The 121,896-nt window shown below is 36.4% G+C and overlaps 1 protein-coding gene across 4 annotated transcripts; it reads left to right on the forward strand.

The window, feature by feature from the left end:
• Nucleotides 1-36,511: 36,511 nt before the first annotated feature.
• Nucleotides 36,512-116,766, forward strand: GLS (glutaminase). Of its 4 annotated transcripts, XM_072612693.1 has the most exons (18): nt 36,512-37,269; nt 53,196-53,292; nt 53,628-53,749; nt 55,862-55,991; nt 58,641-58,720; nt 62,479-62,642; nt 67,579-67,637; nt 75,126-75,158; nt 75,262-75,320; nt 79,951-80,017; nt 80,511-80,561; nt 85,261-85,437; nt 86,361-86,492; nt 88,428-88,520; nt 109,590-109,651; nt 110,885-110,961; nt 111,051-111,114; nt 113,782-116,766. In XM_072612693.1, the coding sequence occupies exons 1-18, from the start codon at nt 36,899-36,901 to the stop codon at nt 113,936-113,938; spliced, it is 1,995 nt and encodes a 664-aa protein (XP_072468794.1). In that variant the 5' UTR covers nt 36,512-36,898; the 3' UTR covers nt 113,939-116,766. The 4 variants fall into 4 exon arrangements, with proteins under 4 accessions (XP_072468794.1, XP_072468795.1, XP_072468796.1 ...); XM_072612694.1 differs by lacking the exon at nt 111,051-111,114 and having other exon boundaries at nt 113,782-114,228; XM_072612695.1 differs by lacking the exons at nt 109,590-109,651; nt 110,885-110,961; nt 111,051-111,114; nt 113,782-116,766 and adding an exon at nt 89,661-90,084.
• Nucleotides 116,767-121,896: the final 5,130 nt, after the last annotated feature.

Here is a 121,896-nt window from a genome sequence, read left to right on the forward strand (position 1 = left end):
GGCTGGAAAAATAAATGCTTGACAATTGAAAAAATTAAATTAAAAAAAGATTTATGCTTATATGAGCATATGTCTCTCTGCTTTACAACTCACTTGGTGTCAATGTTAGTAGTTCATTGATCAAAGTGACGTGGGCAGTTGCAACTGCCAGAGTCTTAACCAATTTTTACTTTTATTAGGGGAAAAAGGGACCCTTTACTTAGGGAAAAGCCATCAAGACTGCATTTTATTATGAGTCACAAGCTTTTTTCAAAAATAAAAAATCAATCAACCCTGTTCAGTCTTACTCCTCTTATTAATCTAAATGTTGTGATTGTAAATATTTGCAAAAAAAAATTGTCTGCCAAATCCTTTCCATCCCCTTTTCATGGTTTCATCAGTGAGAACCTCAATGTATGCAGAGGCTTATAACAGATTAGTCACATAATAACTAAGGCCCCATCAAGCACTCACCACTCTACTCTCCATCATCATATTCATTCTTTTATTTAAGTGTATGTGTCAATTATTATGTGGCACTAATGACTCTGCCCCCGTTTACCAGAACCTCTCATTCATTCTAGATTCATACTCTAGCTGTCTTAATGGCCTTGTTTAAGCAAATATTTTAATTAAGTTAGATAAAGTCACAGCACAATTCAGAAATAATAAACATGTATTATTCAAGGAGTTAGTCTAATCACTTTCCAGTTTCAATTCCTTAAAGCAGAAAAAAATACATGTTATGTTGGAATCTAGTGTTCTACCCCCTCAGCCTTTCAAATTTCAAGTGGGTGAAATCAGGAATTCCATTTGTTGATATTTGCTCCAATTTGTTGATTCCTGCCATGGCTGGCACAATGTGACAATAGACAATACCTACTAAGGAAGTTGGTCATGATAGAGCAATCAGGACCCTGAAATTAGAGTCAGGAAATCCCAACTCCGATACTTACTAAGTTTTGCTCCCTGGGCAAGTCACTTAATCTCTCTCTCTGCCTCCATTTCCTCATCTTAATAAATAAACAAATAGATAGATAGATAGATAGATAGATAGATAGATAGATAGATAGATAGATAGATAGATGATAGATAGATAGATGATAGATAGATAGATAGTTAAATGAATGAATGAATAAATAAATAAGTAAATGAATGAGTGAGTGAAAGTATGAATAGACAGACAGACAGACAGACAGATAGATATAGAGGCATTGGACTTAATGGTCTCTGTTCTAGCTGTAAATCTATGATCCTTTGATATTATGATTTCATTGTACCATGATCCTTTGCTCTTGCTAGAATCAACAAATTTAGTCATTGCTCATGATTCTAGACCAGAATTAGTCTTTTGCCATTTCTGGAAATGACCATCTGTATTCCTCAGTGAAACAGAGAGCAGCCCAGCAGCCAGCCTGCCCTTATAAATGAGATAAAATAAAAACCACCTTGACTTGCGGACTACGAAGAGTTCCCCAAAGTGGTCCTTGAACAATTTGCAGCAGGCTAGGAATCCTTGGGGTTTGTTCCATTGGATCCTGAAGTCCTTTCTCATTCTAAATCTATTGTTCTTTCTACTGTGACTGCACACCTGCCAGGGATCCGTCTCTTCAACAATAGGTTAGTGCCAGGCTGTGTGTTGGCTTTCTCTGGCAGAGTCACTGTTTTTCCCATAGATGCTGGAAGGTCAGGTTCAGAATGTTGAAGGCCACCCTCCCCCTGCATCCACCAGTCTCTGTGGGGCACACCCTTGCTCAGGAGGATTGAAGCAATGCAGCCAGAGCATAGGCTAGAGAAAAGGAGGCCCCTCTAGATCCTATGCCTGTGAAGACAAAAGGACACAGTGGAGATGGTTTTGACTTCTGCAACAGTGGCAGTTACTACTCCCCACCCCCTTCCAGCCCCCTTCTAACTCTGGGTGACATTGCTGTGTCTGATGTCACAGTCACAATTCAACCAAACTGGGCTCTAGTGTCCACGAGCCACACAGAAATTGGTCTGGTACTGGAGTTCCTGTGGAAACACCATCTCCAGTGGGTACATTCCTTTATAAACCATTCTCAAAACATTATTTACAGATGACAAAGCAGGTATAGAGGGGCAGGAGTTGCTAACATTCTCTCAGTCACCCTTCCCCCAAGTACCCACTAAAATCTTTAATATTTTGGACTTTTTTTTTGGAGATAACTTAAAAATCAATCGTTGAAAGCCTTTACGACTTTATTATCCATAAACAAGCAACATAGTACAGTGGATTTATAGTCAATCAGAGGACTAGGGTTTGAATTCTGACTCAGTCACCAAATACCTGTGTGACCTTGAGTGATTCACTTCAACTCTGTGGGCCTCTGTTTTTTCACCTGTAAAATGGAAGAATTGAACTAGATGACCTCTAAGATCCCTTCTAGGCCCCAATTAATAATCCAATGATCTTCTGTGTATGTTTGATCTAGTCAAGCTGTTTCTCTTGACTTCATCTTCTTAAATGCAACTGCCACCTACCTACCTGGTACATTAGGTACCAAAGTGGTAGAGCAGAGGTGTCAAACATGTGGCCCACATGACTCTTAAATGCAGTCTGAACCAAATTAAAGTACAGTTCCTAACTGATTTTAATGTGCTGATGTATTAATAATAATAAAAAAGAAATGCATAAACATTTGTGGTTTTCTAAGTCAATACGTAGCCCACAGGGATCCTTATGTACAATTTAGTGCCCCCATTTCTCTTTGTGGTACAGTACAAATATGAAGGCTCCACTGTTTTCACCAATGAAAATAAGAGTATCAGCAGGTCTAACATTTTGAGACTGTGGTTCTTCTTCCAGTTTTATCTACAAATGTTCTCCAGATAATCTGACCAATTACCTTATTCTTGTTAGAGGCATCGCCCTTGAACATGATGTCTGTCTCCTAAAAAGACTAAGCATTTGCTGGCTGAGATTTTTTTATCTTGTGGTGTTCACTGTTGTACATTGGCTAAAATTCTCTGAGAAATGAGGATAAGTAGAAATAATGTCTTTACTTTTGCCCAATCCCCTCTCCCGATTTTGTAGTTAACTGCTTGTTTGAAACTGCTTGTTTGAAATTGCTTGTTTGTGTGGCTGTATCTTTTATAATTAAACATAATAATTTCTTTTTTGGACTCCAGTAAAGAGAGTGACAGATCTAGAGTCAGGAAGACCTGAGTTCAAATCTGGCCTCAGAACCTGGGCAAGTCACTTACTTCTCCCTGTTTGCCGCAGTTTCTTCATCCGTAAAATGATCTGGAGAAGGAAATGCCAAACCATTCCAGAATCTCTGCCACGTAAATTCCAAATGAGGTCTTGAAGAATTGGATACAACTAAAATGATTGAAGAACAATAATCTTCTTTTTAAAGTACTCTTATAGTTTAGTATTTCTTGTGACCTTTACCCTTGCCAGTCAATGTTTAGATTACATTCAAACAGTTGGTTCTGAAACAACTGATAAGAATCTATCTTGGCACAATGAAAAAAGCAGAGTCCCTGAAGTCAAATTCCACCGTTAGCATTTATTACATGCGTGACTTTGGGCAAGTCAATTAACCTCCTTGGGTTTAATTTGTCTCAGGCCCTTAGCAACTCAAAGTTATGATCCTATGACCTGTTATGTATTGTTCATTTCCTATCAGTTCAGATAGAGTCAAATGAAATTTTTGGATGTTTGGTGCCCATCATATTTAGTGTTTTGACTTTCATTTTAGTGAAAGTATTCATGCTATGTGATTATGGGACTTCTGAGTAACCCACTATAAGCCTCTAGACTCTCTTATCTCATGATCTTGAGCCACATTTTTCAAGTTTTCATAATCTTCCCCTGTGCCAATTTTTGTGTTGAAGTTGCCAGATGTCAAAGTATGTATTGACTTAGTTTGGCAGATTTTGTCAAGCTGTTTTTTGAATTTCACTATTTCTTCATCCCTTGCAATTGTCTTTATAGTGGTCTTTTTGATGACTATGAAATGACCAAACGTTGTTTCTTATTGCCTTAGTTATTACTCTTTTACTACTTCTGGTTTCCCTTGTGAGGGGAAGTAAATTTTGAAATGGTTTTGTTTTACCAGTATCACCTTAATGATAGTTATATGACCATCTTCCAGGTGAAGGATTAGCCTATTAAGAAGGACTCCAGCAAGAATGTTGCCCGCAATGACTAAGAGAGAGACCCCCTCCTGTGGCTGTCGCAGGGCAATCTATTCCCTTTACCCTTATAGAGATGGACAATGGAGGCATGCTTGAACTCCTGGGGGATAACCTCCTCCTCAGGTCATATACCTGAGAGCCAGTGTGTCTTCAGAAAGAACCAAGGAACACTCGATATGGTGTTTGCTGCCCGACAACTTCAGGAGAAATGCCAGAGCAGAACAGAGTTTTATACACAACGTTTTTAGATCTGACCAAGGCCTTTGACACTGTTGGTGATGAAGGTTTATGGAAAATTATGTCAAACTTTGGTTGCCTGGAGAAGTTCATCAATATTGTATATCAACTTCATGATGGCATGTTTGCCCAGGTTCTGGATAGTGGATAATGCTCTCATGCCTTCCCAGTCACCAGTGGAGTGAAACAGGGCTGTGTGCTTGCTCCCATGCTTTTTAGCATCATATTTTCAGCCATGTTGACAAATGCTTTCAATGAGGATGAACATGACATCAAGGTCAACTACCGTACTGATGGCAAGTTCTTCAATTTGAAAAGGCTACAAGCCAAGACCAAAGTGGAGCAGTGCTGGTGCATAATTTTCTGTTTGCAGATGATTGTGCACTCAATGCAGCCTCTGAAGCTGAGATGCAACAAAGTATGGATCAATTGTCTGCTGCCTGTGCTAATTTTGGCCTAATAATTAACACCAAGAAAACACAGCTGCTCCATCAGCCACCACCACACCATCCATACATGGAACCATCAATTATAACAAATGGAGAAGTTTTGAAATGCTATAGATAAGTTCACTTGCCTTGGTAGTGTACTTTCCAGGGATGTACACATTGTCAATGAGGTTGGTGCATGCATTGCCAGAGCTAGCTCAGCGTTTGGGAAGCTCCGAAGAAAAGTTTGGGAGAGAAGAGGTATTAGATTGACTATCAAACTGAAGGTCTACAGAGCCATTGTGCTGATCTCATTGTTGTATGCCTGTGAAACATGGACAGTCTACCAACACCATGCCAGGAAACTGAATCATTTCCATTTGAACTGTCTTAGGAAGATTCTGAGGATCACCTGGCAGGATAAGGTACCAGACACTGAGGTTCTTGCTTGAGCTGAACTGCCAAGCATTCAAACTGCTTCATGAGACTCGAGTAAACACCATAGTAATAAGGGTTTTGAAAATGAAACCAAACCTGAATTTTTTTTTCTTGACCTGGTTAGTGCTGACTGTTCTTTATAGATGAGGAAACTAAAACTTAACATGGGACTTGTTGGAAGCAACTTAGGTATAGGACAACGTACCTGGGATATTTGGAATCCAGGGGAAAAAATCCAGCTAAGACTGATAGCTTCTATTCAGATACATTTTATTTTTTTGTACAACTCTAGTGCCCAAGATTTGATTCTTCTTCATAAGACAAAAAGAATTACATAGTCAAACTTGCCCATTCTTTTTAAAAAGTAGTTTTTTAAATTTATGAACCAGGCAGCAACACAAGGACCTAAAAAATTCCCAATGGACTCGAGGGAAAATGCCATCCACATCCAGAAAAAGAACTATGGAATTGGATCACAGAATAAAACAGACTGTTTTCTCTTGTGTTTTATTTTGTTTTTTTCTCATGGTTTCTCCCATTCATTTTAATTCTTCCATACAACATGACTAAGGTGAAAATGTATTTAGTAACAATGTATGTGTAGAAGAACCTACATAAGATTGCATGCCGTCTTGAGGAGGGAGAGGGAGAAAATCTAAGATTTATGGAAGTGATTGTAGAAAACTAAAAACAAATAAATTAATTTTTTAAAAAAATCTTATAAACATGGTAGCCATTAACCAAAACAAATTGTAAGAAGGGCTGAACTACTTCCCAGTACACATATGCTGGTCCCATCAAAATTCTACTCCCCAGAAAACTGCGAATCTAGATCCAGGGGCTATTTCATGTATTTGAGTGGTAGTGGTGGTGACAGCAGTCTCTGGTCTAGAAGCGGAATAAACTGAAATAATGCTTTACAGGAAGTTAAATGCTCTTATATTCCTGAGACCACAGAAAGCAAGAAAGGGGAACATAGACTAGGCTACTTCTAATGTCCCTCAAGTCCTAAATCTATTATAATAGGTTCAGAAGGTGTGGCAAGACTGGGGACTCCTGAACAAGAGCTCTATAGGTGATTATAATAACCTTCAAGCTCAAGAGTACCTTCAATGACCCACTTAATTTCTAGGGAGAGACACATTGAGATTGTGACCTTTCTCCATCTGAGAGTCATAAGTCTTGGAGACACTTTTCCCAGATTACTCTGGTGGCTATTGGGAATGTCTGAGTTCACATGGGAATTGCTGTCAAGATATATTGTCTTATTCCTTTTCCTAATCCCTTTAGTATAATTTAAGGTTTGTTTTTTTTTAAAGTACATTTCTTTATTTTTAGTATTCCAGAAAGGTGCAAATTAAGTTTCTGTGACTTTAAAAATTCCCAGGTGAGTTGGAATGGAGGACTCAAGCCAATTGAAGTATTCTTGTTCATGATTATTTTACACTGAGCTCAGTGGTTCCTATGAATCAAGAGCTGTGTGAAAAGAGACAACAACCTATACAAACAAACGCTAAAAAATGAAAACATAAAACCACAATTTCTAAAACATGATTAGTTTAAAAAAGGAATATGCAAATAAAAAAGGTTCTATTTGCTTCTTCTTCATTCTAATTTCTTTTTTCTTCTGTGTAGTTTATTGAATTGTATTATTTATATGTGCATGAAGTATATCTATATTAATTCATCTTTCTACTTTGAGATATTGACATCTATCTACTTAGACTTCAGTTCAACTATCACCTCAGATGCTTACTATCTAGCTATACAGAGATCAACATGTATAGATCTATAGAGGTAGACATATGCTTGTAATATATGTATGTATGAGCATAGCCAATTGTATATTGTTATTCTGGTTCTGCTTTTATCTCTCCATATCACTTTAATATTTTTTTTCCATCTTCTATTATTTCTTTAAAATTGGTTCTTTTGGTAAGACATTCATATACCATCATTTGTTTTTCAGTTTCTCAGTCCCTGGACATAGAGGTTGTTTCTAGTTTTTCATGATTATATGTAAAACCTTTATGAATATTTGTGTACAGACAGGTTTTTTCCCTGCTTCTAATAATATGCCTAGTGTATACTTCTAGTAGTAGGATCACTGAGTCATAGTATATGATCAGATGTAACTTTTATTGCCTTTTGTCAGATTACTTTCCAGAAGATTGCACAAATTTATAGCTCCACTAAACATATATTAGCATGGCTTTTCCTCTATAGCCCTACTAATATTAAATTTTATTGCCTTTAGTTCTTTGCTATTTTGATAGGTATGAGGTCATGCTTTAGAGTTGTTTTAATCTGCATTCTTATTATTAGGGAGTTTAAACAAATTTTCATATATCTAGTTAAATTTTTATGGTTTTTTTTTTTTAGAACTACCTATTTATATTTTCCCATCATTTATCTATTGGGGAATAGATACTATGTTTCAGATTTGTGTCAATTTCTCATCAGTATAGATATCAGCTTCTGATACTATATACAACAACAAAATTTTCTTGATAACTTTTTGTTAAAAACTCCTTTATTTTTGTGACAATCTGTACATTTTATCACTTTTAATTCGCTTTCATTTGTTAACTAGACAAGAATTTCCCTTCCCTCCACAGTCATAAATGTCTATGTATGTATGTGTGTGCTGGATATGTGCATTCACGCACATATACAAATAAAATAGATATTACAGTTTCCTCCAGTTTATTTCTGGAGTATTCTAAAGCTTTTATATCATTAATTCACTTTGAATTTATTGTAGGATATAAATTTAATATCCTCTTTATCATATTGCTTTTCAATTTTCCCAGAAGTCTTGATTGAACGATCTTATTTTGTAATGTGGGGTTTATCAGACATGAATAGCCTTAGATCTAATTCTTGATTGTCTATTATGTTCTAATAATTTACCTGTTACTTTTTAAAAATTTAGTACCAGGCAGTTTTGTAATTATCTTTTAAAATATAATTTAAGACCTAGTTGGGTAAGTCCCCTTTCCTCAGTTTATTATCCTCCCCCATATTGCTCTTCTTGATATTCTTGTCCTTTTGTTTTATATAAAATTTTGTTATCAATTTATCTAATTCTATGAAGTATCCTTTGGCATTTTTGTTGGTATTATATTAAATCTTCAAATTAATTTAGATTTTAATTAATTAAATTAAAATGTATTAAATCAAATTATAAGATACAAATATATGATATAGTAAATAAATAAAATATAAAAATAAAATTAATTAAATTAAAATTTAATTTTAATTCATTCAAATTAATTTTTACTATGTTGGCTCTACCTAACAAAGCACATTCAATAGATTTCTAATTACACCATCTATCTTTTATTTTTGTTAAAATTGTTCTTATAGTTGTTATATAGGTCTTGGAATTGTCTTGGTAGGTTATGGCCCAAGTATTCTATATAGTTTTTCATTATTGTAAATGATATTTCTAATTAGTTTATCCTGGTTGTTTCTGAGTGACATAAAACCACTGTTCTTTTCTTTAGGCAATGTGGTAGAGCAAAGAGCGCTCTTAACTTGAAGTTAGAAGAGACCCAGGTATGAATCTTGCTTCCAGCACTTAATGGCTGTGTAACTAGAGGCAGCTCATTTGACCTCTCTGAAACTCATTTTCCTCATCTATAAAATGGAGATGGCAATAATAATTATAGTATCCACCTCTCAAGTTTGTGTGGATCAAATGAGATAATACATGTAAAGCTCTTTGTAAACTTCAGAGTGCTATCTAAATTTGTCAGCATGATTATGATTCGGTACATGTAGCCTTACAAGCAGAGTGATCTAGTAGAGAGATGACCTCAGAGTCAGGAGGACCTACGTCACATACTATGTGGCCCTTGTTGCACTTCTCCAGGGTCTGCTTAGCAGCAACAAGGTCACTCAGTGGATAGAGTGTTAGGCCTGGAGTCAGGAAGACCTGAATTCAAATATCTCTTCAGATGATTACTAGCTGTGTGACCCTGGGAAAGTAGCTTAGTCTCTGTCTCCTCAACTATGAAATGGGGACAATTATACCACCTATCTCTCAGAATTATTGTAAAGTACATAGCACAGTGCCTAAAACATAGTAGGTGCTTAATAAATACTTGTTTCCCTGAATCTGCCTGCTCATCATTTCTTATGGAACAATAGTATTCCATTACATTCATATACCACAGCTTGTTCAGTGATTCCCCAATTGATGGGCATCCCCTCAATTTCCAAATTCTTTGCCACCACAAAAAGCTGCTATAAATATTTTTGTATATGTGGGTCCTTTTCCCATTTTTATGACCTCTTTGGGATACAGACCTTCCAGTGGTATTGCTGATCAAAGGGTATGCATAGTTTTATAGCCCTTTATGCATACTTCCAAATTGCTCTTCAGAATAGTTGGATCTATTCACAACTCCACCAGCAATGCATTAGTGTTCCAATTTTTCCATAGATTTCAGAAAAACTTGGAAAGACTTACATGAACTGATGGTGAGTGAAGTGAGAAGAACCAAGAGAACATTTTACACAGTAATGCCAACATTGTTCAATGACCAACTTCAGTAGACTTAGCTTTTCTCAGGAATTCAATGATTTAAGACAAACTCAAAAAGACTTATGATGGAAAATGCTATCCACATTCAGAAAAAGAACTATGGAGTCTAAATGCAGATTGAAGCATACTATTTTCTTTTTTCTGTTTTTCCTTTCTCACAGTTTTCCCCTTTAGTTTTGATTCTTCTTTCACAACATGACTAATATAGAAATATAGTTAATATGATTATACATGTACAACCTATATCAGATTGCTTGCTGTCTTGGGGAAGGGGAAGGAGAAAGAGGGAGGGAGAAAAAATTTGGAACTCAAAATCTTATGAAAATGAATGTTGAAAACTATCTTTACATGTATTGGAAAAAAATACTATTAAGTGGAGAAAAAATAAAAAAATTAATAAATACTTATTTCCTTTCTTCCTGATATCATTACATAGGCCTGTGTATTTGGGTATTGCCATCCTGAAGAAACTAAGGGAAATCTTGCTAACTCCAGATAAAACAACAAAAGACTTATCCTACCTGATTGTGCCATTTTTGATAATCCATTAACTGTTAATCTGTTACCTTTCTCTGAATATTCTGGAGGAGTTTGCCACACCTCAGTGATTTACCTTTAAATGTATCCATTAATTTCATGAATAATTATGATTCACTATAGATTCACTAATCTCCCACACTCTCCTGCTCTGTTTTCTCTGTACCGCACACCTCTCACCATTTCCTCCTTATTAAAAATTTTGATTTGTTCTATTTAGTGAGAGATTCTTGCTGTCCAGACAAAACTCAGTTAGCAGTGGATCTTTCCCATGTGAACACCTGCGGCCTATAACAGAGGAAGGGTAGTTATTTCTTCAATCCTGGACAAATCAATGAGCCTCTGAGTGCCCTTGGCAACTATCTAAGATAATAAATTGAAGAATAATCACCAATCTGCTTTGGTAAAGGAAATTTCCTCACCAAGATTTCCCTTCACTAATGAAATCACAGATCTGAATCAAAATCATCATCACCACCATCATCATCCTTGCTAGCTGTAATGCTAATTAGAGAGTTAAAGATCTTCCCCACCCATAAATGGGCTTGCCCATTAAAGAAAGACTGATTAGGGAAGGTCCACACCTTTTGCTAATTTCTAATGCACTGATTCTCAAGACTTGTGATGCCCTCTGGCTCTGGAAAATGTATAAATCCTCTGAGGTGAGGTTTTACTTTGGGACTTACTCATTGGAAGTGTTCATTTGGCCAGATAAGACTCTGAGAAGCTGCCAAGGAGGCCTTGGACTTTGAAAACCCAGATGTTGGTGCTTCTCTCTCTGGTAACTATGTATGTATGGTCAGACAGTTATCTGTCTGTTGATCTGTGACGTATGTATTGCTTATGGTCCGTCAGACAGTTGGGAGCCCTATCTGTTGGTTGATCTTTATTTCTCTGTATTTTCTCAGAAGTTCAAGGTGCTGACTTTTTCCCCTGAACTACATGAATGATACATGTGCTTGATTAAAGCGATTGTTGATCCCTCAAAAGTTGTTCTCCTTTTAGAAAAGCAGAACAAAGAACCTATGATAGCAGGCCATCCTGGATGTGTCAGGGTGCTTGCTTTTACACTAGCTCAACACTAGGATTATCCATCTTTTATCCATCACTTTCAATATATAGTTGGCCCACATCTTTTCTGGTCATACATATCCTTGATCAAGTCTTTTATGTCACTTCTCATGTATAAATTATGGTTGGTAAAATGCTTCAACTTACTTGCAACCATTATATGGGTTTCCATTACCATCACCAACAGTTTGGATTCAATTTGTATCATAGCATTCCATGCTAATATATATAATGGTGATCATTTAGAACTGACCCCTGATTCATAGTCATATAGTATTACCTGAGAACTGTGAGTTTTGGCAAAATAGAACAGTTTACGATTTTCATTTCTGTTCAACAAGCACTTATTAAGACCTTACTAGGCATCAATGTATCAAAATGGAAGATAACATGTCATATACACAGAACTGGAGCTCAGAGTGCACAAGGGGGAGTTATGTGAAATCAACAAGTATTTATTAGTATCCACCATGAGTCCAACACTATACTAGACATTGTGGATATAAATACAAAAAATGAAAAAATTCTTTACCTCAAGAAGCTTATACTTTATTTGGAGAGATAGCATGTATGTATGTACATTTATTTAGAATAAATACAAGGAAGTTAGGGATGGAGGTACTAGCAGTTGGGGAAAATCAGAAAAGTCTTCATGCATAGCAGGTGCATAAGGTGAGTTGGGAAGAAAGGGATTCTATGAAGTGTAAGAGAGGAAGGAATAAATTCCTAGAAATAAAGAGACAGAGAGAAGGCCAGTTGGTATGAACCATACAGTTCATAAAGGGAAATAATGTATAATGAGGCTTTAAGATAGGTTGCAGCCAGGTTTTAAAAACCAAACATAGGGGTCTCTACTTTATCTTAGAAGCAACAGGGAACCATCTGTATTTATTGAACAAATGTCTGATTTGCCCTTTGTCAATCAGTGAGCATTTGGTAAGCACTTACCATATGCTAGGCATTGGTCTAAGTACTGCGGATTTGAAGACAGGCAAAAATATATCCCTGCTCTCAAAGAACTCACATTCTAATGAAATGTCCTTAAGGAAAATCACTTTGGCAGACACATGGAAGAGAGATTGGAGTGGGACATACTTGAGGCAGGGAAACCAATTATGAGGTTATTGTGTTAGTCTAGGAGAGAGGTAATAGGGGTCTTAACTAAGCTGGCTGCTGTGTGTGAGAGAGAAGGGGTCAGCTGTGAGATATGTGGAGGCAGAAGTGGCAAAATCTGGGGGAAGGAGCACTAACAGCCAAGATAATTAGTCAATAAGCACTATGCCAAGAGCTGGAGACACAAAGAAAGGCAAAAACAGTCCCTCCCCCAGGGATCTCATATTCTAATGGAGGAGACATGAATAAGGAGGTACATATAGGATTTAGACAGAGTAGATGAAGGTAATTTGAAAGGGGAAGACTAGCATCTGAAGGGGCCAGAAAACACACCCTATAGCCAAAGGCTAAATATGAACTAAGGCTTGAAGAGATTGAGTCCAAGGAGAAAAGCAGTATCCCAAAATGAAGAAGACCCTTGGTTCTTGGTGGTGTTACAGATCACTGTGGGGATGCTTTTCTTCTGTAAATTTCACAACACAGAAAACCAGGAAAAGGCAGGACTTTGAAGAAAACTTGGGATTCTAAGGGGCAGAGGGGAAGGGTGGGAAGCACATTCTGGTTAGTCATGTAAAGCTGCCTGCACAAAGATGCAGGACCAAAGATGACATGTCAGGCTGTGGGACCATCCAGCAGGCTAGTGTGACCAGAACACAGAGCACTTAAGATCATAGATCGAGATTGGTCTACAGTAATTTCTATTAGTCCTTGGAATGTATTAAAGGATTATTGTGCAGCAGGTTTGCCTCAGTAATTTTTTTTTTTTTTTGGTTTGACTAATATTATACTGAGCTGGCATTACCTGCAAACAGCAGCTGTTAGTGGAGGAGGCTGAGGATAAGGAAAGAGGGAAGAGAAGGCACTCATGGAAGGGAGGAGTTAGTTCATAGATAGCTAACCTTGAATTTAAAATTTGCCTCAGAAATCTGGATGTGGATAATTTAGAATTGACTATTTTGGAGAGGTAGTGGGTTATACTTAAAAGAAACCTGGACTGAATTAGGAAAACTAGTTAGGTTCTAGTCCTAGCTATGAGCTTCAGCAACTTAACAGCTCTAAATTATGGATTCTTCATCTACAAAATGACAGGGCATCCACAGAAAACCTGTAAGGTCCCCTATGGCTCTAAAATCTATGAAACTAAAGAAGTGCCTTTCCTTTAGATAGCAGAAGAAGAAAGGGGAAGGGGAAATAAAGACAAACGGGCAATTTTAAAGTCTATAAAAATAAGGGTTGAGAGAACACATGATAGGAATATACCTCTTGACAAGTAACTTCATTGCTTCAGGCAATTCTCTGATACCATGACTTAGAGATAAGTTGCTGGTCTGTTTGAGGGAACAGGAGCCAACTACATTGGTAGTTTCCTATGTAGATGAAACTACACGTCTGCACCCATATGTACGTAGATACATACCACATACACATATGTATAATATAAATTTAAGAACCTGTGTTTTAATGATCTCTGTAATTCACTGTAGCATTTTCAGAAATATTTTTCTTTTTATACTAACTATTTAAGAAACACAGAGTTCTAGCAAAATTCAAGGTTATAATTTGAACAAGATTATCTTCATGCCTATTGTCTCAGAACTTAACATTTATGGGTCTAAATTAAACGGGAGAAGGAAGGCTAACTTTTTTCCAGTACAGAATGTGCTGGCGTGGAGTTTAAAGTTCACGTCGTGATCTAGTTTCAATTTTCTCTGAAACACTTGGGAAGTATTTATCACACTAAAAACCTCTCAGGTGCTCTGGTTCATAAAACAATTCTTTGTGCTCCTAAAGGAAAGCTACCCTTTAAGAATTTTATTGTACTCAGTGTGTAGCAAGTTGATCTATTGTTTAGTGAGACAGTCAGAAAGTCGATATAAACTTGAGCCCCCACTTGGTACGAAGCACAGTACTAAAAATTATAGGATGAAGTAAGTGATATGGTCTATCCTTTAAGTGTATAAGAGCTAAGGCTCTTCTAGGCTTTGGAATATTTGGAATATTTCCCTTGGGAAAGTTTATACCCGTGAAGATAAAAGATTAGAGGGACAAATAACCTGTATCTCAACAAAAAGTTTGGGAGGTTCCCTCTCCCAGACAAAGGGGCCCTCATGCTGCTTCCTGGCAACCCAGACTCCTTCATTCTGATCTGGGCCTACTTTCTCCAGATCATACTCCTATTTCAGTATTTTCCCCACTTTTCACCCTTCTTCCCTCACTAAAATGTACTTGTTATGTGTCTGTATCATTTTCTCAGGCTTGCTTTCAAAATTACAGCTCCTTTCCCTCTGAGAAACTAATTCACACTAATGTGTTGGTATAACAGGCATGGCATAGATGATGATCCATCAAAAACGAGAGATGTAGGAGGAGAAACAAGAGAGAGCAGTGTCACAAAAACCTAGTTAGAAGAGAGAAATCAACAGCGCTGAAGACTGCAGAGGGGTCAAGAAGGATGAAGACTGAGAAAAGACCACTCATTATGGCAATTAGGAGATCATTAATAACTTTGAAGTGAACCATTTGGGTCGAATAAACAAGTTGACAGCCAGACAACAAAAAGTTGAGAAGAGAGTGAGAGGAAAGGAAGTTTAGGCTCCTCTTGGCTTTATCAAGGAGTTTAACCACAAAAGGAAGGAGAGATATAGAATAGGAAGATAACTAGTGTGGATGGACTGATCAAATGAGTGGTGTTGGTTTATTTTTAAGATGAGGGAGAGATGAGTATGTTCGCAGGCAATATTGGAGCAGCTGGGTGATAGAGAAAAATTGGAGATAAGTGACAAAGTAGGGATGATAGAAGAACCAATTTGCTGGAGAAGATGGGATGGAATGGGATCACTTGTGCATGTGTGTGTAGATATATATGTATATGTCTACACACATATATATATACATACATCAATATGTCTATAATTGTACATATGCTATAAATTTATTTCTAATGATTTTCTTTAAATATTGTTTAAGCAAAAAGGCATAATCACTTTTCATTGAATCAAGTTAGAGCTCTGTCTTATCTAAAGGAAAACAAAAAAAACTTCACTCCTCTAAATGAAATTGTTTATGGCACCTGAAGCTTTGATCTTCCCATTATTAACTGGAAATTACTTTGGTTGAACTTAGATTACAAGTAGTTCTCACTCACATCTTAAAAACTATAATACTATAAGATAATAGAATAATGGGAATTATACATATTTAATATAAATAAGCATATATTAATATGTACAAATATACACACATATGTATTTACATAGCAGCCTCTGGGCCATCCATTCTTTATCCGCAAGGTTTTCCTAGGAAGATATGCTAAACTTTTTTAAGTGATTAAGGTTATTATTTGGGAGTCTCTGCAATGTTCTGGGACTTACCTTCAATCAGCACAATATCATCCATAAACAGGAGGATCTGGAGGACCCGATCATCAAAATCCCTGAACTTTTTCTCCAAGAGAAGGGGAAACACTTTCAGTTAGAACGTTTCTCTGTTTTATGCTTTGCTTTATATATAATCAGAGGGTCACTGAACACAGTTTCATCTTTCAAGGTACTGTGCATGATTTGGACACATAGATGGGAGAAAATTTTCTGGAGAGCATTTAGGGTTTCATCCTGCTCAACTAAAATGCCTTTTTAATAGTCAACAATCACTAAGCACAGCAGAATCTTGTAGTCTTTTCACATTTCAGTCATTTGTATGATTATAAAAGTATAATCTGCTACTGGTTCCTTCCTTTTACCCTCATCAAGAATTCCTTTAACCCATGTACAAATCATTCATTCAGAGAGTTTACAGAGATGGGAAAGTAATCAAAGGAATTGGTAATTACTGGTATTTTCTCAAATCCTTTTTTTTAGTACCAATGTCATCTGTGTTTACTTGTTTGTTTTCTGAGCACTTGGTATCATCCCCTCTTTCAAGTATCTAGAAATTTCATCCTTCAGTGCTCTCAGAATTGTATCACTTCCTGCAATTATCTTCAGGGTACTCTTTTTACAAATAAATGGCCATGATGAGTACCACAAGACAAAATGACCAAGCATCCTGGAAAATGATGTTTCTTGTAGCTTAGAGCTGCACCATCCCTTTGGAGAATTCAAAAAGCCTGGGTGTTAATATATATATATATATTTCCATGATGCAGACTGAAAAATTTTAGTCCAGTTTCAGCACATCTTTTATTTTCTTGGAGCTTCACAAGGACAGTTCATCATCATCATCATCATCATCATTATCAATCACTCATATTTGTAGAATTCTTTAAGGCTTATGAAACCCTTTACAAACATTATTTTATTTTATTCTCACAAAAGCTCTGTGAGGGAGGTGCTATTATTATAAAAAATTGAGAAAGATTTTAAGTGACTTGCCCAGTATCACACAGGTAGTAAAGGTCATTTTAAGATAAACTTTCATAAATGAATAGCAAAAAATAGTTAATATTTATAAATAAAAATATTTACATAGCAATAAAAATATTTATATAATTTTTTGTAAAGCATTTCACGCATTATCTCATTTAAGCCTCAGAATAACCCTGTGAGGTAGATACCACAGGATCATGTGATCATGAATTTAGAGGGACCTTAGAAGTAATATTCCCATTTTAGAGATGAGGAGGCAGAATTTGAATCTTATCCTTCCTGACACCAGTCCCATCAAGCACTCTGTCCAATAATACTCTGCAGAAATGCAGGAAAAGACTCTGCAAATCCCCACAACACATTAAATCTAAGAGGTATATATTTTTTTCCTTTTTGGTCTTAAATAGATTTTATAATGAGCCAGTCTCTATGTAACAGAGATTTCTATTATCCTGGTATCAATTATTTTAAAGATTTAAGTGAGAGGAAGAACTATTTAATTGAGATTTAACAAAAATAACTTGCAGTAATTTGCAAATCAAAGCTTTAGGTGTCATGGTTTCATTTGGATGAGTAAAACCTTTTTGTTTCTCTTTAAATAAAACCGATCTCTAGACTTGGGTTAGGGAATAAGTGATTATGCCTTTTTGACTAAAGAATATCTAAATAAAATTATCAAAAAGGAAACTACACAGGAAACAGATGATTTTTAGTACAATCATCTTAAAGTAAAATAGACACCTTCATGTTTTTCCCTATCACATAATTATAACATCATAAGTATTTGAGAAGGAAGCTAGAAGAATACATTCTAGATGTTTTACAAAATGTCCGATACCTCCTTGAGGAAATGCAAGTTCAGGTTCTGAGATTATGAATATTGGTCAGTAATGTGTCGTTCAGAGACCTCCAACTCAAATAAAAATCAGAGACTTCTCAAGGTGGAAGCAAAGCAGCAAGATTTTATTATGATCTTGCGAGAAAGGGCATCTCCTCTCTGATAAGCAATCAGGAGAGTGAGGCCATTACAGAAGGCAAAAATAGAGATTATAAAGCCCTAATGCAGATCCCACCCCACCCCACCTTCACCTCCCGCTGGCCTTTTACTCCCATTGGCTGGGAGGCAGGCTCACAACCTAAACTCGACAGTCTACCCTGTGAATAGGGAACAAGGTAGCAGTGGAATAACCAATAGGCATTATGTTGATGTGGCACCCCAAGAAAGGGTTGTGTTATGCTAATATGGAAACCCATGGTGGGTTTTTGTGGCAACCCAAGGTGGGGTTTAAGTTTCATAGTCCCCATCTGGAAAACCAAAACTTAGGCCTAATCATCTACTAAAAGCCTTTTGTTAAGCACTGAGAAGTCTTCACTAACTTCATTCCATTCAGTAATACAAATGCTACTATTTCAAGGTGAGAGGTAAGATTTTTTAAATTTATATTGTCAATTGACTGATGTTGGTTGGTTGTAACTTGTGGTTAGATGTGGTGCAATAGATACAGCACTGGGTCTAGAGTCAGGAAGATCTGAATTAAAATTTGACCTGGGACATGTGGAAACTGAGCCCAGAGAGGGAAAGGAATTTGTCCCAAGTGACATAGCCAATTAGTGATAGAACTAGGATTAAAATCTAGGTCTCCTGATTCCAGGTATAATACTTTTTCATATGTGTAAAGATAAAAGGACCAGAGGGTGTAGATGGAATCTTCTACTATCCCGCTGCACATTGGGAAGAGGCAGAATGCGTACTGAGTCCAGAGGTTTTATCTCATGGTTCTTCTAGACATATATCCTTAAGCTTCCTAGCTATACGTCTTGTTGTAAGAGTACATTGTGCAGTCGCACACACGAAAGAAATAAGGATTTTCCAAAAGACCCACAGGTGTCCCTCATTTGAAGGGAGAACTATACTGGCTGCCCACACTTATAAATAATGTTTCCTTTGCACAGTTAATAGGGAGCAAATGTTATGAACTTTTTCTTTAAAGAATAAAATTGTTATTTAGGTCTTCAGACCCCAAAGTAAATTGCTCTTTAGGCAATTCCACTTAGCTAGAATTTGGGAAGGGAGTTCTTTCTCATTCAGTTCTTTCCATTTCTTCTTAATCGATTCTTCTTTCATATGTATATCTAAAACAAATATCTTTATCTTATAAACATATAAGATATAACAAATATATTTATATTCAAGATAAATTTAGTTTCCATACACTCCAAGTCTTGACTAAAAATATTTCCCCCAATTAATCAATTTGTTGAGAGGCATTGTGGACAAAGAGGCAGCTTCAGAGTCAGTAAGATCTAGTTTCAAGCCCTCCCTCTGACACGCTGGCCAGGTGACCCTAGACAAGTTATTTATCATCTCATTTGCCTCAGTTCTAAGATTCTAAGTTGCAAAGAAAGTACTGATCTGCACAAAAGGACATGTGAAAACTGAATGAACTCCCAGTGAACTCCTTACACCAATGAAGTCATGTATGTAATTTTTTCAAAAATCAATACCTCCAAATCCTTAGATTCACTCGTTTCCTCTTCTTTATTGTATGTTTAGGCCACAAACCTGTTGTGAGTTAGTGGGATGTATACCCCAAACATTTGAAGACTTATCCTGGTAGAATGGGTGGATGAGAACAATTTGTTACAACAGCCAGGTAGCACCTGAAGCAGGTGCGGTGGAGCACTTGGAGTTTGGTCAGACATAGAAGACACCAAGGTCGTGTACTGCATCCTGCTACATCACTAGTTATCCTGATTTTTATCCTGCCACTGGAGTTTGATGACTCTGGAAGAGAGAGTAAGGTTGATGACTTTAAGCAAAATTGCCTCACTTAAATCCAATTCATCCACAAGCCAAGACATTATCCTTCATGTCACTGGTCCTCTATAAAAAAACAAAAGATGAACAAGAATACATTTATGTATAACTGCATGGATATTCTACCAGAGTGCCTAAAATAGAAGCCAATTTCACTAGTGCCATAAACTGTTTGAATGTTACACCTAACCCTCTTTTTTGCACTAGGCTATACATTCTTCCTCTGTTCCTTTTTCTAATTCTCTTTTAGACCTGGATAAATCTACAAAAGTGCCAGTTCTTGCCTATGCTATGAAGTTCTTAGAATGGTGTAGAAAAGTGTGGGGTTTGGGAGAGGAGGCAGTAAACAGATGGCAAATGTTTTATCACATTTACAGTAAAATAACTGAGAACATATACTGATCCTTGGCAGGAAGGGGCAAACATTGCCCCTTCTCACATTCTGCCTGGTACACTTGACTCCAGTTTGATCTTGAATGAGAAAAATCAGATGTTTGCTTTGGAATACTGCATATCTGCATACAAGACTAACCTCAATATAAGGAGCTGGCTTGGACTTCTTCTCCCCCTCAAATTTGCCAATTGAAGAGGTTAACTAAAAAAGTGAGCAGAATATATATAGAAGTTTCTGATAACTTTCTGCAGCTTTCTTAGAATGAATTAGCAAAGACATTACCCTAATCTGCTCCAGTGATTTCCTCACTAGTGTCTTTAAAACTCCAAATTTTGTAACATTTCGTTGTAAATTTTGAGAAGTGTGAGTCATGTGTAAACAGGAATAAAGAACAAATGTACTTTATGAAGCTTTAGGGGTTTGCCTCAGAACCTGAAGGAAGGACTTTGGGCATATAGGGACAGAACTGATCATATTCATATGGTCAGTAGGCTGAATCTATGTAATATGAGCATATTTCAGGGATTCCAGGAAGGGTAATGATGCTCCAAATTTTTTCAACACGGACAATGAACTTCATGCCACAGTTAGAGATATTACTAAAATGCCAATGCCAATTGGAAAAGTAATGTAATTAGTTCACACTAAAGTGTAAATGACAGATACAAAAGTTTCTGTGAGAGCAGTTTTCCAGGTACTGGAAATCAAAGAGAAGAGAAAGAAGTTGTACTCAGAGGAAAAATCAAGGAGGCTGGAGGATCCAAAAACAATTACTTACTTCAAAAAAATACTTACTTTACAATTTTGCCTACAGTGGCACTGCTTGAGATTTCACAAGTGAACCTTCCAAGAAAAAGAGTAGGAATTCATAGTAACTGCTAAATAATTGTCCCATTGATTCAAGTAACTCACGAATAATTTCAAATTATTATCAGCCTTATTTCACTTAAATTCAACAATCAATCAGTATTTATAAGCTCCTACTATGCGCCATGCCCTATGGGAGACATTGGGAATACAATCAAGAATGGAACATTTAATATCAAGTTGAGGCAGCTAGGTGGTGAAGTAGATAGGGTGTCAGGCCTGGAGTCAGAAAGACACATCTTCATGAATTCAAATCCAGCCTCAGTTACTAGCTGTGTGATCCTGGGTAAGTCACTTAACCCTATTTGCCTCAGTTTCCTCATCTATAAAATGAACTGGAGAAGGAATGGCAAACCACTTTAGTATCTTTGCCAAGAAAGCCCCAAATGGGGTCATGAAGACTTGGACACGACTGAAAACTGGACAGCAATAACCATCAATGAGCTTACATTCTCATAAGTATTTGTTACAGTACTTTGGAAATGAACAGATGGTTAAGAAGATGGTGTCTGAAAATGGGATTCAGATTTCCATAATGACTTAAAATGTAGCATTGACAAATTCCTAGTCAGGGATGGAGTGCGCCTGGTAAGAATGTACTTGTCTGGAGTCTGGCAAACCTAATCAATATAACTTTAAATGGAGAAAGGAACATTCAGGGGGAAAAGTTAATTACAACATACCTACCAAGTTAGATATCACAGAGAATAGTTAAAATGGAGATTCTCTCTCCAAAAGCATGTAAGAACATCTATAAATTCAGAGGACACAATATCCAAGAAAGGAGCTAGTATTAAAACCCACAACTTCAGAAATCTATATGAAATACACAAAGCAAGGCTAAGAAACAAAATAAACTAGAGATCCTAATGCAGGAAGGACAGTTTGACTATGTAACTATTCCTGAGATCTATGCCTAGAGGTTGACTTTGGAAAATTATACTTTGTTCTAAAAAAACAAGAGAAGTCATAGTGGAATCAAAGTGGGATTTTATTTTATGATTGATATACTCATGTGAGGAATTTAATAATGATAATTATAGCATTCATATAGTGCTTTAATGTTTTCTTTGCTAGTATTGTCTCATGTTATTTTCATAACAACCTTGTGAAGAAAGTTCTATTGTTATTCCCATTTTAGAGATGAGGAAACTGAGGCAGAGGCTAAGTGACTTGCCTCACTAGGCTCAAATAGAACTTGGGTCTTTCTGACCAAGTCCATTGCTCTAGCCACTGTACCATTTGGAGAAGAGAACTCTGGCAAAGATCAGATAGATGAAAATAAATGGAGGCAGAAACAGAACTAATACTGTAGAGACCCTTTTAACTGAAAGAGCAAATGCATACAAATTTTGAGAAATGGATCATAAGCCTGGCATGGTGGCATAATATAGTAGTAGTGGGGAAATCCAATTATTTGTAGGTCTGGTAAGTTGTCTCTCACTATCAAAAGCAGAGTGTCTAAGACTTTATTGACTTGCTCTGATAAATAATTTCATTCTTGGAAAGATGAAGGAACCAAGGAGGGAATATTCTATTCTGGGTCTGGTGCTCACCATTAACAAAGAACTGGTCCCTGGGATAAAAATAAAGGAAAACTTGTGGGGAAATGACCATTCCATTTAGGAATTTATGATAGAGGAAAGGAAATCCTGGAACAGTATTACACCAACCTCAGTTTTGGGGAGAGCAATTTCAAAAGGTTGTAGAAAGGATAGGTAGGATCCCATGGGCTAAAATTCTATAGGGGAAGTGAGTCCAAAAAAGATAAGAAACCCTTATGAATGAAATTCTCAAGAATTGTCAACAAAGAGAAGCAGTCTGATAGAAAGTAAAAGGGGAAGTTATCTAAAGGAACCAATGTAGATCTACAAAAAATTCACCAACCAACTTAGATTTTTAAAAAAGACATAAATAGAATATGAAAGTAAGGGCAGGTAACAATGAAAACAAAAATATCACAGAGTTCTGTGAGAAGACAGTAGTGTGGCAATTCAGAATGAGCTGAAGCTAGGAAGAAAAGTAAAGGACAAGAGGGATAGTGTTGAGGTGGAGAGCAGAAGTGGGCAGTGGGTAGAAGAAATTAACAAATCAGAGAAAAGATAAAGCCATTGCTCAGCTTGGATGGAATAATCATAACTGATTATGGGAAGAAGACAAAACCACTTGACTCTGACTAACCCTCTGTTTTCTCCGTCAAGGACAATGATTGGAGATTGAGAAGGTTAGAACAAAAACGGCTAATGGAGAAGTGTCTCCAATATGAGATTAAATAAGAGAACACTTAGCTGCCCCTTTTTCTTGAAACTGAAAAGAGTTGACATGTATGATTGCTGAGCCATTATTAGGATCTAGGAAAGATTCAGGAGAACAAGAGAGTTTCTGTAGGATCAGAAAAGTAAAAATTGTCCCAATTTTCAAAAAAGGAAGAGAATGAATTGTGTAAAATTTACAACAATGACCTTGATTTTGATTCTTGGAAAAATCCTAGAGTGTGTTTTTAAAGAGATAGCAAACATCTAGGAAATATATTAGTGATTATAAAGAGTCAATATGGCTTCCTCAAAAACAGGGCTTGCCAAAATAATCTTATTTCCTGTTTCTTTTTTCTTTGACAAGATTATCAGACTGGTAGGTGAGGGAAATGCTGTAGAATTATTTTGGTTAGACTCCTACAAGTCGTTTGAAAAAGTCTTTCTTATTCTGATAGAAAAGATGTAATGATTTATACTCGATGATCATACAATTAGGTAGATTCCAAACTGATAAAATTTGCCTTTCTTAAAGAGTTAGGAATTAGTTGTTGTTTGATGTTAATATGGAAGATGGTTTCCAGTAGAGTGACCCAGGGATCTGTGTTTGGCCCTGTGCTATTACATTTATCAAACTTGCAGATGCCAGAGAGAGGAGGGATAGCTAATGCACTCAGGGTCAATCTGGAGTCAGAAATTCTTGACAGACTAAAAACACTAGGCCAAATCTAGTAAAATGAAAATTAACAGGAATAATTATAAGGTCTTACATTTGTGTTTTGCTAGGACAAGGTGGGAAAAGTGTCACTAGATCGCATTTCATCCAAAAAGGATCTCAGGATTTTGGGGGCTTGTAAGCTAAATATGTCAATCATCCAAAAAAGCAAGCTGAGGGTACATTAAGAGAGGCAAAGTATCTAAGGATAAAGAAAGAATAATTCTAGATTACTCTGCCCAGGTAACATTGTATCTGCAGTATTGTATTCAGTTTTGAGCATCCCATTTTTGTGAGGATGTATGTTTGTCCTTCATTGCTGAAGAAGACTACTCCATCAGAGAAAGGATGACATGACTTGTACTTGACTTTGTTTTGAGTGAGGGAAGGCTGTGCAGGTCACCAGCTCACTTCTCCAGAGCCATCTGAATTCAGTGACCAGATATTCACTAGGATGACTGGAGATGACCCAGGATGAGGCATTTGGGGTTAAGTGACTTACCCAAACTCACACAGCTAGTGAGTGTCAAGTGTCTGAGGTGAGATTTGAACTCAGGTCCTCCTGACTCCTGCACTGGTGCTCTATCCACTGTACCATCTAGCTGCCCCTTTAGTAAAGATATTGATAAGTTGGAGAACATCCAGGATAATCAGGGTGGCAAAGGACCCCAAATTCATGATATATTAGGATTGATTGAAGAAATTAGAAGTGTTTAGTCCAAAGAAGAAATGAAACCTAGGAGAAATATGGTAGTTGTTTTCAAGTATTTGTAGAACTCTCATCTGGAAAAGGAAGTAGATTTGTTCTGTTTGGCGCAATGTGGCATAATTTGAAACAATGACTGTAAATTTCAAAGAAGCAGATTTAGGCTTGATATAAGGGAAAACTTGCTTAAAAATTAGAGATATTTAAAAATGGAATGGTTTGTCTCAAGAGGGAGTGGGTTCCCCTTTATCTAAGGTCTTTCAGACAAAGGCTGGGTAATTGCTTGCTGGGAATGTTATAGAGGAGACTCTTGAACAGTTGCAAGTTGTTTAGATGGCCTCAGAGGTCTCTTCCAACACTAAGATTCTGAACTCTATGTTGACTGTAATCAGAGAAGGTTTTAGAGATCAAAAGGAAGACCAAGGTAGGAGCTCAATTCTTTGGAAATAGGAGCAGTCAAACCAAAACAAGGCAAAGCCTCATGGAGGGAATTAAAGAGAAATGACAACAAAGACTACCTGATTGGGTGCTTTAAATCTGAGAGTTTATGGATAGTTCATAGGATCATTGATTTAGAGCTGGAAGCTATAGATCTCTGATATATTTCAGTTTTATAGTGTGTGTTACTTAAATTGCCTCTCATAATCAAATTGTGTACTAGACTTTGTTATGTTAGAATCATCATCTGTGAATGATGAACTACAGTGGATAATTTGGGGAAAAGGAATAGTGATAGAGAAAAATAAATAGTGGGGAAAGCCTAGTACCCAGAAATATATGACCCTTGGGTCACTGATTTTGATCTTCCCCTTTTCTACCCTTGGGTATTGGCATAAGTTATTCACTTATGTCTGACTCCTCACGATCCCATAGACCTTACTGTCCATGGGGTTTTCTTAGCAAAGGCACTGGAGTAATCTGCTGCCATTTCCTTCTCCAGTGGATTAAGGTAGACAGAAGTTAAGTGATTTGCCCAAGGTCACATGGGTAATGAAGTTGGATTTGAACTCAAGTCTTCCTGATTCTGAAACCAGCATTCTATCCCCTGAGCTATCTAACTGACTCACTGGCAGAAAAGGGAACCTGAAAGGGGTCCACCATACCACATTTTGTCACAGGGATCTAGCTTTTTTCTACATAAGGAATAGACATGCAAGGTGTTTTCTTGAGCATTATATCTTGATTCCTTCATGTACATTCATTGCAAGCACTTATTGTATCATTACATTGTAGTTAGGAAACCCTATGTAAGAGGGGGTTTCTTGGATTTTGACTTCAGTTTGGATGGAGATTATGCTTTGTGGACAGTGTTGGTAGTAGATTGGTTAAACAGAGTCAAAGTACCATGCGGGACTGGGAAGGATTTGGAGGATAATGCCTTCTCATGCTCCAGCCAGCTCTCAACGTGGCGGCTCATCATCACTGTGTTCTCTTGAAGCCACTCCTATCATTGCTGCAAGTACGAGGGACTTAACTCTGGTCAAGAAGCAAACTACAGTGAGATTGTCAGGTATAGTTATTTGACGTGAGAAGATTTTGATTAAAGATAAATGGAGGATGGACATTTTGCCTCCTGAAAAGAAGAAACTATTCAACTAAAAAAATAATTCTGCCCAGCCTTCACTATCCTGCTATTAACTTGTGGTTATCCAGTTTGAAGTGACTGTTTCTAATGGCTCTCAAGTGACTGGGGTGGGCTTGCTCCAAAATACAGTCCTCAGCCATGGTATGTCTCCAACAATGAGTGAAGTGTTAACTATTGCTGCCCTACAGAGAGCCAGCAGTCGTTTCTGATGACGGTGCACACGTGCATACACTGTGTCTATGTAATGACCACTACCCCAGTGGCATGTGTCCAGCCTGTTGCATAGTGCATGAGCTACCTTTGGTTTTTATCTATCTCTGTATTCTGATAATGTCTACCACTGGAAAAAACTCAGACAGTGGGAGGAGATCACAGCCCTATCAGTTGGGATATTGAGACACCAGTCCATGCACCAGTGACAAGTTTCCACCAGGTAGCCTACTCACTCTAAGTCTGAAGCCTTTGATGGTGCTAAGTCCCTAGGCTATGGTTCTTTTAACACTTCCGGCTGGCAGTCCAATATCATAAACCAAAAGGAACTGTATTTTTTATTGCTGTTGCAAAACTGCCAAGTGATTATTTATAACTTTGGTCCAGTCTGCACAGTTTTTTTTTTTAATTTTGTTTGGTATTTATAGCATGTCACCAGCTATTTGAGGTATTTCATATGGGGAGGGGGTGGGAGAGGGCTATGAGGCTTAATCAGTGAAGGTCTGGGAAAGATGTCATAATCTCTCAGATAATAGGTACAATTTGGTGCAAACTGCCCATATAATCAAGGAATGTTCTACTGGAAAGGATGATAGAAATCATTTACTATAATCCAAGTTTTGTATACAGATAGGAAACTGAGGTCCAGAAACAATGAGTAATTTGCTAGTTAGTGGCAGGTCACCTGATTCCTAACCCAGAATTCTGTCTATAAATCACATATATTAGTTAATTTTTAAAAACCAATAATGAAATTGGTTAGTCTTCAAAGGAATGTTCCTTGGCCTACTTTCCACATTACTGAGACAGAGATTATTCTTTGGAAAAAAATGTAAAGAAGGGGAAGTTTATCCCTGCTCCCCTCCCTTCCAGAATGTTTAATATTACCCCTCATCATTTCATGGGCCCTATTTGAGCCTTTTCTCTAAGGATAGCAGTTCATGGGCTGGACTTTGCCAGACCTTATCCCCCTACCCCCAATACAATTTACCTGTGTTCCATTTCTTAGAGTTATGCTCTCTAAAGCCAATGCTAATCTAGCATAGCATAACAGAGTATTACGATTAGAAAGGACCATATGAATCATCTAGTTCAAGCTCCCATACCCTGTAGGGAATTCCTTCTACAACACACTTGACAAGCTATCCTCTGACCTTGTCTGGGGGCGCTCTCTGTAGGGGTGAACTTTACTTATCAAGACAACTGATTCCATTGCTTGTTTATTAGGTACTTTTCACAGCATATGTCAGCCAAAATTTTGTGAAGGATGTCTTTTACGTCCTCATCTAAGTCACTGAGAAAAATGTTATGCAGTACAAGAAGGAAGAACCCTTATGGCATATCCTAGAAATTTCCTTATAGGCTTACTTACCTCTGGTCCACAAGAAAATCATGATAGAGACTTTGTCAAATGACTTCCTGGAATCTAGACATGCTGTCTACAGCAATTTCCTGATTTATCAGTATAACAAACCTATCCAAAAAAGTATGAATTTGACATCACAAGCCTATGTTGCTATACAACGATCCTGCTTCTTTTGAAAAATCCCCCAATTACATGTAAAAACAATTTTTAACATTTCTTTAAAAAGTTTTAAGTTCCGAATTTTATCCCTCCCTCTTTCCTGAGGTGATAAGTAATCAGATATAGGTTCATGTATAATATTTCCATATTAGTCATTTTGGAAGAAAATTAAACAAAACAAAAGAAAGTGAAAAATAGTATGCTTAGGTCTTGATTCAGATGCCATCCCTATTTCTCTTTCTAAAAGCTCACAAACTATCCATTTAGGAACCTGTTCGGGAATTTTAATTGGGAACTACATCAGTTAGCAAAGCAGAGCAAATATTCATAACAATAGCTGGTATTTATACAGCATTGTAAGGTTGACAAAGCACTTTCTATACAGTATCTTCATAGATTCTCATAACCCCATAAGGTATACAAGAAGAAGTAATCTCTGTGAAACAGCTGAAGAAATTGAGATTGACAGGAGTCAAATAACTCGCTATGACCACTCAGGGAGTAAATGTCAATAGTAGAATTCCAATCCCCATCCCTCCTGGCTGTAAATACAAGCTTTCCACTATAAATCTGCCTCCCTCTCCAGTGGATTATGGTTATGCAGATGTCATGGCAGTAGGGAATGATCTGGATCGAGAAGTTCATGTTACAACATCAGGAAAGGTATATCTCTAATTTCTTTAATCTTTCCCTTTTTTCTGCCCCCTTTCCCCCTGGGACAGATATGAGAAATCACAAAAGACTGACTGGCAGTAAGGTAGCAGGGCCTGAAAACTTCAAGCTCACCTGTTTGCAGTTTCCAAAATTCACCCCTTTTTCCCCTTTTTGAAGTCAAGACTTCTGCCTAGCTTCACGATTCCTAACCTCCCACTTTCCCCAGTTCCTCAGTGTCATTGATTTCCTCTCTAAGTTCTTTCAGTACTATAGGATGTAATTTATCTGGGCCTGGATATTTGAACTTATCTCACATACCTAGGTACTCTCTTACTATCTTCTCACCTATCTTTGGCTTCATTTCTTTTTAACCACATTGGTTCTGCCCTTTTCAAGTGAAGAGCCTTTTGTGCCCATGCCAGTCTTTTGTATACCTCTTTGGTTATGTGTCCCTCTTACAGTTATTTGAATAGGTCCTTTAAGCTCGTAGAAGAGCTTTCTGTGTAGTCACATACATAGGTCTCTTTTTGTGATTCCCTTTACTTTGTCAACTGGGTTAATGCACTATTATATTATCAACATTTCTTTTTGAAGAGACTCTCATCTCTCTTGAGCCTTTTATTCCATTAGAGCATGAGGTCATGGTATCACATGTATTTCTTTGAACATTACACAAGTTGCTTTCCTAAATGACGGTTACTTTCTCCTAGGGTTTTTATCATTTCTACTCTGCCACTTCCTCTGGCCAGAAACAGGCTCAGATGAAAAAAAATGATGGTATAAAAATGGAATGGAATATGATAAGATGTGATGACATGGATGGTTTCAGAGACACTTGGGAAGACTTTTGTGAACTGATGCAGGGTGGGATGTAGGAGGACAATGTATATAATAGCAACAACATTATAAAGAAAAACAACTTTGAAAGACTTAAGAATTCTGATCGGTGTAATTACCAACCTCAATTCCAGAGGACCAATGTTGATCCTATCCACCATCTGACAGATTGGTTATGTAAACTGTAGAATGAGTCATAGATTTTTGGACAATGTAAGACTTTATTTTGCTTAATTATGCATATTTATTATAATTTTTTTTCATTTGAAAGGTTGAAAGCGATAATAGGAGTAGAGTTGTAAAAAAAAAGAAAAAAGAGTGAAGTGCTATAATGCACAGAAGGGAACAAAAGGGAGATCAAAGGGAATCACTAACACGTAAGATAGCTTTGAAAGTGTTGGGTTTATTACATACTTAAAAATGAAAGGATGCACATGATATTCACAATTTCAAGTACAATTCCTCTTTTCTGTTCTACCGTGTATATGGATGTGCTCCGTTTAGTTAGTGTTTTAAGTTCTGAGGGAAAAAAACTTAAAGAGAAGAAAAAAAGAAAAGGGCACAGGGTCAGTTAGTGAACTTTTATTAAGTGCTTATGTTATTCTTTCCCCGAAGGAATTCAAGTTATAATGAGGGAGACATGTAAATAAATAAGCATACAAAATATATATTCCAAGTAGATGGAAGGTCATATCAGAAGAAGGCACTGGGGGTAAAAAGGAGGGACTGGGAAAGGTCTCCTACAGAAGATGGGATATGAACTGACTTTTGAAGGAAGCAAAGTAAACTAAGAGGAAATAATAGAGAGTGTTCCAAATGGGACGTGGAGGATAGCCAGCCTGAAGGCTGCTTATCAGCTTCAGTGTCCATAGAAACCTAGAGAGGAAAGGTTATCAAGAAGAAAAGAGTGATTAACGGTCTCAAAGAGCAGAGAGGTCAAGGATGAAGACTGAGAAAAGGTCATTGGATTTGACCATTAAAAGGCCACTGGAGAGAGGTTTCAGTGGAATGATAATGATAGAAAATTGTAGAGAATTAAGAGGTGAATGGGAGGAGAGGAAGGGTAGCATCTGTTGGATGGAGGTGAGCTTCTCAAAGGATTTAGCCAGAAAAGGAAGGATTTGAGAAGATAGCTTGGGGGGGGGAGGGAACGCTTAGAGATGGAATGTTGTATATTAGGAATAGATAGTATGCATGGAGGGAAGTAAAGAGGAAGAAGACTGGAAAGGCAGGAAGAGGTCAGATTGTGAAGATCTTTAAATGCCAAACATATCTTTAAGTTCCAAATATCTGATCCTGAAGGACAGGGAGACCATGGAGATTTTGCTTATTTCTCCCTTTCCTCCACTTCCCCACAACTGCTTAGTGACCTCCCTCCCAAATTATCTTGTATTCTTGACAGATACTTGCCAATTGAGTGATTCCTCTGCCTTCTGTGATGAAACTACTAAAAAGGCAAGACAAAAATGTTTTAGATATGCTTTTAACAGAATGATATTTCTAGCTGATATCCAGGTAGCTGAAGTTCCCTGTCACTACTGTTACTTACCTCTGTTTCAATTTAGCAATCTTCAACAGGAAAGCATCATTCATATCCTCTTTCTCTGTCAAACTAAGTCAAGAAGCATTTATTCAGTATCTGCTGTGTGCCAGGGACTGTGCTAAGTGCTAAGGATACAAAGAAGGCAAAAACAGGCTTCAAGAAACAGTCCTCAAGAAACTTACAGTTCAAGGAGGGAGTTGCAAACAATTATATACAAACAAGATATAGACAGGATAAATTGGAGATAATTTCAGATGAGATAATCTCAGGAAAAACTTCTTATAGAAGGTGGGATTTTAGCTAGGACATGAAAGAAATCAGGAAGGCAAGGCAGAGGTAAAGAGGGAGGGAATTCCAGGACAGTCAGTGAAAATGCAAAGACTCAGAAACTTTCAGGAGGTTGATGTCACTATAGGGTACAATGGAGGGAAGCCAGATAAAATAATATCACAGAGTAGAAAGGGGTTAGGTTTGAAGAGCTTTAAATACCAAACAGAGGTTTTCATATTTGATCCTGGAGGTAACAGGTGGTTATTGAGATAGTATGGAAAAAAGGGAAAGGGAATGGAGGACAGAAAACAATGCGTAAATGATAAGAGACACACAGTTCAGAATCGCTGGGATGCAGTTGTTGCTAATCTAAATCCAGGTAGGTTATCAACCTGCCTCAACAAGAGTTCTCTCAAGTTCTTAAGCCAGATAACCAGTGAGGGGAACTGATAGAAGAACATATTTGTCCTTCCCTTGCAGGAGATCTGGCAAGGTCAGGAGATGGAAAGAGGAAGCTCTATGGAATGTGGGATCTCAGTCCCTTTCAGGCAGATGAGGAGATGGGAAACAATGGTGTCTGGTGTCAGGGCATTAGGTAGAGATGGAAGAGGAGTAGGAGAAAGTATACCCATTGGGGAGCAAGGCAACCAATATAGAGTTGTCAGAGTCTGGGAGGCTTGTCTGGTCAGGAATTCTCTTGAATATTTTCACTAAGGGATAATTTCTGTTTTTCCACTCACAGAGGCAAATTAGCAACTTATTAATTGGTAATTTATAGGCTTAGCAAATAGCCTTCTGGTTGGCTTCTGTCTTAAATCTCTCCCTGCTCTGATCCATCAATCCACTCACAGCCAAAATGACTTTCCTAAAATGCAGGTCTGAGCATGTTATGCCTTGCCCCCCCCATTCAAAAAACCCCAGTGTCTCCCTATTTTCTCCGGGATCAGATAAGAAATTCTGTTTGATATTTGAAGATCTTCAAAACCTGACTTCTACTTTTCCAGTCTTTTTTTTTTTTTTTACACATTTTCCCCTAGCATATAGTCTAGAATCTAGCAATACTGGCCTTACTTTCACTTTACCTCTTGTCTCATGCCTGGAATTTTCTCTCAACTGACCTCTGCCTCTGACTTCATTCAAAACAGCTCAAATCACACCTTCTGCCAGAGGTGTTTCCTGATTGCCCAGTTGCCGGTCTTCCTGTCTGAGATGACTTTCCATCCATTTTGTGTTTATCTTTTACTTACCTAGTTATTTAAATGTCTTCCCCACTAGAACGTGTGCTTCTTAAAGGCAGGGACCATTATTATTTTTTGCCTTTCTTTGTGTCTCCCGCATTTACCACAGTCCTGGCACATAAGCCCTTAACGATTGTTTACTGATTATCTTACAGTGCAGTTGATGTTTTGTACCCAACTGTAGAGCCCAAATAACTCACTATTACAGAACAGATTGTATCCTACAAAGTACTTTTCTCATAGGATCCCTATGAAATATAAGTAGTGCAAATGTTATTTAACAGATGAGGAAACTGAAGTTCACAAAGGCTGATAGCAGAATAGATTTAGATCTGGAAGGCACCTTTTAGACTAATTATTCCCATACCTTCATTTGATAGATAAAGAAACAGACCTAGAGGGTTGTGACTTATCTAAGATCACACAGTAGTAAGTGATAGACTACTTATAACCCTGGTCCTCTTACTCCAAATGTACCCCCATTTCCAATGCAACATGAAGTTCAGTCATCTGCTGATGATCACTCAGTATTGTTCAAGTAACTGATTTGCTCACCTTCAACTATAAAGAGATGGTCAAAAATTTAGTGGGATGAGCCAACAGTTCAGCTATTTAGACAGAAGACAGAAATAGTGTACTTGCAATCATTGATGCTTATATGCAATAAATTGGTGCTGTTATGACCAGAAATGATAGCTTATTGTGAATCTGATGCATGCATATATCATATATGAATGTGTATATGTGTGTATTTATATTTGAGAACTACGGTGGATCTGTGATCTCATTAATGTGTGTTCTCTCTAACAATGCAGATCATATTTAATCCATGCCTGCCCATCCTGTGTGACTCTTGTCCAAGTCCTTCCATAAGTTTTCCACCATTCTTGCTCTTTCTTGAGAGGACATCAATGGAGCACACAGGCTTTCTGTCAGTTGTTCTTCCTTCTTGTCAGGTGGCCAGCTTGTTATTTTGATCATGTGTTTCTTTGATGACATCTTTTATACTGCAATGTGTGTGTATGTATTTACACTAATTTTACCTACATTTGTCTAGAAGTTCTTCCCCTTTTTTTCCTTGCCAATTGTTTGCGTATAGCTAGTAATCTGGGCACTGAACTCAGATTTGTTTCATTTAATTGTCTTCATAGCATCTTGAAATCCTGAATTGTATTTTGATCTGCTTTCTAAATTATGTTTAGTTATTTTAAGGGAAAAATTAGATGTGTTTTTAAAAGAGATGCTTTCATGATCTGATGAACAGTTTTAAACCATCTTTAACTTGTGTTTTCAAAAGTAGAAATGGAAGTTGATCATGTTACTTAGTAAAATTTACATAGGGGGATTAGGCTTCAGAATAGGCATTACTTCCTTTTATATTAGTCTATATGTATTGTGTACGTATATATGTGTGTGTGTGTGTGTGTGTTCTAATTGTGGTACTGGAAAAGGTTTTTGAGAGTCCTTTGCACAACAAGATTGAGAGTCAATATTTAAAGAAATTAACTGTGACTATTCATTGGAAGGAAAATACTGAAGTTTAAATACTTTGGCCACATAATGAGAAGATGGGACTCACTGAAAAAGACTGAAAGTAAAAGTAAAAGGGGATGAAGTGGATAGATGGTGTCATGGAACAACGTACATGAGCTTGGACAGACTTCAGGAGATAGTGGAAGATAGGAAGGCTTGTCATACTATGGTCCATGGGGACACAGAGTCAAACACTATTGAATGACTGAACAGCTGAACAATATGTATTGTAGGGGAAAGTGTCTCAGGACTTTACCCAGAGAAAGCAGGAAACTAACAACAAAAACAGGACCAGCATATATAGACTGCCTAAGAATTATTACAAAAACTACACATGTAATTTTAAACTACAGTTCTTTTAAACTACTGTCCAAAGGAAACGTGATTTTCTGTGTTTTAAATTTTCTACAAAATTATAAACTAATGGTGTTTTTTGTGAAGAATTTTGTTATTCAGCTACATACTGCAGAAAAGCATTAAGATCCTCAAAAATTTATCTCAGATCCTCAATTGCCTTCGAGATTATGACAACTCAGAAACTTTTCTTATTTATAAACCAACTGATCAATATTTATTAAGTACCCTATGTGCCAAGCACTGTGCTAAAGGCTGGAGATAAAAGGAGGCAAAAAGTCTCTGCAGTCAAGGAGTTTACAGTCTAAGTGAGGAGAGAAACCACATGCAAACAAATGCATATAAAGCAAGCTATATACAGAATAAACACATCATTAAGAAAATAGTTTGACCTCTGGGACCCTCCAGCTCCCCCCCAGGGGTCTCATCGGAAACTCCCCCCCTCCCTTGGAGGAATCCAGGTCATTCTCCCAGTCAAGAGGTCAAGTGACCTGCTCAAGGTTAACAGCCAGTATGAACAGTAAAGAAAAAAATTTCAATTGTATCAAGAGGCTTCTTCTTCTTTTTTTTTAAAGATTAATGTGTTTTTCGGCTCTTAGTCTTCTTAAAGTTCAGTAAGCTGAACTTTAAACATGACTGCCATGTGAAAAGTGTGCTAGCCAGGATAAAAAGTTTAGAAAAGATGAAGTTCTTGCAGAGCTTACAGATAACCAGCATACACAATAATATGAGATAAATGCCTAGGCAAATTCACTGTACTAGGGGGAGGGTTGTTATGGGAAGGGAAGCTCCTGGGTGGGATTCCCAGAGGAGGTGGCTTTTAAATGGAGCTCTCCATTCCTGGATAAGAATTCAGGAGCTGGGGGGCGGGTGATGGAATGGGGGATGGGAAGGGTTTTCAAGCATACCTAAATGAGCAAATACCTAAGGACTGTCCTATAGGCTGATGAACCAGTATAGTTAGGGGGGAAAATGTGCACAGGAAGGTTCTGGCATTCCAAAGGTCGCACAACTCTTAAGTGCAACCAGGTTTTTTTTTACTATTAACTTAATGAAATACGTCAGGATTCTTTAAATGGCTAAACCTGCTGAGCTACTTCACCTCACCATTCATGTTTCACAAATATAACTTCTGAATATTTTGTGCACGCATCAAGTTTAAATATATTTTAGGGGTACACATACAAACACTGTCATTGGGAAGCATCACAAAAAAGGGATCCTGGCGCGCAGCCAAGAGCTTAAATCAAATGGAATGTCTAGGATCCAGAATTCCCCAGAGATTTAAAGCTAAGAATGGAGAGAGAGGGATATGGCTTCGTCTTAAGTTGAAATGGTTATTGGGAGGCTTGGGCATTTTCTCTTTAAACAATAAAGCAGATGACCTAAAACTGAAAGCATACAAAAATTACTTAAGTTTTATTTTCAAGCTAATGAGTAACTGGACTAAGCTGAACGGCTGCCATGAAAAAGTCTTACTTTCTGAAGCCTATGTGCAGATCTCAATAATAATTCCTAAAGAGGAAGAGACATTTGTTCTTTTTTCCCTCCCTTTTCTCTTCTCCTTTGTGGTTTAAGTCGCATAGCTGAAAGGATTTTATTCACTTTTTCCAAAACACTTCATATCTGGGTGGATGCCAAACATGGAAAGTTTCAGGGGAAAGAACTGAGAAACGTGCCATGGGGGAAAGGTGTGGCGGTGCTCCTAACGGGACTGCCCCGGCCGTCCGAGCGCCCGTCCTCCGTGCGCGGCCACCTCGGGCGCCCCGCAGCAGGCCACAGCGCGTCCCGAACTCCACCCCCTGCGTGCCCAAAACTCAGGGCCCATCACCTTCCCCCGTGGCAGGCCCCGAAGTCAGGAGCCTTCCCGCCGCCCACGCCGCTTTTCCTGGTTCAGGCCGCCATTTGCAAGAATGCTTGGGTCCCCCAGTTACCGAGACTAGGGGGACCGACGCACCTCTAGAAGCCGAAAGGCACGCAAGAAGGGTCAGAAGCCCAGGACCAGACCCTCCCCCCTCTCACTACGTCAGTTTCATTCCTCATCCCCCTCCCCACCTGCCCCCCTCGAACACCCGGCGTCGAGAGACATTTGACTGCTTCATCCGCCAATCAGAAGAGAAGTTAATCCTGTGAGCCAATAAGAATTGGCATGGAGGGCGGGTCGTCTACGGCTTCCCGCCTCTGGGTGGGCAGAGCGGAATGTCTCCGGCCCTCCCCTCCGCTGAGGGCCTCAGTGCTGAGCCCTCGGCGGCAGGAGAAGCAGCGGCAGTAGAAGCAGCAGAAGCGGCAGTACTGACGCCGACAGCCGTCACCTGGGCTAGAATCCCGGCCACGCCGCCTCCTTCCTCCCGTTCTCCACCCTAGCTCCGGAGCCCATTACTTCGTTACTCCCGCGCCCCGAGACCCTTCCTGAGGAACCGCTGAGCCGGCGCATCCTTCCTTCCCTAGTCGGCGCCGAGAGACGCCCCGGGTGGGGGTGGATAGTGCGGGGGTGAGCGAAGCTTAGCGGCCGGCATGATGCGGCTCCGAGGCTCCGCGATGCTGCGGGAGCTGCTGCTGCTGCATCCGCCCGCCGCCGGGGCGGCTCTGAGACGGGGACAGCCCCTCACCACCTTGTGTCGGCGCCCCCGAGCCGGCGGCCGGGCCGCCGCCACGTCCCGAGAGCTGTTCCCCTGGCGGGGTGGGGGCGCCCGCCGACCCGCGGCACCCCTGGCCCGGGAGCTGTCGAGCTCCCACTCGGAAATCCTGCAGGAGCTGGGCAAGGGGAGCGGCCAGCCCCAGGCTTCGCAGCCGCAGCAGCCTTTGTCGAACCCCCCTAAGGACGGCCCCGGCGAGGCCAACGCCTATGGCAACAGCGAGGGGAAGGAGCTGGCCGGGGGAGAAAAGTGAGTCGCTTCCTCTAGCCCGCGGAGGAGGAGGCTGCCTCTCCCTCCTCCAGGACTTGGGCTGGGGAGTGGCCGTGGCCGGGATGGAGATCCAGGCTTCGAGAGGGGGAGGGAGGGAGGCGGGGGGGGGGGGGGGGGTGAGGATGCCGGCTCCTCTGGCTGAGCTCGGCGTTAAGTGCGCCATGTGATTAGGCCCCGGCCCCGCCCGCAGGTCCGCCGCCTCGAAGCCGCGTGCAGTCTCTTTCCTCGCTACGCACGGGATGCTCGCGGCCCCCGCTCCGGCCTGGCTCCCCGGGGGCCGATGGAGGAGAGACTGGAGTTGGCCGCCGGGGCCGCGTGCCGAGCACGGGCCTGCCCGCTCCCCGCCCCCCATCCTGGAGCGTCCTGCTCCCCGACGCCTGTGTGGGGATGAAGGCCACGTGAACTTCCTCCTGTGTGGGGGAGGCGGGGACGAGTGATGGTCGGGCTTCGCGGCCAGCGGTCCCGGGCACGCCCTCCTGACCTCTTGGTTCCTTCTCCCTCTCCTTTTTCTCTCCCTCCTCTTCCCCCTCCTCCTCTCCCCCTCTCCCCCCTCCTCCTCTCCCCCTCTCCCCTTCTCCCCTTTCGTCTGTCTGCGCCTCCCCCCTTCTCTTTCTCCTTCTGTCTTTCCCTCCCTTGAACCTCGCCACCACATACCCTTGGCAACCTTAGGTTTCGGAGGGAATGGTGGTATTTCTGAGAGAGCGCCTTCGCTTGGGTGCAGAACCGCTAGGGAAGCAGATTATGAGGAAAAGAGGCTCCTGTGGGCCTGAGGAGGGCCTGCGGCCTTCCTGCCCCTCACAGCAGCCTCGGCCTTTAACCTGTGCTGACAGTCTCTTAGAAACAGCCGAGAGAGGTGACCTGGAATATTAAAGAAGAAACTTGAATCGTGATAACTGCTAAGGAACATCCCGCACTGCTCAGCAGAGCCGACAGGGGCGCCTGAAAGGGAAACTCGATCAGGAGAGGATGCCCCCAGCGCGGGCAGCCTGGGGCCGGCCCCGAGCAGTGCCCCTAGGAGAGCCGGGAGAGCCGGGCTGGAGCGTGCGATCATAGCCAAGGTTTTAGTTGAAGGACTCAGTCTAGTCGCTGCTTATTAAATACGTGAAACCTGACAAGCCTTGTAAACTCTAGACGGACAGAACGCAGGATGAATCCTGAGCTGCTCTAACGCATGAGACGTTCTCCTTTGTACCCGTGTCTGCCTTTGACTGGGTACGAATCTGTGCTCGGCCCTTTTTGGCTCTTCTCTACAGAGCAGTAGGACGGGAAGCTTGGCTTTGACAGCAGTAGCCTGTTGGCCCCTCTGCTAGCTCATGCAATCTCCCCAAAGGTCCCTTAACTTGTGCACGTCTTCTCACCCTCCTGTAATGGTTTTCTCAGAATTGAAAATAGTACAGCTTTTTTTTAAAAGCTGTACAATTCTGTACTCTTTTTTTTTGGCCAATCTCAGAGCGTGTGTGTGCCTGCGGATAAAACCAAGTTTTATTGTAATAGCATGTTTACTTCCTAGAATTGAGCTCTGCTGTTTTTTTATTTTAGGCAGTAGGCTTCTTCTTGAAGCAGCAGGTCCAGTACTACACTGACTCAAAGTATTTACATTTTTCCCTGTGAATGTCATGATCTCCATGTGAAAGACATCAAGATGAAAGCTAGGCTAGGGAACTTCTGTCTTTTTTATGAATTCAGTCTAGCCAATGAGACAATGACCAGCTGAAAACTAGTTGCAGAAATGCAACAGCATTTAATTGTTTGACACTAGTGTCCAAAAAAAGCCACAAGATGGGGATGTTAATACACAGACTTTAATGCAGCCTCTCTGTTTTGTCACTTTTTCCCTTTTTTCTTTAAACTATATATGTCAATACATCGTACACACCCCCCATCTCTCTCTCTATTCTATACGTATATATTTATTTATTTAATAGCATCTAAGTCATTATCAATCTAACGGGTAAGTCAGTTAAATTTTATGATTCTGTCCCCCAAATCTTTTTTACTGGGTGATTCTTTGTGGATAATATCTTTTCTTTCCTCTGATCTGCTTCCCCCCCCCCCCTTCCACCTGCCCCTCTCCACCTTGACTTCCGTTGGAGAGGAAAAAGCTTTCCTTACCTTGCATAGGAATGATCCATGATGGAGTATTTTGACTTGAATTTGTGAAATATGGTTAGAAATTTAGTATTTTCTGTTCCAAATACATTCAATCTGTGTTAATCTTTTTTTACCAGAAAGATTGAAAAAACATTTTACTCTTACAGTTTTTGGTGGAAAAGTACATTTATAAAATAGAATGCCCTCCATTGTTAAATAACCATCCTCTATTGATAATGGGTCAATAAGAATAGTTACCTTTAGTTCTGTAGATCGAGTATAATTTGAAAAATAGCATAACTAAAGCCAAGAGTTCAAGATCAGATATACACAATATAAATGGAAATAAAAAGAAGAATTTCATAATTGCTTCAAAATAAGTTGTTCTAGAATTACTGTTTTGCTGAATAGCTTCCTAAAGCTCTACTGTTGTAGCATCTATGAGGAAAAGAAGCCAGAATGTAGTAATTAGTTAGAAGTAAATATAGAGAATAGAGAGCCAAACTTGAGTATATTTGAGTAAAAAGGACAGATTATTTTCTTCCTAGTCCTTGATAGTTCCAGAGAAGGTAGAATTAATACCTTATTAGTACAGAATAAACTTGAAAAATCAAAGTCTTAGGGCCTATTAGCATTCTTGCCATTTTACAGAATTGACCTTTTTCTTAAAAAAAGTGGATCCATCTTCTCTTTAATTTCTACATTACCCAGAAGCTTCCCTGTGCCTGGAATTCTTAATAAAAACTCCAAATATATCTGTGGCTGTTTTTGAATGCAATGTTTGTTTGTTTTTCACTGACAGCACCATTATTCTCAATTTAAGTACCAGACATTTCCTTTTAAACTCTGGTACCTTGAATAACTTAAAGATGGATTTGGCCTCCCAGGTCAAGAAACGAGGGAACAGGAGCATAGAAAGGGAGAATTCATAAACTCATAGGATTTTAGAGCTGGAAGAGAACCTCAGAGATAAATGCTTTTATAGATAAGAAACTGAGATCCTTGAGAAAGTGACTTATCTGAGGTCACCAGGTAGACTTAAGGAGCAGAGCTGGGGTTGGGACTCAGACCATTTACCTTTTGTTCCAGTACTGCTTCATGTGAGGACCAAAAAAACTGTCTGGTTCCTGATAGTTGCTTTGTACCTTTGTCACCTCAGCTCACCTAGGGCAGACAGACACTTGTGTTTTCTGCATTTATTTCTATCTATGCCTAGCAAAGTACTTGTTTCACACTAAGTGCTTAAATTTCCAATAAATGCTCTGCTAATATATTATGAGTTCTCTTTAGATTTTTTTTTTGTTAACAATTATTTACATTTGCAAATATCTAAGTTGAAGGTATTACAGGTTGGTGTTGTGAAAAGACTGATTCATTGGCAAGGGATCTGACCTCAAATCCTGGCTCTGCTACTTTGTCCTTGTTTGGCCTTGGGCAGGTGACTTTGCTGGGCCTCGGTTTCTTCTGTAATGTTAGAGGAGTGGACTAAATGATTTTAAGATCCCTTCATGTTCCAACTTTAAGAGCCTTTGAATTATTGCAGTATGTCATAAGTAGGGCTGACTTTGAAAATGAGTCCCTCACTATTCAACTGGGTTTTTTTGCAGTGCAAAAAAAACTATGCATCATATGTTTAGATTGCATGGTGCACTCAGGAATTGGATGGTTTAAGCTGGATCAATCCTCCTTTTGCACTGACTACCAGTTTTGATTCAGAGATCATATCAAAGTGGTAACCATTATGTGTGTAAAACAAAGATTTAATATTTATTTACTTTGAAGATGACCTCTTTGCTGAAACTTTACCTCTGGGGTAAAGAACCTTTGCAGAAAGAATTCCATATTTATAATTCCCAATTCCCTGAGTTGCCCCTGCCCTTAAAAGTTGTATCTTTAAAAGTTTACTCAGTTGGTTAGAGCATCATGATGCTAGCAAGATCCAGGGTGTCAAGTTTAGTCCTCAAGAATTTTGTTAGCTTCACACAGAAAGTTTGCATCATCGCAGACTGCCTGCCACATGTGCTAGATAGCTATCTTACAAATGTGTGCCATTGGTGTCAGAGGAACCAATGGGAAAGTGTGGATGCTTGAGACTTGAATTCATCACCGCAAAAAAAAGCATAACTAATAATGCAAAGAACAGTATTTCTTAAAAACCGCAATCAGCGGTCTGGTTCACATCATATGCTGTGGCTAACAGCATACATTATAAGCTATCAGTTTTACTCTATTTTCATTAAATTCCTTTTTACTTGTTCTGTAGCAGTTTTTTGAAGGGGGCTATAATCTTGCATAAAAATAAAATTGAGGATTTAGTTTAGTGGTTTCATAGGTGTGGGCCACCTACGCAAACTGTATGACTGTTGATGGCCTTTGAGATTTGTTGTGGCCAAAAAGTTCATCCCTCCAAATAAGACTGAGCCTCCCTGAATTTAACAAGTCAGTCCTTGTACAATAAGTAGGGATGTGTAGCCAGTCATAGGCCATTGCTTGGAGTCCTTCCAGCTTGAGGGGAAAGACCTGCCAGGGAACTTGGAGTCATCTTAGGAGTCAACATTAGTATCTAATTTTATTACTAGTCTAGAATATATATATACAAAATGGGGAAAACTAATGATTTTCACATCAATTTTGCCAAATTCTATTTCAGTTTTTTTTCTTGGAGTATATGAATATAATTGGTATCACTATTATTTCAAAACCAACTTAGTCTTAACCTAAAATTATTTACTTGATAGCAGCATGCAGTTGAATTAAGAGAAGATTGATTTGATTCTAGCCATATCCAAAAAAGTTTTGGAATAGTACTTAGTACTACTGTGTTGTGGTGGTATTTTGCTGGTGATGTGGAAATGAGCTACTACATCACTGGGTACTAGTGGTACTGTAGGCTGTCAGCTTACTCTGTGGGTTTTCTATAATTATTTAATTTGAAACCCTTTCTGGTTTCATCCCTTGAATTTGTTCAAACTTCAAAAAAAAGGAAGTGTTTAGGATTGGTCTTTTAAGGTCCTAAAAGCTGTGTTTATTAAATCCTAAATCTTTGTCTTGGAATTGTGGGTGTAAATGTTATTTTTGGCAGCCTCTATCTGTACGTTCAAGTCTTGGTGAAGGGTGGCAAAGACCTTTTTTAGATTTCGACTTTTTCCTGTGGATCACCATAGAAAAGTGGCCATCTTAGATTTACACGTCATAAAAGTTGACGTAAGAATATTATTTAGTGGCCTATAAAAATGGCTGTTCTAGAAGTTGTTTAACTTCATAAAGCATATATATATATATATATATATATATATGGATGGTATTATATTCTTCAAATATTCCAGGCAGAGATGTTTTTAGGTAGCTTAAGTTTGTGGATTTTGTAATTCTAAGAAATTAAGAAGTTGAGTTGGGGGAAATAACATAAAATCTTGAGATACTGGGAATTATATTGCAAATTGAAATTAACGTTTCTAAGTGTTAACTATCTTCTTTCCATCTTATTACAAACCAGTAAACATTAAATTACGTTCATGGTAATGAGATAGAGTTGGTAAGTGCAGATAATTTAATATTTTTACGCTGAGGTATGTGGTTTTTGAATCCTTCAATAGTGACCCTTTAATTTTGGTGGCTAAGCTTATTTTTTATATTTCTAAATGTTTGATGTAGCCTAACTCAGGTTTCAAGATAACTTGAAAATTTTAATGTTTTATATTTTTCTCTTCTGATAAATGAGAATACAATTGCTGTATTTGATAACATTATTTAAGTGACTTACTTTCTAAGAATGTTTCTGAAAGAAGGTTCTTCACCTATTTATAGGCAGAACTGCCTACCTCAAAACTAGCTAACTCTGGAAAGGCTTATAAAATAGAATTTTTGTGTATTATTTATTATATAGTTTACTTGCTTAAAAAGAGAAAGGCTACTTTTATGCCATGGAAATAAGCATGAATTTGCTCACTACTTTAGTGAAATTTACTCTAAATACCTGTTTCTTTTCTTTTGTTTTGAGCTTGTTTGGAGGAGATTTAATTGAAGATTTTTTACAAGGAGATTGCCTACTTGGAATGAAGGAAATCATAGAAACAAAGTGAATTCCTGTAGTTAATATTTTTTAATGGTTCAGTAGCATTAAATTTTTATAGGGTCGTATAATTGCCTATGGTTTCTGGATTATTCTAATTCAACTTCTGACTGATTTGCTGATAAATACATAAGACACAGTAGATGTAACTGATAACACTAAACAATTTAAATAGTATTGCCAAGACAAAAGACTAATTATTGGTAAGTCTTCAGGTGAGAGTCCAACAGTTTAATACAGGGTGATTGAGCTTTTGGAAAAATTTTGTCATAGGATTTAGTGCTGTTTGTTGTTTAAATTAATTGTGCATGACCAAAAACAGCATTTAGGTAATTTTATGAACCTGTAAAAATTTAAAGCATAAATTTTAAGGCAGTTGCCATCCTTTGACTAATCTATAAAGGGACTATTCAGTAGAAATTGTTTGGTGAGTAATGTTCTTTATCATTTGCTGATGTATAAAGAAAGAGTTATTTAAAAATGAAAACATCTGTTTTTAAACCAATTGATAATATGTGCTAAGCTAAAATTATAGTTTTCAGGGTTAGATATGTTTGTAGTCTGCTTACTTGTAGCATAGACATAAAATAGATTCTCTAAATGATCAGCATGAAAAGCTACCAGCCGAATTCATTAGAAGTAATTAAATCTGAGGGAAGTTAGCTTTCTTATTATTTACCAAAAGTACTAAATTATGGATTGAACCAATAATTTCCATGATATGATTGAGATATGAGTAATATGTACAATATGAATTCAATATGAATAAATTTTGCTGGTAGCTGAAATTTAACTCATTTAGGTATCAAAACTTTTAACAATAATTTTTCATGTAAATGACTTTAAAATGTACTAAACATCTTGCTGTTTTAAATGTAACATAGCAAATATATTTAACCTTTTGTTGGTGATTCAGGGAGACTTATTATTATGAAGATGAATGATTTATTACAGGGATTTGGAGTCAGGTGTCCTGGATTAAATTCCAGCTCTGCTACTTAGTACCTGTATGACCTTGACCATGTCACTTAACCTGTCTGGAACTTTCTGTTTTCTCATCTGCAAAATGACATGCTTGCACTAGAGCACCTTAATCTTTTTAGTATTGTAATAACAGCAGCATATATTTATACGGTGCTTTAAGGTTTGCAGAGTGCTCTACAAACATCCCATTTTGTTTTTATGGCAACCTTGCCATGGAAGTAGGTGCTATTATTATCCTCATTTTACAGATGAGGAAACTGAAGCCAACAAGTTAAATGATAAGTTCTGGGTCACACGGCTAGTAAATGTCCAAGGAGGGATTTGAACTCTGTTCTTCCTGACTCCAGGTCCAGTGCTCTATACACTAGGTCACCTAACTGTCATATGAGCATTTTTGGCATTCTAAAGCCTATTCACTATTGACTGCTTTTCAAAAATATATATTTAAAAGTATTGTCATGGGGAAACTGAGGCAGGATGGTGGGTTGATTGAGCTTGGGAATTCTAAGTTAAAGTAGGACTAAATCCTTTGAGGTGTCTGTACAAATATGTCTGAGCACCAGTATTGTGCATCCCTGGGAATGGAGGGTCACCAGGCTGCCTAAGGAGGGACAGACTGCCCAGGTCAGAAACACAGCACATCAGAAATGCTGATCAGTAGTAGTGGCCATCCCATAAGTGATGCGACATTTCCAGACAAGGTGAGGTAAGGAGACCAAGTCTCAGAAACAATTTTAAAAAACTCAGCTGATTACAAACTCAGTAGTTGTGCCCATAAAGGAGTCCTTTTGATGATGGGCCATCACTGGGTTGGTCCTCAGAAGCTAGGCATCCAGATAAAGTCGTCTTTTGCCAAGGCTCGTAATTAAAACTTTTCTAGCTTACTATAAGTCCTGATAGAGTAGGCACTTTGCTGTTATATAGATTTCAAAAAATCCAGTCATTCTCATGCAAAGATGAAACATTAGAATAGGACTTAAGTGGAAGAGTTAAAATATAAAATTTTTGGAGTTAGGAAGATACCTTACAGATAAACTAATCTAACTCCTAATTTTATACATGAAGGAAACTGCCAATAGCCTGGTGCCATTTAATACTTAATCTGTTTCTTTCATGTTCTTGCTAATATAATTGAATTAAAATTATATGGAATTTTATTTTTGATTGCAGTCTTTTGTTAATGGAAAATTTTTTTAAATGATTAATTTGAAAACTTTCTTAAAATTTTGTTTTCAAGTAGATGTTCTTAAAATGAGAATAGATATCTATGGCATTTTATCTGTGTGTGTGTGTGTGTGTGTGTGTGTATTGTAATAGAAAAATGCATTCTAAATTGTCTAGATGAGGCTAAGATTCAAATATTATCAGCAAATAGATAGATTATGTCTACATTATTATTGTTTCAGTTCCAATTTTATCACATTTATTTAACTGAAGACTTGCTAGGGAGTCTTAGATCAAAAGATTTTTTTTTTAATGACCATTAACAAGAAGTTACATAAATATAGGACATGAGGACATAAGCAAGATTTATTACTGTGTTAGACTCAATAGATTTATTTTGTTTTAGCTTCTCACATGTGGACAATAGATCATCAGATTGAAAGCAGAAGTGTAAACATAATATTTTAAAATTTTAGAGTTGGTATCTATTGGCTATGAGGCATATCGTATGCATGCACTAATAAGTAGTGAAAAAAGAACAAAAATAGTTAACTTATAAAAGATTATGACATTTATTATCAATTTGTAGAATCCCAGAATTGGGGAAAAAAGACCATAGAGGCTATCCAATCTCTGTACCTAAACAGGAATCCTATAAAATACCTACCTGCAGAGTTTCGAGGATCAAATGAGATAATAATTGTGAAGTACTTAGCATAATGCCATTAATGTTAGCAATGATTAGTAGTAGTAGTAGGTCTCCCTGCCGTAAATCTTTCCCTGCTATCCTCCATTCAGCTATCAAAGGGATCTTCCTAAAGTTACAATACAGGCCTGTGCCTATTCCTATTCAGTCAACTCCAGTGGCTACCTGTTATGATCAGATATAAAATCTTCAAACCCTTCATAGCCTGCCTTTTTCCTTACTTTGCAGCCTTCTTATACCTCAGTCAATTCTACATACTTTACAACTCATTGATACTCTTTGCTGTTCCTTGAAAAAGACACTCCATCTCCTGACAACTTGTATTTTCCACTGACTGTCCCCCATGCCTAGAATTTTCTTCCTCACCTTTTTTACCTTCTGGCTTCCTTTAAGTCTTAGCTGTGAAATTCCATCTTCTGACAGAACTCTTTCCAAGTGTTCTTTAATGCTCAGACACTGATCAATAACTAGTTAGAATCAACAAAGGCAATAGGTTTTATGGATAGAGCCTGCTCCTTAGGGAATAGAAACTCTCCAGTAGAGTGGTTTGTCCCAAATTAGAGACAGTTTGTTAATACTGTATTTAAATTTGGAAAATCCAACTCCAGTTAACCCCTGGTGCCAAAGCCTAATGAAAACCTTTTTCCTTGCTGCCTGGACTGGCGGGATATGAAGTTCTGGATCCAGAGGGATTGTTTCTGTAAATTTGTTGATTGTTAGAAGAGATAGAGGCTCTTAAGTTCATCTTACAGATGAGATAAACTAGAATAGTTTCAGGGGGAGAGGGAGGCATCTTTGCAGTGGGTGGGCTTGAAAAAGCAGGCCACAGAACAGAGCAACTAAGGGGTTAGATCTGCCTCTCTCCCTTTGTCTCAGGAAAAGGATAACAGGGAGGATTCTCCTAGAATATATTGTGGTCATTCTTTATGGGAAAGTCCAGTTTTTCAGACTAGACAGTTCCATTTAGAAATAAAGAGCACTACTGTGGGAGTTGAAAGACTTGGGTTCTAGTCCTGCTAACTACCATCTTAACTGTGTGACTATGGACAAGTCACTTCTTCATCTCTTTCCACCTCATTTTGCTTGTTTGGCCAATGAAGGGAATTGATTATGCTTTATCTCTAAGGCCTTTGTACGTGTATAAGACTGAGTTTAAGTAGGGATGCCATATAGGCACATGACTAATGCAGTAAAATTCATAATAAAGGGTTATGTGTCATTTTTCAATATCACAAGCTGTTATTAAAGGTTTTATACTTAAGGAATATTTTATTAGTTCACTTATTGGACAGAGCTAACATCTGATATTCTTCATTTGTTGTGGGACTGTGTCGCAAGTGTTGGAAGTCTTCATCTAAAGATCGTGCTGCTCTAAATAAACCACATTTGTCTCTCATCGTGAGATATGGTGGTACATATGTGAATGAATAAATGGAGAAAAAAGCAACTGTTAGGCACTTAAAAGGGACTAGGCATTTGGCTAAGCCTTAGGGGTAGAGAGATAAAAAGCCAAACAGTCCCAGCTTTCAATGAGTTTAAATTTTAATTAGGGAATAGTGGCCAGGGAAGGTTGTTTTAGACTAGGCAGTTACTGGGATTGTGAGTAACTTAGGGCAGTTGTGACTGATGCTTCTCTTTTGTTGTATTAATTTGATTGCTGCTGTTAGAGTAAGAGATGGAAGGGTTGAGGATTGGGAACTGGGGGAAAAGGGAGGGATGTGTAAGTGGGGAAACATGTGTAGCAACATGACTGAAAAGATGATCATAGTGCATTGTGGTGGGTCTGGAGAGCCTAATTAAAGGGAAATTTGGTTTGTTGAATAGCTCGTTTATAGAATATGCATGTAACTGCAACTGTTCCCCCTCTTTCCTGTCATGTAACCTCCTTGAGGTCAGGGATTGTTTTCAATTTTGTCTTTATATTCCCAATGCCTCGTTACATACTGGATACTTAATAGTTGTTGCTGTTGTCTATGCATAATATTAATTCAACAAATATTGTAATATCTTTTATGTTCTCTTTACTAATTCTTTATCCCACTCCTTTAGAGTGGTTGTCTTAATCTTTAGCTTCTTTCCTAAGGTTTTCTTTGGTACCCTTTCCTCCCATCCTCTCAAAGAATTGAGAATCTTGCCAAATACGTTTTACTAAGAAAATTGAGACCAGTCATTGAGTGCTCCATCTTCATTTTCTAACCCATCTTTGAATCAGGTATACCAGAACCTTTTTTGTCTTTTTTCTGTACTCTCTCACTTAGTGACCTCATCACCTCCCATAGATTTAACCATCCTCTCTATGTAGTTGATTCCTAGATTTGTAAGTTTAATCTCATTTCTAGTCTCACATCACCAATTGCCTATTGGACTTTCAAACTAGTTATCATGTGGCTATCTCAAACTTAACACATTCAAAACAGAACTCATTAGCTTTTCCCCAAAACCTACCCCTCTTCTGAATGTTTCTGTTTCTGTCAAGGACATTTCTAGCCTCTCATCCAGGTTCACAGCCTTAGTGTCAGTCATCCTTCATCCTTACTCTCACCCCTAATATCTAGCCAGATCCAATGCTTTCTTCATTCACAACCTTTCGCACATATATGTCCTCTTCTATACATTTATTATAATACCAATTTATTATAATACCAATCTAGTTCAAACCCTGGACTATTTCAGCCTCCTAATTGCTCTTCCTGCCTCAAATTTCTGTCTAATCTGCCCTCTTCAGAATCAACAGTGATTTTCCTAAAGCTCAGATCTGACCATGTCAGTCTCTCCTCCCTCTCTGTCCAGCTCAATAAACTCTAGCAGGTTCCCTATTACCTACAATATCTAATTTAAACTATTGTATTTAGTATTTAAAGCTTTTCATAACCTGGCCCATCCTACCTTTCCAGCTTCGTTACACAATATTCCCTTCCACATACCCTACAGTCCAGCCAAATTGGCCTTTGCTGTTTCTCACATATGATGCTGCATTGCCTGTCTCTGTGTGCAGGTTGTTTCTTATGCCCAGAATTCATTCCTTCTTCAGTTCCATTTCTTGGAATCCCTGGTTTTGTTAATGAGGCAGCTCAAGCACTACCTTCCACAGGAGGCCTTGGAGGTTTTTCCTGATTCTGCTCCTGATTAGTGCCATTCCTATTAACCCCCCATCCCTACTCCTTCAGGGTTCCTTATGTGGGTTCCTCTGTTTTGTATTTACCCGTTTTTGTTCATGCTCTTTCCCCCTTTAGAATAGAAGCCCTTAAAGAGCAAGTATATTTCATTTGGCACATTGTTATAAATGTAAGTTGATTGACCATGTTAAAGATTAAAGTATAGTATGGGCCAAGCTCTATACAAATGTATATTGTAATTGAAGAATGATGATGGTTTTTGAATTGATGTGACCAAAATATTTTTTATTTTGTGGCCAACCCTCTGGTGATGAGGCTCTCCTCACTTAGTTAAGCTAGCCCTCTGCTCCGTTGCCAGACTCACACTCTAGTTGGACCTTCCAGAACATGTTGTTTTCCATTGTTCCATAGGCCTCATGATCCCAGAGTCACCTCTTTACTATATTGATATAGGATTATAAAATGTGGCCAGTAATATTGAGGATGAAGGATGATAAAAAATTGTCCATTCTATAGCTTATTTTCACCAGCCAAGCTTCTTGTGCCGGGCCTTTCCACATTTAATTAGGCAACTCCCTGGCTAAAAAGATACATAGCTTCTGACTTGGCCTCTTTTCCAACTTATTCCAACTTGGGAGACTGCCGTGAGGTTTCTCTCCAACAGAATATAAATGCCTTATATTCAGTTATTGTTATATTATTCTAAGGTCTTTTTTCCTTTGTGTTGCTAGTGCTTGGCACATGTTAATTGTTTAATTGCTCATTGAATGAATGATGAAATATTCCATCATGGAGGAACAAGTTGAGACATTAGCTCAAATCTGAAGGTTAGTTTGGATTTGATTAGGCAGAGTTTAATGACATTGGTCATAGGATCATTGACAGAGAGCCTTTTAAGTGTTACTGTGAATGTGATCCTGTATCCCCACCTCTTTACCATTCTGCCATTCAAGTACTTTAGGTAGGTAACAGGATCTCATTGGCTGTGGCTGCTAAAAACTCAATAGGAAGTGTCACCAACCAAATCGGTTGCAGTTTAGTAGGAACGAATTTTTTCAACTATAAAGCTGCAATTCATATAAACATGTATATGTGTCTGTCACTTATCTTGTTAGTGCAGTGTTTTTTAGGTAGCTATAAAATAAGAAAAAAATTTTCTCTGTCCTTAACAAAACAGAATTAAAATATGAATTAAATAAGTGTGTATTTTTTGCTAACTATAGCAATTGAACCTTTATTATTTTTTGCTATGTGGCATAAGCTAAAGAATCACATGAAAAAGTTTGCATATTTTATGGTATTTGCTTTGCTTTTAGGCAAAGTGAACACCTTTCCCTAGCATGATAAATAACGCAGAAGGCTTATTCTGCAAGTTTTTTTCAAGTGACAAACTCCATCGAAGGGTAATTCATTTGACAAAATCATTTTCTGTAAATAATCTGAATGTTACTATCTATTTGCTTTGACAGATGGTGCATTTTTTTTTCTTCACATGTTAGGGCATTAGAATTATTCAGCTTAATTTAATGTTATCAGATGTGAATAAAGTGTGGGAAATTTTTCTTTTCCTTTGCTGTTAAAGGGAATAACTAGCTATAAATGTGCTTGAAGACGTATCCAAAATACAAATTTTCTTTTAAAGGTTGTCAGGAGTGGAAGAATTCACACTAATTAGGAAGAAATACAACATCTAGTGTATTTTAGTATTAACTATTTCATCTCAAAGCATACAAACTTTTAAAACAGTTCATCTGAAGTTCATATATTTGCAAACTTTTCTGAAAGACCAAATTTATTACTAATTTAAAGAGCAAATGTGCAAACTGAAAGCTAGGTTGCAGGGGAAAGCATATTACATGTGGCACTTATTAAAATGAGGAGTCATTGCATAACTTTTCCATAATTCAGGAAATGTTTAGACATCTAGAAATGGTCTTTTCAGACAGTCTAACAGTACTATTAGCATAGACTTTGCTTCGTGGCAGTTTCTACAGAAGGACTGTGTACTATAATTTTCCTCTGATAGTTGCCAGCATACCTGTGAGTCTTCCAGGATTTTGTTAATTCAGTTATGGAAAATAACAGTCTTTTTTTGTTGTTGGGGGTAATAGGGACACGAATTATTTTTGGTGAAAGTTTGGTATTTGTTAATTGGTATAATAAAGAATCTAGATATAACAAAAATGTTGGAATATGTAGATAAATTTAAATTTCAGTGAACTTACATAGTCTTTTCATTTTGTAAATAAAAATTGGTAGAGCAGGATGCAGACTCTGTATCTGTTGATATTTTCATACCAAGAGGTGATAACCAGTGCTTTGGGAGAGCCATATTTTATACTGTCTGTTGTTTCTAGTACTCTGTAGTGATCATTACTGTTGAGAATGAAAACCTGAAGATTCAGTATGTTCTAAGGAAGAGTGCTTACTTTTAGAGGATTTTTAGCAATAATTGGAAAGATTTATTTACTGGCTGAAACTGTTTGACCATGGTATCTGATTCCCTCAACATTCTAACTAATTGAGATTAAAGTGAATTTTTTTTTTTGTTATAATCACATTTATCTTTATGACTCTTGGAGTTTAATCTGTGTACTTAGATACTTGGATCTATGGTCTTACTCACGGTCAAGTCTCTTAACTTTTCCTTTCTTGTTTTCTTCTTATCTGATAAACGGAGAACGTGGGTTAGCTGTCATACTACATACAGTGCCCCTTCCAGCTCACCCTATAATCCTAAAGTAAAAGCATTTTCACTGAATATCCTTTATGTGTATAATGTTCTCCTTCCTCAAAACTGTGTCTTGATTTCCCTGGTTTCCTTCAAGTCCCAGTAAATCCCATCTTCTATGGGAAGCCTTTCTTGATCCCTCTTTATTTTCAGCACCTTACTCCTGTTAGATTAATTCCAATTTATCCTGTATATAGCTTGCGTGTACGTAGTTATTTGCTTTTTGTTTCTCCCAGTAGATTGTGAGATCCTCTGTAACAGGGACTTTGTATCCCCAGTGCTTAGCACAGTGCTTAAGAAATATTGACGACTGACTGACTGTTCCCATTGATAGAAACAAGGATGTTCTGAAGAGAGTGGTGAGGTTGGGCAGGAATGGGAGGGGGAGGGGAGAAAGATAAGTTCTGTTTCGGACATGTTGAGTTTGAGATGTCTTTGGAATATCCATTTTGAAATGTGCTGTAGATAGTTGATGATCAGACAAAGCTTTTCTTTTCCTACTCAATTTTAGGCCCAGCTCTATGTTCAAATCAATTAGCATTTCCCACTTTACCAAAACCTTCCAAAATGTTAGCATTATAGATAAAATAACATTTTATTTGTTATCTCTAGAAATGCCTACTTGTATGTTGTGCTTACTTATAACTGAATATTTGCTTGAGAGGTTTACAGATGATGTTCAGTGCTATTTTGTGGTTTAGTTTTCATCTGGGGCAGATAGTTGAGTTAAAATAGAGTAAAAATACAAACTTAAAAATTAACTTCACATTGCACATTAATTGAACATCGTATGTAGGATATAGTTTGTTTTTAGTGGGGTTTTTTTCTGTTTTTTTTTTTAATTACTGATTGGATTTTTGGTTATTATTCTTCATGAATATATCCATGATGAGTAGCTGATAGACAAGTTGGTTCATAGTCATTTGTATGAACATGACCAAATTGTAGTTTTTGGCATTTTAAATAAGGTATATCTGGCAAACTGTTTGCACAAATATTAATTCTTAACCTCTCCCCTTCTCCCCCACTTTTTTTTTCCAGCAAAATCAAACAGGGTCTTCTGCCTAGCTTGGAGGATTTGCTGTTTTATACAATTGCAGAAGGGCAAGAAAAAATACCAGTTCATAAATTCATTACTGTAAGTTGTCAACCTCCCCCCCCAATCTTGTATATTTCATTGGTAGTCCTTGGTCATGTAACTGTAACGTTTTAATGGCCATCTACATGTGGATTTCGACAGTTTCTTATTAGATTTTTGTTTTCATGATTTTTTAAAAAATCTTTTTCGAATAACCGATAAAGCAAAAATCAAACCATGAAAAACAATACAGAAATTTGATAAAGGACATTAACACTTTGTTTTTAAAATAATAAAAGGTATTTTTGTACATTGAGATAAAAATATGTAGTAAGAATGAATATGCAAATTATGTAGGATATATATTTACAGATTCTTTTTTTTTTTTTTAATAGGCACTGAAATCTACAGGATTGCGAACTTCTGATCCTAGGTTGAAAGAGTGTATGGATATGTTGAGATTAACTCTTCAGACAACATCAGATGGTGTCATGCTAGATAAAGATCTTTTTAAAAAGTAAAAATTCGGTCAAAATTTTAATGGGCAGTTTTTTGTACTACACATAATTATATAAAATTGTTTTTTTAATTGCATTTTTTTTGAAGATTGATGCGTTTGGGTAACTAAAAAAGTAGATATGAAATCTCATTTAAAGAAATAGCAAATGACAAAAACACAAAAAAATTGCAGTTACAGTACTTGGAAATTAAATTGATTTAGACCGTATAATAGCATTATTCACCCTGTCCGCTTGTACCCAGATCTGTTTATCTGTATCATATCTTTTTATCCTTATAATCTTGCCTCATAGTAATAGCCAGATTTCAGGAAAGACTCGTTTTTATGTATATTTGTTGTACTTACTCCTGATTATCTGAGCATCTGAAGTTAGTTATGTTGTAATGGAAATGCTATTTTCATTTATTTTTTAAAAATTATGTACTTTAAATCTTATTAGTTTATATGAATGCTTAATTTGTAATAATATATCTCTTTGCATTTTAGTTATTCCCAATTTTAACTTCCACTAGCATGTTTTTAGTTCAGCTTTATTGTGAAATTACTTACTGGATGATATATTCTCTGAAAAGCACAGTGTTATACAGAAAGTAGGAAGGGTTTAATAGCAATCTGACATCTCTTGAGAGCTACTCAAAAGTATCTGTGAATGATTATAAACTGCAGTCCCTGAAAGTCTATCAGGATCTTGGGAAAGCCTAAGGAATCTACTCTTTACCTGTTTTTTACAGAATCATTGGTCATCTTTGGTTTTTTTATTGAAGCTTATGTCTTCAGGTGAATTGTTCTGGTAACTGCATAGGATAATCTTAAGCCATTTAGGCAGGGACTGTTTTTTGCCTCTTTTTGTTTCTCCAGTGCTTAGTTTCTGGCCCTTAGTAGGTGCTTAATAAATATTCATTGTTGAATAACTGATTTGTGAATCACTACGCTGAGCTAAAATCCCATAGAGTTTGCTAGGAATGATACACTTGCAGTGGTCATAGAGTCTATAGAGATTTCTCTATTTTGTTAATGTTATTTGGAAAACAGTATTTCTTGTCCCATATGTGGGAACTGACTCTAAAGGATAGTCTGTGAAATCTGTTCTTGAGAGTGGTTCTTGGAATTTTGAGGCCCTAGAACTGCTTTGTGCAGATTGTTGACTTAGGCAGTATTTCTTTTTCTTAGTATAACTGAGTCCCAGAAATGTGCTTTATGTATGTGTAACGCTTTTTTTGATATGTTGTGGCTTCTGAAGATGTAATTCTGAGTAATGTAATATGGCTTTGCAACATGTATTTTTCAGAGTGCTCTTGTGTAGAGGTAGGGAAGGGCCATTTTTTCCTATTTTAAGGATAAGAAAACTGCCTAGAGTCACATCTAGCTGGAAAGCTGGAAATTGCAGCTATATCCTGACTGTTAGCTTAGTGTTGTACTTAACCCCCCACCCTGAGTTAAGTTATGTATCACTTTTGTGCTGTGTACTATTTTCAGTTTTAACTTTATATCCACAAAGAGGAAAGGTGAGAAAATGAGCAGGGGATCATGCATTAACCTGACCTATTTATATAAATTTTCCAAAAGGTCATGTGAATAACCTTTAGTTTTAAATATGCTAATTAGAAGTTGTACTTCCTATTCCATTATACATCTGAGCTGTACCTTGTTTTTTAAATCTTCGCTAAAGTTTTCTACAAAGCGCAATTAAAAACCTTTAAGTTTTTAATCTTCCCTGTTATAACTTTGTCTTTTCTTGTTTAGAAATTGAGGCTTTTCTGAAATGTCAATGATTTTTAAAATAATAAAGTATAAGGTCCACCTTTTCAGAATCATCTTGCTAAACATAAACTGACCCTAGATCTGAAAGTGTAAAATGTTTTACCCCCAAACAAGCCACACAGTTTAAAAGCTATGCTAATATTCTGAATGCTTTGTTTTAAACAGTGTTGCCTTTTTTGTCTTAATGTTTAACTCTCAATCTTTAGTAGAACTTTATTTAAATTGTGTTTTTTCATGTCAGTATGTGAAATGACAATGTACATGAAAGAATATGTATTAAAGTACTGTATTTTTATTAATACTTTAGTAGAAGCATAGCATTACTATTTTTTTCCTCCTGTTCCACAGATGTGTTCAAAGCAACATTGTGCTGCTTACACAGGCTTTTAGGAGAAAGTTTGTCATTCCAGACTTTATGTCATTTACCTCACACATTGATGAATTGTATGAAAGTGCTAAAAAACAATCTGGAGGAAAGGTAAGTTTTTATGTGATTTAACTAAATGCCACTAATAAAAATCCAAACTGAACTGCGGATAAAATACAGGAAAAATTATTCAGTTTTATGATTTGTTATAAAGCCAAAAAGTTAGAAGACGATTGTACTTGATGTTTATTATGTTATAATAACTTTAAAAACATTCAGATTGAAGCCTGACTCTGAGGCCAACTGTATCACATTACCTTACACTTTCAGCTTTTCCAAATGACTCCCAAATGATTAGGACAATGGCATTTTTTAAACTTTGATATTTCAAATTATTTTATCTTTGGAAATTTCTAAAAAATAATAATAGATTTTTGGACTGTACATATTTTGAGCAAATGAAGGAATTTTTAAAAATATTGAGTTAAAATTTATAATTGCTAAAAGAAACTCCATCAGGTAATACAGGGCAACACATTGAGAGGTTGAATTAGTCCAAAATTCATCAGAGGTAGGACTTGAACCTAGGTCTTTCTGATTCTAGGACTCACTCTATTCACTGTGTTTATGCTGCCTTTAAATTGATTGTTATATTAAATTTCTCATATTAATGATAGCTCTGAAATATAACACTTGATTTTATGGTGCTTATAAAGTAATGCAATAATTTCTTATTGCAATCAATCCTGTTGAGAAATCTAGGTTTGTTTTAGTTGTAGGTTATGACCAAGTGATAACTTTAGAACATGCTCTTACGTAATACAGACACCATTTGTCAACTGTCAAACCCCTGAAGGAACCTGTGTACCTATTTTCATTTATTCTTTCTACTGTCTTTCTTCTTATTTGTATTCCCTGCACTTTAGCACAGTAGTAGGCATATAGTAAGTGCTTAATAAATGTGTATTATGTAGTATGATATATCATTCTTTCCCTTGATGTGGAGAACAAGCCTTTGTTTATTATAAGCTTGGTGAGATTTGAAAGAATGGACATGAGGGAATACTGAGGATGAAGAGATTTAGAGCTCAAGTTTGAGAGTTATTCTTTTATTTTTACTTTTTGATTGTTTCAATGAGTAAAAACGTTTTTCTTTCACTCCCACCTCCCAGTTGAGAAGGAAAGAAACAAACCCCATGTTACAAACATTTATAGTCAAGCAAAACATCCCTGCGTTGGTCATGCCAAAAGAAAAGTTTCCTTCTGCAGTCTGAGTCTTTGATATTTTATCAGGAGGATGGATAAAAGATTTCATGATGTATCTCTGAATCATGGCTGGTCATTCTGATGAGAGCTTGCTAAGTCTTTCAGAGCTGATTGTCTTTTTATTGTTGTCATATATAAATGGTTTTCCTGGTTCTGTTCACTTCACTCTATATTAGTTCATATAAGTCTCTTCTCAAGTTTCTTTGAAAACCCCTCCTTTCATAATTTCTTATGGCATAGTAAATAATTCTTGTGTGGAATTTCATCACATTTATATGTCATAACTTGTTCAGCCATTTCTCAATTTATGGGCACTCGCTTAGTTTCTAATTTTTTTTGCCACTATAAAAAGAAGAGTTTGCCTTTTTTTCTTAGAACTAATCATTTCTCTCTTATTTCCCCTTCTTCAGTCTCCACTTTCCCTTCTCTATTTCTGTTGAGTGAAATGTGTTTCTGAATGTGTGTGTTTGTGTATGTGCCTTTCTCAACCCCTTTCTCCTTTTTTTAATATAGATTTCTACTTGCATAACCTAATTATATGAGGAAAATTTACTTAGCCTTCCTTTCCCTCCAGCATATTCCTCTTTCTCTGTCTGTATTCTTTTAGAATCATTAAGACATAATAAAACTACTCCCAGGCCTTCTATCTAATTAAGACTCCCTCTCTGACCCCTAATAATGATAGTTTTCAGAAGGGACACATAGACACATAGTAAGATGATCTTACTATATTAGAATAGACACAGTTGATCCTTTTTTAGTCCTTTTTATCAGTACTTTTTGTGTTTGTGGTGACTCCTATTTGCACTTCAGAATTTCTATGCAGCTTTGGTCTTCTGATCAGGAATTCTTGGAAACCTTCTTTTTCATTGAAGGTCCATTTTCACTCTCTCCCCACCCCTCCACCTTTCCCACTCCCCACCTTGTAGCATCCAGTTTGGATCTATGCCTAGGAACTGGGTAGTGAATGACAGAGCAGTCACTTGGCACCTGTTCCTGCATTCTACCCATGTTTAGACCCCTCTCTGCTCCATATGAGATCTCTTCTTGCACTGTCTCTCCCTGTGCTGGAATGTTCTATGGAGTGGACTCCTGGCCCTGTGTTTCCAGACCTCTCTGTCTTCTTATATTGATCTGGGTTGGGAAAATGACTTACTGGATTTACCCCCCTTGGATTTCCCAGTCAGGATTCAGTTTGGTATTTTTTCTAGCTCTTTGTGGAGTTGGAGGGGGAAAGGACCATAAAGGGATGGAGTTCACTCCACTTCCTGCTACACTTCCATCTTGGCTCCACCTTAGAGAGAGGTGTTTTTAAAATGCCACAGATACTTCACAAAATGAGATAGACGTCTGTTACAGTATACAGCATGGGAGAGAGAGTGTCTCTATTAAAAGGTTCATTGTTGCAGGGGTGCATATTAGTTGTCTGCATTGTAATTTTACATTCCAGGGTCTTAACTAAACTTCTCATTCCTTGCCTATGTATTGGTTTAGGTTGCTGATTATATTCCTCAACTGGCTAAGTTCAGTCCAGATTTGTGGGGAGTGTCAGTGTGTACAGTGGATGGACAGAGGTGAGTTTATTCTTAAATAATTTCTTTGTAAATATCTAAAATGTTTTGAATATTTTGAAAGTTTATAGTTTGTTACAATATTTGTTATTTGGATGGTAAAATGATGGCTTCAGAAAAATCGTACGTCAGTGTAGGTTTTGATAAGGGATACCTTAGAAATATGTTGATGTTTAACTACAAAAAGGAAAGTCCTGTCTGATTGAATTTCCCAAAAGTGTGGTCACCAGTGTATGTGTGTATTTTTTGGACATTGTAAAAATAAAATCTTTAATTCTGATAATTTTGTTACAAGTGGCTTTTCCTTCTGACTCAGAAGCAAAAAGTAGCCCTATTTCTTTATTAAATATTTGCATAGATAAAGCTTGGTGCTAGCTATATGTTTTAATTTGTTCTTAGAAAGTAAATCTTATATGTTTGAACAAATGTGTGCATATGCACTCTGATCATTCTAATTTTGTGTTTGTATTTGTGGAATAAAGCCAATGTTTTATGTATTCATTACTTTATATGTGTTAAAAATTGTTCCTTGATGTTGGAAATGTTTAGATTTTCTCTGAAAGCTTCTTAAAAAATTAATTACGTAGGTTATTAAATCCAGAGGTATTCTTTATCAGTGCTGTTGAGAAAACATCAATGTAATCTCAGTGCTATATAGTTCACTTTTAATAAGTCTTCAAAACTAAATTTTCTGTGACTTAATGGCATGGACATGATATGTAGATAAAAAAACTTTTAAACATTAGAATAGTGAACTAAGTTTCTGCTCTATGAAAAGTAAAATCTTTTGAATATCTCAAGTTTCTTTAGGAAAAAACTTAATCTGAAACAAATATACCTTATGTTGGCTTGTATATAGCATTAAAAAATACGCATCTTGGAACATCCACCCACTCATACATATATATGTAAAACATGTAACATCTATACATTTAAAATGTGTTGCTTGGACTTTGTTGAGGGTGTCTGATAGAAGTTGAGGAATCCATATTCATATTATGAATCATAATATTGGGGAAACTAATGCATTCATTGGGTATATGTGATGAAAGCTTTATTCACTACCAGCCAAACTGAGGATTACATTTTGGGGAAACTTCCTTTGGGAATTAAGGGAATTAAAATCAAGTTCTCAGTATCTGGAGGTTCTTTGTATTCAACTTCAGTGTGAACCTAAGAAAATAGCATTTAAAAAAAAAATATAACACCATTGCTTTTATGAAAAAAGTACCATTTTTCTAATAGTTCATTCATTGACTAGCAGTCATTTTTGGTCTCCTCGTCTTTAGTCTTCTTGGATGTTGAACTTAACAGTATTATGTATCTGAATGAGCTTTAGTGAATCAGAGAACACACACCGGGAATTGTTTTCTGCGTTGATTTTGTTATTTCAGTAGTTTATAACTGAATGTGTCAGTATAATGTACTACTTACAAATCAGTTTCTCTTATTAAACAATGACCTGGTTTTTTTTTTTTTCGTTTTATGTGAAGGGTTATTTTTTTATGATGTAGAACATAGAGGACTTTTTAAAAGTTTAGAACTGGATCTTATAAAATATATAGTGTTTAAAAGCTCACACAGCTAATCTTGGGTAATTATCACCCTTGGTGACTCTTCTTTAGGGACACTTCCAGGAAATCCTCAACCATGCTTCACTTAACCTTCTCTCTTGTGGCTTCCTGAACTCATTGCTGAAGTGCTCACATGCGTTCCTCTCCTCCCTCAAACACCTGCCCTCTTATTTCTAGAACCATGAGCCTTATATTGTATCAACTCTACCACTGTTCCTGAATGGAGTATGTCAGTCTACTCTCTCTCTCGTAGGACCTAACTCTCCATCCCCATAACTTAACAGATCAGGCCTTCCCTGGACACCACTACCTATTGTGTGTTTGTGTTATTTCTTTCCTTAGAAAGTAAGCTCCTTGAGGGTAAGAACTGCCTTGCGCTTTTACATTTGTATCCCTGGTGCTTGTACTTAGCGATTTTTTTATTCATTATACTGTATGTATATGTTCACTAATAGAAGGCAAACTTCTTGAGGGTCAGGACTGTTTCATTTTTGTCTGCATCACCAGTATCTGACATGGGACCTGTCATAAATGCTCAATAAATACTTGTTGATTGAGATACAAGCAAGAAGCTTCTGAGTAGGTTGCAAGCCTGTGGTCTCCTTCATTTTTCAGTCAGGAGTCCTATTTAGAACTTTTTTATCATCCTCTCCTGTGCCCACCTTCATATTGAAAGTCTCTTATGATGCCTTTAGACTTGGTTTGGATAATCTTGTTAAGTACTTTCTAGGACCTCTTTAACTTCATACCCTCCAACAGAAGTTCGCACAGAATTCACAGTTATCTATGTGTAAATATCTCATGGAATGATGGTTTTTTTGTTGGCTTTAGGCACAGAATGAAACCCACTCTGCCTTTATATCTGTCCTCCGAGGGCATTGTTGGTGGAGATGTGAATTGGAATAGTCATTTTTGGAATGCAATTTTAAATCGATGTAAATTAAGCAGCTAAAATGTCCAGACCCTTTGGTCCTGAGATTCTCCTGTTAAGTATATACTGCAAGGAGGTCATTGATAAAAGATTCACTATATATACCAAAATATTTATAGCAGGACTTTTTGTGGTAGCAAAGTACTGGAAAGTAAGTATATATCCATCAGTTATAGAATGGCTAAACAAATTGTGCTACATTAATGTAATATTACTGTGCTTTAAGAAATAGCAGATATGATAAATACAAATTGTATTTAGCAGTGAAGCAATGAATTGTTGAAAAGTGAAGTAAACAGAGTCAAGAAAACAATAAACGTACCAACAACAATAATATAAAATATAAAAACAAGCCACCACAAAATAATTGAAAATGAATATTGCAAAACTGAAAAGAATAAACTTGGCCTCAGAGAATAGATATGAGAAGATACTTCTCTCCCTCTCCACCCCACCCCACCTTTGCAGAGGTGGTATATTTATGCATGTGGAGCATTGCTTATCTCATCAGGTTTTTTGAGATAGTTATCGTTTTCCTGTTTTTTCCCTTTTCCTAAAAATTGTGGAATGGTTTTCAGGGAAGTGAATAGGGAAAAAGATACGTGAGGAAATTTAGAGTGTATAAAAACAAAATATACTATGCAAATACCTGTTCTTTTTATTTCAAACTTTCATATACCTCCTAGTTAACACAGAATAAATTCTACTCCTACTGTTTTCCATGCAAAATGCATGAAGGTATGTATAGCCAGTAGTATAGTCACCTCTTATATCCCTTACTGCAAACTCTAAAGTCATCTGATACTGTTTCCTGTCACTCAGTTGGAAAAGAAATAGATTTGAATAGAGTTGGAAGTTGTAGGTAAGGAAATGTGTTGCTCTTAAGAAAGACTTCTAAGAGCTCTATAGTTGTTGAGCATTTGTTTAGTCATTACCTCTTTAGTGACTTCCTCTTCCTCTTCACCAGGGTAGTTAAGTATTTTTTATAAAAAGAAGTGTTCCCAAAGACTCTTGCTCTATTAAATATGATCCAGTTGTGAATCATGCTTCCCTTTCTTGAGTAAATAAAATTTTGCCCATTTGTATTGCTTCTGAAAATGAACTTGTTTCTTACAGTTATTCCTTAAGATTCATAATTGCTATAAAGGGAAAGCGTGGTCTTTTAAATTGGGATTAATACATAAAGACATAACAATTTTGCTATTGCATCTTTTATTGGTTTCTATTAATTACTTTTTAAATCTGCTTTTAAAAAGGCATTCTATTGGAGATACCAAAGTCCCTTTTTGTCTTCAGTCCTGTGTAAAGCCCTTGAAATATGCCATTGCTGTAAATGACCTTGGAACAGAATATGTGCATCGATATGTTGGAAAAGAGCCAAGTGGATTAAGATTCAACAAACTCTTCCTGAATGAAGATGGTAAGAATCAGATAACAAAAGATGAGAAATTTCATTTTTCTGCATAATTGCAAGTAGTCATTACCTCCCTTTTTAAGGAAGAATTAAAATCTGTTGCACCATAAAGACCTTTGAAATAATGGGTTGAAACATTGACTCTTTAAAATGTTACTGGTTTTCCTTATATGGAGTTTGTAAACCACAAAAACCTCCAGTTCTTGTTCAGATGATATGCTGTCCAAACACACCTTCCCCAGTTTATACTTGTTTATATACTTAAAATATCAAACTTCCCATGTGCAGACTGGGAGAGGATACTATATATACCAATTCATCTGGGAAGGTCTGTTTTTCTTTTATTGGACAACTGTAAATTGACTCAATCAGTAGTGTATTATGGCAATCAAGAAAGTTATTACAATCCTAGATTGCATTAGGAAACATGAAGTATTCAGGCTAGATGAATAATTGTTCTCACTGTGTTTTGCTCTGTCAGATTTTGTGCATTTTTGTGTTTAGTTCTGGATGCCAGAATGTAGGAATAACATTGATAAACTGAGGAATGTTTAGTGGAGGGCAACAAGGATGTCAAAAAGGTCTTGATCATGCTGTGGAGGATTTGTTGAAAGAAATAAGATTCTTGATAGCCTGGAGAACAAGTTCAGTGTGAAAAATAATAACTTTTTTGAGTATTTATTTGAAGGGCTGTTACATGAAAAAGGAAATAGTCTTATTTCTACTTGGTTTTACAAGTCATAGCTAAGAGAAATGAGCAGAAATGGCCAAAGTGATAAATTTAGACTTTATAGGAAAACCTTTGTAACAGTTAGAACTATCACAAAATGTCTAGAGAACTTCAAATAAATTAACCTAGATGACTTTGTTTAGAGGGTGCCAATTAGATGTCTCCTGACGTTTCTTCTAGTTCTGAAATTTTGAGAATTTATACCCAGTGTGTATCTGTTAAGAGTACTTAAAAATGGCTAATTTCTTTTCTAAATTGAAACAAAACCAGCCCAGTTATTAGTGAACACAATATTTGGGGGGGGTATGGATAAAAATTAATATGTTCATATTTATTTTTAAAATACTACCATGAATTTTTGTCTTCCATAGCATTTAATGTTTGTAAATTTTTAATGCATCTACTTCACAGAAATTAGCTTACTTTGCCGACTTTCAAAAGAAAAGGTTAAGAGAGTTGGATTTCTATAATAATGTATTGGATGTGGAAGACCCCTAAAGGATAAAGATTGCTTACTGGCTTTCCGTTTTGTAGAGTCTTTTATAGTTGTAATTCTGGCTGAGATGAGTTTGAGATAATAATCGTTTATTACCTAGGGTGACTTGAATTTCATGTAGAAATTATATTTATATTAATGGAATTGTATGAAACACTTTGGAGATGAAAATTATTTCTCTACATTGTTAGAGTAGAATGATTTTCACTGCGTAGGACAGCTGGTGTTACAGTGACTATTGATGGTTTTATCTGAGTTTGAATCCTCTACTCTTATGACTGGCATACCAGCTAACATCTCTGTCTGTTTTCTTACTTGTAAAATGAGGGTTATAAAAGATGTTTTTAAAATGCTTTGCAAACCTTAAACCTGAAAGCACTTATAGATGCAATAAACGGGTTCATATTATATATCACCATGGTGCTCGGGGAATATACTGTCTTTTGTTACTGAATTATATAATTATTTTCAGTGCCTTTCACTCAGTTGGAACTTGAATTTTTTTCTGTAATGCTGTTCAGTATTTGAATAGAAATACTTGAAGGTCATCTCATCCTTAAGATGAGGAATTAGGGTAGTAATTATTGTAGTTGATATTGATATAGTGCATTGCAAACAGCTTTATGAACCTTATTTTATTTCATCAATCCTAACAATCCCATGATGAAAGTATCACAGCTTTTTATACTTATTTTATAGATGAAGCCTTAATGTGGAATATATGGTTTACTCGGGGATTGGAGCTAATAAATCTCATAGATAAGATTTGAACCTAGATTTCTCCTGACTCAATATAGAGAGGAGGTGGGAGAGGAATGTAATCATTAATGTATATTAATGTAATCTTTAGAACTAAGAGGTGAATCCATTATTGAGAGATATTGGTTCAATAGAAAACATGCTGAATTTGGACTCAGAGCTTGGGTTTGAGTTTTGACTCAGTGTGACTTTGCATAAGTCACTTAAACTCTCCCAGCCTCAGAAGAGGTCGGACTAGCTGACCCTCAGATTCTTTAACTTTAAAATGGGGATAATTAAACGCCGATTTCCCAGAATTGTTGTGAGGATCAAATGAGATAATATCTCCAAAGCACTCAGAAACGGTACCTGGCTTAATAAATGCTTGTTTTCCTTACCCCTTTTACCTTCCCTCCCCTTTAAGTGGTCCATTCCAACTCTAAATCTATGTTTCTTTGAATAATGTTAACCTCATGGGAGGTGTGTGATTTTAGAAATTAGATTTTCGTCAGGTAAAATTATTTCATATTTTTTTCACTATCATCCCTACCTATAAAAAGAACTTTTTGCTAATCACAATTATGGTAATAGCTTGGAAAAATTCTTGGTCAGTAGTGATATACTAGAACTAACTGTTAAATAAGCCCAAATATATTCAATAATAGAAATTTATTCCACAATTTTAATGATGATTTCCTTTGTGTACCTTGATTTACCCATCTGCACTGTTTTAGTACTGAGATTGTAAGGGTAGTTTTAGCACTGGAATTCTGAGGTAGTAAATAGCTCAAGGGTTCTTGAAGATTATCTGAGGTGAAGTCTAGCGCCACCCCCTTGTGTCCATATGATTGTACAGTTTTCTGTGTATACCCAGAAGTTGGTGTAAAATTGTAATAATTGCAATATTTTGCATAAGTATTGGGAAGGAGAGAAGGGAGAATTTTAGTGACTTGCTCTCAGTCACAGCTGCATTTATGTGCCAGAAGCAGGATCTAGAGCCAAGGCTTCCTGACTTGAAAACCAGCCTTTCTACATTTATATGCTGATGCTATGTACGATAGCACAAGTAAGTGACCTCTTTCATTAAGAGCTAATACCAATGGAAAACCTACTTTGTTTTCTTAACATTGTACAAGGAATGATGGGATTTCCTTGGGAAGCAAAAAACCAGTTTTATTAATGAGTTCACAGACTAGCCAACACGTTGTACTGGCATATATGTGTCTGGCCTTGTGTTTTTGGCCATTAATGCAGGTTGGCAACTCACCTCTAATTTTTTATTGTAAAGAGTTGTCTGGCCCTTGATGCCTGGTAGATAGCCTCCTGAAATGTCAGTCTAGATAGCTTTTGCCTGGTTTGTTGTTGACCAGCTGCACAGTATTTCCCCCAAAAATGGGATTAGGACACGAAGCACATAAGTGTGAGTGGGGAAAAATTGAGATTTGAGACTCACTTGGGAGCCAAGGGTGTTCCCACTTGTTACTTTGTTTTTACTATAGTAAACTATCTGTGGAGGAGTTGAAATTTCAACCTCTTTTTCCAGAATGTCCTTATTTTGGGAACACTGTTCATTTGGATATCAATTTATTGAAATAATGTTCTAATTTATAGGAAAAAAAAGAAAAAAAATCACCTGGGTTGACAAGTGACTTGCCCCATGGTTGCAGTCACACAGTTGGTATGTGTTGAGAGAGGACTTGAACCTCATTCTTCCTGACCCCAAAGCTAGTCTTTTATCCACTGTCAAGCCAGTTCATTGTAAGGGGAGTTTTATTTCTGGGTCTCACATGCCAGCTTGGGTCTTTGCAGGCTCTTTCTATTTGTGTCTCAAGCAATTGGTAAATTGATATTACAGTGTAATTTGGAAGGGTTGAGCTGTATTGTGGTAATACTACATAGAGTACTGATGTTGGAATCAGAAGATTTTGGTTTGAGTACCACTTCCAAGACTTAGAAAAACTGTGTGACACCCCAGATAAGTCTGGTAAGCTCTTTGAGCTTCAGGTTCCTTATCTATAAAATGGAGATCATGATACTCATGCTTCTTCAGCATGACTGTTAACAAAGTACTTTGTAGACTTTAAAGTGCAATATAAACGTGACTTACTTTTCAAAGGAAGGGAGTGGGTAACAGTGACAAATGAGGACTAACAGAGTTTGAGGAAAATACTCATTGGCTGTCTTTTCATGAACAAGTATTTCAAGGAACTAATATTGAATGGGAAGCCATCCTGGTTTGTCCCTGAGGAATCTGAGCAGTGTAGGTTTTGCCTGAATTTAGACCAAACCTGACTGAAGGAAAAGGTTTGAGTGCTTCATAGTGCTTCATGTGCTTGTTATCTCTCTCAAACCTTGTATTTTTACAGGTTGAGGGAAGTGAAGTTCATAGAGGTAAAACTGTCTTGAAAGTAAGTAGTAAATGGCAGAGCTGAGATTTCAAACCATATCCTCTCACTCCATATCCATATTTGTATGATACTGTGTTTGCATTTTCCTGTTAATATTTTCCTTCCTGTGATTAGTATTTTCAAATTTGGTCTCAATACACTTACTAGCTGTGCGACCCTGAGCAAGTCACTTAGTGAGCTGGAGAAGGAAATAGCAAACCATTCCAGTATATTTGCCAAGAAACCCCAAATGACGTCATGAAGAGTCAGACCGGACTGACCAACAGCAACATGAAATATCAGTGTGAGGTAGTAGAAAGAGCACTAGGACTAAGTTTCTAATGTATAAAATGCAGATTTCCTCCAAGAAATTTGTCTCTTAGTTTAAAACTTAAGGTAATTAACTGAGAAAGGCTCAAAAATCTTATATTAAAAGAATTTCTGAAGTATCAATTTGATTTATTTAGATCTCTGTGTACATTCAAAGAGCACCAAAACATACTGTTCTGGGAAGTTTATGCATATATGTATTAAAGATTTGTCCTTGTAGTATTAGTCATTGTAGATAATACTGTTTTTATAATTCCACAGATAGACCTCATAATCCTATGGTGAATGCTGGAGCAATTGTTGTAACTTCATTAATAAAGGTAAAATGTTGAAATTTCTTTTTCCTTGTATTTTTTGCTCTCATTATTTTCAGTGATTGTAGCTTATTAAAAAGAATCCTGAGTTGCTTTCCATAGCTGTGAAATCAAGTAATCTGTAATTCTTACTTAACATTTAAAAAGTAAGTATTTAAGAGTGTTAGAGTTTTTTATTTAAATATAAATAAAACACAAGTATCCATAGGAAAAATTCTTAAAGGAACCTTCTATAAAGCGTTAGTTTCTTATTGGTTTCTTCAGAATATAATAGTAAAGGATACAGGTTGAAATATTTTTTCCCATTATTTTGACATGTACTTTCTCTTCCATTTGGATTTTAAGTAGAAGGAATATTTCGTTACTGTGATGTTTTCTCATTGGTTTATATGTGACAAATAGCCTCTCCTTCCCATTAATGCCAAAGTGCATCTATTTAGTAGGATTTTCAATCTTCACAATCATGTAAGCAGAAATTATAATTGCGTTTGAATGTATTGCATTTGTTTCAATTTTGCATAGCGAGTGCATATTCTAATTATGAACATATTATTTAAGTTTTAAAAATTAATTTTTTTGATGTTCTGTTTTGAAGTTCTATAAGTATTTGTAAGCCACATCATTATTTTGGTAAAAATTATTTAAAATTAATTTTCATTTATCATTGTGTTATAAGTTGTTTGAATTTCCATTTGTACCAAGCTACTGTCATTTAACTTTGGGACTTTCTGGTCATCATATCTGTTTGTATATTTGAAGTTAGAAATAAGTCATACCACATGACTCATGTTAGGTGAATTGCCATGAATGGGGTATAGAATCATCTAATTTTGTTTACATGAGAAAATGTTTTAGCATGAGTTATGCCCTTTGCTACAACTTATTAAAAGCCAATTTAGTCATTTTTAGATTAGCCACTAGAATTATGCCCAGCTCTTCCATTTTTAATTGTCTGTGCTAAGGAAGGAAAAGAACCCTTGTAAGAGATTTACTTTGTGAATATTATTCTTAGTTATCATATTAAAAAAAGACATTGTGCATGTGACTACTCACAACTGTTCTATGCTATTTTGTGTGACATAAAAATCACCTACTTCATAATGAAGTAAGAGTCTTTAATATTTTAAACACCCTATCAGAAATGAGGTTTGATTAAAAATTGTACTAATGTTCTCTTAAATTGAGAACTGTTAACCCAAGTTAGAAGTGAAAAAATATCATGCTAGATGATACCTTTAGTGCTTGATGACAGAACCATTAGAGACACTAACATCGTAATCTAGGGTAGAGTTTATGCAAGTGGTTGTTAAAATACTTTAATTGATAAATTGATGAAATTGATAAATTTACTTTTATTTAGTGGTTTTTGGGTTTTCTTTTACTGCTTCAAAGTCTTGCATGTAGAAATTGTATGTTTGGTTATCATATTACACTATCACATCATTACTTTTTTTAGTGACACTGAACTATGTCCAGAATCGATCAGACTATTTATAATATGAATACTTAAAACATAAAGTAGAAATAATTGTATAGTTTAAAGTCTTGCAATATGAAAAAAGCCTTAATTCTATAAAGAAATTAGCTTAGCCATTTTTAGTAGATGATGCACTTAAAAATACGGATTTGGACTATGACTTTCTGTTCAAGGCAACTTCTATTATTTTTTTACTTAGAACTATATTTTAGCTGAATAGTTAACTTGGAGGCTTACTTTAGAGAAAAATCTTTAACCTTAAAATAACTTTTTATTGTTAAAATTGTTATCTAAGAATTCAGTGATATTTTCATGGTGCCTGTTTGGTGAAGAATTCAGAGCTTTTTGCAGAAAATCTTAGTATGTTATACCTGTGGGATGACCTGTTATAATTTTAGACTGATATTTTCAAGTTGAAGTCATAAAACTGGAAAAACTTTTGAAGTTCTCTAAGGTCTTTTTTGATATTAAAATCCTATGGTTTTAGTTGGAATCTCAATTTATGAGAAAATCAGTGCCATTCAAATTTAAGTGCATTTAATTAGGGTTCTAGTTTCTTAGGGGGACAAATCTGAGATGACTGAGACTGGGCCTCCTACATCTACATTTCGCTACATGAATAATTACGTTTCCTTTTTTGAAGATGAACGACTTTGACTTAGCTACCTTAATTATTTTCTATGAATTTGGGAGATGCTTTCCTAGAAGAATTTAATTTTTAAAATCATAAATAGTCAAAGGGCACCAATATAGTGGAATTAAAAAGTATTTATACAGATTGCTTAGGGAATTATAATTTATTTGGATATGATAATCAGAGTCATTAATAAATGTGCTTTAAAAAGGTTAAAAAGGTTCTGTGTATATAGTTTGCAAGAGAATCATTTTGACATAGAATGCTTCGGTATTTTGCTGTTAGCATGCCTTGTGAACTAGCTCATTTTTTTCCATTCTCAGATAAAATATTTTTTAAAAAGTTAAAACCTTAATTTGTGATGTCTTAATTTCAGACTTATAGTTCTCTTTGCTCCATATTCCCTTATGTTGCTTCAAAAATTTAAAGGTGGAGTCTTACATATGACTCTTTAGATTACATTTTTGTAGTATTGATATTTTTTCCTTGTAGGATTGGTGGTGATCTCAGGAAATGGGGGAAGAGGCAAAGGAATTGTTCAAAAGGATTAGCAGATTGTGGAAAGAGGAGAATTTGGACAGAAGGAACCTGTTGCATATATACTTAACTACTAAGCTTATAGGAAAACTCCAATTTTTAAAAATTTAAAACAAAGCTTACATAGGTAAATACCTTTTTAAAACAAATGTAATCTTGCACTTAAAATTCACATCATTAATTTTTAAAGGTGTTACAGTTACTTTTCTCTGGGGGGTAACATTTGGTCACTGTGGGCATTATTGCAGTTGAATGTAGTCTATTTCATTTGATCTCACGTGTCTTTGCCTGGTTTTAAGTGAATTGGAAAAGCAAGAGAGTTTGAAAAAAGATACTCTCATATTTGTGACAAAATTAACATTTTAAAGATACTTTATATATTCACTTCCTTTTCAGTAGTAGGAAATCTTTATGACCTAGTTTGAATTTACAGATATAACTATGGAAATGACTTGGTGTGGGGAATGGGGCAACAGTTATCAAAGAAATTTGGAACACAGTTATCAACTTCTCCTGCTTTTCCTGTTAAAAGTTAAAAAAGTTAAAAGGGAGTTTCCTAGTCTTGTTATGTCACTTTCTCTACTCCAGTAGTCTCAAGATTTTATTTTTATTAATATTAATGTTTACTTATTTAAATGCTCATTTAGTTTTTTTTTTAATCCAAGATATAAATACTTTGGAATTAAACAAAAAACATTGGAGTTTTCCTTAATTTAAAAATACTTAAATATATAATTATAGCTTATTTTGCAGGTACCCTTAAGCATATCACAAACACTGAAGTAGGATTTTTGTCATGCTAGCAATATCTTTTTAGGCTTGCTTGTGTTATCCAATTTTAAGGTCATTTGTGACTCCAAAGCATAATTGTAGATACGTTGGACTTGATAAAGAATTATGTAGTTTGTTTCATTTTGTGTCCTTTGATTATTAATAGTTATATATAAGATAATAGAATTTATCAAAAATCATTTTCTCTTTTTATTTTGTTAGGGTTAATCAGCAGTAACAGTAGATATGATTTATAATTTTCTTATTTGTGATTGTAATATCTGCTTCAACTTACCCAGTAATCTTTGGTTTCAAGGCATTCTCAGCAAGACAACTAAATTGATAATATGGGTATTCTTTCTATTAAACTTTTTCAGTATAACCCTCCCAACTTTCTTGCCTGAATGCCTCTTTCCCCTCTGTCTTCTTGGATCGGTATATACATATATGTATATATGTATATATATATATGTATATACCGATAGATATATAGATAGATACATATAGATTATATATCTATATGTATCTATCTATATAGGATACATATATATATATATATAGGATGGCTTGTTGAATTTGGTATTGGAATCAGATATCTCATTTAGAGAAGAAAAACTAAACCCTTTTTAATTAATTGATTTTTATAAATGGAGCATCCTATATATTAAATTGGGGGAAACTGCTCTTTTTAAGTGCAGTTTCATAGTCACCTGATGGTATTTTTCACATCACTATATAATAGAACCCCCTTGTAACATCCTTTATTTATAGGAAGCACTTCAGCTATATTATGGGTTGGATTATGTTTCTCAAAATATATACTAAAATAAACAGTTGATTTAACACCTTTAAGATCCAGTGTTATAAATGGGTTCTACTCTGCTATATATCATCTCTTTGCTTTTTCAAAGTTGACATGGAAAGTTAACTCTGCCACCAAACTTGCCATAATAATAAAGCATCTTTATACAGTGCTGTATACTTGCTGTGCTTCATTCCTCATGCATGATGTTCCCTCTGAAATAGGTAGTAAGTACAAGAGTAACTATCCCCATTTTACCCATGAGAAAAGGGATTCAGAGAGCTATTACGTGGCTTAGTGAAATGCAGGAAAAAATCTCAAACTCAAGTCTTCTGACTGACTACATACATGTCCAGTAACCCTTCTGCTATGCCATGGTGTCTTATTTGTAGTTGAGAGCTGTATTGCTAGAGGTGTGAATCTGGATAATGTAGTATATGTCAGTTTCATGTAAACTACAGAAATCATTTTGTGTACTCTATATTTTAAACACCACTTGAGAAGTTAATTAGGAAGTTGGTTAGATTTTGAGTGTCTTTTGTGCATTTTACTTTTTCCTCAGTTATTTACACTTGTTAAAAATAGTTCAATCAATTGCTTAATCAAGACTTCATTAAAAATGCACATGTATTTTATTTATACCTTTTCAGTAAAGCCATTGGCTTTTTTTTAAATTAGTGCTAAATGCATAATCTTAAGCTCTTATTTTTAATTAAAATATCAGGTTTATATAGGACAATGAAAATTTCTAGCTAGTGTAGTATTTCAGGTTATCAGAGATGAGGAAATTTAGAGATTATAGATACATATATATTTGTGTGTGTGTGTGGTAGGGATCCCATTTATCATTTTTGATACGATACTTACTGTGCAAATCTATATTTAGTAGCTTTTTTCATGTTTATGTGTGTATATCTAATAAAGGAATGATTATATGTATATATAGATTCATACACAAAAGCATGTACGTAGTCTATATGATATATAAATACACATACACAAGCATGCATATGGTAAATGTAAAAATGTATTTTTATTTGTGTTTATGTCTACATGTACATGTATGTATACGCATGAACACATGTTAAGATCCATGTTTATTTTCCTTAAGCATACAAAATTTAATCTGAAACATTGTCACCCACTCTGTCCCCCCCCCCAAAAAAAAGACATTCAAAAAACTTAAGCTATAGTTTTGCTAATCTGTTATAATTTAAATGGGGGAAATTACACAAAATAATTATTTACCAGTTATTAGGAAAATATAGGTAGCAAATAATAAATTTGAACATTTAATTTTATTGGTAGTTGGGACTTTCTGTGATATGCCATTTAAATGGTATTTCTAACAGTTTTAAACCAATACGTGGAATTCGGTCAAGATACTTAGTTCAATTTTTTTTTCTCCATTATACATAGCAGAGGACATGGATTTAAATTATGACTTAACACATTATAGATAATATAAGTGATATACTATATGAGAAGACATTTCTTTATTAACTTGTACAGTTTCTCAAATGTTCAGTAGAAGCAAAATGAAAATTCTTTTTCTTGATTTGCTCATTTATTACTTAACCTCAGGCATGTGCCTATAGTTAAAGATATTTTTCTGTTTGTCATTTTAAATAATGACTCAAGGACCAAAATAAAGCCAGACATCAAAAATTTATACTCATATAGAACTAAATAGAACCAAGGTGTAACTTGCTTTATTTTACTAAATGTATAACTAAGTAATTCTCCATATGACATCCCATAACTAATGCTGACATGCCTTTCCAAAAGAGATGTTTTTTGTTCTTTTTAAAAGGTTGAAAAGGTTTTTGTGGTTTAAATGTTGTTACATATTTTACAGCATTAGGAACTATGGAATATTTTGACAACTGCAACACAGTTCAATGAAGTTGGTAATTTCTTCTTTTAATTATTTTTCATTGAACAGCTGGGGAGTTACATTTCTACATTTTGTATTTATTTTTCTGCTATATTTTAGAAGCAACATTTTGATGAAATGTTTCATGATGGAGGCTTTGTAGGGAAAACAGTTAGATATGACTACAATATGATTATTGCCTAGTTGCCTTTATTTTGTACTTAATAAGTTTGATTAGTGCTCATTTTTGATACAACAGTGTATGACGTTCCTTTCAGCTAGTGATTATTGTATGTGTGCGACTGCACATCCTCATTCTCTTATGGATAAGTTTTAATTGCATGGGAATTCACAGATTACCAGCAAATACCCCAATCCATTGTGGAATGGGAAATCAACCTGGCTTTATGCATTTCACCAAGTAAAATATTGATACATTATCCTGCCTTTTATGATAAAAATGTGACTTTTTTAGGATACAATTTATATAAAGTTAGCTTTTAAATTTAAAATTTAAAGATGTATTGTTTCTGTTGTGGTGCATATCACCAATTAATACGTTTGATTTCAGATCTACAACTTACTGCTTTGTAAACTTCTCTGAGGTAAAATGAAACCATTTGGTTACTTGAAAACAAAGTAAGCTTAGTAAGGTTTTTCTGTTTAAATTTGCAATAACTCAAATGTTAGAATTAGAAAGATGAAACAATACATCTTCCATAAACTGAGCTTGGTTCAATGCCACAGATTTTCATAGCCAGTTTTCTACAGAATGGATTTTGGAATAGAATTGGTAGCCAAAGGTATTGGTGTAGTAAATTATGTTAAGTGTAGACTTCTCTCTACACCAGTAGTTTACATACCTAGAATTTTTTTTAATTTTATAATAATCCTAGTTAGCTTTGAAAAATAACTTGTTTTTCTAACTCTAGCACTGATTAAGGCTAGCTATTGGAAATAATAATTAAAATGTAATTGTTCCTGTGCTAAGGGTAAAACTTTATTTTAAGTCTTTGATACTAATTAAATTTTGACAGCACTAATCCTAGCAAATCTGAACTAGGAGCAAAATGTGCTAATGAGAAAGATAGGAAGAATTTTTTTATGTTTATAATTAGCTTCTGTAAAATAGTGTTGTATTTTTAAAATACTTAAAATAAAGCATTCCCTTCTTCCTCCAAATCCATTCTCAACATACAGGTATTTGATGAAAGAACTTATGTGTAGTAAAAGCAGAGTTTATCTAAATACTAAATTATTTGAATAGTAGTTTCTTAAATTTAAAAGTACTAATGTACCAATTATAGTGGTAGAAATTTTAAAGTGCTGGATTTGTATGTGCTTTATTTATGGTAATTAACATTTTAACACTTTCTTATCTCATTTTTTCTTTGCAGCAAGGAGTTAATAATGCTGAAAAATTTGACTATGTAAGTGAACTGTATGTTTCTTACTTTGTCATCTTCAGTATTTTTCCTACTGATCATTTCATTATATTAAAGCTTTTAAAAAATTTAAAATTTTATTTTATAGGTGATGCAGTTTTTGAATAAGATGGCTGGTAATGAATATGTTGGATTCAGTAATGCCACGTGAGTCTTTCCTGTTAGGTTTGCTCAGTATAGGGGAGTTTTTATGTTGGATGGGAAGGGAAATGTTAGTCTAAATTATTATATTTTTAAATGTACTTTTATGTAGTTATATTCAGAATTTGGAACTAGACTAATGTGTTATCATCACAGAAGCACTTGAAAATCTTTCCTTCCATAGTTTGGCTAATCTATTGACTTCCCTTGAAGTATTCCTATTTTTAGGAAACATTTAAATTATAAAGCTGGCAAAGGTAAACTCCAGGATGAATGCTGCTTGTCGCAGATTTCATATTGATCATGATTATTGTGTGCTTTTATCCAACAGATTGGAATCCTTTGTTTCCATATGGTTTCTTACACAAGTGGTTTAAATCAGAAAGCACTAGTAGAGCCGGTCTTTACTTTGTTGTAATCACTGTGATTGTTCTCCTGGCTTTGCTTACTTCACTGCCATCCTGCAGGTCTTTTTTACTTTTCTGTATTTGCTCGTGTTCATTATTTCTTACAGCACAGTAATGTTCCATTCCATTTGTTTAGCTATTCCCCCAATTTAAGTAATATAGACTGAGTACATTTAAGTACCATATAATCGTGCATCCACTTTTTCCAAGTCTTTGCTACCACAGAAGTGCTGCTGTGTTTTGGTGTATATTGAGGCATTCTTCTTGGCAGTGATCTCCCTGGGATTATATGCCTTGGAGTACAGTGTCTGGCTCCAAAGTTCTGGGCATTTTAGCCACTTATTTGCACAATTCCAAATTGTTTTCCCAGCTGGTTGTATCAGTTCACAGCTGTACTAACCATAAATTTATTAGGTTATTACTGTCTTTCCACAGTCTCTCCAACATTGAGTATTCTATCTTTTGTTATCTTTACCATTTTGCTGGATATGAAGTGATACCTCAGGGTTGTATTCATTTGCATTTCTCTTACTGATTTGGATCATTTTCTCATGGTTTTTAATAGTTTAAAATTATTCTTGATGCCTGTTTGTTCCTATCTTTTGAATACTTATTTATTGGGGAATATCTTTTTTGTCTTATTTCTGTTAGACTAACTGTCTTAACAGTTCCCTTATCCTTTTATTCCTAAAGTAATAGTTCCTTTTAAGGTTTTCTATATTTATGTTGTTCTAACTCTGGAGGAACACTCAATGGGGAAAATTGGCAAACAAGGAAAGTTTCTTCTCAAATGTCATCATTAAAAGTTGTTTCCTAATGTTATTAGGAAGTCAGGAGTAGGTGAATTTTGGAACTCTGCAACAGTTTTCAGCTAGTACAGTGGTTAGAACTCATGGCCTGGAGTCAGGAAGTCTTGAATGCAAAATCTGATTCAGACACTTAATTATCTGGGTAACCCAGGCCAAGTTACTTATGCTCTCTTTGCCTGTTTCCTCATCTGTAAAATGGGAATAATAGCACCTCTCAGGGTTTTTGTATGGAAAAAAAAAATTTGTAAATGCAAAAATTTATGTTCTGTGTAAATAATATATTAATATATACCAACTTATAAATACTAACTGCTGCTGCTGTTGCAGCTCCTACCACCCTTACTCCTATTACTGTAATTATCATTATCATAGTCATACCTAAACCCCTCTGATTCATGAGTCTAGTGCAACCTTTAGGTCTTCTTCTTGTCCACAAGTAAGATAGAATCTTTTCTTTCTTCATTTATTGACTAATTCAGTATATATTTATTGATCTTATATAATGTACAAGGCCTTCTTCACCTCTTTTTTCATTCTGACCTTGTAGGGAAAGACTACACAACAGTTTTGAGGGAAAAAGAAAACTGTGCTGTGTGTGCAGGATAGATTGTGTTTAAACATCTCACTTAAATCAGAGATCTTTGTCAGTTCATATTCTAGCTATCTACTTTTAACATATTGAGCTTTGACAGTAACCTGACTTTGTCATTCTCTCTTTACCACACCCTTCACTCATCCGGGTTTAGGAATCTGTATGGCTTCGTTTGGAATTGGTTTCTTTGAATCCTCTCTGTTTTGTGAGGCTGTTTTCCCTTTTCTGGCTTCCTGACGTGATAGTGAGTGACTGTAATCCCATACATCAAAGTAGGTGGATGTAGTGGGAATTCTGATCTGTAGTGTTACACAAAGCTCAGTGTCAGTATGTATGGTAAGCCCTCAGGAGTGGGAGGTGATCAAGCTGAGTAAGAAAGGGGTAAACTACTCCAGTCTGGAAATGGGACAGATTAGAGCTCCCATGCCAATGAGTATTAGGATGTCTCCTGAGAATGGCCTTTGTATTTCCAGTTTGGGAGAGATAGGGATGTCCAGTGCTAAAAAACAAACAAAAGAACCCCATTGTTCTCTTCTCATCCTGGCATCCTCTCATCCTTTTGACCTTCAGCTCTTCTTCCCTGCCAGTCCATAACTTTGGAGCCACAAAATACTGTTGAAAGAAGTTAGAAAACTGCTTTACTGAGTCCACTACACATTCATACTTAAAGTAGGCCTTTACTGCTGTCCTTAGATTCTTATCTTAGGGACTCCCTATCATATTCTTCCACACTAGCCATTCCATGATTATATCGGTCCTTTAATTTAGGATTTTATTAGTAACAGTAGTCTGTTCCTCAAATAATGCATACTTTTGTTATACTAGATTTTTGATTCACAGAATATCTTAAGATATGTTTAAAAATTAATCTGGCAGGTGTGTATATATGTTAGATTTGAGCTAAAAGATCAGTGGAAACTGGCTATCAAAGTTGTTTGAAATAATGAATGTTTAGTTGGACTAGGATAATTGTAAAAATAGAAAGAAAGAGGTGAATTTCAGTGCTGCAGAATTTGGATCATTGTAAGCCATGACTGTCAGACATTTCAAAATTAGAATTCAGGAAGCTGTAATTTTTCCTTTTTTTTTTTTTAGCAGCCTTTGAGTCTCCTTTGCAGTGACTTCCATGTGTGTTGACAATGTACGGTGGTAGTTAAAATTTTTTCTGCTTCTTTTAAAAATTAAAATTGGCAATGGTAGTACATTCAGAAATAGCAATTCTTTGGGGGTTTTTCTAAGTTTATAAAGCATTTGAGTTATAGTTTATATGCAGTTTCCTTATATCGAGCTTTTTAGTCTAAAGGAAAAAAAGACAGAAGTTGTAGTTTTTCTAGGTCTTGGAAATAGACATCAGATTATGTCCACATGTGGATTTATATGAGAGTAAAGCGGAGTAAATGGAATGTTGCTAAGCAGAAGAACTAGCTCTGTGAAAATACAGTGAAAGCAGCTCTGTGAATGTTGAAGGAAACAATTTTATCTCTATCTTCAAATGCTAGATCTTGTAGATATGACTTGATATTTTTGAAACGTGTAGTGACAGATGGAATTGTGAGTCTTCATGTGCCTCAGAACCGGAACTGAAGTTCTGATGGCATATGTAGTGTAAACATTTAATCTAGTGACTTAGTTAATAACTAACCTGATTTTTCTTAATAGCTGATGGCTTCTATTCTACTTATTATCAGAACTGCGTTATGAAAATTTCCTTCTAACTAAAGAAATGTTGACTTTATCCTAGAAGGAGATTGTCCTGTTTTCTGGAGATTTCTCATTTTCATAATTAGTGTTGTAGTTTATTTTCTATGCTTACTGAAAACAAACAGAATAAATGGTAGAACAAAATGCCTTTGGTTCAGACACTTAGATGTTGGAATGGATGAATTGTAATAGAAAAACAAAACACTTATTATTTGCCAAGAGCTTTAGTGAGCCTCCCGTAGACACAAAAATGTAAGTGCAAGGTAGTTTTTAATTTTTGAGGAGCTTGATCATAATTAGTGGACACAATACATACAGAATGGTTTAGATTCAGAGCAGATATAAAGGCCCAATGGTCTTAAGCCTGGAATTTCTTATGGAGAAATAGCATGTGGTAAGGACATCTAATCATCCACCATCTTACTGGAAGTACTGCAACTGCTTGCCACATTGTCAGTGGTCATGTCTCTGATCCATATTATTACAAAGGAGATAATGATCCTTGAGGATCAGAATGGAGCAGGGCTCAGGGTCAGCATCTAGCCAGTAGCAACTATCATTGGTGGGAACTGGACCATGGGGTTAATGGAGGGGAAGAAGAAGATTCATCTTTTGCCTGTGGGCGTTATGGATGAGCTGGCGTGGGGGCACAGTAAACCCTTCCCTACCACAATACTTGCTAAGTCTAGAATGGATAACTCACTTAAGCTCACATAGCCTCTTGAAAGAGCCTGTATTTGAACCACCACATTTCTTAACTTTTTAATTTCCTTCTAGACTGAAAGATCTAGTCATATTTTATAGAAATGTTTTATGTAACGTATTCTAAGAACAGTTTTGTTATAGTCTTGTTTTCTTACATGAAAAAATTTATTATTATTCAGAAAGTGGCCTTTTGAAGAATTCTCTGTTTGTGATTCAGTATAGTTTATGTTAACTGTAGTGAATTGCTGTGTGGGCACAGTAGAAAAATTCTGGAAATTCATTTTTAGTGATAGAGCATTCTGTGAAATGTTTGATTGTAATTGTGGAGATTTTGTTTATATATAATTTAGCTTTTAGAATGCTACAGTTTTTACAGAATTCCTATGCTTTATTCTCCAAACTGAATCTGTTTTGTTTCACAGGTTTCAATCTGAACGAGAAAGTGGAGATCGGAATTTTGCAATAGGATATTACTTAAAGGAGAAAAAGGTTTATTAATATTTGGTTTTTATTACAAATTATGCTTTTATGTTCCTTCTTTGTCTCAGTATAGATTATTCTGTTAACCAGTGATGAATGATTATACTAACCCAACTCTTAACATTTTAAAGTGTGTAACATATTTAACATTGCAAATGGATTTTTAAAATTTTATGTCGTTTAAAAAAAGACATGTGGAGTATCCCATTCTTAACACTTCATTCGTGATTAGTGTTCTTTCCTAATTTCTTTTAAATTATCCCCACTTCTCATCACTGTAATATGTGTATAGTATCTTTGTACTATAAAGTTTTGTGAATTAAATGGTAATACTTTTTCAATTGTGGAAAATAACTTTAAAAGTTTCCATCATCCTGTTAAAGCAGCATCTGAAAATGGATATAGAATGCTGTGACTTAAATATTATGTAGACTTACTTTGAGCTTTAAAAAAAAATTCCTTCATGTCCACAAATTCATGATGGGTTCTCTTCTTTTTCTAGTGTTTTCCAGAAGGCACAGACATGGTTGGTATATTAGACTTCTACTTCCAGGTGATTTGTTATGATTTCACTATACAAAATATTTCATTGCACCATAGGTCGTAGAATGTTTTTGTTTCTGAAAAGTTATCTAGGAAGCTGTCTATACACAAATTACCCATTAACTTTCATTACAAAAGTGAAAAGATTGTCTCTAATAAATACTTTTAGTAAGTACTTTGTGTTTTTAAATAAACATTTTTCTCCAAAGCCAAAAAGGTTTACAGCCTTTTATTACACTTTAAAATTGAATAAGCATTTAAAAATTATGAAACTAAAGAAAAGTAATTTTTCTGTTAAATCATTGGTACTTTGACCCATAATTTCATTAGTATAGGGATTCCAACACAGATATCAGCAGCTCCAGATTTCATGTTGCATAGGCCAAAATAGTAATAGCCAGAAGGCTGGTCTTATTACAGACTTCTTTCCATGACAGTAAAGCATTGGACTTTCATGGAAAAGGCTGAGCATTTAATATTAAGTATCAGTATACTTTACCAAAACTAGGTACTCCAGAGTTTAAACTGAAGCTGAGTGTGAAGCCACATGTATGGGGAGGCTGAGGCTGGAGGATTGTTTTGAGCTTAGGAATTGTGGGCTAGCTACAGTGGAGCTAAAGTCTTGAGTGAGCATCCACACTAAACCTACACCATTAGGGTGCCTGCCAGGGAATGAGGAAGAAGCTACCAGGGTGTCTACAGAGGGGCAATCTGGTCCAGGTTAGAAGCAGAGCAAGTGAGAAATTACATTAGGGTGGTGCATCAGACTACAGCACTATACTTGGGACTGAAAGTTTACTAGTTCAGTGAGCTCGGGTAAATCACTTAATTCTTCAGCTTCCTAATAGCTCTTACATCTCAGGGTTATTGTGAGGATGAAATGAGTTAGCATATATAAAGCACTGACAAAGCTTGAGATGTGCTGTGTAAATGCTAGTAGTTGTTTTTTCTATTGTTATTTTCATTATTATTATACACAAATCAGCAGAGGAATCAGGTGTGTGAATGCTCTTCTCCCACAAAAACAAGTAAATGAAGAGTACCTGATTTGTGAAACTGTTTACTATTGGGAAAAGGCTAGTTATTTTTGAAAGGCTCCTGCCTAGCTATTTATGAGGATATTCTTTTGGTTCTGGAATTATGAGGTCATAGCTTTAGAGCTTGAAAAGGCTATTGGAGAACTGGGAGGGGACTTTTTGAATTTTTGTTAGAAGATTGCCCTGCTTCCACTTGCTATTTAAATAACCATTTTTATAATTATTTTTTTGAACTTAGGCAGTGAATTTCCCTTCCTCTTCTAGGATATGGGGTACTCACTCTAACATAACCTGATGTTTTGGTGGACTCAGTGTAGATGCATCTAGATGTTTAACTTTACACAATAGTCTTGCCTTCCCAGCCTCATAAGTATGAGATAGTCATTTTCCAGTGTTTCTTGCATCTGTGTAGTATTTTTATTTCTGAAATCCCTTTATTTAACCTCTTAGCTTCTCTTTATAAAGTAAGTGAAGTTAGATAACCTTGATAGATGTTGGAAGATGATAAAATTACAACTAAAATAGTCTTACATGGCTGGAAACCCAAGGTTGACACATTTGTTTTCTCTTGAGAGAATACCTTTTCCTAAGACTGTTGCTGCTGTCTGATGTGCATGCCTATGTTCATTGTTTTATTTTTTAAAATACTGACTAAATTATATGTCATCTAGTTAATATTCAGTAAAACCTGATTAAGGAGAAACTGCTTAACCAGGATCCTCATCAGTAGCATTACCCACTGTACCTTCCTCGTTTCCTCTTCTCATACTTGACCATAAGAATTTTTGCTAGGCTTTAGGAAAGCATAACCATCTTTCTATTGATTTTAGTCTGAATTTTTAATTGTTTAATTTAACTGTGCTGGCCGGGCACATGGTCAAGTAAATAAAGTTCTTTATAGAGCCTGAAAATTACTTGACGTTCTTTGTAAAATGAAAACTAACAAGATGAATGATTTTCAAATTGGGATGCTAATAAATAACTGACATTTATATGTTGCAGAATTTGTGTATATTTCATCTTTTAAGCCTCACAGGAGTCCTGTAAAAGAGATATTGTTGCCATTTAACGGGTGTATAAATTGAGGCTGTCACAATACTATATACCTGTAGTATAGAGTACCTTTTACTTATTGTAAAGGAGCTAGGGTTATAGGTTATCATGAATCACTGACGGTTAGCATAAATCTTCCCTATCTTGAGAATAGGGAATCAGCCAGAAAAATATTAAATGCTACACAGTGTGTGGCGGAGGAGTTGCCACAAATAAGTGACAAATAGAAACTGATATTTTTGCTTTAGTAGTAGTAGTACACTAGTAGTAGACTGGTCTGTTTAACATCATTTCTGAAGATTTTTTTGTTTCCAGTGCTGTAGATTTTGTTAAAATACAAGGGGAATTTACTGAGGAAAAATCAAATAGAGATGGAAGGGATTTTAATTGTAAATTATTCCAATTTTCTGTTGTTTAGCAGAGGGCCAGAGAGGTTATGCCTTGTGCAAAGGTCACACAGTCACAGCTGCCTACATACTGTAGTGTGCTTTCCCAAAATATTTGAGGTTGTTCAAATACAGGAAATATTTGCTTTCTGAAGACCCTTTTGTGAATTCTCTTTAACTTTAAATATTTTTGTCATTTAAAAGAAATGTTTCAAAATGTGCTTGCATTTTTTTTAATCCTAATTCCCAAGTAAATTCCACTGTGAAAACTGGGTTTAAATACAAAAAGTTTTAGTTAGTTCATCATCTTTTTTCTTACGAAAAATTTTGATAAGATGTAATATTCTTGTTTAGGCACATCTTGGTATCCAATCCACACAGCAAGTTTCTCCTACTGTGTTCCTTCTCTTTCCTTGATCCCACATACTATCTAACTACATTCACTCTCTTCTCTACAACTTGAATATTTTCCCCCTGAAATATAGGGGTTTAATTAATAAATCAGTGAACATTTTATCAGGTGTATATTCTGTACCAGGTATTGTGCTAGGCATTGGAGATACAAAGACAGGGAAGTTTGGAAGAGCTGTGGGTCTGTGGAAGAAAGTAATGAGTTTCACTGTGGGTATGTGATTTTTAGATCCCTTTGGGACATCTAGTCTGAAATTTCCAATAGTTAATTGGACATTTTTCTTATAAATTTTGAGATATTTGGATGTTTCCACATTTCTGTCATCTGAGTAACTCTGTGCTTTATTCCAGTTAAAAACCACTCCTTCCTTAGATAGTATGTGCCTGATGTACTGAGCTGGTATTAGTTTATCAGTAACTTGTACTGGAATAACTGCAATATCCTTCTGAGACAGACATCTAGTGCTACCTGTGACTTTTCTGTAATTCCTTTAATGAACTGCATAGACCTTGGCAGAGAACCCAGGGCCCAAAGTATACATCTGAGTGTCATCTGTGTAGGGATAATAATTAAATCCATGAGGATTTCAATTTAATTCAATTTAATTTCAATGATTAAGTCACTGAAAATGTAGACAGAGAAAAGGAGAACATCCAGGACAGAGCCTTTGAGTATGCCCGTAGTTAAAGTGTGCCTCTGTATGATGAAGGTGAGAGAGGTAGAAGAACTGAGGAGTACAGGTGGAGAGGATTAAGTGCTTCTTGTTACGTGTAAGTTTCAGAGGTGTGCCAAGTGTTTGTCTCAGTTAAGGAGCAGTCCTAGTATGTGAAACCCGTAGGAATCAAACAGACATTTTCTTTATCTAATTTAACTCTCTTAGTTCTGATGGATCGCCTTAAAATATGGCATGCTGTATTTTCTTATTGTTGAAATAAAAATGTACCCTTTACGTTGGGTGTTCTTGTTTAAGCAATATAAAGTGATTATTGGTTCTTGAACAAAGGAGTGAAAAATTTATTAAATGTTAACTGTGTCAAGATTGGAGTATACGTATACAAACTTGTGGAGAGAATCTTTGCTTTCAAGAACCTGGATTCTAATGAGGGATCAACATATTGGGAATGAGTAACCAGGGAGGCATATTTTAGTTTGGAAAGTTATAGGAATGGTGAGTAAAGCCATAGAGGAGTTGATTGATAAACTCTTTCCCATAGTTTTGGGACCATAATCAAATCTAGGAAGTGGAGGCAGGAATGACTGTGTGTCCAGTAGCAGTGTAATTGGTAAGAGGGCAACAGGGCAAGAGGGCAAGTCAGGGCTGCTTGGATATAATGGGGCCCCATGAGGCACTCAGCAATCAGGCAAATACGGCTTGGAGTAACTTGTATGAGAGGGATGGTGAGGAAAGGAATGGGAAAGAAATCTGTAATTTTATTGATTCAGGGAACCTGCAGGTGAGGAAACTCCTCCTACCAATGAAGGGACCAATATGCCTTGAACCAGGTTTTCCACTATACCATGCAGCCTCACTTAATGTGGCTCATTTATATTGTCAGTTTGGGGACTGGGTTCTAACGCTAAGTCTGCTGCTAGAGTGACAAGCCATTTATTTGTCAGAGTTTTTTTAATAAAGTGAGATCTATTTAATGTTATCCTACAGATTCCTCACCCTGTATAATAGAACCATTTTAACCCCCAGGAAGAGAGTTGTCATATGTCCATAGCATAAGAATTCAGATAGCCTGACCTAGGAGTAAATTTTAAATTTGTCTTGCAGGAAACTAGAATTTGCATTTTCAGAATTCTTTTTTCTTCTTTTAGTTGTGTTCCATTGAAGTGACTTGTGAATCAGCCAGTGTGATGGCTTCCACGTTAGCTAATGGTGGTTTCTGCCCAATTACTGGTGAAAGAGTACTAAGCCCTGAAGCAGTTCGAAATACACTAAGTTTGATGCATTCTTGTGGCATGTATGACTTCTCAGGTCAATTTGCTTTCCATGTAAGTAATTATTACATGCTAATTTTCTCTAGCAAGAAACTAGTCTCGGCTGGTTTTAAGAAATAAGTTCTGAAAACGCTTGTACTTTGCATTTACACTGTATAATGACTTTTGAGAGACTTATCAAGGTTAATTTATTACAGAATTGGTAGGTAACACAGCTGAACATTATCTTTACTGCTCTTAAAAACTCTAGGAGTAGTTTATGGAAATACCTCATGTCCATTTGTATTTTCAAGGTCAGAAATATACTTATAGCTGTTAATGTTTAGCACTGGGGTGATTCATGCTTCAAGAATTCTTAAAGTTTAAAAATATCCAGTAATTGGTAAACTCTTAGCATACATGTTTTTAAAGGTAGATCTGTGTAAACCTGTTATTAATTAGGCTTGGAAAGGTAAAAAGACTAAAAGCGTGAAATCTCTTTCCCTGTTAGCCTGATAAGAACATTTTTCTGCTTTTTTACACATTTTCCACTTATAAGTATTGAAGAGTGTGTGATTTCTTAAAGAAAAAAATTCTTTATGTTTCCAGCCTTATTTGTGTAGAGGGTAGGGTCTGGAGGAGTCTTTGTCTTACCTTTTTTCCCCTCGTCATATTTTACTCGGTAACCATTTAATTGTTTCACTATCCAAAACACTAAGATGAATTTGAATAGAACATTCCCACTTTTTCATATTTTTTTTTGTATCCTGTATCGCCCCAGGTAATCTTTTAAGAAGTTAATGCATTTAAGGATTCCATCATCCTACATTTCTGAGTTATAGGTTATAGGTGCCATGGTGGTATAATGGATGGAGTGCTAGACTTAGAGACAGGAAGATATGAATTCTATTTCTGACAGAAGTTTAATAGTTTTGCAAACCTTTAAGTGCTATATAAATGTTAGCTTTTTTATGACATTTTTCTTTAATGTTTTGCAGGTTGGTCTTCCTGCAAAATCTGGAGTTGCTGGGGGCATTCTTTTAGTTGTTCCTAATGTTATGGGAATGATGTGCTGGTCTCCTCCATTGGATAAGATGGGCAATAGTGTTAAGGGAATTCACTTCTGTCATGTAAGCAAATTTTCTTAAAAAAGAATAGTAACCACAGCCAAGACATAATATTAGGTCAATTTAGTTGTTAGAAACTAATACTTTTTTTACCTGTGTCTAACTGACGGTTGATATCCAAGATAAATAGGAAGATAAAAACAGAGCATATAGCTACCATTGGTGAGTTCCACTGCCCTGCATGAGTTTGAGTCACGAGGACAGACCACATGAGCCCTTGTTGTAGAATAGGAGAGGTACACCACAGACTTGGAGGAGGGAACAGAGAAAGATCAATGGAGTCCGCAAGCTAGAGATGACTGAACTTGATTTTGATTTCCGGCCAAAAACAATCTAGAACCTTAAAGGGCAAATCTTTATATTAGTGAATATCTAGAAGAGGAAGCAGTGGTTACAAAAAAGCGATGTGACTTAAGTAAAAAAAAAAAAAAATTCCTCTTTTGACAGAGTTACTAAACTGATAGAACCAGGGAAGTGCTGTAGATAGAACTTATGTAGGTTTTATTCCAAGCATTTGGCAAAGCCTGATGTTACTTTGTGGGGAAAATGGAGGGATGTAGGCAGGTTTTATTAACCTTTTTCTGTCATAACCCCTTTGGCAGTCTGTTGACATCTATGGACCCTTGCTCAGGATAAAGGTTTTTAAATGCCTAGAATAAAATGCATAAGATTGCAAAGGAAATCAATTATATTGAGATAAAATATCCACATTTTGAAAAAAAACAAACAAGTTTATGGATCCCAGATTAGTATAATACTATAGTTAGTATAATGTAATTAAGTGGCTTTAGAACTGGTTGAATGGCCCGATACAGAACAATAATCATTACTAGTAGTGTAACATTAACTTGGAAAGATGTTTCCAATGTAGTATCCCAGGGAACTCTGCTTGCTATTATGATATTTGAACATTTTGATAGGTGACTTCAATTCAGGGTGGTAAGACGGCACATTTTTCAAGTGTGCAGATGACACAAATCTAGGTGGAATAGCTAACGCGATGGATGAGTTAGGATTCAAAAAACTCTAGGCAGGCTAGAGCTTTGAAGTGAATGCATAATGAAATTTAATAAAACGAAATTTCAAATTTTATATTTAGTATTAATAAAAACAACTTACCACATATAAGACAAGTGAGGCATAGCTATGCAGAAGTCTGAAAAAGATACAGGGGTTAGTGTACTTAAAATGCAGTGTGAGTCCACAGTGTGATCATAAAGCAGCCAAGAAAACTAAAGCAATAGTCTGAATTAAGACACGCCTAGTGTCAGTGACTAGGGCAGCATTGACTTCTACTCTATTCTGCACTGGTCAAAGCCTCCTTTTCTAGAGAATTGCGTTGATTTTGAGAAACCACATTTTAGGAAGGACATCAGTTAGTTAAGGTTGAAAGTATATAGAATACTCAGTATGATGGAGGAAAATCTCAAATTCATGGCATAAGAGACTCAGTTGTAGGAATTAGGGTCTTAGGCCCTGGAAGAAGCAACTGTTCTCCAGGTGTTTGAAGATCCATTACATGGAATAGGTTGCAGATGATTGGTCTCAAAGGGCATAACTAGAAATAATGGATGGAAATTATTCTTCAGTGGTTTTTCAGTCATATCTAATTCTTCAGGATCCTATTTGGGGGTTTTCTTGGCAAAAATACTGGAGTGATTTGCCATTTCCTTCTCTAGCTTATTTTACAGATGAGGAAACTGAGGCAAAAAGGGTTAAGTGTCTGAGTTTGGATTTGATCTCAGGTCCTGCTGATATCACTTGTGCTACAATAGCTGCCCTTGGGTATAGAAGTTACAAAGAGTTAAATTCAGATTTGATGAAAAGATAGGTAGAAGTGACTGAATTTTCTAAAAATGCATTTTGTATTGGGAATATTCATTCATGATGAATTATTAACAATTAGCTAATTTCTTACAGCATCTCTTTAATTTACAGGAACTGGTTTCTTTGTGCAATTTCCATAACTATGATAATTTGAGGCACTTTGCAAAAAAACTTGATCCTCGAAGAGAAGGTGGTGATCAGAGGGTAAGCTAAAACTTTATTTTATACTATACTGTAGGCTGTTTTATAATAAAGGAATAAGAGGTGTACTGTTCATTGGTATATCAGTATTTAATAAAGTTTTTTAGTTTAGGTTTTTATTAACTGTGAATGAGTCTAAATTAGAATGATTTGTGGAAATTATCTTGAATTCACATATATACACAGTGAGTGTTTTCCTTGTGTTTTTAAAAACTAGAGTAATTTATTAATAAGTTTTCTGTCTTCTGCACTACTTACTGAATAAGAGATTTGGGATTAATTCTTTATAGAGATATAGGTAGACATTGGTAGTGCTGCAAACAAATATGCCTTGTTTTCAGTGTTTGTTAGTTTAAAAAGCAAACTATGCTTTGAAGGAACCTTTTGTCTGACTAGAATGTTGGTGGATATGTCAGAAAAGAAGGGAGCTGTAGAGTTAGTGGTAGAAGTTACCAGGTTGAGAAAAAAAGGTCATGGTAAGTTAAATATTTTTCATTTTAAAAAAGTTTATTTACGTGTGCATTTTCAACTAGTAATACCCTCAGTTGAAAGTTGTGTTTCTAATTGTATCAGTGGGTTAGGTTTCAAGTATTGCAGTGTTTGTTCATTATCCCCTAGTTTTTGAGACAAGCTTCAATGAGAGGCAAATTCAGCATTATTGCACCTATAAAAATATTGGCTTGGTCAGGGAATCCGTATTGGGAGTTTTCTTTCAGCTCTTTTGCCTTTTGTGTAAAATGGGTATAGTAATTCTTAGCTCATGGAAATTTGAAGCTTTATATAATTAGGAAAAGATCTGATAAATGCTATATGGTACCCTTGCTATTCTCCCTTGAAATAATAACAGTGATAATAGCTAACAGAGTGCTTTAAGGTTTGCAAAGCACTTTATACAAATTATATTATTTGTTACTCTCTTTTGAATAGTTTTACAAAGTACATAAAAATAATGCAACACAGGATAGAATCTTCCATGAGAGGTATTACATGAAATAAAATATCATGTGGTGGTGGTGGTGGTGGTGGTGGCGGGTGAATGCTAATGGATTCTAATAACATTCATTGAAAAATACCATTTTGTAGCTTGGACCTTTCTTCACTCAAGTGCACTAATAAAATTATGTATGTTGCTTGAACAACTAGCATTCCTTTGGACCCTTGGATTATGAAAGTCTCCAACAAGAACTTGCTCTAAAAGATACAGTATGGAAAAAAGTGTCACCTGAGGCAAATGAGGACATCTCCACAACTGTAGTATATAGAATGGAAAGTCTGGGAGAGAAAAGCTAAAGGAAATGGGATTTAGTGTCAGAATTTTCTTTATTGAAGTTCATGAAATGTCTTTTGTTTTATGCATATTTTCAGTATTTATTATTATTATTATTTTGTTTCTAAACTTTTGGGGCAATCCATGGACTTTTATCCCCTTCTAATTCTTATGTAAAACTATCAAAAATCAAAAACTGTTCTTGGTCTTTTGATGGCTGAAAAATAAGCATCAAAGAAAATTTATTTTGAAGAAAACTATAAAAAAGGAACACATCCTTTATTTTAAAATTTTGTAAAATAATTTTGTAACAATTAGTTGTATATATTCGTAAGATACATTTTCACATCGGAAAAATAGAGGCTCTTGATTTCAAATCTCTATTATAATTAAACCTTTATTTTTCAGTTCTTTAAACTGACTGAAAAGTATCTATAAGATCATTTTCTAAGCCAAATCCAAAGAGCAACATAACCAATTTTCAGTTTTATTTTATTTAATGTTAATCATTGATACCATATCAGAATTGTTCTAAAACACAAAGTGACTTCAGATTAAGCTCAGAAATATTTTTGTAGCACTTTTTGATACTTTTTTTTTATTATTTTAGCAGTTTTTATTTTTATTTTTATTATCTTAGCAGTTTTTTTGAGGTCTGGTAGTGAATATATATAGTGCCTAGTTATTCTTTGCAACCTCAGTGTTGTAGTAAAATGAAGTTTCAGTGGGTAGGGAGTAATTTGTATTACTCCTAAACATTCCACCCAGAATAACTTCAGATATAAAATTCTAAAATTGCTAGTAAACTAGAAGGAAGAAAAGCATTTCTAAGAGAAATTATCTCTGATTATTAGCAGTTTTATTTTCATTTTCCAACTTACATTTTTCTAGGTGATAATTAAGCCAAAAGGATGTCTTTTTTCTTCAACTTTTCATGAAGGGTTTTTCTCTCCACAATAAAGTAGGAACACATCTATTAGCTTCCAAGAATATTTTCTTTTCACTGTTTAAGTGTAGTGACATAGGAATGGACTAAAGAACTTTTTGGAATTTAGTAGTACATCAAGACATTTAATTTTGTATTCTAATACCTTGAGGTTAGATTTCTAGTAACTTAAAATGTGTGTTGAGAATAACATGTCCAGTTTATTTGTATTATGAAAAAAACTGGTAACTATGATAAACATACTTAACTCTTTTGACAAATGACATTTTGAAATTACACAGGACCTGTTCACAATTATTCCCTCAGTTTACCTGCTTGCTTTACTGAAAGTTCGTCATAGGCCATTTCCTTATTCTTGTTTAAAGCTGTAATCATTTATCTTGAGGGAGAGAGCATGCAAACTTTGTCATTGTAGGTTGTACACATCAGAGGAAAGATTACTAAAGGATACTCAGACATAAAAGAAAGGTTGTTCAGAACACTGTAGGTGGGTCTTTTGACTGTGTGCCTAACCAAAATGTAGAGATTTTAGGTTAAGGACAAGGCAGTGTCCTGGAAGCCAAAAAAACTTGGATTCAAGGACTTTCTCAGACACTTACTGGCTTTGTGACCCTGAGCAGTTCACTTAATCTCAGTGTCTAGACAATGCTCAGAGACAAAATTTTGTAAGGTTTGTACCATGAATCGTGATATCGTATGATACATTACTGCTGTGAAAGCCATTATTATTGTTGTTGTTGTTTTTTTTATTTTTATTTTCAAAGTAGGAGGGCCTCTTTTGGAGAGCATCTTTACCTTGGACCTGATTCAGACTCATAAGTCTTCATATAACTTGCCATTACAGGTCTGAACAGGTTGAATGCCCAAAGCGGTGATTTGGAAGGTTCTCTTTTTCCCTCACCTGTCCAAATCCTACTACTATTCATTTTGTCATAGGTTTTACTTTTTAAAGATAACATATTTAATAAAGTTAACTTTTTTTTTTTAGTAAAACTGGAAATAGTTATGAAAATATCATGAAAAAGAAGTATTATATTTTCATGCATTGATATATATATATATATATATATTTGTAATCATAAGCTGTTTATTTGTAGGATTTACCTGACTGTTGAAAATCTTAAATTTTCGTTTAGTAGGAGCACAACCACAAAATTTCCCCATTGATCTTATAGAGCAAGAGCCAAAAAATTAAGAAAATATTCAATCTTTAAAGAAAAAAAGAGAATGAAATAATGAGGATACTTTTGTGAATAGGACTCTAAACATTTATAGTTTAAAAAAGAAACTTTGCTGGGGCTTAAAGGCTTTATCTTGTATCTTTCAGTATTACCAATACTATTTCCAAGATAATCCTTTAAAAATACTCATGATTGTTGGGTTTCATTTGTTTCATACCATTACTGATTCTTGATATTCAAGCATTTTAGAAGTTAGTGTATGTTTTTCTTTGTTGGCATCATTGACATTTCATTTGAAATGTACATTTCTACAAATACTTTGTTTTTTAGCATAAATGTTGTGCATTTTGCTTGAGTATTTAGATTTAAAACATTTGTCTTATTTAGCCTCTTTTTCATTGCTTTGTATATTTAATTTACCTTTTGTTTCCAGCATGCATATTTTTTGTATTGTATAATAAATTTATTTTAAGCTGATTTTATTGTTTTGAAAGTGTTTTTGATGAAAACAGCTCCAACTATTTATACAGATATTATGTTGGAGGTTTTTAATTTTGAAAAGAAAATTATCCGCTATAAAAATATCACCAAAAGTATTGAACACTTTTTATTATGACTGCTGTGAAGAGAAACTGGAAATACTTAAAGGTGCATCAGTTGCTTTATTTTTTCTGCAGTTGGGGTTGTTGGGAAATTTTTTTTTGTTTTCATTTTGCTTTTGTTTGTTTTTTATTCGTTGTACTAGAAGCATTTTAATAAAGATTTTCTTTGAGGGTTTTTCTTTGGGGGGGGCGGTGTCCATTTAGTAGTATTAATTCTCTCCTCCACCCAAAAACCAAAACAAGCCATTGGTAGGAAAGTAAATGTTCAATTAAATTACTTTCTGCATTCTGAGAAGAGAGTATTATTCTGAAATAATTCTAAGTTTTTATTAATACACGTCCCTGAGTTTATTTTACAACCTACAGAGTAGGGAAAATGTATTGCTCAGTTCAGTGAAGAATGAGTTTAGGTCTTGGAGCTGACATACCATATTATACTACAGAAGTGTAATTTTAGACTCTTTATATTTTAATTTTAGGATAGTTTCACATTATGGACTAATTTTTTTTTAATTATTTATTAAATTCTTCCCCTGTACTGTTCTTGTTTGTGTTTTTCCTTATGATCTTCCTCAGAAGAAGGCCCAAGGCCTTCCTCAATGGTGTTTAATATGTAGAATTTAACTTCAGAATAGGTTAAGGAACACTCAGATTGTAGCAGGACACCATGACTTAAATTAACAGGGTGGAAAAACATAGTATTTTTTAAAAGTTATCAGATTAGATGGTGCACATTCAAGATTAGACATTTTCCTTCAGGGGAGGAGCTAATATACATAGTAAATTAGACAGAATTTTACCCCTAATAGTTCATTTTACTTCACCAGTAGGGATTTATGCATTGATTTGTTTTGCCTCCTTGATGACCTTGGAAACCTTGAAGTATGTTTTAAAAACCTTTTTTTTTTTTTTTTTGAGAAATAGATACATTAGCAATTTGTGCCTTTTACAGCATTTGAGTATCTTTGATTCTTTACCTACTGTTTCCAATATGTAAAAAAATTTCCATTTGTAATAAAAACCCAAGTTGGGCAAAACTTGGAGCGAAACTATAATTTGGATTTTGGTCTACTAGCTTCACCATAGACCATTTTGCAATACAATTTAGATGAAGTCTTCCAATGCAATTTTAATAGCTTTTCTTAAAAGTGTAATTTTTTTCTTTATACATACAATTAGAAAATGTAACAAGAAGTTTTTATTTGTATCCTCATTTGTATGCTTTATTTGTTTGCAAGGCAGTGGAAATGTTCATTTCTACTATTGCATTGAAAATAGAAGATTCATTTTACTGTGAATTCTGTATTATGAAATACATCAACTTGAGGAAACGTTTTATTGTCACAAATAGACATTTTTATAAAACATTGTCAATGTTTGTATTATTAATCTGAAGAACTGATATTTTCAGAGCTACTGTTTTGCCAAAATAGCAAATAGTGTTATTATTAAGCTCAGTTCAGAAATATAAATTTCATTTATTTCTGTGCCAGGATATAAGCTAAAAAGTATCATGTGGAAAAAGAGAATTTGATTATGTTTTTTTAAACCTTTTTTTGGTATGAGTAATAGAAAACACAAACTTTTCTAAAAAGTAGGTTTTATATAAGCTTCATATGGCTTCATGTTGATGAACTTCATGTCCTTGACACCATAATCTTTTGATTTTTTTGTATTGTAATTGCCAGAAACTGAACACATATTTTTTTAAGTTGTAAGTTTATAATATTGTTTTTCCCATGAGCTTCTAGGTGGTAACTTCTGCCAATATAACATTATCTTAATAGTTTACCTTGAATTTTAAAAGCCTCCTGATGTGCTATGATTGAGTCAAAAGAAAATGGTCTTGGTGAGCACTTGGACTGAATTTTAGATTGTTCATTGCACTTCTCCATATAAATTATCATATCAGTTAGATAAATAGTATCAACTTCTTTCAAAATGCAATATTCTATAATTCTGAAATTTTTGTTACTGAAATTAAATGACACCATTGTTTGAGGCAAGGAACAAAATACGTAAAATGTCTTGTAAAATACTTGTTAATAGTAATACTGCAGAAATGACACCTGCATTAAACGTATGCATCTAAAAGACATTATGGAAAGAAAAAAATGATCAGAAATCATTTTTTCATCTTTACATTATGCTGTCAATATTTTTAATAACTAAGTGCCTATGAACTGTCAGCTCAATTTAGAAATTTAAAAAGAAGCCTTATTTTCATTTATTCTCAAAAACAGCCAGATAGACTAACTTCCTTTCTAAAGTGAGTCCGCAACCTTTTTGTGCTGTTGGTTTGGATTTTTATTTGTAGAATCACAGAGATTTGAACCAGAGACTAAGACCACCAAATCCAGTCACTCTTATTTTATTCAGTAGGGAGTTAACATCTGTATCCATTGAATTGACTTCTAATTTTGAATTTCTCAAACACCAATCAAGTGCAATAAATAGCTTTATTTTATATATGTGTTTCTTTTAAAAGTATTTTCGATTAAAAGAACAGGCACAATAAACAGAAGCCAGTCTGAAGGCAGGCACATTAGTTGTAGGGTTTGATCAACCTTTCTGAGATTAGTAAGCTCTAGTTCATTTTTTCCACAGTTATAAAAGGTAATTTCTCCTTAATTTTGGAAGCAGATGAAATATCACCCTTAAACCTTTGAAAGTCAGTCCTGGGCCATTAATGACACAAAAAATAAATGTCACACCAACTGTTTATAAAAACAACCTACTTGGGGGCGGGGGGGGTCAGGCAAAAGATAATTAAGGAAGTGACTGAGAAAAAGGCTTTTACAAAAGTTGGAAAAATGTTTTCTAAGTTTATTTTACTTCTCAGGCTCTCTAAAAACTTACTGGAATTGCTTGGCTTCAAAATAAACAGACATTAGCAGTTCGTATTTTAAATATGAACATTTAATACATATTTAAAACAAAGGTTTTAGTGCTTGATTTTAATCCTCATACATCCTTTTAAGTTTGATAAATCACAATATGTTTTAATTTTAATGTTTTAAGCTGCTGTTAGAGCTTTTAAAATTAATTCTAGCTAGTGCTATCCCCAAATTTAGCAAATTGAATAGTGCCTGAAAGTATCCATGTGACACAAAAATTAAGCCTCTTATTTTGAATTTCCCATTCTGTAAAATGATGTTGGGGCAGCTAGGTGGTGAGTCAGGAGGACCTGAGTTCACATGCAACCTCAGATGCTTACTAGCTTGTATGACTGAGTGAGTCACTTAACTCTGATTAACTCACACCCCCCAAAAAATTATTAAGTATACTTTGGGAACTTGAGCCAAAATTTATTTAGCTCTATTCCACCATGTTCTCATTGAGCAAAACACTGTCTTAACCCAAACTTTTAACAATAATCTGGGAGCAAAGTAAACTAGGGAATCATATAACCTACCCAACAAAAATTTTCCCTTTAATGTGTCTTCATTTTAACAACCCAGGAATTTAACATAATTCTTTTATTTTACAACAGCTTTATTTTTTTTGAAAAAATCTAAGATAATAAAGACTAACATTTCTGATTTTACTTTTCATTGAAATTTCTTAATACAGCCTTGGGTACATTTGGATTTGGCCATGTGTCCAAGGCTTAAATGCAATGTCTGTATTTTAAATAAAGGAATGAACTAAATGATTGGCTATTGTTGATTATAATCATTTAAATAGGTAGGAGTGAACTGAAATAAAAATAAACTATTACAATTAATGTAAATGCTACACATTTTCTGTACCATGAAATTGAAAGGCAACTAAAATAATGAACGCTTTTGTTAAACTAATTACACTGATAAACCCTCCTTTTTTGTTCTTTAACCTGTTCTATTGACCTGTTTGGCAGAAAGATAAGATTGACTTTTTACTTAGCTGCAAAAAAATTGTTCCATTGAAGAGAAAAGGCAGAGGTGTTGAGACTGTCAACCGTTTTTAATGTTTTAATCTTAGCTTTTCAAAATAGCTAGTTTTGTACTCAGTGTTTTCCCCTCATTTCCATGAGCATCTATAAGTACTGAGTCAATACTGGCATTTCTTTTTCTATCCTCATATCTCCATTCTTCCAACCCCCTAATTCTCTCTTCCCCATTCATTGATTGCCTTTCAGTTTAGTGTTGACTTTTTACACATATAATATCTTGCAGTTATGTAACTGGATATTATGAACAAAACATTTCTAAGTGCAATATTTTTACCTTACCAGTCAAATGTTGATGGCTTTATTCAATGCCTCATTTAAGTAAGCTAGAAATTAAATTCCCTAATGAACTTTAAACATGAAGCAATCATACCAATCCTAATTAGTTTTGAAAGCTTTAGTTTATTCCTTAAATTCCTGGCCCTGGATTCAGGAGGACCTGAGTTCAAATCTGTCTTCACAATTTGTGATGTTGGGCATGCCACTTAATCCCAACTGCCTTCCAAAAAAATTACACTGACCTTAACACAGGTTTTTATATGCCTATGTACAACCTTACATTCTGTGGTTTGTAAATGGAGTAGCGTTTTGCAAATATTTTGGTTTTTTAGCCTCTATTATGAGCTTGAAACCCAGAGGAAAATATTCTCACCACAGACAGAAGATTTCACCTGATTGTGCTCTTTCCTACCCCATTATCAAAGGCCACTGTTTGGTGGAAGATCAACCAGTTCTGAAGAGATTTCCCTATTTCTTGTTTATGTTCTTGCTGGGTTTTAGCTACTTATAGCAAGCAGTATGTGTGGAATGTACTAATTCTAGGAGCTACTGTGGAGAATCAAAACATTAATGGCATAGTTTTCAATGGAATTGATAATTACATAATGCATCTACTCGTGTGTATTGCAAAGTACTGCTGACTAGATTCACTTGAGCTCTGGTTCCCATTTCTCCCCTCTCTTTGTAGTGGATCTCAGTCTAATGGTATATCCATTTGTGTGACATTAATGATATGTTTTTACTGCATATTTCTTTGCAAAATTAATTCCTCTCTAAATTACATTTATACATATCTATTAGGAGCAAGAAATTGGTCAGAGGTTTGCCAACTCATGTTAAACTGTAGCGAATATTTGAACTTTTCATTTGTAGTTAGGCCAATTAGTGGCTAATAATCTTTCCTTTGACAGCAAGTGTTCAGTGTTTGCTTTCCCAGTGACACTGAAGAAGCATGTGGGACCCCACAAAACACAGTACACTGGAGCATAAAGAACATTGCCTCTAGAATTAGGATGGGGGTTCCCATCTCACCTGATAACATCTGTGTGAACTTGGCATGTTACAACCTCTCCAGGCTGCAATTTCTAAATCTGTAAAATGAAAAACTAGATAGCACATTGATGTTTCTTCATGCTCTACATCTATGGATCATACATTTATATCCTGACTCGAGTCATGAATTGAAGGGATCAGTAGTTACAGAAGATCTGAAAAGTCTGTTTAGTTCTTTCACTTGACTGAGTAAAGTGCACTTAGAGTGACAGGGCTGAACTGGGCAGTTAGTTTAGCTAGTTTATCCTTTGTAGCAAGAAAATGCTGACTACAGATGCATCCTTACTTACCCTTCCAGTTGCCAAGGGAACTAGAACCTGATTTTTTAAGAAGTCCCTCCTCTTTTATATCTGCTTAATAAATAACAAATATACCTTGCGAGAATGTAGGGTTTGGGGGGGGCAAAACCATTAGATCTAGGAACTACAGTTGGTTTAAAATTTTTTTAAGGTAGGATTTTGTTTGCTTCTTCCAAGTAAAACATTTGTTACTATTGCTTCATAAAATAATTTACATCTTAAAAGTTGTTATGCTTTTGTGAGGTAATTTACTCTTTGATGGCTAAAGAAGTTATCCCCTAGCAGCCAGGCTCATCCATCAGACTAATAATGAGGCCCTGCATACTTAATTTAGGCTGGTCCCTGGAGAGCAGATGCAGCCTATTCAGACTATGCGCAAGGCCTTTCCAGCTTATTAGAACCCACTACAGCTTTGTTCCTTGCTGCAGGGCCTTCCCTTCCCAACACTGAAGCCTTAGAGGGCTGACACTTGCTGGATGCTTGTATGCTGACCATAAAGACAATTTTAAGGGTAATTGCTTTTAGTGCCCAATTTATTCCTGCCCCCAGTCAAACATGAAAATTTTAAAAGATATTGCATTTAAACTTAAAAGGAATCCTGATTGTAGGCATCTCACCTGTGCAGATGAAAGCCATTCTATATTTCAATATATTCATCCTCAGCTATTGCAAAAAAATAAAAATAAAAACCAGGGATGGGGTGAGGGAGGCATCACTGAATAACCAATCACCTGGTGAAATCTTAGTAACTTGACTAGTCTGAAGGCAGACTTGCTGCACCTGCACTAAAAAGTTTTTACAGTTTGACAAAGGTCAGACTTCTGCCTGTAACTTTTAAGAACCCAAAGTCACTTGGCACACCATGCTTCTAAATCCCAGTACTTTGAGGAAAAAATAAAAATAGGGACATCATTTTTTCCCTCTCCAGATTTCCTCTCCTCCCCCACCCTGCATATTCTCTCCTCCTTTTGTTAGATGAGGTTCACAATTAAAATTGTTTTTCTACAGAACTAAAAATAAGTTTCCATGTTTTTAATAATCATAATCTACCATCTTGTTTCTGCCTTGCAAAACATCTGCATCTATTAAGAAATGCAGTTGCGAAGTTAATGTATAATCTTGTACACAATGAAAAAGGAAAAGTGACTTACAAAGGGAATAAGGGAAGTACTAGGATTGGAACAGTCCCAGAACATGAGATGTTATAAAACCACTGATAAAATGTAGGCTCAAAAACCACAATTCTGCAAGTACCTATGCCCATATGCTATTGTACAGACAATTTTCTCTTGGTAAGATAATTCTTTGGACCTCGTTAATCCCTATGGAAGTGCCATTCACAGTGGCAGGGGTAAAAGCACAAGATGGAACGAAGATGGCAAATGAAAGGGAAAGCTAGATGTGTTGAAACCATGTCTAGACAACAGCCACCTGGAAAAAGTTTTATGTTAACTTTAAAATTTTGCTTTGGAAGATCTACTTTTTCCTCTTTCATTTGGGCCTAACACTGATTCTGCAAGTTTAGTGAAGCAATTTGAGAGCCCTAATACTAAATAAAGATGTAATGGTTAATTTCTAATCAGTAATAAAGGGAGAGATACTTCTGAAGGTTGCAGCACCCTTTTAAAGCATTTGCTGGTAGCATAATATGAGCCACTAAGAGATAAGAGATGTTTACCTCTGCTGATGTTTCAACAGTTATATTTGCCCTTACCGACAGGAACTCAGAATCTACGCTTCACTTTTAGAGCTTTAAAGGCAAATAAAGATTAAAAGCTTATTTGTTTCCAACTTCCCATCTGTTCTTTAGTACGTAAATGTATGAACACCAGTCATTTGATTTTTTCTTGCCTTCTCATTCATCTTAAAAAACATATACTACCATCATCCTACCACCACCCCAAAAAGGTTTTGATTACTCCTCAATTTAAAAATAAAAGTATCTTCTATACCAATAAGAATTCTTAGGGGCTCTTCTGCTTAAATGATACTTTAACTTGACCCTTCTACATATTTCACATTGACACTATGAAGTGAGATTTTAAGATTTTGTTATGAAATACTTCAGCCCTGGTATAATTGCTTATGCATGTTTAAAGGAATTTGCTCTGGATGAGATGTTAGGGAGTCGTTCCAGACCAGTGCTTTCTATTTAGGTTTGCAGAAACAAGCAGGGCAGGAGAGTCATTTAGTAGTTGGGACCTGGGGTGCCATATTTGTACTCATGACACTGACTTTCTCAAAACTACAGTTTGAATGCCAAGTTAAGCCTAATTCTATGTGTTCATGAGTGGTCATCCTCTGTTCTGATTCTGACCTCTGTGGTTTAATGGTAAATTGAAATATTCCAAATCTACTATTAACTTAAGGAATTTTAAAATTGGATACTTAAATAAAACCAAACCTACATACCTCCAATAGTGGAGACTTGTTTCAACAAATATCAGGTGATGTCTATTTCAGGTCCCATTTTCTGAAATAAATAGTCAAACAAGCATTTTTTAGCTCAAGTACATTAATTGTATTGTTTGATAGATGGCAAATTCTTCCTCCCTGAAAAATACAGTTTTAAGAATTTGCCTCCATGTTAAATTCAGGATCTGGTCATGAAATAGCAGAAAATCCTATAAAGGATTTTCTCTAATCAGGCGATTTAGTTGTTTGGGGTTCTGTTTTACGCTTTTATAGTATGTGTTTATCCAGGCTGTGGCCAGTGGCCAACTCCTACTTACTAAGCTGTAGTGAAAACCTCTCTTAGAAGTTGCTGACTTGCACTTAGTAGAGAGAATTTCCTCGTTCATGAGTTCCCTATACAAATGAAACCACAGGTCCAATCCCTATATCTTATAGGATACGTTGTGATGTCTAGAAAGCTTTAGAAATTTATGATAGTCTTAGTTTATTTCAAATGAGTTTGTTAAGGTTTTATTTTTAAAAGCACATTTACATGGGTGTTAGCTGTTCATTAATAAATGAAAGGACTTCTAAATTACCTTTGGGTTCATATAAACTTTCTAAAAATAATGGTATGCATAACATTACAAGTTTTTGCTAAGTATTTTTTTCTTATGGTAATCTTTTAAGGCAGACAGTAGATAGTGGAAGCTACTTTTTTTTGGGTCTGGGCCAGTAATTTTAGCATAAGGTACTTTACTCCCTGTGTGGAAATTTACTAGCCTTAGTAAACTTGGCCACTGAAAGGTTACAGAGATTATGTGTATCAAAGGCAGAGCTTGAAGATTCTAAGGCTGATTCTCTCCACAGTGCTCTGCTGTTTCTCATCTCCATCTTGTAAGACAAAAGACTCAGACTAAGGAATTTAAAACTTAGTTTTCTAATATTGAGTAATGGGTGTTTTTTTATACACAACACAGGGTTACATGAGATTTTTTTAAGTCTTGTCAGATGGGGCAGTTGGGCACCCAGACATTGACCATTGTTAACAAAAAGCATTTTCCCTTCAGTTTTATTAACACTTTAAATAATGGAGGGAAGAGAGATTAAGGAGGGTTTAATCAGCCAAAAATATGCATGGTGTCATGTTGTGGAACATGCCACTTATCTGAGAAGCCTTCATTTACATTCTTTACATCTTCAATTTGACTTAGGATAGTGATGGTTTATTTAATGGAAAGAAAGAGTGTATCTGTTCCATGTCCACGAATCGCACAGTAAGCCTGAAATGAGAATGGAGTTTATGTAAGGGCAGCAAGATGACATTTCAGTTAACTAACTACCCTTCTGATTAGTCATTTCCTTCCTTAGAAGCCCTGTTTTCCCAAAGCCTGAATTAGCCTTTGTGGGGGAACTGGAACTATTAAGTAAAAGAAGCATCAAATAAGGAATGTTTTTCAAGTTGGGATGTTGGGAGGAATGTGGGATTAAAGGCAATGTTGTTATTATTATTTTAGACTTTCCATAAATGCCTACAGGGACTGAAGCTCAATTAATGTTTAATCCCCTGGTTTCCTTTTATCCCCTGGATAAAGCTTTGAGACTGTATTAAAAAGAGGCTTCGTGCTCTACTGCAGGACTGGGGATCAAGAAACCTGGGTTCTGTTTCCAGCTGCACCACTAATTCCATCTCTGACCTGACCTTGAGCAGGCTCTTAATCTCAATGATAATAATAAATAAAATACCTATAAAATCCTGGGCCTTCCTACTTAACATAACATTTAGAGCTATTTTAAATTCTAATTGAAAAAAAAAAACTACAACAACTTTGCTGCCCTACCAAGAGTAACATTATCTATAAATTAGGAAAATTAATTGATTATAATAATCTATTTTGCCACTTGGGAATTCGGGGGTGGAGGGAGAGAGAGGGGAAGAAGAGACCACAGAGAGCCTTTATAAATCCACACATTTCATATAAAACAAACTAAAAGCTGGATATGTAAAGTGAGCAGTGAAGGGAAATGATACCATGTTTATGACTTGCAAATCAGATGGAAACTCCAGTTTCCAGCCCCACCCAGTGTTTATAGAAGAAAAAGAACTGGGGAGAGGGAGTGTAAATATGGGCTGTTCATAGATAGAAGTTCCGAAAAGAGTTAAATGACCTGGAGTATTTTTTGTTCTACTTTTGTGACTTTGTACAAATACAGCCCTGATAAAGTTTACTGGTTCTGACAAGATCTGTGAAAGGGATTTGATAAGGAAGGTCTGGTCTAGCCATTCTAGTAACTCTCCTAATAAAAAGCTTTCGCACGTTGGGTTTATGGACACAGTGTCTGTCTGCACCAGTAAAATTTATTCCAGGTGCTTATAGAATGTGTAGTTTTGTGTTGTTTTTTTCCCCTTAAAAGAATCATAAATTAAACATTAGGGCTCATAATCTTTGCATTTGGAGTAGACAACTGCTGCAGAAGGGTTTGTATTCCAGAGTACTGAGTAATATTTCAAGTGATTCATCAAATAAGTTCCTAGCTCTAGGCACTGCTGGTAACACTTTGCCTGCTGGACATTGGCATTTATGTCATTTTAAAAGCAAGTCACTAAAATATTCATAAAGGTCCCTTCAGTAATTGGCTTATTAAGGTGACAGGGTTGAACTCCAGCTGGTCACCCCTATGCACACAAGTCCAGTGGTGCAGAGGTTGGTTGAGGATGTATGTACATCTCCAAGATTCCTTCCACCCACCTTTTTGCCCTTCATTTTTACCTATTCCAGAAGATGAGTCAGTTTAGTTATTTGTAACCCACTGACAGACATGGAAGAGAGCCTGATACCCTCTACAGCACATCCCAATATTAGTGTAATATAACTCAAAGTTTCATTTTAAATGAAGCAGAAAAGCCCTCCCCCACCCATCACCTTATAGCTTTTGGCACATATTCCTTTTCAGTGACAAGTCAGCTTCCTTATGCTGTCCTTAAATTTCGGAAGTGCAGTAGCTTCTTGGAGAATTTGGTTTTCAGTGGATTTTTTTTTATTGTCCCTCCCCTCCCCTTTTTATGAGGGAAGTCCTGAGGGATGTTGGTGAGTTTGCTAATACTGCCTCCTACTGTTCTTCCATTTCTTTGCTGGGGATTGGGAACTCTAAGATTGATTTTTAGCCAGCCTTTTATTTTCTGACATAGGCCTTAATTCATTCCATCTTGGAGACAGCCTCAGGAAATAAGAAAGAGGATGTTTTGCTACCATCTTTATGCATCTTGGAGGTTTGTAAGTTGGAGAAGAAAGTAGACCTTAAAAGTAAGATGGGTGTGTTTTGTATGTGTGTACACACGTATACACATTCATAAATTTTACTTACAAGATGTTATTGAGGTTGCCTATTTAATTTACACTATTCATATACATAAGCTGATTAGTGTTTAAGAGCCTGCAAATACCCTCAGTAAGGAATCTGTGACTTAGAATCCATCCAATCCCCTTACTAGGGGACTTATATGGGCCTTACCTATAATTTACAAATGAAGGAATTTATTTACCTGGTAATATTGTTGTGGGACTTTAAAATAAATTATTAATAAGCAAGTGCCTAGATGCTGTAGCAGAAAGCACCTTTACAGTTAAATCTAACTGATTTGGATAGCAGGGTGGGAGAAACCAGATCTAAAGTAGTGAAAAGTTCTTTTTTCAAAGACATGCATCAGAAATGAAGTATGCCAACAAAGCAATAGACTTATTTTTCATGGTTATAGAGGAATACTATTTAGTTGAAATGAGACACTTCCTCCACTGTTTGAATTCTGTCCGCACAAGTGGTCCCTCAAATCTGGAATGTACCTCTTGGAGGGTAATCTCATTCAAATTTGTCTGACTCTTCGTGACCATAGATCAGTACTATCAATGGGGTTTTCTTGGTAAAGATAATGAAATGATTTGCCATTTCTTTCTCTGGTGGATTAAGGCAAACAGAGGCTATGTGACATGCCCAGAGTCACACAACTAGTAAGGATCTGAGGTCATATTTGAACTTGGGACTTCCTGACTAGGCCCAGAGCTCTATCCACTGAGCTGCCTCCATCAAAACCTAGCTTTTATGAAGCCCTTCTTTTACAGTTATTACAGTTATTAGTGAAGTGTGGCTGGGAAGTCAGCCTGGAAAGCAAGAAGACCTGGGTTCAAACCTCATTTCTAACTTATTGGCTGTTTGATCCTGGGCAGATCACTTGTCTCTCAGGGCCATAGGCCATAGACTAAATAAATATAGAGAAGGTGCAGGCCTACGTTATTAAATGAGTTCCTTCATCTGGATGTTCCTAATGAAAATGCAGGCTCAATCCAATCCTTGGCTTTTTATCCTTTATGAAATCACTTTTGTCAGTTTATAAGTATTAACATAATTAAAAATTAACAACCATAACAAGTGCTTACTGTCATATATGTCAAACACTAGTATGCGTTGAGGGGTACAAGGAAAGGTAAAAAACAGCCTCTGCCCTCAAGGGACTTTGTTCTAATCTATTTACTTCATACCTAATTTTGTTGAACCAGAAGTAAATTTAGAAGTCATCTAGTCCAAACCCCTAGTTTTACGGATGAGGAAATCGAGGTTCAAAGAACTACTGTCCAAATCAGCCAAGTGAATGAATAATTGAATTAATCATGGTTTGACTCCTCATGACCCCATTTGGGTTTTTCTTGACAGATACTGGAGTGGTTGCCATTTCCTTCCCCAGCTCATTTTACAGATGAGGAAACTGAGGCAAACAGGGTACTAAGTGACTTGCCCAGGGTCACACAGCTAGTAAGTGTCTGAGGCTAGATTTGAACTCATGAAGATGAGCCTTCCTGACTTCAGACCTGGCATTCTATCGTGTCACCTAGCTGCCATAACAATCTTTGTTAAAAGTCCTTTTAGCTTTGTTGTTAGAATGGAAGCACTTTAAGGGCAGTGAGCATTGTATGTTTGGCTTTGGATTCCTATCTCTTAGCCCTGTGCCTTCTTGTGTATAGAAAGCAGATAATTAATACTTGTTTATTGAACTGAAATAGCTTGTCCCTCAAAGTAGATTTTATAGTTCAATAATAATGTTAGAAGTTAAACTTGATCCTAGTCACCATATGGTAAAAATGACACAAGTGGAGCCTGTGTTCCTACATTGAACTAAACAAAGTGTTGAAATAACGGGAGATGGAGAGAATTTGGGGGCGCTAAGATACCCTCAAGATTGTCTAATCTCAGATTCCTAAAATGGTTTAGTTGCAAGGAACTCCTCTAGTCCAACCCTACCTCTGGCCTCCTTCATATTAGAGGTAGAGGTACTAGTCCAGAGAGTCCAGTGATTTTGACTCTGGGTCACAGAGCTAGTCAGTATAGCTAGAACTAGAATCCAATTCTTTTGTCTGTTCAACAAATATTTATCATAGATTTATAGCTGGAACAAGAGATTATAGTGGAAATTGATATGAATCAATGAATAGATTGAAAAGGACCACCCTGTGCCCCAGTTATTATTACTGTGTTCCAAGCAGAATACAGATAGAAAAGTGAAAACAAGAAAACTGCATTTTGATAGAGGGAGAAAACATACGTAGGGGAAGTGGTGGTCAAGGAAAGGCACTTGTAGAAACTTACAGAGATGATGAGTGGGATATAAAGAATGCCTTCCAGGAGCAAAAACTGAGTTAAGCAGCAGTTTCAGTACTGGAGGGGGTTAAGATGGTTAAGATGACTGGCGAGGCCTTCCGGGAAAGCAGGGAGTGGGGTAATGCAAGGCTCAAAGTAATGTTTTGATTATCAAGCCATGGTGTACATTTTATAGGATGAATTAGAAAGAGAAGGGCAAGGGTTCGGGGTCCATATGCAGTGACATAGGTCATATTAGGATGGTGGTAGTGGGAACAGGAAAGGATGGGAGGTATACCTACAAGAGGTATTGTGAAGGCATTGCTGGGACTTGATCAGTAATTAAGGATAAAAGAAATGGGAAGAATGAAAAATTACTTCCCAGTTTTAAGCTGGAATGTCTAGAAAGAATGTTGCTACCTCCATTGTAAGGATTAAGTTCAAAGGTGAGAGTACTTTGGAAGTATCAGCTGCCATTACCCTCATCCCAGTGGTGTAGCTTGCACCCTTCCACATTTTGCTCATATTCATTTTTTTGTCCTAAAATTGAAATGGGGAGGAGGAGAGCTATTGATAACAGGCCTTAAGTTTTGGGTATTACTAGGTCTCCAGTGTCCTTTGACAATATAGTTTCAGGATAGGGAACTCTTGTCTGTAGAGAGTTAAGACTAAAGTGACTCTGATTTGAGAAAATTGACAATGAATGGAGAAATTAGAAGAAATAGAATCATTCAAAGGATTTTTGGTTTGCTTTTTTTCCCTTCGAAATAAGGGAGATGTATGAAAGCAAGTGATGGAGCCAGTAGAGAATTGGATGTGGGAGATTAGAGGGAGATAATTGAGATGACAGTGTCAAGCCAGATAGGATTGAGTTAAAGTTATAGCCTTAGGAAGGAAGAGGGTTATTACTTCCTCTAGGATGGAAGAAAGAAGATGGAGGTATTTATATTGGAGGAGAGAAAACTGGTGTAATTTTAGGCTCGTTAAAGTTGAGGGTGAGGTCATCAGGAGAGAGTGCTGGATTTGAAGTCAGAGAGCCTGGGTTCAAATCCTGCCCCTGTTATTCCCTGTGTGATTTTAGGCAAGTGACCTATCTTCCTTAATTCTTCCTTTCCTCATTTGTAAAGCAAGGGGATTGGACTAAATGACCTGTTAAAATCCCTCATTAAAGAGCTCTAAATCTGTTGATTTAGTGGACAGAAAGTGGAGAAAAGGGGTGAAGAGTGAAGGGAATAAAGCAGAAATGAAGAAAAGAATTGGATAGCCAGTACAGAGAATCCAGTTTATTAACCAGCATGAATTTATAGTGAACCAAAACAGCATTGTGTCCATGACTTAGCACAGAGCCTGGCACATTGTAGGCATTTAATAAATATTGATTGATCAAGTAATTAATTGACTTTCTACCAATTCTTCTGGTCTGGAATTCAAGAGTAGACACAGTACAGGGGGATGACCAGGGTAGGGTAGAAGTTAAGGAGGTGAGGTATTCTGATGATGTTTATGAAGGTGGACCGTGGAATCGAGGTAGGGCAGAGTGACAGGAAACCTTGGAGAAGTTCTCATTTCAGATTCTTCCCCATCCTAGCTAATGGGCCTGAATGAATTGGGAAATCACACTACCTACTTGTGAAGGGGAGAAATGGTTAGCTCAAGTGAGAGATGGCAGGAAAAGAGATGATGGTTTGGAGGGGTTCTTAGTGATGGAGGATGGGTGGCTATTCATTCTCAATGCATGTGTCACATTAACATTCCAAAAACACAGGTTTGATCATATCCCTTCCAGAAGCAGCTTTGCATTTTTAAGGCAGCCAGGTGGCCCAGTGGGCCCCAGGCCTGGAATCAGGAAGACCTGATTTCAAACACATACTAGCTGTGTTACTTAACCACTGTGCTTCAGTTTCTTTAGCTGTAGAATGGGGATAATAACAGCACCTACCTTCCAGGGTAATTGTGAGGGTCAGATGACATCATATTTGTAGAGAGCTCCTAGCATGTTTGCCTGGCACACCACAAAGTAGGTGCTTAATAAATACTTCTTCTCTTCCCTTTCCATTCCCATCATTCTTGTTGGCATTTAAACCCTCACAATTTGACTTCAATCTGTCTTTCCAGACTGATTTTTTTTTTATCACACTATTTCAGCCAACTGTCCTTGCTGGTCCCTGAACAATGTGTTCATCTCCTGTACCTTTGCATTGGCAGTCCTCTATATGTGAAACACACTCCCTCTTCTATGAATCCCCTGTTTCCTTGGATGCCGCCTCCTACATAAGGCCTTTCCTGGTTCTCCATACCCCTGCCCAGCTGTTAGTGCATTCTTCCCATTTCTGAAATATATACTTTGTGATCTTAACAAATGTACATGTTGTTGGCCCCCAACAGAATGGAAAGTCCCAATGAGCATGACCTGTTTCATTTTTGTCATTTTGTATCCCCAACACCTGGCACCTTGGGCCTTGGTTTCCTTAGAATGTGTGTCTGATAAATGCTCAAATGAACATGGCAGGTGGTACTAACGGTCAATGGAGTGAGGAGAGTACAGGACTGTGGGGTTAGAAGGGTTGTCTACATGGATGCTAAATTCACAGAGAACAACAGGTTGCTAAAGTTTTTTGTTTGTATCACTTTTAACTATATAAATACTGCATATAGCTGCGAAATAGATGCTCTACTCTCAGAACTGAATTAGTGGCCCACATTTTTCTTGGAGTTGGAATAGGAGTAGTGATGGTGGGAAGCAGTGTTTCCCCTCTGTTTTGCCCTTGATCATCTCAAACCAGACATTATCCATTCATCAGAGTTCTGTTTCCTGGCACTTAGGAACTACCTCAACCCCTTCAACAGAGGCAGTCCTACACCTTAAGCACAGAACCAAACATGATACTTGCAGCCACTTCCCATCTGTTTGTGGGGAAAATTTAAGGTGAATTTCTTTTTTGGTTACAATTCCAAAAGGAGCTAATGGTTCTAGTGATGGTGGTGATTTCTGGCAGGGTATTGGACCAGAGGTACTCCTACAGGGTGGTGTTCAGCATCCATCTTTAATAGGAGGGGGTGAGCCATTTTCTTTCAACCATTTTCTGAATTGTTAAATATTTAAGAGATATCATGATGCACAAGAAGTAGCCCAAACTTTATTTTCCTCCTCTTTCATCCTACCATATTTTTATAGCATAAGGATTTCTACAGTCTTTTTTTTTAATTCTTATGATTTGTTGCCAGTGTTTGTTGTTTCCATCTTATGTTTCCTTTTGATTCTTAGTATGTTAATTGACCTTTCTTATGCTTTAAAGAGGAAGAACAGGCTGTGCAGACCTGTATTCTGTGACTTGTAATTAGCACAAAACGGTAGGAATGGGGCAAACAAGTCAGTTTCCTTTTTAATTTGGTGCAACTGCTATATATTTAAAATATGTATAATTTACGGACAGCAGCCATATACCCTGCTTTTTATCTTTAGCTGACCCCTGAAATTTATCTTCTTCACAGGTGAAGTCAGTGATAAACCTCTTGTTTGCTGCATATACTGGAGATGTGTCAGCCCTACGAAGGTCAGTTAAAAAAAGGTTGGGAGAGGCTGGCTAGAGAAAGTCTGGTTGATACACATATGCAGCTTAATTCTTAATAAGTGGCCATTTTAAGGAAAGCCAGAAGTCACTTCTTAATTTCTCAACTTGGATAGAAAGGCCGCAGGAAGAATTTCTAAGGGGGCAAAGCTTATGTTAGCCATATTCTTCCAATGTCCCACTTAACAACTGTTGCCCCTAGATGACACCCAGTTTTACTCTTGGGTTTTTCCCATCTCTTTTGATCCATAAAAACTTATGTAGCTTATTTTTTTTCCCTCTGGGGACCTGCTCTTTGTATACTGAGGATAATCTAATAAACTACATTTACGGATACTGATGTACCCAAGTCATTTCCTCACCCAAGTCACGTCTTAACAATGGCTTTCTGGAGATAGATCTGTTTCCCAGAACCCTTGTTGTCCAACAAAGAATGGCTCTTATAATAGTGGCAAAAAAGTGGGCAAGGTGTTTCTATACAAGTAGAGCCTTTCGGTGCCCCTAAAATGCTGTGTTGGCAGCTGACTACTTCAGCTTTGTGTACCCTTGGAAAGCCCATCATTAATAGATGGAAAGGAACCTTTAAGGTCATACAGGTAGTAAAATAGCAGCGTCTGGGTGTGAACCCCGTTCCTTTGGACCCCAAAGTCAGTGGATCTTACTGCCATCATCTGTTTAGGCCTTTCAAAAGGAAAAATACTTGCATTTAATTTCCACTGATGTTTTTGAAATCTCTGATTCACTACTGTTTAGACTGCAGATTTTAAAATGTAGAGTTAGCAAGGTTTTTGTTTGTTTTTGGTTTTTGAATGAGGGAGATTTTTTGGTGTTGATTTCTTGTCCTCCAGAGACTTGAAGGTGCCTGTTGTGCTTCCATTCTTCAGATCTCTGAGTACTTATCATAATGAAGTGTAATTATCTTGTGAGGTGCTCAGTGTTTATACCCCTATGCCAGTCAAGCAAGCTAACAGAGAGAAGCAAGGTAAATTCCCCCAATATGCATGTGAACTAGTTGTCCAGTATCTTGGTTTCCATGTACGTCATTATAGAAGGCATCTGCCCAATTTAGCTAGCCAACAGAATTAAAGAGAAAAGTTTGGGTAAGAAGCTTTTCAGGAGATTTGTAGGTAGGGCAGCAAGCTCTTGATATACTAGACTACTTTTGCAAATGTCACAGGTGAACTAATTTAATGAACGACTATGCTTGTGAATTTTCAGATTTGCTTTGTCGGCTATGGATATGGAACAGCGGGACTATGATTCTCGAACTGCGTTACATGTCGCAGCTGCAGAAGGTACCAACGACTACACCTCTAATTATTTGTCTTTACATTAGCTTTCCGGTAGATCCTAAGGCCTGGCTCTTTTTGTTTTGGGGTTACAGGTCATGTGGAAGTAGTTAAATTTTTGTTGGAAGCCTGCAAAGTGAATCCTTTCCCCAAGGACAGGTGAGCAGTTTACTTCAGCCTCTCCCTTGTAAATATGAAGGTCCCTTTCATTATACTGGTGATGGTTTATTGTCCGTTGTTAAGTGGTGGTGCTTTGTAAATGGACACTCATACCTGCAACCATGTTGTATTTTCCAGCTGGTCTCATAGTCGACAAGTTTCTTGTTTCTGATGTGTAGTGTCTACTTTGAATTTTTCTTTGTTCCCCTTCCTCCCCCCCCCCTATTATTCCCAACACCCAAATTCTTTTTTAGGAAGACTATATAGGTATTTGGATTTTTCAGGCTGCTTAGCCAGTCAGTGTTTAGCATCCTCTTTGTGTAGAACACAATAGTGAGTGTTGTGGAAACAGAAGACTGGTTCCTTGACCTCAAGGACCTTACAAACCTAATGAGGGAAAAAAGATAAACATGTGAACACTTATATAAATGCACTTAGAAGAGATGCATATGAGCAAATGCACAAATAATTAATGGTACAGAACTATATAAATGAGAGATCTTGGAAGTCTTGAGGCTGGATGGTGGGATGCTGGGAAGGCCTTTATGGAAGAGTTCAGTTTTGAACAAAAGGATAAGTATGATTTGGAACAAGGGAAGAAAGAAGACATTCTAAGCAAGAGAAATGATTTATATGGAAGAGGGGCAAGAATGAATAAATAGAATTTGTTTGACCAGAATGGAGGCTTTGAACCACTGGGTAACAAGTAAGATGGCAGCCTCAAGTGATGAAGCAGTTTTCCAAAGGATTCCTAGCTAGTTAATCACAAAGTTGAGTCTCTTGTCCCTTTTGGACAGGGCTTTCTCTAAAATGCTGTACTGCTTGAGTGCTAGTTAATCCACGTAAAACTGTGTACTTTCATTCATTGTATGGTACCTTTAACAGTCCCTTGGGCATTCTAACACTTGAGTCTTTGTGAGCACACCAAAGATAGATAATGGAACTCTGCTTTTGGAAGGAAGTAGCTTCATTAGCAGCCATGGACCAGGCCCAGGTTTAGGGGCATCTTAATTTAGATTTATTTTGGTGTACTCTAAACCTTTCTTGTTCGGGAGGATTCCCTGGCAGCCTGGATGACCACAGATCTCACCCAGTTTTCCAGGTGTGCTCCAGTTTTGACTCAAGAACCCAAAGTTGGATGTGGGGAACGTAAATCTGGAATGTCACTTAATGTTGGTATTCAGGGTTTAGCTATTTATTCACTGCGTTACTGACATTTATATAATACCTTAAGGTTTACAAAGCATCCTCACAATCACCTTGTGAGGTAGGTAATGCTGCTAGTATCATTACTATTTTATAGATGAGGAAATGGAATCTTAAAGACTTTGAATGACTTGCCCCAAATCACAGAGCTAATTAGTATCCGTGGTAATATTTGAGCCCAGGGCTTTAGATATGTTTTCAAATATACCATTCTGACTTTTCTAGCTACTTTTCATAAATAAATAGGTTTTTAATATGTAGAAAGGGATGGCACTCATCCCAAAGAGAGAAAAAAATGCACACACAGAAACAGAAGTGGGAGCAAGGCTCAGCTGATTTTCAAGAGTAACTGTCAGCTGCCATCATTAGTATCATCATCATGAATCTACACTTAACTCATTTGAGTGACCTCACCTTTAGCATTCTTTAAAATGCAAATTATCTGGTTAGGAACACAGTGATCTTTGCCCCTCAGTCTTAAACTTTATCCTTTAAAATAAAAATTTAAAAACCCCTTCAGAATCTCTGAATGAATCAGCAGATGACTGAAGAGGATGGAGGGGAGGTGTAGTAACTCTCTAGTGTGAATGGGTGGATGAAGGAAGTGAGACTGAAAGTCAGTGACTGGAACTTCCACCCCTTTGTTAGGAGATTAAAATTTGAGTTCTGTAGTTAACACTATTACCTAGCTATATTGGTGTAGCCCAGTTGTGGGGGAGGAGGGCACAGGGTGTCTTTGAGTGTAACCTAAGGGTGCTTAAAGGCTTTGTGGACATCTATCTATAAATCTTTACATTTGTATAATATATGTACACTATGGAGTGCTTTGTGGATCCATACCTATTGTCTGTACATATATGTATGTATGTCACCACATATATTTATACATATAAGTCTGTATGAGCTGTATCAATCATCTTTAAACATTCCCTTCAAAAAGAAATAATTGAAAGAGATGCCTTGGCTTCTTCACTAAACTTTTCAGACTGTTAAAGTCTTCATTATGCCATCTCCCTTTAGCAACCTTTCTTTATAAAGTCTGCTTTGCAAAGTGACTTGGAAAAGTAATTGCAGAATAAAAATTCATCTTCAAGAATCACCTTTTGGATTTAAAGGCCTTTTCTGAATTTCCCTTGTTAATTTTCATCCACACAAATCATAAATCAGAGCACATGGTTATCCAAAGTGTAACAGAGAGAACACTAGACCAAGTCAGAAGATTTGGGTTCAGGACCTAGTTCTAACACTTGATGGGCAAGCCCCTTCACTCTTTGACCTCCATTATCCATCTTATAGAAGAAGGGGGTGAGGAGAGCATACATATACGGCCTACCTCACAGGGCTATGGAGAGGAATAGGCTTTGTAACTTTGTGTATTAGATGGCTTGTCTATGAAGCAGATGACTGACAAGAGTTTCCATTCACTGAGCACTCCAGTCACAGATGTGCTATTTGTTACAGGTGGAATAACACCCCCATGGATGAAGCCTTGCACTTTGGACACCATGATGTGTTTAAAATCCTTCAGGAATATCAAGTTCAGTACACACCTCCAGGAGATTCCAACGATGGCAAAGAAAATCAAACGGTCCATAAGAATCTAGATGGGTTGTTATAATGGGGTCTCGAGCTTGATCCTAAGAATCGCATCATTTAGCTATTTAATTGTGAACAATGATTATGAAGAGCGTGTGTACTTTCCTGGTAGTGATTGATGTATATTTTACAGTCTGTTATCTCAGTGTTACTGGAGTTTTTTCTTCATTGTATGCAGAGGACAAATCTGATCTCTCTGGAAAAAAAAAGAAAAAATAGAAACAAAGCAGGCTCTCCCTTCGTAATGTGAGCGATATTACCTCGTGCTGTGGAGAATTTGGTGTAAAAAACAGAAATTCCCTTTGCTCGCTTTACTGTGGTCTTTACAATTTCTTTCAGTGTTGTGTGCATTTGTGATCATTGTTCTTTCTGCTGAGTATAAATTTTTAAACTGAAACCTTGTTTGTACAGTTGGCCCAAATGAACAAGGCTGCCTCCAGGAGCAAATGGAAGTGATCTTTTTCAAGATATCAGATTTGAAATGTGGGAATAGTTTGGGTGTTTTTCAAACACTCTATGCACTTAAGATTGTATGTTTTTTCAATGTTTCCCATGCACCCTATACCTACTTTGTGATCTTAAAAGAGAATATCAATTGATGACTGTCAGTAAATAGTGAAGGCTGATTTGGATTCGACTTTATCAGGGATTTTCAAGTTTGATGACCAAAAGATCTAAGTATGAATGTAACTTTGGACCCTTTCAGAGGATTCTTTTTTCGTATCTTCCCGAGTCCAGCCTTTCTTTCTTTCTCCACATTTAGCTGTCTTTGCTTCTTTTGTACTTGGTAGTGGTGCTTCTATACTATGCAGTTTTGATCTTTGCTACATTAGTCAAGAAGGTTCTCAACCTTGGCCTTTTGCACAGTAGCTACAACTGTGCCTGTTCTTTATGAAAAACAAACCAGAGACAGAATGAACCACTTGCCAGGTCAACACCAGTGGAACTTAACAGACTTGACAACATAATAGACTGAAACGATGCTGCTGCTTGAAGGGCATATTTTAAGCTACCAAAGTCATTTTGACGGTGTGATTTGCCATAAAGTAACAACCATATTTATTATCTAAACCTGCACCATAAACCTGAATCAAGATAATTGTTCACTTTGGGGGACCACTAGCAAACACTCCAATTTTCTTCTCATTTGCCTTTGTGTGAGATTTTTGGTGGTACTAGCATTTCCTAAGGAAAGAAAAACAAAAAACAGAAAAAGCCCAAACAAACAAAAGAAAAGACTTGTGTGTCAAACAACAACAACAACAAAATACCCCACTTAATTTCATTATAAGGCTGATACCCTTCCATCTTCATGTCTGGAAGGGAAATAGAAAGATTGTCCTAAGATGAGAGGATAGACTTTTGCACATGGAACTCTCCATTTAGGTTCATCCTAGCATCTGAATGAATGAGTGAGTTAACTTAGGGTTAGGTCAGGGAAAAGTGAAATGAAGAACTTTGATATTAAAATACAAAGAATGGGCCACTTTATGAAAGTTACTCCTTGAAGTTGAGTTTTAATCTAATGAGTGAAATCCTCAGCTACATAGACAGCAATCAGTAAAAACATTAGCGGAGCATTTTTAAGTGTTTTTTCCCCTTTTTCCATTACAGCGTTCAAGCTTTCTATAACCCATATTGCTGCCCCCACCCTCTTCAGCCATCCTTCAGGTGCTCCCATTTTTGGCTTCCAACCTAAAACAGCCTAATTCAGTTGTCACCCTCCCATTCAGTTGGGTGACCAGTGGTCCTCACTGATGTTGCTCTCTTAATTGGGCTGTTGAAGTCTTTCTTCCTGCTACACAAGACTCGTAACCAGTCTTACTGCTTTCCCTACCCTTAGGTCAGTGAACGACCATATTCAGAGGTATTATTTGCACAGTGCTATGTAGGAGATAGCTCTTTGTTAACCGAGAGAAAGTCTTGTCTTACAATTTTATGAAATTTGTGTATATTATAATGTCTTTTGGGGATAGGGAAAAATTCACTGGTTGACATATTAAAATAACTATGAACCTACTTTTCTCAAACAGCAGCATGGTTTAGATTAATTAAAACTTTTCACATATGGATTGAGCTAGATGGCAGCCAAGCTACCTTCCAGTGCTCAAAATTGTGACTCAAATTTAAAATGAGAGCAATTTAACTACAGGAGGCAAAGATCACCCTTGAAACTCAGGCTTTCCTCTAGAAAACAATGCTTCTAACTGGTGTTTGAGAAGAAGAGTTATTTGTAGTATTTTCTCCAATGTTCAGAAGGTTTTGTAAAACCTTTGTGTTCACTCAGAGCACTGCACTGATTCCTTCATGCCGTTATTTATAAATATCTGCAGGTTATTGGTTTGGCTGTTCATCACTGGCTGGCACTGACATGTAGATTTGGTTTCAATGTTTTATTTTTTCCTATTAAATTGCTGCCATCTCTATATTCCAAAGACCTGTTTTTGTTTTCAGTATTGTGTGTTTTCTGTATCACAACAGTTAGATATACTCTTGCTAGTTTAACCCTTTGTACCCTAGATGTGCTAGTCTTAGTGTTACTTATATCATCCCTCGTGTGAAAAGTGTTTTGTCCTCCACTATAACCCTTTAGCTTCAGAGCTGGACTACTAATGACTATTTGAAATGACCATCAGTGACTGGGACTGAGCGGCTCGATGTTTGATTTAGATTCTCTGTGGGGAATATGCTGTGATGAATGTATTTGTTTCTAGCAGTTTTCCTATAATGGAATCTAACCTAAAAATGATTTAAGTTGTAAGTGTTTAGAAATTGGGAAATATTTATTTTACATGAAATCAAATAGTGTTGCTTTTTCAGTATAATAAACAGGTATATCCCCCAAAAAAATTGGTGTGGGAAAATTTTTTTTCTTCTCAAGAGAGCCAGATTTTATTTTCTTCCACAGCACAGATTCCAGCCTTTTATGAAATGTAACTTAAATTTCTTTGAAATCATCACCTCAAATAGCGAAGGCCCTAGGAGGCCAGGGCATGGAGGTGAAGTTGTGGTGAGGAGGAGGTAAGTCAGCCATGCCCTCATTCTTGCTAAAAATGCACGTGGAGAGAGGGGTGTGGAGATGGTCCTGAACCAGCTCAGACTTTTAAAGACCTAATTGGAACATCTTGCTCTATAACACTGGATTAGGAGTCAGAAGACCTAACTTAGAATCCTACCATTTTCTTTGTGCATGATCTTGGGCAAGTAATGACCTCATTGGGCCTCAGCTTGCTCATCTGCAAAATGGGGACAATAACTTTTCCCGGCTAATTCTATTAAATAAGATATATACATATATGTATATGTACATACATATAATATATAGGGACATAATGTTTTATATACTATAAGGTATTGTATGAACACCAGCTCCTGTTATCATGTGGGAATGATAATTCCAAAATAAGCTAGACATTTGTTGAATTCTTTTCACTTCACAGGATTTGGGGAGTCAGCACATTTCAGTATTAAGGCCAGTTTAAATTCCCTGACCACCTGCCAACTACTGTTAGAAGAAAAGAGGCTAGACAGATTGTAGGTGTCAGGGAGAAGTTGACTAGAAAGCAAACATTGCCACAGATAATGGGTCAAATAGGTCATTCACTTTTCCTGAGAGGTGGCAGAGAGAGAAAGTGTGTGTGTGTGTGTGTGTGTGTGTGTGTGCACATGTGAATGCATGTGTGCGCATGTGGGTGCACAGGGCTGGAACTTACTGATCAAGAGACTGGGAGTGGGAGCCAAAACAGTTGTGGTACATAGGCACAGAACTGGGGTTTTGGTTTTTTTCAGTGTTTAACACATTCTCTAGCACACAGTAAGCATGCTTACTGACTGGTAAAGAAAACCTTGCCTTTTAGGGCTGTCATGAGATGGGGCAGGTTGGCATTGGAGTATTTTGAGTGGTCTCGATCACTGAACTGCTTTTAAAAGCATCCTTCAAGGTTGAATATAACATAACAATCTTCCAGTTAAAATGTGTGCTCTCCAAAGCCTTGAACAGTTTTCTTTAGAGTGCTGAACATGTAAAACATTTTATATGGTATTCTATGAATTTCAGTGAGATTCGTTAAATCTTCTATCATACTTAAAAGGCAAAAAAACAAGTTTCCTTACTCATACATCAGAAGCTGACACTTCCTGGGAAAGCAGCTGTAATTAAAATGCATGAGAAATATCCTTACTTGTCTGATACAAAGAAAACTTCAGGGCCTCAGTGGCCAGAAATTCATGTTATTTCCAAGGCAGCCTTATCACAATTAAACTGTTGCCCTCCTTGCAGGAGGCTTTATGACTCAGCCTTCAGTCTAGTCTTCTCTGTTCATACCCCCGAGCAGTCTAAGGTGAAGAGTGGGATCGTTATTTATAAATCTGAGACTGACTTTTGGATTATTTCCTTAGGTTTTGGAGCCAAGAGGTAGGCTGAGAGTCCTAATTAATACCCCTTCAGCAGAATTATATGGGAGTGATGCTTGACTAGAAGAGAATCAGGGATCCCAGTAGATCTATGAAATATGAAAGTTACCCCTTATCAGGAATATTTACTTTATAAAAAATTCAGTGACCTCACTGCTGACTTCTTAGAGAATTAATTAAGAGAAATCAATTAACATATGATCCTATTAATGTTAAGAGTAAAAAACGTTTAACCATACATGCACCATCCACGAGTTATAGGGTAAAAGCAGTGGGATGCCTTGATCTGTTGTTTACTGCATGAGTTTGGGCAGGTCACATACTCTCCAAGCCTGTTTCCTCATCAATAAAATGAGAGCGCTGAACAAGAAGGGTCTCTGAGATCCGTATTAGCTCTAAGTTCATAAACTACTACGAAGGCTAAACTTGGCATATATGTGATAAAAGCAGTATTGGAATTCCATTACAAAAATACTAAACTCAGATTTCAGTAGGTATAAATCCTGAAGGACTTATATGAATGTTCAAATAGACAGGGAAATAACTGATGTGGGTATTCCTTCCATCAGTGAAACCACAGCTCAATCCTGCCTGCCTGTTCTAGGTCACTTTCATCCATGTTCTCCCATAAATTGGCCACTCAACAAGCTTCAGACATTCCCCTAGTTGTATCGGTATTAAGTCGATACTAGGAGTGTCCATGGGCTGGTTGTTCATTGGTTGTCTCTTGCTCTCATTTGTGTGACCAGCCCATCTGCTTTTGCCCTCTGATCAGACATGTTCTGATAATATCCTTCATATTCTTCTTGCATAACATTTTATTTTTAATAATGGTACAAGCTGTTTCTGCCTCCCATGTACCTCCTCAGCTACTATCGTTCATAGTCATACAACATCACAGGGAGAATATAATGTTAAAAATATCTCAAGGGCAAGTTAGTCTGTTCTCCCATTTAATTCTGAGCACAACCCATTCCTTGCTCATGTGCCATATCTGTGTACTCATGGATGAACGAGGTACATCAGCGCAGTCTGGACAACAGGTGCTTTCCTCAGCTTGGTTGTTTCTGTACAGAGAGTGGCTAAATTCCTTTGGGTGGTTATGGATTTCATCCAGGAGATGCCATAGTGTCCAGGACTTGTGCCATCATTACAATGTCATCTAAATAGTACTATCTAATCATGTTGAGGGCAGCTGAGTGGTGCGGTGGATTGAGTGCTGGGCCTGGAGTCAGGAAGACTTATCTTCCTGAGTTCAAACTGGCTTCAAATACTTATTAGCTGTATAACCCTGGGCAAGCCGCTTAACCCTATTTGCCTCAGTTTCCTCATCTGTAAAATGAGCCGGGGAAGGAAATGGCCAACCACTCCAGTATCCTTGCCAAAGAAACGTCAAATGGGGTCACAAAGTGTCAGAACAGCAACAGTTTTGCTAACCTATCCTTGCCCACCTTTCTTAAAATGTTTTCCAGCTTCCAGCTGTTTTATGAGGAAAAAGTGTTCAGAATCATCCACCCCACTTCTCTCAGAGATATTATACATGACTTTTAGTTTGGAAACAGTGTTGGCTGCCCTATTCCCCCACTTGTTGGCTAAGGAAGCTTCCAGGCTTTTTTGATCTTGTTGTAACTGATATACATTGGCTACGTTTCTGTAGGAATTGGCATAACCTGTGTCAATGTCCTTTCTTCCATCCATTTACACCTAATGGAATGTAAGGTGCTCATTTTTATCTTTGTAATTCCTAGCACCTAACTGGCATGGCTGTTCCCAAGTTTTGTTTATACAACTGAGGTTGAAGTTGGTTTTGCTGTTCCCATTTTTATCATTTATTCCAGTTCAATATTAATTTTTATCTCTGCTTTTACAAATCAGTGGTTTGACTATACAGGTAGCTGATTCAGGAATGACTCCTAAATCAATAATAAGTCATTGACTACCTGTTGAACAGGTAGGTGTCACAGTGAATAGAATGCCAGGCCTGGAATCTGGAAGATTTGAGTTCAAATCCAACCTCAGACACTAACTAGCTGTGTGACCCTAGGCACACACTTAACCTTTATTTGCCTCAATTTCCTCATCAGTAAAACTGGGTTAATAATAGCACTTACCTCCAGAGTTGTTGGATCAAATGAGATAATATAGTGCTTAGCACCTGGCATATAGTAGGTGCTACATAAATGTTAGCTATTATTATTAACCAATATAATCAGTTTTTTTTGAGAGAGAGAGATGGTATTTGGTACTCATCATGTCTACAACCTTACAATTCTTCTCAAAGAAAATGTTTGTGATGTATTGGCATGAGACTTTTCATGCTGTTTATAAGCCTTAGGCCTTTTTCATTCCCTGTTTGTGGATATTTTCTAGAATTTTTATTGTTAACTTCACTTAAGTCTCACCTTTGGATTTCAGTCACCAAATAGCAAAGTAGAGACTATTTAAAGGCAGAGGGTCTTGTCAGGTTTTTTGTAGACTCGGCCTCTGTTTCCTTTTCCAGATGTTGTTTAAACTCCAGTTAATTTTCAAGGGGATCTTTCTGCAAATGCTTATCATGAAAATTGTAATATTAGAAGAGTTAGCCTGTGAAATGAGGCTTTTCATTGTCTTTGGAGGCAAGAGCATGCTGACTCTCCCTCAGCTTCTTTCTTTCTCTCTGCACAGAGAAGCTGGGAACCATCTTTCCATTTGTCTGCCATTTTCTTTTGTTTTCTAATTTCATTTACAGCAAGAATGCCAAGCTTGATTTAATTCAGTTTATCCAATGCCACATCCACTTGTTTGTTGCTGGACAAGGCTTTCACATTTGCAATACCAACAGTTAAGTTAATGCATTTAGTCTAATTCACTATTCCTAAGGCAGTAGAAAAAGACTGCTCAGGCCAGATTGTGTGTTTTAGCTTGTTTCTTGGATTGCCACAGCCCAAGATTCTACTGGTGATGAGCTTCTACATAGTTAGCTAGGCTGGTCGTTGGAGAGGAAAGATATAAAAATCCTTCCACTGGAAGAACTTACCCAGAAGGGAAAAATCTATACTTACAGCCATAAGAATAACAAGATTTGTGATGATAGAAGTTTGTATGCTAACCCTTCGATCCCCCTCACTAATGCTGTCAGGGTCAAAGGTAATGTATCGACATTTTCTTTAACTAGAATTTGATTTGACTTCTCTATTTCAATATAAAGTGATCCTGTCCCCTTCTACCTTGTCAACCCCCACAGACTCCAGTTAGATTGTACTGCTGATTTTTTTTTTTTTACAGAATTTTTAAAGTTTAACTGTCTTTCCTTGTCAACTCCCACTTTCACCTTCACCTAATTTCTAAAAAAGGCATTACTCTATAGGCAGCTAGAAGATATAAAGCAGTGTTTAGAGTGCTGGGCCTAGAATCAGGAAGACCTGAGTTCGAATGTGTTACCCTGGGCAAGTCACTTAATCTTTGTTTGCCGTAGTTGGGGATAATCATAGCACCTAGCTAAGGTTATCATGAAGACAAAAGAGATACCATTTGTAAAGTGCTTAGCACAGTGCCTGGCAAATGGTAAGTGTTATATAAATCGTAGCT

The sequence above is a fragment of the Notamacropus eugenii genome, chromosome 5 (genome assembly GCF_028372415.1).
Source record: "Notamacropus eugenii isolate mMacEug1 chromosome 5, mMacEug1.pri_v2, whole genome shotgun sequence".
NCBI lineage: Eukaryota > Metazoa > Chordata > Mammalia > Diprotodontia > Macropodidae > Notamacropus > Notamacropus eugenii.

Bases quoted from the DNA above. Each gene is read 5' to 3' on its own strand.
- GLS (XM_072612693.1), top strand. From the start codon at position 36,899: ATGATGCGGCTCCGAGGCTCCGCGATGCTGCGGGAGCTGCTGCTGCTG. The intron at 80,018-80,510 runs GTTTATTAATAT...TTCTTTTTCTAG, and splicing joins ATTACTTAAAGGAGAAAAAG to TGTTTTCCAGAAGGCACAGA. The intron at 80,562-85,260 runs GTGATTTGTTAT...TTCTTCTTTTAG, and splicing joins TATTAGACTTCTACTTCCAG to TTGTGTTCCATTGAAGTGAC.